This window comes from Callorhinus ursinus, unplaced genomic scaffold (assembly GCF_003265705.2).
Source record: "Callorhinus ursinus isolate GAN/ISIS: 27379988/994484 unplaced genomic scaffold, GSC_fseal_2.0 scaffold65, whole genome shotgun sequence".
Classification (NCBI taxonomy): domain Eukaryota; kingdom Metazoa; phylum Chordata; class Mammalia; order Carnivora; family Otariidae; genus Callorhinus; species Callorhinus ursinus.
The window spans coordinates 6,666,765-6,809,425 of NW_027397127.1; the positions used below are offsets into that span (position 1 = coordinate 6,666,765).

The 142,661-nt window shown below is 49.0% G+C and overlaps 2 protein-coding genes and 1 long non-coding RNA gene across 8 annotated transcripts in view; 2 read left to right on the forward strand and 1 right to left on the reverse strand.

The window, feature by feature from the left end:
• Positions 1–19,696: 19,696 nt before the first annotated feature.
• LOC112810205 (nuclear cap-binding protein subunit 2) lies at positions 19,697–20,293 on the reverse strand. Its single transcript, XM_025853700.2, has one exon. It carries the CDS (start codon positions 20,215–20,217, stop codon positions 19,861–19,863), a length of 357 nt encoding a protein of 118 aa, XP_025709485.2. The 5' UTR covers positions 20,218–20,293; the 3' UTR covers positions 19,697–19,860.
• An 18,613-nt stretch (positions 20,294–38,906) lies between these two features.
• Positions 38,907–101,429, forward strand: TSC22D3 (TSC22 domain family member 3). Of its 5 annotated transcripts, none has more exons than XM_073885786.1 (4): positions 38,907–39,019; positions 40,278–40,703; positions 98,746–98,797; positions 99,877–101,429. In XM_073885786.1, exons 1-4 carry the CDS (start codon positions 38,922–38,924, stop codon positions 100,105–100,107), a joined length of 807 nt encoding a protein of 268 aa, XP_073741887.1. In that variant the 5' UTR covers positions 38,907–38,921; the 3' UTR covers positions 100,108–101,429. The 5 variants fall into 5 exon arrangements, with proteins under 5 accessions (XP_073741887.1, XP_073741886.1, XP_073741888.1 ...); XM_073885785.1 differs by lacking the exon at positions 38,907–39,019 and adding an exon at positions 39,151–39,273; XM_073885787.1 differs by lacking the exon at positions 38,907–39,019 and adding an exon at positions 39,885–40,020.
• A 30,294-nt stretch (positions 101,430–131,723) lies between these two features.
• Positions 131,724–142,661, forward strand: part of LOC112810158 (uncharacterized) — a 33,222-nt gene continuing 22,284 nt past the window's right edge. Inside the window, exon 1 of one of the 2 annotated variants that reach the window (XR_003204777.2) lies at positions 131,724–132,056. This is a non-coding gene — a long non-coding RNA (uncharacterized lncRNA). Of the gene's footprint in view, positions 132,057–133,435; positions 133,537–142,661 lie in introns of those variants that run through there. The other variant, XR_003204776.2, reaches the window with a different exon arrangement.

Sequence of the window (142,661 nt, forward strand, 5' to 3'; positions counted from 1 at the left end):
GGAACACCTAATATGGCCTGGGATGGGCGGGGCAGGGGGATGTACCAATTCAAACCTAGGCTGCAGTGATAGAAATAGAGTACGTGGAACCAGTGAAGAGATAGTGCGTGTCTATTCGGCATGGCCAGACTAGGCCCCAACAACATTTCAATCTGTGAGCCAAATCGGATTATTCAATACATGCCAGTGGTTTGGAAAGAATCAAGCCAAACCTCAGGAAGGGTTGATGGAACGGGGAAGATATGACCTGGATAAGGGAAAACTATAAGGTTGATGGTTTTCTTCAAATATCAGAAGGGCTCTGTTATGGGTTATATTGTGTCCCCCAAAAAGGTATGTTGAAGTCCTAACCCCTGGGATGTCAGAATGTGGCCTTATTTTTGAATGGAGTCTTTGCAAATGCAGCTAGTTCAGATGAGGTCATATTGGCATGGGGTGGGTTGCTTAACGCAATGTAACTGCTGTCCTTATAAGAAGAAGGAAATCTGGCCACCCACACAGAGGGAAGATGACCATGTGAAGACGGAGCTAGAGATTGGAGTGGCACTGCCACAGGTCAAAGAACAGGAGTCCCCAGAACCTGGAAGAGACCAGGAAGGATTCGACCCTAGAGCCTTCAAAGAAAACAGCCCTCCAGCACACTGATTTCAGAACTCCAGAACTGAGTCAATAAATTTCTGCTGTTTAAAGCTACCTGGTTTGCGGTACTTTGTCACATCAGCCACAGGAAACTAATACAGGCTGTCAGAGAGAGTAGATTTGTCCTGCGTAAGAACCAGTGGATGGAAGACACAGGGAGACAGAAATACTTCTTTATATTGAATGGAAACCTCGTAGTCATGCTATCCAAAGATGAAATGAGCTGCCGTGGGAGCTGATAAGCTCCCTGTCATGGGGGGTCCAGGCTGGATATTTGTGTGACAGAAATAATGATACTAGAAATGATACTAATAAAAATACAACTTCCATTCATATCCTGATTTGAACAAGCCAACTTCAAAAAGATGCTTATGAGATAAGTGGAGTTATCTGAATGCTGAGTGGATATTTGATATATTAAGGATTTCATGTTAAGGTGTTAAGTGAAAATAGTGGCATAATGGTCACAATGGGGGGGGTCTTAGCTTTTAGTGATACACACTAAAGTGTTTATGGAGGAAATGATACGGGTGTCTAGGATTTGCCTCAAAATAATCCAGGAGGGGCACCTGGGTGGCTCAGTTGGTTGAGCAGCCAAATCTTGGTTTCAGCTCAGATCATGATCTCAGGGTCCTGGGATCCAGCCCTGGGTCGGACTCCACACTCAGCACAGTCTGCTTGTCCCTCTCTCTCCCACTCTGCTCCTCCCCGGCTCATGTTCTCTCTCTCTCTCTCTCCCTCTCTCTTTCAAACAAATAAATAAAATCTTTAAAATAAATAAAATAAAATAAAATAATCCAGGAGGGAGGGATGAGTTGCTGTACACAAGAAACATGATTGGCCATGCGTCGATAATTGTTGAAACTGGGTGGTGGATACATGGACGTTCCTTTATACTATCTTCTCTACTTTGCATGTGTTTGAAATTTTCCATAAACAAATGTTTAAAAAAAAAGCTACCATCTACCAAGTACTGAGTACTTACGATGTCCAGGAACTGCGCTAAATTCTTTTAAAGCATTATCTCGTTTAATGTCTCATAACACATAAAAAAAGACTTAAATAAAAAGTGACATATTCCTGTATAGGAAGGCACAATACCGTTAACGATGTTCTCTTCCAATCATTCTGCATAATCAAGATGAAGAGAAAGCTCAATTTGTTTAGATTGCTCAAATTTTCAAAAGTAACTCTCTGTGTCAATTTGTATACTTAAAAAAAAAATCTCCACAACAGCTCAATGAGGCCTTATTGTATCAGTTTTCTAAAGGAGGAAACTGGAGATTGATTGGGAAAGGGAAGCAAACTGCCAGGTTGCATAACAACAAAGTGGCAGAAGTAGGATTTGAACCCAGGTTTCTTTGACTCTGCCCTCTGTGCTTTTAATGCCCTTGCTATTCAAAGTGTGGGCCAAAGACCAGCAGCATAGTATTACAGGAGAGTTTCCTAGAAATGCAGACCCTCCAGACCCCTACCCAGACCTACCGAGTGAAATTCCACATTCAAGTTTAAGAAGAATTGCATATGCTATCCTGCTGTCCGGGTTATTTAAGCACTGGCAGGGTGATTAGACCCATCAGGGGTTCTATACCGATCTCAGATTATACTGTATCGTACCTCTGGGGTGGGACCTGCAAATCTGTATATTTAATACCGGCTCCCTTGGATGAGCTATCAGGGATGGGAAGCACTGGAAAGTGAAACCTATAAAAATCTTTTTCAACTCTCAGATTCTCCAATTCCTGATAAGTTTGCAGGAGAGGACGAAGAGCTCAGTTATGTGCAACTATGGAAAATGACTTGCCTGTTCATTGAAGATAGTCATTTAGAAGGGACTTGAAGTTTTCCTCTGAGGAAATACAAGCTTTGGGGAATGAAAATGAAGTCCAGATGGACAGAATGAGAGGATTAGAAACTACACGAAAATGCATGACAATTAATATACAAATCTTACATTTTATTTCAAGGAATTGTCAATGTATACATGTAAAATAAAATAAGATACAAGCCTGTGACTACAAAGCAACTTGATTGGTTTCCATTGGTGCCATATGTAAATCAAATCATTACACTAGAGTCTATTTTTTCCCTTATTTTTGAAGTATAAGTGATATACAATGTGATATTAGTTTCAAGTGTACAACGTATTAACTCCACAATTCTATCTATTACTCAGTGGTCACCATGGTTAAGTGTAATCACCATCTGTCATCATACAACATTATTTCAATATTATCGACTGTATTCCCTATGCTGTACTTTTCATCTCCATGACTTATTTATTTTAGAACTGGAAATCTGTACTTCTTAATCGTCTTCATCTATTTTGCCCTTCCCCCGACCCACCTCCCCTCTGGCAACCACCAGTTTGTTGTCTGTATTTAAGAGTCTGTTTTGCTTGTCTGTTTGCCCATTTGCCTTATTTATTAGATTCCATATGTAAGTGAAAGCATATGATATTTGTCTTTCTCCCTCTGACTTATTTCCCTTAGCATAATGCCCTCTAGGTCCATCCATGTTATCACAAATGGCAAGATTTCTTTTTTTTTTTAATGACTGACAGATTGTTTTTTTAAGATTTATTTATTTATTTGAGAGAGAGAGAGCATGAGTGGGAGAGAGGGAGAGGAAGAGAATCTCAAGCAGACTCTCCGCTGAGAATGGGGCCCAACGTGGGGCTTAATCCCACGACCCTGAGATCATGACCTGAGCCAAAACCAAGAGTTGGGACGCTTGACCAACTGAGCCACTCAGGCGCCCCAAGAGTTTATTTTTTGATGTATACTGAGTCCTTGCCCTCAGGAGCCCACAGTCTAGTAGGGGAAATGCAAGTGAACAGACAATTACAATAAAGTGTGACAAAGCACTGAGATGTGATAAATACAAGCTGCTACAAAGCATGTAGGATGGGATCCTAATAGGCAGTGAAAGTGGGAGGGGGATAGTCAGGGAAAGATGAGTCTTGAAAGCAGTGTAGTACCTATTCGTGAGACAAAGGGCATTTCAGAAAGATGGCACGGCATGCGCAATGGCACGGAGGCCAAAGAGAATATGGTTACGGCAATGAATGGATAATATTGTAGGCAGATAAGTTGAGTGTAGAGTAGAATAAACAGAAGAGGCTGATGAGATAGTCTCAGAATAGATCACAAAGGACTCTGTGTGACATCCCAAGGAATATGGACATTATCCAGAAGCTGTGAGCCATCTCTGAATGGTTTGAAATAGGGGAATGCCATGATGAAATTTGTGTTTTAGAAAAGTTACTCAGGTAGCTATGAGAAGGATGGATTTGAGGGGTTGGGGAATGAGGCAGAACGGCTGTTGGGAAACAACTGCAATATATTAAGAAAGATAAAGAGAACACACGGCACCTGGGTGGCTCAGTCATTAAGCGTCTGCCTTCAGCTCAGGTCATGATCCCAGAGTCCTGGGATCGAGCCCCGTATCGGGCTCCCTGCTCAGTGGGAAGCCTGCTTCTCCCTCTCCCACTCCCCCTGCTTGTGTTCCTGCTCTCGCTGTCTCTCTCTGTCAAATAAATAAATAAAATCTTTAAAAAAAAAAAAAGAAAGATAAAGAGAACACAAATATAAAAGAGATTGAGAACTTCGAATAGAACTTTGTGACAAAATAAGGGAAGAGGAAGGACCAGTCAGGTCAGTCTGATTGGGTACATGGGGGTGGTGGCGCCACTATGTGGGGTAGGGAATGCAGAAAAAAGGAGCAGACTTTTGGGAGAAAAGAGGATGGGGCAATGTGGGAAAGAATAATGAGATCAGTTCGGGACATGCTGAGTTTGAGGAGTCTACGGAATAATGAAGCAGAATACTTGAGGAGACAAATGGATGTGTGGATGAGGCGCTCAGAAGAGACGTAAGAACTGAAGACACAGATGTGGAAATCATGAGCATGTGCAGTGGAATTATGAGAGCAGATAAGTTCACCCAGGAAGAGACGCTGAATGAGATGATGGATGGGCTGAGGCCAGCAGAGCCCTGGGGGACATTGACATTTAAGGGGTGGCAGAGGAAGAGGAGCCCTGGAAGGAGCCCAGGAAGAAGGGAGGAGAGGCAGGCAGAGAGGTAGGAAAAGCAGGAGAGTGTAGTGTCGTGGAGCTGTGTATTAGTTTTCTATTGCTGTTGTATGGTACGGTAGTCCCCCCTGATCCGTGGTTTTGCTTTCTGCCATTTCAGTTACCCGCTGTCCACCACGGTCCAGAAGCACACAATCCCCCTTCTGACATACAGTGAGAGGGTCATTAGTAACCTAATGCTATGTCACAGAGCCTCTGTCATTCCCCTCACTTCGTCTCATCACATAGGCACTTTATCATCTCACATCATCACAAGATGAAACACTAAGAGTGGGGCACCTGGGTAGCTCAGTCGGTTAAGCGGCTGCCTTCGGCTCAGGTCATGATCCCAGGGTCCTGGGATGGAGCCCCGCATCGGGCTCCCTGCTCAGCAGGGAGTCTGCTTCTCCCTCTCCCTCTACTGCTCCCCTTGCTTGTGCTCGCTCGTTCTTTCTGTCAAATAAAATCTTAAAGAGAAGGACACTAAGATATTTTGAGAGGGCAACCACATTCACGTAACTTTTATTACAGTATGTTGCTATAATCGTTCTGTTTCATTATTAGTTATTGTCATAACTCTCACTGTGCCTCATTCATAAATTAAACCTCATCCTAGGAATGTGGGTATAAGAAGAAACATAGCATATGTAAGATTCAGCATCCACTGGGGGTCTTGGAACATATCCCTTGCAGATAAGGAGGGACTACTATATTTCTATTTTTATTCTATTAGTTATCAAACTGCCACAAACTTAGTGCCTTTGAACAGCACACATTTATTACCTTATATTCCTGGAGGTTCGAAATCGAAAATCAGTCTCACTAGGCTAAAGTCAAGGTGTCCACAGGGCTGGTTCTTTCTGGAAGCTATAAGGCATAATCCCTTTGCTTGCCTTTGCCAGCCTCTAGAGACCACCCGCATTCCTTGGCTCATGGTCACTTCCTCCATCTCCAAAGCCAGTAGCATAGTATTGTCACGTGTCCTTCACCGCCTCTGCCTCTGTCATCACAACGTCTTTTCTAACTGCTCTCCTTCTTCCCTCTTGTGAAGACCTTTCTGATTACATTGGGTCTATCCAAACAATCTAGGATAATCTCCTCATCTCAAGATCCTTAACTCAATCACATCTACAAAGCCCTTTTCCCACATTCGGTGATCTATTCATAAGTTCTAGGAATTGGCACTTGGACATCCTTGCGGGGGGGGGCATTATTTTATCTACTGCACTAAGGAAGTGGAGAGTTTCACGAAGGAGGACTTTCAAAGGAGTCAGACACAAAGGAGAGGTCAAGGAAGATCAGGGCCTGAGTGAAAATACTGAGGAGTCTTGCCAGATCTTATGGCCCTGTGGGAGTGCAGCAACTTAAGGGTCTGGTTTTTTTTTTAATAAAGATTTTTACTTATTTATTTGTCAGAGAGAGAGAAAGCACAAGCAGGGGAAGCCGCAGAGGGAGAGGGAGAAGCAGGCTCCCCACCAAGCGAGGAGCCCGATGCGGAGCTCCATCCCAGGACCCTGAGATCATGACCTGAGCTGAAGGCAGACGCTTAACTGACTGAGCCACCCAGGTGCCCTGTTTTGTTTTCTTTTTTTTTTTTTAACCATACAGTGTTACATCAGTTGTACAATATAGTAGTTCAACACTTTCACAAATCACCCTGTGCTCATCACAAGTGCCCTCCTTAATCCCCATCACCTAGTTCACCCATCCCCTTACTTACCTCACTCCCCTCTGGTGACCATCAGTTTGTTCTCTATAGTTAAGAGTCTGTTTCTTAGTTTGTCTCTCTCTCTCTCTCTCTCTTATTTTTTCCCTTTGCTTGTTTTTGTTTGTTTGTTTCTTAAATTCCACATATGAGTGAAATCATGTGGTATTTGTCTTTCTCTGACTGACTTATTTTGCTTAGCATTATACTCTCTAGCTCCACCCATGTTATTGCAAATGGCAAGATTTCATTCCTTTCTATGGTTGAATAATATTCCATTATACATATATCTTCTGTATCTATTCATCAATCGATGGACACTTAGGCTCCTTCCATATCTTGTCTATCATAAAAAATGCTGCTATAAACATAGGGGTGTATGTATCCCTTTGAATTAGTGTTCTTGTATTCTTTGAGAAAATACCCAGATTGCTGGATCACAAGATAGTTCTATTTTTAACTTTTTACTCAACACTCAAAAAACAAATAATCCAATTAAAAAATGAGCAGAAGACATGAACAGACATTTCCCCGAAGAAGACAAACAGATGGCCAACAGACACATGAAAAGATGCTCATCATCACTCATCATGGGCTTTGGTTTTGATGATTCAACACACTCACCAGCTCAGCAGGCACTCGGGCCCCCACATAGGATGACAACGCTCAACCAAACAGGCCCCATGCCAACCAGCCCTCCTCCAGAAAGCTTCTAGGTCCAGGAAGCTTCTAGCTTAAAACTGAGAGGAGACTCAGCAACACTTCAAACCACAAAGTCTCCTGAGTTCTGGCCTAGTCTAACCTAACCCTGAAGCCTTGAGACCCAAAAGTAACGGGATGCCCATGAGCAGAGTTTCCCATAATGTGGACTGTGTGTCCTGGAGTCCTAGAATCTTTCCCCCAGTACTATAAATACAACTCCTATCTTGGGATTTTCCATACTCCAAAATTTTGGAGACTGAATTCATACTCAGGATTATCTGAATTACTAGCAAATTCAAGTGGTGGCTTTATCAAGTCCATAACCCTTCCCCAATTCTGTGGACTGTCCAATATTTAAGAATATGCACATTGTCTCTATGGGAAGAAGGGGTAAAAATGTACTCTTAAAAGCTCTAGATATATATTCTATCAAAAAATAAAAGAAATAAATTACACAACACAGAAAAAAAAAAAGAGCAGTTTCAACAGTCAGACACAGAGGAGAGGTCAAGGAATATTAGGACCACATTGACCTTTGAATTTAGCAATTACAAAAATTTGTGTCCTTGGCAAGAATCATTCTGGGGAGTTGGTAGAACCGAAGCCCAAGTATAGTAGGTAAAGAAGTGATTATAATATACTGTGGATAATGGGAGTCAGATATCTTACTGTTGGTGAAGAAAATTAAAATATGGAAAAGGAGGACAGAATGACTCTGTGGTGTTGAATTGGAATTGGACCATCGGTGTGATCTCATTGGTTTTCATATAGAGATATGTGCCAAAAGAGACATAGTTGTAAGAAGACACGTGTTCATTTCTGCAGGTATATGCATATGTGCATATGAGTGTAGGTGTATATACATACATCTATCTCATAGTTCTGTCCGCTGTGACGCTCTACAGGCAACAAACACAATCAGCACCCAGACCTTGGCTCCTCAATGACATTTTTCACTAAAAGGAACCCAACTCCTTGGAGAAATGACGGATTTCAAGACGAGGGCAAGGAAAGTACGACATGAGCCTGGAATATCTTGTTTGTGCAAGAAAGTAACAAACCACTTAAGAAGTGAGAGGAGCATGTCTAATTCATACTAGAGCCTGCATGGAGAGACTTCCGTTGGCCAAATCTGGAGAATGTGAGCATTAAAATAAAGTATCATCGTAAACAATCATAACCCTTTGAAAAATATAGGAATCTGTAAGTCCACACAGATAGAAATAAACACATGGAAGAGAAGGGAAAGCTCATCTTTACAGCAATTAAAAAATGTAGGAGAACTGGTAAAACTGGGGGAAAAAAGCATTTGGCCACTACTTGGCAAGAATCATCAGTGGATTCCAAAACTAGTGGAAGAAAGTTTGAGGAGTAGAAAGATATTTATATAGTCTTGAAGAGTCTCCCTGCTAGATATCTGTTAGTACAAGAGGAAAAAATAGTAACTTTATAGTGGAGAAACCTAGCACATGGGATCTTATCCAAGTGATCAAAGTTAACGTGGCCAGTCATGGGACAAATCCACATCATGTGCCTACTGAGGACACAGCACTTCTGTGACATTCCTTCCACAAGCACATAATCTGAATCTACTCATGAGGAAAACGCAGATACACTCCCATTGCAGGGCATTCTACAAAATAGGTCGTCTGTACTTTTCAAAATTGACAATGTCATGAAACGCAGGACTGTAGAACTATTTCAGATGAAAAGAGACGTGAAAGCTGAGTGCTACTCGTGAATCGAGATGTTCTGCTATAGAGGACATCATTGGGTCAACACATTCAATGACATCCGATTTAGGAATTAGATCTGTACATTAGTAAATATCGTATCAATGTTAATCTCCTGATTTTGATCATTGTGACTGGGTCATGTAAGACAATGTCCTTATTATTGGGAAATATACTCTGAAGTATCGAAGGGTAAATGGCATATGTCTGCAACTTACTCTCAAGTGGTTCAGAACAAAAGAGGGTGTGTGTGTGTGTGTGTGTGTGTGTGTGTGTGTGTGAGAGAGAGAGAGAGAGAGAGAGAGAGAGAGAGAGAGGAGGAGGGGGGGGGGAGGGAGTGGGGAGAAGGAAGGAGGAGGTGGGGGTGGGAGAAAAGGATGAAGCAAATGTGGTAAAAAAATGTTAACATTTGGAGAATCTGGGTAAAAGGCAAAATGGGCTTTTCTTCAAGGCTTACTGCAAGTTTTCTCTAAGTCTGAAATTCGGTCAAAATGAAAAGTTAAAAGACAAAGAAGTGATTCTGAGATGAAGAAGTGGAGGCAGCCATGCCTTCTCCGCTAGTTTCACTTTACTTTCAACATGTCTACCAGTGAAGGGAGCCCAGAGGAAGGACGTGGTGGTCACGGTGGCAACCGCCGCTATGGTACAGCTGGGACAGATGTGTGCCAGTTTAGAGCCTCAGGGCAAATGTCGAGTAGAAATAGAGTAAAGATACAGAAGAGAGGGGATGTTGCCGGCATGGGGCATGTTGACAGAGCTTCACATTGATGGGGCATTAGCCTTAGGAGAACGGACAGATCCCACTTAAGGAGGAAACCATGAAACTGTGCGTATGTAAGTTAGTTTGTATGGAAGGAGCTGGCGTGAGAGATGTCCCTCCTGATGGTCTATTGTCTTCAAGAGTAGGAAGCAAAGTCACATACAAAGTGTGAGGAGAGAGATACATAATACGGAAAGTAGTGCATGGTCAAAAGAAGCTGTTCTGAGGAATGAGAGAGGGAGCTAATTAGGGAAATGGCAAATTCCCCAGTATCTCTGAGGGCCCAGCTGAGGTTAGAACCCAACCACAAAAACTGGCTTCTTTGCAAAAGAGCGAACACACTGATGGACTCACACTGTGTAGATGATGTTGCCTCCTACTCTGCCCAAAGTTACTGCTTCAGCATTCACATGGATGAACCACCCAGATTCTCAGTGCCTTGACCTATCCATCTCCCATGGTCTTTTTCCTTTACTCCAACGCAGCCACCTACTCCCATGGCTACCCCTGGACATTATCATCACCAAAATTCTATCACCTCTCCCGTTTTTATTTGAAACATCCCACTCCTCTGCCACCCACCCTCACTGCCAGTACACACACACACACACACACACACACACACACATACACACACAGCCTCTTCAAGCCCTCCAATCTGTTGGCCATCACTCTTCTCAATATCCATCAACCTCCATTCTGACTTTATTTCATTCCTCAGCCAGTCCCAAATCCGTGTTTCATCCTTGCAAATACAGTCAATTCCCTTGGCCCTCTCTCCCTCTGTTGACTCTACTGGCAAAACTCCAATCCCAAATGAACTCTGCCATCTGCCTTCTTGGAGCCTTCACCCAAGCAGACAGCTGCGTAGTGTGGAGGGTATCACATAACTAAGCTGATTGGTTTCACTTTAAGTTCATGAACTTAAACCTCAGGAGGGCACCCAGTCCCTCCATTGTGCTCTGAATCCTATCCCTTTTCTTTACCTCAAGGAGTCTTCTCTCCAGGTATCTCTTTTCTCTTCTGCAACATCAATCCTTCCCTCTCCTTTGGATCATGTCCATCAGAGCTCAAGCACGCTCTAGTTCTACTGATCTTAAAAATAAGCCTTCTCCCTTGAGTGTATATCCAACTTCCATCCCATTCATCTATTCCTGTTTATAGCCAACTTTTCACATACACAGCCCTCCACATAGGCGGTCTTCACTTCCTGCCTTCCCATTCAATCCTCAATCCGTTGCGATCAGACCTCCACCTCTACCATCTTACCAAAGCAGCTCTTGTCGCCAATGACCCAGATATTGCCAAACGTAACGGGCACTTATCCGTCCTCATTGTACTCACGCTGTCAGCAACATTCAGCACTGTTGACCACTCCTTCCCCTGGAAATCACTTCTCTCTTGCCTTTGTCGACACCACAGTCTCGTGGTTTTCCTCCGAACTTCTTAGCCACTACTCATTCCCTTTTGCTATCTGCTCTTCCTTTAGCTAATTTTTAAGTATTGGTATTCCTCAGCAATCTGTCCTATACCCTCTTCCCGTTTCATTTCTACAGCCTTTCATTGACTAATCTCAGCCATTCCCATAAATTTAAGTGCCATTTTTCCTGCTGACCCCAAACTAAATCTCCCAGAGTTCTCTTCTGAGTTCCAGTTGTCCACTTGACACCTGTATAGAGAGATCACACGCATATATCACGATTCACATACCCAAAACTGAAGTCTGGATTCCCCGAATCATCTCCTTACTTTCAGCAGAGAGCACCACCATCAATCCTACTGCCTAAGCCAGAAATCTACGTGATCTTTGATTCTTCCTTTTCCCTTCTCCTGTTCTTCGCATCGCACTCATCAGGCAGGCTGTATCTTCAAAACATATCTTAAAGTTCGCCACACTTCTCTCTCTTCATCACTCTAACCTGGCTACTTTCAGCTTTAGCCTAGATTGCAATATGACCTGATTTCTCCACTTGCATCCCCCCCATCCTTTCTCCTACAGCAGCAAAAATGACCCTTTCAAAATGAAAGATCATGTCACCATCACTCCATTGTTTAAAACCCTTAAGTGCACCTAGGAGGAAAAAAAATTCTTGACCAACTGGCTAGACCTTGGGGAATCCAGTCTCTGTCGGCCTCTCTGGCCTCATCTTCCTTGTTTCAGCTTCCCTGTTTGAAGGTAAACAGTGTTTGAAATACACTAAGCTCTCTTTTGAGTCAAGGTCTTTGCACTTGGTCTTCCTTCTGCCTAGTACACTCTTAACCACTCTTCCTCTGTGTCCTTCAAGTCTGAACTCAAATGTCAACTCCTTAGAGATGACTTCCCTCGCCAGTGCATCTAAAGTATGTCTCCTGTGTTATTCTTCTTAGCCTGTTGTTTGTTCCTTTTGTAGAATCTACTATAATTTATAATTATTTTATAGATTTTACTTTATTTATTTAGTTAGTTAGTTTTTGCCTGTCTCTTCTTTGGGCAGATTTCAGTAAGGAAGGCTCATTTTTGTCCCACATGGTGTCAGATTGGACAGCTTCACTGGGTCTGGAGGATCCAAGATGGCCCCACTCACATGACTGGAGCCTTGGCGCTGGCTGCCAACTGGGACAACTTAATTCTCTCCCTCATGGTCTCTTTTGTCCAGCCAGAGAGTCTGGACTTCTCTAAATAACAACCATGTTCTAAGAAGTTAACTGCAAAAACAAAAGCTGCAGGACCTCTTAAGGCCCAGCATTGACAGCTTTATAAATAATCGCTATTCCATTCTATTAGTCAGAGCAAGTTGCAGCCCAGATTTGAGAAGGGGGGGTGGAAACTCCATTTCTTGATTGGAGGGGTATTATAAAAAGAATATGCTGGAATATGCTGGAGGCACCTGGGTGGCTCGGTTGTTTAAGCACCCAGCTCTTGGTTTCAGCTCAGGTCCTGATCTCAGGGTCATGAAATTGAGCCCCACATCGAGTCCCACGTCAGCTCTGCGTTTAGTGTGGAGGCTGCTTGAGTTTCTTTCTTCCTCTCCCTCTGCTCCCCCCCTCCGACGCTTGCTTACTCTCGCTCCCTCGCTCCCTATCTCTCTCTCTGAAATAAATAAATAAATAAATAAATATTTTTAAAAACTAAACGTACGGGGCGCCTGGGTGGCTCAGTCGTTAAGCGTCTGCCTTCGGCTCAGGTCATGATCCCAGGGTCCTGGGATTGAGCCCCACATCGGGCTCCCTGCTCGGCAGGAAGCCTGCTTCTCCCTCTCTCATTCCCCCTGCTTGTGTTCCCTCTCTCGCTGTATCTCTGTCAAATAAATAAATAAAATCTTAAAAAAAAAAAAACCTAAACATAGCATTACATATCTGTTCCAGTTATTCCTGGATTTAGATCAGAAATTGGTCCAGTGCCTTATCCTTACCCAGACAAACAGATAGTTCCTCTAGGACAGAATACAGCAAAGAATCCAAATATCTGACTAACTATACATTCCCTCTCCCCACAAAAGAAGGTGTTGGTAGCACTAGCACCATGGAAAACCCATCAAGGAACACGAATTGAAAGAAAAATGGGTTGGCGAAAGTAGGGTCGTAGGGAAGGCCAACTGTTCTGTAAGAAATTTTAATAGAGGAAAGCCTTCGATCTTACCAGAAAAGACGCAGATAGAATAGCCTGCCTCTTCCTTCCTCTGCCCACCTCCAATAAGCTTTTAGTTCAGCATGATTTTTAACAGCTTTATTGAGATATGTCACATACCATACAATTCATCCATTTACAGCTTTATATTTAGTATATTATATTTTATATGTAGTATATTCAGAGTTGGGCAACCATCACTACAATCAATTTTAAAACATTTTTGCCACCCCAAAATGAAACCTCGTACCCATTAACAATCACTTTCCCCACTTCTCCCCAGATCCTGGTATTAATCTACTTTCTGTCTTTATGAATTTACCTACTGTGGACATTCTATATCTGTGAAATCATACAATCTGTGGTCCCTTTTGACTGGTTTCTTTCAGTTAGCATAATGTTTTCAAAGTTCATTCGTAATGGAGCGTGTACAGTTCTTCATTCCTTTTTATGGCCAAATAATATTTCATTGTAAGGATATGCCATATTTGTTTATACAGTCATCGGTAAGGGGACTTTGGGTTGGTTTCCACATTTTGGCTATTATAATTTATGGTACTATGCACACTTGTGTACACGTTTTTGTGTGGACATATGTTTTCATTACTTTTGGGTATATACTTAAGGGTAGAATTGCTGGGTCATATGGCAACTTTATTTAACATCTCAAGGAACTCTTTCTGAAGCAGCCATACCACTTTATATTCCTATCGTCAACATACAAAGGTTTCAGAGTCTACGTTCTTATCAATGCTTGTTATTATCTGACTTTTTGGTTTTAGCTGTCTTAGTGTTTGGGAAGTAGCATCACATTGTGGTTTTGATTTTCATTTGCCTGATGGCTACTGATGCTGAGCATCTTTTCATGTGCTTATTGACTATGTGTATTTCTTCTTCGGAGAAACGTCTATTTAGATCCTTTGCCCATTTGTAAGTTGGGTTATTTGTCTATTATTGTTCACTGTAAGACTTCTTTATATATTCTAGGTACAAGTCCCTTATCAGACATATAATTTGCAAAATGTTTCTTCCATTACTTGCATTGTCTTTCTACTTTCTTATTGGTGTCCTCTGAAGCACAAAAGTCTTTAATTTTGATGATATCCAAGTTATCTATTTTTTTTCTTTGGCTATTCGTGCTTTTTGGTGTCATATCTAAGAAGCCATTGCCTAACCCAAGGTCTTAAAGATTTATGTCTATGTTTTCTTCTAAGATTTTTAGTTTTAGCTCGTTAAGTCTTTAACCATTTTAAGTTAATTTTTATATATGGTGTGTGGTAAGGGTTCACCTTCATTTTTTTGCATGTGGATATCCAGGTGTCCCAGCATCATTTGTTTAAAAGGCTATTCTTCATGTAGTGCAATTGCTGGTTCATAGAGTAGTTCTATTTTTAACTTTTTGAGGAGCCTCCATACTATAAGAGTGGTTGCACCAGTTTGCATTCCCACCAACAGTGCAGGAGGGTTCCCCTTTCTCCACATCCTCGTCAATACCTCTTGTTTCTCATGTTGATTTTAGCCATTTTGATGGCTGTGATGTGCTACCTCATCATGGTTTTGATTTGTATTTCGCTGATGATCAGTGATGTTGAGCATCTTTTCATGTGTCCATTGGCCACCTGGATGTCTTCTTCTCCCCTTCCCCACCTCCCCCGTGATGACTATCAGTTTGTTCTCTGTAGTTGAGTCTGTTTCTTGCTTTGCCTCTCTCTCTCTTTTTTCCCTTTGCTCATTTGTTTTGTTTCTTAAATTCCGCATATGAGTGAAATCATATGGTGTTTGTCCTTATCTGACTGGCTTATTTCACTTAGCATAATACTCTTTAGCTCCATCCATGTCATTGCAAATGGCAAGATTTCATTCTTTTTGATGGCTGAGTAATATTCCATTGTGTGTATATACCACATCTTCTTTATCCATTCATCAGTTGATGGACCCTTGGGCTATTTCCATAATTTGGCTATTGTAGATAATGCTGCTATAAACACTGGGGTGCATGTATCCCTTTGAATTAGTATTTTTGTATTCTTTGGGTAAATACCTAGTAGTGCAACAAACTGATTGTTACCGGGGGAGGGGGGTGGGGGGAAGGATGGGCTAAATAAGTGATGGGCATTAAGGAAGGCATTTGTGATGAGCCCCAGGTGTTGTATGAAGTGCTGAATCACTATACTGAGCACCTGAAATTAATTATGCTCTATGCTAACTAATTGAAATTTAAATAAAAACTGAAAAAAATAAAAGGCTATTCTTTCTCCATTGAATTGTCTTGGTACCCTTGTCAAAAACAATTTGACTGTAAATGTGAGCATTTACTTCTATACTCTTAATTCTATTCCACTGATGTATGTCTACCCTTATGCCAGTACAACACTGTCTTTTTTAAAAAAAGATTTTTATTTAGTTATTCATGAGAGACAGAGAGAGAGGCAGAGGCAGAGGGAGAAGCAGGCTCCCCGAAGAGCAGGGAGCTTGGTGCGGGACTTGATCCCAGGACCCTGGGATCACAATCTGAGCCAAAGGCAGACACCCAACCGACTGAGCCGCTCAGGTGCCCAACACTGTCTTATTTATTATATATATATACACTTTGTAGTAACTTTCGAAATCAGGAACTGTGAGGTTTCCAACTTTGTTCTTCTCTTTTAAGATTGTTCTGGCTATTTTATCACATTTCCATATGAATTTGGCGGTCAGTTCCCCGATTTCAAAAAAAAAAAAAAAAACGGCTGGGATTTTGAAAGGAATTGCATTGAATCTATAGATCAATTTGGGAGTTATTGCCCTCTTACTGATATTAATAAGTCTTCCAATCCATGAACCACAGGATATCTTTCCATTTATTCCATTTATTTAATTTCTTACAACGTTTTGCAGTTTTCAGAGTATAAGTTTAGCACTTTGTTATATTTTCACCTAAATATTGTCTTCTTTCTGATGCTCTTGGAAATGAAATTACTTTGTTACTTTCATTTTGGATTATTTTTTTTTAAAGATTTTATTTATTTGTCAGAGAGAGAGAGCATAAGCAGGGGGAGCGGCAGCCAGAGGGAGAAGCAGGCTCCCGGCTGAGCAGGGAGCCCGATTATGAGACCCAATCCCAGGACCCTGGGATCAAGAGCGGAACCGAAGGCAGACGCTTAACCGACTGAGCCACCCAGGCGCCCCTCATTTTGGGTTTTTTAATTGATGGTTCATAGACGTGCAATTGATTTTTGTATTTCAATTTTGTATCCTGCAACTTTGCTGAACTATTAGCCCTAATAGTTCTTTTTCGTGGACTCCTTCTGATTGTCTTTATTCAAGATCATATGACCTGTAAATAAAAATATTTTTATGTATTCTTTTCCAATCTAGATGTCCTTTGTTTTATTTTCTTGCCTAATTGTCCTAGCTTAAAACCTCTAGTACAATATGGAATAAAAGTGTCTTGTTCCTGATCTTACGGGTAAAGCTTTCAGTCTTTCAACACTGAGTATGATGTTAGCTGTGGGGTTTTCATAGATGTCCTTTATCAGAGTGAGGAAGCTCTGTTCTATTCCTAGTTTGTTGGGCATTTTGACCATGAAAAGGGTATTGAATTTTTTCAAATGCTTTTTCTGTGCCTATTGAGATGATCATGTGATTTTCATCCTTTGTTCTATTGATATATTCAGCGTGATTTTGAAGAACATGGTATATTGTAAGAACTACTGGAGGACTCTTTTAGCCATACAGTATGAAAGTTTCTTTACTTAACCAAAAGCATGTTTCACAAGACATTGTTAAATGCTTTTTCTGAGCCTAGGAAAAGACATCCTTGGGAGCAATCCAAGTGGGGAGCCACTAGGAGGAGCGGTTGAGAGATATGCCAAGATGCTCCTCCAGAAACATTTTGTAATTAAAATCCAATTTTTAATCCCATGACTTTAAACATATCTTCTTCTATTTTAGGGAAGTTGCAAAAGGGGAGATCCTAAAAAGTTAGTGAACTCCATTACTGTATGCAGAGTAATTTAAACTGGCCAGAAATGCTTGTCAAATGCTCCTTTTTCTCCCAGGGAGTAAAGATACATATGGCTGGGTGGTATTAGTGTTGAGCCTGAGTGATACTGGATGTCAAGGCAGAAAGAACAACGCACTCCAGAAGCTTGCTTGGGGCTGGGGGGTGGGGGTGGGGGGTGGAGGGAGAGCTCAGATACGATGTACTCAATGGGATAATTTCCAGAGAAAAAGGAACCTCAAAGAGAGGCTTGGACCTAGTGACCTGACTGAAGGTAAGGAAAAGAGACAAAAGAGTACCCTGATTAGGGGCACCAGTTTTGACATAGACTCCCTTGCTCTGAACCCCAGCGCTACCATCTACTACTTGGTGACGTCACTTCCCTGATCATCAGTATCCTCACCTATGTCACAGGTACAGAGTTATTCAGAGTAAATGAGATTGTGTTTTAAAGCCTCTAGCAAAGTGCCCAGCCCATAATAGCCATTCCATAAAAATTGACATCCCCTTTTCCTCTCTTATTCAGGAAAGAATGTTACTGACCAGAGAGGATGACCTCGGGTCAGAGAGTGAAGGAGTCAGGAGCAAGAAGCTGATTTTTATCTGACTTCCCAGATGTAAGGTCATGAACCCTGGAGATATATGTTTGGGCTCACAAGGGAGCAACTTAAATCATTTACACAAGAATATAATTAAGAAAAAGTATTTGGTGGGGCGCCTGGGTGGCTCAGTTGGTGAAGCGTCAGTCTCCTGATTTCGGCTCGGGTCATGATCTCGGGGTCGTGAGATTGAGCCCCGCATCCGCTCTCAGTACTGGGAGTGGAGCTTGTTTAAGATACTCTCTCTCCAACTCCCTCGCCCCCCGCCCACTCAGCTCCCACTGCGCAGGTGCACTCGCTCATGTGCTCTCACTCTCCCTCTCTTTAAAAAAAAAGAAAAAGTATTTGGTATCAGAGTGCTTTCAGGTACATGTTAACAAGCTGGCTTACACAATAAAGAAATGTCTTATCTCACACAATAGGACCCTGAGAGTGTGCGCGGCAAGGTTAGTTGATTTCAGCAGCTGCATAATTTCATGCAGGGCGCAGTTTCGTTGGCCCCTCCTTTCACCCTTTAAAGTGTCCAATTCATCCTAGGGCTGGTTTCTCCTGTGATTGTAAGAAGGCTGCTTGTAGCAATCACTATATACAGACTTATTCACATCCAGTGGGAAAGACATAAACTAAAAATCCTTCATTTCAGTCTTGCTGGCGTCCCCATTGGTCATCGTTTGCCCCTGAATTTATGAATAACTATCATCACAGGGTCTGTCAACTGTAATCGGCTTAAGCCTGGATTCCTAAACCATCGCCAGCAAGAGGGAGGTTAATTGCCGTAACTGATTTACACTCATAACGGGGGCTATGCAGTCTGGGCCCTAAAAGGAGGATGATCACTGAGGTGTGGAGCAGAACCCCCCAGGCAATCGGCAATGGAAATGTAGTGTGAGGATCAGACTTTAGTGAATGTAAGCCACTAAGGGTTTTTTGGATTATTTGTTACTGCAGTATAGCCTAACTTACGTAACAATAGAAAACATAAATAAAGTGTTGTAAACTATATTGAGAGGATGGAGAGAAGTGAAAATGTGGGTGTAAGTGAACTAAATCTTCATCTATGAAAGCAGGAAGTCAGTTAGATGATTTTTAAAAGGAAAATAAATAGTATTTGCAGCCATTTTATTTAGAAATATGAGGGAACCTACCAGTAAAGGAACCCACCCCCCAAAAAAACTTGCCAAAAAAAATTAAGTGGCACCTGGCTGGTTCAGTCAGAAGAGCATTTGACTCTTGATCTCGTGGTTGTGAATTTGAGTCCCATGTTGCATGTAGAGATGACTTAAAAATAAAATCTTAAGGGGCATCTGGGCGGCTCAGTCCGGGAAGCCTCTGCCTTTGGCTCAGGTCATGATCCCAGGGTCCTAGGTAGGATTCAGCCCCACATCGGGCTCCCTGCCAGGTGGGGAGCCTGCTTCTCCCTCTCCCTCTGCCTGCCACTCCCCCTGCTTGTGCTCTCTCTCTCTCTCTGTCAAATAAATAAACGAAATCTTTAAAAAAATAAAAATAAAATCTTAAAAAAAATTAAAAGTTATTGCCTAGGGAGTAGGCCTGGGGTAGGAATTGGTGTGCCAAGAGAATTTTTGTTTCATTATAAACTCTTTCAGATTTTTAAATTTTTTTATGTTTTTATGTTAAAATAACGTGCCTTTATTCCTTTGATAATTGTTTTAAATTTCCATTGATTTGACTTTATTTTATACAAGCTCTTAAAAAAATCATTTCAGGCCCTGGAAACATGACCATAAAATCTTCCTGAAATGGTAGTCATGCTTTGGTTGACTCAGATACCTAATTTATACCTAATTTAGTCCTAACGAACACTTCACTTTTGACTACCGGACCGTCAAACTGGTAATCTGACAACCAGCTTCAAAATTAAGACAAGAGCAAAAGAATGTTCTCATTTGTGCCATTTAATAACGTTTCAGAGAGGAAAAATACAACGAAAGGGCCTCTGCTCAGCACATAAAGTAATTTCAACTTGTTACAAAATGGATTATTTGCTGACCTGGTGTCGTTCCTGAATAGATTTTTCCAGGGGCCAGAGCTGCAGGTTTTTCACTAATGGATTCCTCTTCTATCACGGGCCTGAGCCTGTTTTCCAGAGCCACCTCTACCAACATCAAAATCTTCACAAAACGCGTTTCTTACTTGGTCCTCAGGTCGGTGGCCATACTGTCTGCCCTCTCTAAAGGCTAGATCCCAATCTGTGTGGATAATACGATCATCTAGGCGGGTCCCGTTTAGGAACCACATGGCATTTTCGGCATCAAGTCTGTTATAGTACTCTGCAAAACAGAAACCCCATGCCTTTTTCTTAATTTTATCCAGGCCCATAAATACACGCTTGATATCACCACATCTACTAAAGAGCTCATATATTTGCTCTTCGGTAGTATGAAAGGAAAGATTCCCCATGTAGAGTGTGGAGCTTTCCTTCAGTAATTTCTCCTGATCATCATTATCCCCATCAAACTGCTGGTCCCAGCACTCGCCTTGCAGAATTCTCAGGTCGTTGGACACGGTGCCCAGTGGACACCGTGAGGGCGGCTGTTTGCGATCCATCTTAGCAGCAATGACACCACCAACAAAACCTTAAATTAAATTTTAAAAAAAATTAAAGTTACAGGGAAGGAAACAGAAACACATACCTGTGTATATTTAAGAGGTTTGTGCCCTGATGCACAGACACCATAGCTCTTGACTATGAGGATCATGTCAAGGCAAACGCAAAATGGAAAGTTCCAGGTCCCAGGAACATGGTGATAAAATGCAACTTTGCAAGTCTTCTTGCAAGGGAACCTATGCTGTCTTCGGTTGACTCAGCTCTTACCTACCTAATCTATTACGAAAGAACACATTTAATAACAGAATGCTCTTGGAAAATATGGCATAAAGCAGTAAAATGGATCAAATTTTCATGGAGAATGAGCACTACCATCATTCCTATTGGAGGCCCAGGCATCTGATAAATCAGGTATATATAATCAGGGTCAAAGCACAAATACAGTTGTAGTATACCCTCTCATAACTTAAAATACCAAATTTACCATTCAAGCCTATAATATGGAAATCGATATATTGCACTGTTAGGTTAGACAAAGAGTCCCTATATGGACACTATCAAGTGTACATGGAGCTCTGTAAAAGAGAAAACTTTCTGGCATCATAAATTTGACCTAAATTAAGATTGGATTTTACTAGCAGTAAATCTACTTTTCATCTTAGACTTTAGAAGGCCTTAGATGTAATGACTTGACTATTCCATCTATTTAAAAAACCTCCCCAGAGAATTTTAACTAATGCCCTTTTCCCCCTTTACTAAATTTTCCTGCTGCAGTCAGAGGCATTAAAAATGATTCCATCGGTTTTAGCTGCACTTTTCAAAAATAGGCATTAGTTCTACCCCCCTCTCCTGTTTTGCAACAGTTCCCAAATTTTAGTGTGCAAGAAATACCTGCAGAACTAGATGGAAATGCAGATTCTTGCAGCCTGCCCTTCAGAGATTCTGACTCAGTACCTCTAGAGTGAGATCCAGGAACTCACGTTCAACATCTAACCTGCACCCCTCAGCCCTCCGTGATCCAGATGCAAGTGGTGCAAGGACCACACCTGGAGGAACCCTGCTGAGGACATGCTTTCTCTTAAACACTTAATGAACACTCTTTATTTGCCAGGTGCTATGCAAGGTGCTATGAATCCAACAACAAAAAGACATGGCAGCAGTACAATGTTCAGAAATTATTTGTATCCCCAGCTCTAAGCATGAACAATGATCTGCACACACACACAGTAGACATTGCAATAAATATCTGTCAAATGAATGCATGCATGAGTTCAGAATTGAGGGAAGAAGCCAGACAAGTAAACAAGAAAATACAATATGGCATGATCGACACTGGTGTAGAGATATCCATGGAGGAAAGGGAAGAAGGGAAGGAACATTTACTGGGGATTTACTCTGTGATGGGCACTGTGGGCACTTTGCACTACATTACGCAGGAGGAGGAGAAGCAGTTACCCAGTGTGGGGGCATCAGAGAAGGCTTCTGAGGAGGGGCTGTAATGCACTGACTCTCAATGGACAAGGAGGGTGTGTGTGTGGTGTGTGTGTGTGTGTGTGTGTGTGTGTGTGTGTGTGTGTGTTTGGAAGGAGGATGTAGAAATTTCGGGAATGAACCAGACACAGAAAATATGTGCAAGAGCAGAACACAAAGGAAAATTAAATAGAAAACTGAAATAGAAGCCTAAATAAAACCAGGTGCAAACAACAGTGCTGTGCAATTCAAAGCAATGAAAATGGGGGAGCTCTGCCTATTTAGATGTCATTTGAAGAGCAGTAGGAAGCCCACTGCCCAAAAACCATCTTCCTGATGGCCTGTCAATGATGGCTGAAAGTCTGCCACTAGAAACTCATTACTTTGAGTCATTGACAAATTGACCCGTTAAAAAACAAATATCCCTCCCAGACTTCCTTTCCTTTTTTTAAAAAAAATCTGGTTACTAGACTGGCAGATCAGAGAATGTGATAGCTAGAGTGGATTTCATTTCACCCAGGCATTGGACAAAGTTTCCCATTATTTTCTTGTAAATGAGATGGCAGCGTATAGGCTGGATGCTCCAGCTGTTTGCTGAGATGAGCCTATAACTAGTTGAATAAACGGAAGGGCTTGGTGTCAGACCAGAAGGGAAGTTCTAGCAGTGAGCCAAAGACTCTATTCTTGGCTGTGTCTTGTTCAGCTCATTTATAATTTTGGCTTACCACAAACAAGAGCTTTTAAAATGGTCAAAACTGCCTAAGATGGAATGGGCTGGCTGGGGTAGCAGTGAGCACTAGGCACTGAGGATTTCAAGCCAACTTTGGAAAGCCCCTTGCAGAACAGTCAAAGCAGTGGAGAGGCCCCCTTTCCTTCAGTGTTGTGTATGAATCAAGCATGAATTTTGAAGTCAAAAGACTTCAGTTCAAATCTCAGCCTCACCACTTACTAGAAACGTGACCCTGGGCAAAGTGCTTAACCATACTAGTTTCAATTTCCACATCTGTAAACCGGGGATCAAAATATCTACCTTGCAGCATATGCTGTGACAGTGTCATGTGTAAAAAAAAAAAAAAGAAAAGCACCTAGCACAGTGATTAACATGGTGTAGGTGTTCAATAAACGGCAGGTATTAGACAAATTATTCCATTCTGTGATTCAGTGACTCAGAATAAGACATATGAATACCTATCAACTCTTCCAGTGACTTGAGGTAGGAGGGACTTTGAATGCATCTGGGCGGCCTTGGATGATGCTAAATCCAAACTGACAAGGTGATGGATAATACTTAATAAATGTCATTTATTACTTTTAGATTTGACACATGGCAAAGGGACAGAGGGAGAGAGATCTGGAAAGAGCACAGGCTTGGGAGCCCTATTTTATCATTGGGGCATCCCATACTTCATTTTTTCCACTCATTTCTTCATTGGATAAACATTCATGGATCACTGTGCTAGATCCTGGGGAAATAACAAGAGATAAGATATGCTTCTGCCCTCAAGGAGCTCACAGGCTGGGGGCCCAGACAGCTTAAAAGAGAAATAACAACCAAGGTGATTATTTTACTTCCAGGAGCACAAAGGCAGCCCAGAGGTAGCACAAAGAAGCGGGGGGGGGGGGGGTTTTCAGAAGGAAAAAAGGGGGGGGGGGGGAAACTTTCTAGAGGACATGACCCCCAAGTCTTTTTTTTTTTTTTAATGATCACATTGTATTTATGTTTCAAGTAAGCAATTCAGATGTCTGGTACAAAGTACAAAAGGTGCAAAAGGATGCAAAATGGAAGTGGCAAGCTGGTTTCCCACCTCTGCCCCAGCCACCCAGTTCTCTGCAGAGGCAAATTACTGTTACTAGTTTCTTGTGTAACTCTCTCCTGACCCACTCCAAGCTCAATTTTGAAAGTTGAGTAAGAGTTTGGCGGGAGGACAAGGAGTCATTCTAGGCAGAGAGAACAGTGTGTCCAAAGGCATGGAGGCATTGTGGGGTGCTTGGTTTGCTATTCTCTGGGCACACGAGGATAAGGAAAGCATTATAGGTCATCAGGAGGAGATAAGACTGGACGGGTAGTCTACGGCCATACCACCCTGAACGCGCCCGATCTCGTCTGATCTCGGAAGCTAAGCAGGGTCGGGCCTGGTTAGTACTTGGATGGGAAGACTGGACGGGTAGGCAGGGCCAGGTTGTGAAAGCCCTTGTAAGGCATAAAGAGCAGCTTGGACTCTACCAGTAAACAGTGGGGAGTCATATAAGGCTTGAAGCAGAGAGGAGTGATGTGATGTGATTCGCATTACAGAAAACTTATTCTAGCCCCCAGTGTGGAGAACAGATTAAAAGGGGGAGTAGGCCAAGAGGCAGGAGACTAGTTGAGAAGCTATTTAAATGGTTTAAAGAAAGAGGATGGAGAATCTGGACTAGTATGCTGTAGTAATATAAAGAAAAGACATATCAGGGGCGCCTGGGTGGCTCAGTCGGTGAAACATCTGCCTTCAGGCCCAGGTCATGATCCCAGGGGCCTGGGATCAAGCCCTGCTTCAAGCAACCTGCTCAGCAGGGAGCCTGCTTCTCCCTCTCTTCCCTGCTCATGCTCTCTCTCACTATCTCTCTCTCTCTCTCTCTCTCAAATAAACAATCTTAAAAAAAAAAAGAAAGAAAAGACATACCAGAGACTTAGAAGACAGACTTAAAAGTCTTGGCAACTGCTTGAATAAAGAGTCTAGGGTGACTCCCAAGTTTCAGGCCTGGACAACTGTGTGGATAGAGGTCTGCATCACCAAGATGGTGGTAGTGGGGTAGAGAGAGGATAGGGGGCAGATTTGAGTAAGGAAGATGAATTTGTGACACACGGAGCTTGGGTCTGAGGTACCTGCGGGACATACACGTCCCCACATGTTTAGTCACAATTGAATATTCAGGTTTGGAGCTCACAAGAGAGGTCTGAGGCTATAACTATGGAGTAGGGAGTCATCAGCACAGTAGATAAAACCATAGGGATGGATAAGATGATCGGGGGAAAGGTATAGAATGACAAAAATCCTGGCAAAGACCAACATTTAAGGGGTGGCAGAGGAAAAGTCCACAAAGAGGCACAGGAAGGAGTAACCAAGAGGAATGAGGAGAATCAGGAGAGGAACAGCATGACCAAAGCCAAGGAGTAGGCACTTTCAAGAGAGGCATGAGGACGGAAGTGGAGTGAGGGCAATCCTTTGTTATCTGCAGCAGAGAGAGTCCCAGAAAAATCAAGACTTCAGATTGTTCATTAGGTTTAGCAATCAGGATGTCATTGGTTTCCTTAACAAGAGCAGTTAACAGTGGTGTTCTGGGGTCAGAAAAGCCAGACTGGGTGGGGGAAAGGGGGGGCTGAGTTTTGAATGGGAGGTGAGGAAATGAAGACAGCAAGTGCAGACTGCTCAGTTTTGATAAAGCTTCCTTGAAGATGGAAGGCAAGCAATAGGGTGAGTGCCAGTTGGGAACTTAGTCAAAGAAGAGTTTTGTTTGTTTGTTTAATGGGAGTCAAGCAGATCTAAATGCTGATGGGAAGCAGCCAATAAAAAGGAGAGAGAGAGAGGTTGAGGATATAGATGGGAAAGGGGATAAGCAATGGAGAAAAGTCCCCAAGAGGTAGGAGAGAACGGGCTCCGAAGCATAAATAGATGGATTAGCCTTGAACTGGACAAGCTATGTCTATTCCTGTAAGACAAAACAACAACAAACAACAACAACAACCCAAAAAAGGAGATTGGGAGCTATGTGGCAGGGCGGGGTAAGGGCAGGAAAATGAAAGTGAGCATCTGATGGCCTTGATTCGCATAATGGAATACATGATGAGGTTATCTGCTGAAAACAAAGTAGATCATGGGAATGGGTTGGTGAAGTGGATTGGAGGTGAAGATGATTGAAAGAATAAAGTCTGTAGATGAGTCATTAAAATCACTCAGGATGGTAGCCAGAGTTAGGGAGACCATAAGTGAGGTGCTGACATCCTCACTAAGTGAGAGACCTGGAGGGCAGTAGACAACAGGAAGTATGGGAAGAGGGTAGCCATACTATCTCCTGGCCCCACGGGGTCAGAGAGAACAGAGACCCTCAACCACTGAAACTTTGGAGAGGTCGCTTAGTAGATCTTAGGTACTGTAACTGACCCAAAGTAGGTGCTCAGTACATGTGAAGAGATGACCTCCTGTTGGCTTAAGCCAATAGAATCATAAAATCATATTAGAGGATCATAGGAAGGAAGGGTCCTGATGTACTCAACACAGGTCAAACCACACAGGAAGCAGTATGTCCATTTCCAGGTGCCTGATTTTACATCTGGGTCAGGAAACCACTGCAGACTGAGGGCACCTGGGTGGCTCAGTCAGTTTAAGTGATTGGCTCTTGGTTTCAGCTCAGGTCATTATCTCAGGGTCATGAGATCAAGGCCCATGTCAGGTTCCACGCTCAGAGAGGAGTCTGCTTGAGATTCTCTCTCCCTCTCCCACTCCCCCTCCCCCTCCCCCCCCCCCTCCCCCTCAACCCCCCCCCCACGCTCTCACTCTCTCAAAAATAAATAATTAAATCCTTAAAAAAAATATTGGGGCTGGGTGGCTCAGTCGGTGAAAGCGTCTGCCTTCAGCTCAGGTCATGATCCCAGGGTCCTGGGCTGGAGCCCCACATTGGGCTCCCTGCTTGGCGAGGAGCCTGCCTCTCCCTCTCCCTCTGCTGCTCCCCCTGCTTGTGCTCTCTCACTCTCGCTCTCTCAAATAAATAAATACATAAAATCTTTTTTAAAAAGGAAGAAAAGAAACCACTGCAGACTGATTGGGAACTGGACATGTTTAGTCTCACAAAGAGATGTTTAAAAGACGACAGGACAGCCGTCATGAAACATTGGAAGGATTCTTTCTGCTCCATATGGTAAAAGTAAGATTAATGGATAGAAGTCACAAAGGGAAGATTGCAAGTCCTTTTCAGTACAGTTTTTCATTTATCCAATCATGAAACGTGAACTTATCCAGTGTATTTGAGTGGAGGCTGGGCAAACACCTACCTGTAACGGGAGTTAGAAAGGCCACAGTTAGAGAAAGGGAGAGAAGATGGAAAAGCAATCCCGTCATTGTGCGCCACAGACCGTCAAGTTGATTTGTAGACACTGAGAGACTATTTCCTACTTTAGAAAGTAGAGCTTGGCTAGAATAGAAGGCCCTCCCTGACTTGTGCTATTGGGGAAGAATGAGTCAGAGACTCTAAAAATAGAAGAAAAACTTGAAGAATGGCTCAGAATGATCACGATCAAAATCCTGGGGGTGGGGGAAAGAGTAGGTGGCAAGGTAAAGCAAATAACCTTCCAGGAAACAAATTTTACTGGCCTTCTGGAATTGGCAGGAGGGTCCCGTGAAGAGCCTTTCCAATAGCTGCCTTAAACCAATGCTTGGTATTATTTCAACTGTGCAGAAGAAGTAAGCCAGGCTGTTTCCTGCTACAGATGAAGGCAGCAGCTCTGAGAAAGGAAATCAGAAAGAGCTGGGACTTCAGGGTTACATGCTTTACCTTTATACAACTGTTCCTAGTGGAAGAGAGCTGGGAGCAGCTGTTGAGGCCTGGAATCCCATGGCCAGAGATCTAGCTTGTGCCAAGAGAAACTAATGCCTGATTAAGGTTGCTTAGAGCTCAGAGTGGCAGAAGATGCTCATATGTCTTTAATACCTGTATTTCAAAGAGCAGCTGAAGGGCACTTGGGTGGCGTGGTCAGTTAAGCGACCGACTCTTGGTTTCGGCTCAGGTCCTGATCTCAGGGTCGAGAGATCAAGCCCCACGTCTGGCTCTGTGCTCAGCATGGAGTCTAAATCTCTCTCCCTCTCCCTCTGCCCCTCCCTTCTAGGCTCACTCTCTCTCAAATACATCAATCTTTAAAAAAAGAAAAATAAAGGGGCAACTGGGTGGCTCAGTTGGTTAGGCAACTGCCTTCGGCTTGGGGCATGATCCTGGAGTCCCGGGATCGAGTCCCACCTCGGGCTCCCTGCTCAGCAGGGAGTCTCCGTCTCCCTCTGACCCTTCTCCCTCTCATGCTCTCTGTCTCTCGTTCTCTCTCACACAAATAAATAAAAAATCTTAAAAAAAAATAAATAAAAAAGAAAGATAAAGAGCAGTTGAGCATATGCTGAATCAGACAGGCAGACCCAAAGCAAGACAATGGCCTGGGGCCACCTACAGGAGAAAAGAGAGTCATAAAGTGGCTGTTCAGTGTAGCAGCTGATCCTGATTAAGTTAAGAAAGGGGTATTAATGACGTTTGATCATTTTGTTTATCGTTTGCACTCTGTGGCCTTGCAATTCAGTGTTGCCCTGGGCCCCAACAGGAGCGGCATCACCTGGCAGCCTGTTAGGAAAGCAGGAAGTTCAGGGCTCCTCCCCAGGCCTGCTGAAGAGAAATCTGCATCGCTCCCATCCAATGATTGGTATGCACAGTTAACAGTTTGAGAAGCACTTCTCCGTACCTGGGTTCTTAGTTGAACTTTTGCCTTGCAAAACACTTTCCCTTCCTCCCTTCCTTCACCTCTCTTGGTTGCTCCATTCTTTGTTTCCTTTGTGAGCTAACCAACAACTCTAACCATGGCTGATAGCCCTCGATGTTCCGTGCTCCATCGATGTACCTCCTGATAAGGGAAAGAAAAGTCTGGCCGGGTACATATGATAAAAGCCTGGGTTTGGGGAGTGGGAAACGACTGACCTGCTCTCCAACGGTACCGGTACCTAGTAACCTTCGTCAAGCTCACTGACCTTCCCGAGCCTCAGTCTCCTGGTAAAGTATAAATAACCAGTGTAAAATAACACTGGTCATCACAGTGTTTACTTCGGAGTGCTTATGTGAGGATCCTCACACAGGAGGAGCCCAGGATATGGTAGTCATGATTACTGAAAACCGTCAGTTTTGAAGCGAAATTAGAAAAAACTAGTGTTGTGACACCCGGCAGCCTCACAAAGTCGTCAGAAATGGCCCTAGAGAACCTCCATGAAAGCCTCATCTGCCTCATCCAACTCGACTTCCTTGACTCCAGCTCCAGCCATCGGTCCAGGCTGAAGCATGTCTTATTCCCTTGGATCGTCTTCCTGCTTTGGCTGAATGACCAAGATTTTCAACCTTTTCCTTGCAAACGGCCCATACCTCTAGTACATTAAAGTGTGTGTGTGTGTGTGTGTGTGTGTGTGTGTGTGTGTGTGTGTGTTTATAGTGTTGGGTTAGCCTGGAAATGTAACTACCATTTATAACAATATTTTCTTCTCTCCTTTTTAAATTTTATTTATCTGAGAGAGAGAGGGAGGGAGAGTACGGAGGGAGAGGGAGAAGTAGACTCCCTGCCGAGCAGAGAGCCCAACATGGGGCTCGATTCCAGGACCCTGAGATCAGGACCCGAACCAAGGGCAGGTGCCCAACCGACTGAGCCACCCAGGCGCCCCGATAATATTTTCTTCTATGGGAAAATGCATGCCACCTTGCAAACAATTGACTTCAGAATGAACTTTGAGATCTCAGCCTCTGTAGGAGTTGGGAGTCTGCCTTTAGGTCAATATATGGAGTGGGGACAAAGGACTAGATAAACCAAGTCCAGAATTCCAGAGGTGGCTGGAAGGTAAATGAGAATGCCCCAAGGAGTGGAAGGTAGGGCTAAGAGATCAATCTGAGTGCACAGTATCGGGATTCAGAAAGCTAATACAGGAAGAGAGATACACGTCGGGAAAGATATTAAAAGCCAGCAACAACAACACAAACCATTTTTCTACTATAGTAGGTCAGGGGCCCCTAATCAGTAGCTTGAGATCTACAAACGAAGTCAAAGCCTTACAAGTTACCTCTGCAAGATAGTTACCCTCCTGCCCTGCTCTCCGTGATGTGCCTGGGTTCTCAGCTCAGAGAGGAAGACAGAAAACAACGTCCAAGGCTCCCCCACAACTCTCCTCACCCCCACACCCTGACAGGCAGCCCCCAGGTTCATTCAGCCTCCTTCTACCCTTAACCTCCCTCTTGCCAGAGGAGATCAAAAGTTTCAGGAAAGTACAACACAGCTTTTCCTCACAAAAAGGCAAAGGAGTCCTGGATTGGGTAAAACGAGATGACTGCTAAAAACAGGCTCCCCAGGCTGGAGGGGCAGAAAACTAGTTCACAAAGGACCATGGAAAAAGCAAAGGACTTGGGGTGCCTGGGTGGCTCAGGCGGTTAAGTGTCTGACTCTTGGTTTGGTTCAGGTCATCATCTCAGGGTAGTGAGATCGAGACACCCCTTGGGCTCCCAGCTCAGTGGGGAGCCTGCTTCCTCCTTCTCCCTCTGCCACCCCCTTCCCTCTGGCACATGCTCTCTCTTTCTCTCCGTCTCTCTCAAATAAATCAATAAATAACTCTTTTAAAAAAAGAAAAAGCAAAGGACTTTTGTGCCTTCTTACTGAAGTCTTCACTAAGAGGATTGATTATATCTGGGGCACTCTGGGTTAACAGGGCAGCAAGCTAGCAATCTCCAATATCCACCAGTTATAAATGCCCATTAGAATACCCATGAAGCTCTGCAAAAACCAGAAGACTTGCCCTTGCTAGGGAAACTGGAGAAAACGTGACCGCCGGCTGCTGGTGAGGAAGGAGCTGCTCTTGGCTTTTGTGGAAAGATGGGGTTGGAGTGAGGAGCACACTTGTGGCCTATGTACACCCTGCCCTCTGATCCAGAAAAATGAGCGTGCCTAGAAAAGATGGGGAAGGCTTTCGATTCACTTCTACCAGCTGTCTTCAGCAATACAGGGGCTGTACTAATCAGAAAACCAGAGACTATCTCTTTACTACACAGAAAATATTTTCTGAGGCAACCAGGAGGCAACCACTTCTACCATCAGCTCCACTATGTTCTATATGCTTCTGGAGACTACAACATGAGCACACCACGTGGCTGGTGATGGTGGCAGTGGTGGTTGGGCCAGTGGTTGGGTTTTTTTTAAGATTTTATTTATTTATTTGAGAGAGAAAGCACAAGTGGGGGAGGCAGAGGGAGAGGGAGAAGCAGACTCCCCGCTGAGCAGGGAGCCTGATGCGGGGTTCTATCCCAGGACTCCGGGATCATGACCTGAGTCGAAGGCAGACGCTTCACTGACTAAACCACCCACGTGCCCCGAGCTGGTGGTTGTTATGAGGAAAAGCTTCCAAGGAAAAGCTCCGAACATAAGCATGCTTGGAGACATCATATCTGACAGAATGTAACTGGACAAACTGCGGAGTCAGACAACCCAGAAGATCAGAGACAGAAGATTCCATCTCAGTCCAGTAGAACCCCAAAATAATAAAACCACTACCAACAACACTATCAACCCCCACCATGTACGGTGCACTTATTAGGTGCCTGGCACCATCTTTAGTACTCTACGCGCATTATCTCATTTATTCCTCATAGTGAACACAAAGTTGTCATTCAAATTTGTTTGAAAGGGTCAGGTAATAATGATATCTACTATTTATTCCTATGTGCTAGGCACTAAGTATTTTATTTTATTTTTGTAAGATTTTATTTATTTATTTGACAGAGAGAGAGACAGCAAGAGAGGGAACACAAGCAGGGGGAGTGGGAGAGGGAGAAGCAGACTCCCCACTGAGCAGGGAGCCCGATGCGGGGCTCGATCCCAAGACCCCGGGATGCTGACCTGAGCTGAAGGCAGACACTTAACGACTGAGCCACCCAGGCGCCCCATAGGCACTAAGTATTTTATTTTATTTTATTTTTTAAAGATTTTATGTATTTATTTGTCAGAGAGAGACAGAGCACAAGCAGGGAGAGAGGCAGGCAGAGGGAGAAGCAGGCTCCCCACTGGAGCAAGGAGCCCGATGCGGGACTCGATCCCAGGACCCTGGGATCACGACCCGAGCCGAAAGCAGACGCCCAACTGACCGAGCCACCCAGGCGTCCCTTATTTTATTTGTTTTTAAAGATTTTATTTATTTATTTGACAGAGAGAGATCTAGCGAGAGAGGGAACACAAGCAGGAGGAGCGGGAGAGGCAGAAGCAGCCTTCCCGTGGAGCAGGGAGCCCTACGCAGGGCTCGATCCCAGGACCCTGGGATCATGACCTGAGCCAAAGGCAGACGCTTAACGACTGAGCCACCCAGGCGCCCCGGCACTAAGTATTTTAAATCTACTATCACATTAGGCAAACGCTTACTAGGCACTAGAAAATGGGCTCAGCCTTCCCGATTTATCTTGAAGGCTCAATTCAGGCATCACCTCTTCCAGGAAGCCTTCCTTGACCTTTCCAATCTGGCTTAGGTATGCCCACCCTGTGTTCCTTCAATCACCACCCTGTGCTTTCATCTATCACACCTTTTATCTCATAACTCTCTCTCTCTCCCTCACTTCCTCTCTCCCTCTCTCTCTCTCTCAAAGCTCCAGAAGAAAACACTGTAGATATTAGGATGCAATAATATATGACCTCCATGAAATAGTTCTATAAAGATGGAGGCTAAGATAAAAGTTGTTCTCAGCTTGCAGAATTGTGGCTGAGTTCTGAGGCTTCTTTCTTCATACCATCCTGCACCAACAGTTTTTTAAAATAATCTTGTATTACTTTAATAACACAAGTATTTAACTTATATAAGTACAATGTACTAATTTTTTGGCAAACGATAACACTAGAAAGTCCCTCTCCTTACTCCTCTCCCCCCACACCTAATCCCACCCCCTTCCTTAGAGATCACCACTGTCAACAGTTTAGCTAGAATCTTTCCACAGGGGGATATATTTTAATTTCAGCAAGAGAAAAAAATGTGTCTATTTTGCATAGAGCAAATCCCAGTTGTAATAGAGGGATGGAAAACCAAGCTATAGTAAAATAAATCAGTATTTGAAGAATATCTAGAAAAACTAGAGATTCTTGAGTACCAGGGCTTTATATTACTACTACTTTTTTAAAATTATTAAAATGGGTTACCATTTATTGAGCTCTATGCAGAAGAGTAAAGTGGCCCTCAAGTGAGATTAAGAAACCTGATATAATGGGGCCCCTGGGTGGCTCAGTCAGTTAAGTGTCTGCCTTCAGCTCAGGTCATGATCCCAGGGTCCTGGGACTGACCCCTGCGTCAGGCTCTCTGCTAAGCAGGAGAGTCTGCTTCTCCCACTCACTCTCCCTCTGCTGTCCCTCTCAAATAAACAAAATCTTTTTAAAAAAAAACTAAAAAGAAACCTGATACAAGTACCCATTCACATACCCTTCTATATAAATCCTCAGTCATATACAACCATATTCCAACATCCCCTACACGCATGCGCACGCACAATATCAACAATAGGCAAAGCTCCAGGATCTTACTTTTGTTTTCTTAACTCTATCCCATTCACATCAGTTCGTAGTTCATCTTTTCTTGACACTTGCATATAAACTTGCACCTCGTCCTTTTTGATTATAAAAAACTAAAAGTAAGAAGGGAGGGACATTGAGTTCATCAGGTCCAGCTCCCTATCTGCAAACAGAGGTGTCTATTTGAGACCTCTAACTATCTAACTTCTACTTGATGATCCTTAAGGACACTTTAAAAGTTCCCCCACTTGCTCATCTCCATATTTTATTTCCTCTTGGTCAATCAACAAATATTTATTGAGCATCAACCATGCCCAAGCACTGTGCTAAGAAAGTTTGTGGTTGGGAAAATAATAGCTCCTAAACCTGGCTGCCTATAAAAATCCCCCGGGGTGAGGAGGGGCACCTGGGTGGCTCACTCGGCTAAGCGTCATACTCTTTTTTTTTTTTTTGAGGTGAATTTTTTTTTTATTATTATGTTGTTAGCCACTCTATAGTACATAATCAGTCCTTGATGCAGTGTTCAATGATTCATTAGTTAAGTATAACACCCAGTGCTCATCACAGCGCGTGTACTCCTCAATACCCGATTTTAGCTCAGGTCACAATCTCAGGGTTGTAAGATCAAGCCCCATCACAGGCTCTGCTCTGGGCTTGAAGCCTGCTTAAGATTCTCTCTCTCCCTCTCCCTCTGCCCCTTCCCACCCCCTCTCTCTAAAAACAAAAACAAAAACATCTGGGGACCTATTAAAACTATAAACCCCTGGTCCCCACTCCAGACCTACTAAATCTGAATCCTTGTGGTTGGGATCTGCAATGGGCTATACTATATCCTCCCCCCAATCCAGTATGTTGAAGTCCTAACCCCCCAGCACCTCAGAATCTGACCATATTTGGAGATGGGGGTCTTTGAAGAGGTAATTAAGTGAAAATGAGTTCATTAAGGTGAGCCCTAATCCAGTATGACTGATGTCCTTACAAGACAAGGAAATTTGGATTACGGACACAGACAGAGGAAAGACCATGCAAAGACACAGAGAGAAGGTGTCCACGTACAAGGCAAGGAGAGAGGCCTCACAACGCCTTGATCTCGGACTTCTAGCCTCTGGAACTCTGAGAAAATACATTTCTGTCATTCTCTTCCACTTGCCAGCTGTGTAACCTTGGAAAATTAATTCCATTTCTCTCAGAGCTATAAAACAAGGCTACCTCATAGGCTTGCTATGAGGGATAAATGGGAAATGGCTGTAAAGACCCAGCACAGTAGCTCACATGTAGTCAAGGCTCATTTGTGCTAGCTATTGTTTTACTATTACAAGGTGGTTGGTCTAGAGCAAGGATTCTTCAAAATTCAGAGGATAAATAAACTTCAGTGGAAAATGTTACATCTCCGTTTTCAGCAACCGTTAACTGAAATTCAGATTTCCTGCAATTACAGATGCAGAGAACAGACCGCGGTAGTATTAGCACCTGTGACTTTGTCGCTGGTGGCAATCACAGTTTTAGGTCACGTTACTGTTCTTACAGTATTGTATTGTTCTTCAATACTTGTTACACTCATTACTTGGAAGTTACCATGGTTATCATAGCTGCATCTAGATCTTGGCATTTACTACATGAATAACAAGCACTTTTATAACTATATCACAACTTCCTGTTTTTGGTCTTTGGATAATGGCATAACAATGTAAGATTTCATTCATTCATTTATTTGAGAAAGAGAGAGCCCTAGCAGGGGGAGTGGCAGAGGTAGAAGCAGACTCCCGGCTGAGCAGGGAGCCTGATGCAGGGCTCGATCCCAGGACTCGGGATCATGACCTGAGCCGAAGGCAGATGCTTAACCGACTGAACCACCCAGGCGCCCTGGATAATGGCATAATTATGTGATTGATTTCCTTTGTAATCCTACATATTCTATTTTACGTATCTAAAGACATTGTTCTGAGAAGGGGTCCACAGGCTTCACTATACCATCAAGGTTGTCCTTGGCACAAATAAGTTTAAGAACCCCTGATCCAGGTTTTAAAACCCTTGCTGGCTATAACAATCTACAAATCTGTGATGAACAATTGTGAAAAGTTTCAGGAAGGGTAATCTGCTTTCTCAGCGAAGAAAGGTGAACAAAATTGAATTGCGAGGGTAGGGAAATGGGATTGCCTGAAAATCACTGTTTGTGCGCCTTACCTTGAACCTAGCTAGACTGCAAATGCCTAGATATGCTGCATAACCTCTCTGTGCCTTAGTTTCCCCGTCCCTTAAGTGAGGATGTTAGTATCTAATTCGCAGGATCGTTGTGATAAATGAAACTGGATGGTGCCACGTAAAGCACTTAGCAAGGTGGCTGGCACATAGGAGGTGATCAAAAATTCAGCTATTAGAGTATTAATTATTATACCAGATTTGCCAGTATCCTTCCTGGCTTTCCACAGTACAAATACAAATCTTTAAATATGTTAGTAAATCGTTGATGGCAACCTTTTTTTTTTTTTGAGGGTGCAATCTTCTTAAAAACAGCTGTCATACTTTGTAAATGTTTGATAAACCCATCATTACAAAGTCACCTAATTATTAAAGGCACACGCTTCCAAGTCAGAAAGCTGTGGTGGGTTCAAATTCGAATGTCTGCCCTATGACGTATGTGACCTGAGAGCTTTTTTACCTTTCCCAAGCCCATTTCATCACCGGGAATTTCGTACCTGTTTCACAGGGTTGTCATGAGGCTTAAATGAAATAATATATGTAAAGTGCCTGGCATGGGATGCCTGGGTGGCTCAGTCCCTTGAGCGTCTGCCTTCGGCTCAGGTCATGATCCCAGGGTCATGAGAAGGAGCCCTGTGTGGGGCAGGTTCCTTGCTCAGCGGGGAGCCTGCTTCCGCCTCTGCCTGCCGCTCCCCCTGCTTGTTCACTCTCTCTCTCTCCGACAAATAAATAAATACAACCTTTAAAAAAAAAAAGGAAATAGAAAAAGCTTTAAAAAGTAAATAAATAAAGTGCCTGGCACATAGCAGAGACTAAATAAATGATACCTATCCCTTTTTAAAAAGATTTTATTTATTTATTTATCTGAGAGAGAGAGAGAGAGTGCAAGCAGGGGGGGAGCCGAGGGAGAGAAGCAGCAGAGGGGGAGGAAGAGCAGAGGGGGAGGGAGAGGGAAAGAATCTCAAGGAGACTCTGCGCTGAGCTCGGAGCCCGCCCCCACGGGGCTCCTTCTCATGACCCTGAGATCATGACCTGAGCTGAAACCAAGAATCAGACACTTAACCCTTAACCCACTGAGCCACCCAGGCACCCCCTATCCTTTTTAACAGTTGCCAAATGCATGGCCAACTTGTGAAGTGAGAGGACCCCCGTCACGTCTCACGAACCCCTCTAAGACCTGGTCCCTCATCCCTTTCCAGCCTAACCTCTCAGTATTCCATCTCTCATCTTGTTCTCCCAGGACACCGACCTGCTTTGTAATCCACACCCGCCCCCCCCCAGCATACCTGCTGCCCTCACCAGTCCTCCCCTGCCCCTGTTCTCTGCTCTCTCCACCTAGATTGCCCCTCCCTCCTTCCAGAGCTGACACCTTCTCCATGCTCCCATGGCACTTGGTCCCACAAAACACCAGGCCTCCATCATCACTGCCCATTTGTACTGTTTTTGTCTGTTGATGTATCTGTTTTGCCAGCGAGGCCATGAGTTCTTTGAGGGCCTGGGCTGTGTCTTATTTACCTGGGAATCTGCACTAACACCATGCCAGGCATAGGCCAAGTGCAGAGCAAGTGACTCTTGAATGATCCCATCTGAGAACGAGATGCCCTTTGTCTTCCCTTTCTGCTCCACCCAGAAATCCACCACCAGCTGCGAGTAGAAGTGCCCCCCACCTCTGCTCTCTGGGTTTACACAAGAGCATTTTGTAGCTTGGGGTGTCTCCATCGAACACAGTATCTGTGAGCAAAGGGAGGCCTCCCAGAGAGGAGCCAAGGGGGTCCTGCCCAGTCAGCCTTCCCATGGAGGTATACCATGTGTCAATACAAGCTGGACCTGTATGCAAACACACGGTAGATTTCGGACCCTCTCTCTGAACTATCCAGATTTTTCTATATCTAAGTTATATTTGCTCTTGACCAGCCTGGATATAGTATGCAAAGCTGCACTGAATTATTAACAACACTGCTCGAGAGCAAGGACTACAACAAGGGAAATGTCAAGGGGACAAAATCTTGAGTTTAATGGTGCCAAATGCCAAGAAGGAAATACTTCCACCAGGGCCTCGTCCCAAGGTTATGCACCAAGATAAGAGGACTCAGGCAAATAGAGAAGCAAAAGGCCCCAGCAGTTCTCAAAACACAACTTAGGTAAACATTTATGGAGCTAATACATTTTGTTATAATGTTTAACATAAAATAATTATAAACAAGAGGGAAAATCATAAACACCGTAATTAAAAAACAATTCAGTAGGCTATAAGTCTGCACAATGCATATGAAATTTCATATTCTACTATACCTCCTCTGGCTTTTACCCAAGAACATTAAAAAAAAAAAAAGGCAGGGAAGAAGAAGAAAAGGGGGGAGGCGATTAACGCATCTAAACTGTGAGAGCATAAGGACCGTGCTCTCAGTTCTGCAGGTCTGGTCAGTGACCTCCAAAAGCCTCTTTATTTCTGATCCTGGGATCTTGTCGGGAGCTAGGGATACAGCTAGTTTCTGGTTTTCTGGCCTCTACAGCAGAGAGAGCACTGCCCTTCCTTCTTCTTCCCCCGGCCCTTCCATTTCCGCAAGTCGTAGGGCCCCCACACAAGACCCACAGGGCCCTGGGAAACGGGAGTTATTTGGCTGCCCTTTGCTCCTAGTCACAGGGCTGCTGCTTGTGGTACCCAGAAGGAATTTCAAATGTATGGAAAGCCCAATCTGCAGGGACTCAGGCAAGTGAAGCTCCCCGAGAAAGAGGGTGGCTCTGGCCCTGACTGGCGTCCGGGTGTTCAGGTCGGGCATGGGGGCCCCCTTTTCGCGTAATGGATCTGCCTCCGTTTTCCTCCCGCTCACAGAACCAGTGCAGTGTGGATTCCACTAGGAGGCACCTCTGTGGTCTCCCAGGGATTGAACTCCGTGACCGAGGCAGGGAATGTTCCAGGGTTGAAACACAAGATGGCAGTATACGCTACTCTATTGCGAGGGCCCCGGGCTTGTGGGGGGAAAAAAAAAAAAAGCGTGCCGGAGGGGGGTGGGGAGCGCGGACTGAAACTGAAATCCATTTGAGTTTTATGTGAAAACTGAACATCATGAATATTTGGAATTTTTTTTCAGGAGCCAATAATTATTGAATCCTCCCCATTTCAGAGTATTCCAATTCCCCGAGTCTTGAGCCACCCTGAAAGCCTACACTTGCCCACCCAGCCCTTGCCCACATCTCGCAAAGCCCGCGGGGGTATGACCCGAGGAACCAGCCTGCCTTGCTCTCCACGGATTTGACCTTTCACCTTTCCTCGGCCCCAGAATCACCCTCTCCTCCGAGTCAAGAACCCCTCCGCTCGCAGTTTCACGCCACCCCCAGTGCCCATGAGCATTTCCTCACCACAGCTCTGGAAAGGGTGAGGACAGAGACGAACTAAGGTGGCAGGCGGGGATCGGAAAAAGGGGGGCGGCAAGCTTGGGAAAGTAGGGGAAGATAAGAGAAAGGGATAGACCTGAGCAGAGAGCGGGGGTGCTGAGGCGAAGGACGCGCGGGGGGGAATCGAATGAGGGAAATGAAAGGGGCAGAAAGAAAACGGGGGGAGAAGACGGGGAACGGGGGAGAAGAGCGGGAATGGGGGAGAAGAGCGGGGAACTGGGGAAACGCAGAGAAGGAGAAAAAAGAAATAAGGAAAGGGTGGCAAGAAAGAAAAGGAAGAAGAACGGAAACGGGTAAAGAAAGAAATACGGAAAAGAAAGAAAATGAAAGAAAGGGAAAAGAGTGGAGGAGAAGCGCCCAGAGACGGAAGGGCAAACGGAGACGCGAGCCCAGGGAGGGAGAAGGGGCAAGGCAGCGGGAAGCCGCCCGGGGAGCTGGCATTCCCGGAAGCCCGGGCAGAGATCGCCTCTGATGGGGTTCGGGGAAGAGAGGAGAGCGCGCGTGGGGGAAAGAAGGGAAGATCAGTGAGAAGGGGGCAGAAACCGAGGCGAGTTTGCGCGTGCTTCCGTGAGTTTTGTTTAAGGCATTCCCCGGGGCACCGCGAGAGCGTGCCGGGCACTCTCAGACTCCCCGCGGGGACAACCGTCTCTCTGTCGGCGGACCCCTTCCCTCCCCGCCTCGGCGAAACAGGCTCGTGGCAGGGCGACGGTTTAAGGCAGCGACGAAACGGGCTTGAGCGGGCGGCGTCTCTCCTGCAGGGGGATCCGTCCTCGGTGGGACGCCAAACATCTGCCCTCCCGCGGCGCTCGAGACCGGGGTGGCGCGGCGTCCCCGGCCGGCCGCGAGTAGATTCCTGACGGAGGATGCGCCCTGAGCGGCCAGAGAGCCCGAGCGGCGGCGCCGGGCGCGCGGACGGGGGGAGAGCCGGGCCGGGTTCCCGGGAGCGCGGGCAAGGGTGCGAGCGGCCGTGTGGGTTGCGAGGGTGCGGGCGGTGGGGGCGGGGGTTGGGGGGGGGCAGGACCCAGGCGGCCGCCGGGGAAGCGGCGGAACAGCGTTCTCCGCCGGCCCCCCTGGGGTAATTTACATGCTGTCACAGCCCCGTGCTGACTCCTGGCTCACTGGCTCCCTCGCTCCCTCGCTCTCGGCTCCTGCCACCGCTCAGCCGGCACAGCCCAGGGGAGCCCGAGAGCGGGAGAGCCAGCGAGCCGGGGAGGGAGGGAGCAAAGGAGGGAGGGAGCGAGGGCGCGCCCCGGCTCTCCCTCTACCCTGCTGCCCGCCCTTCCTGCTGCCACAGGTCCGCCGAGCCCCACTCACACTTGGGAAACTTGGGACTGCGCTAAGGCCGCGAGTGGCACCTGGGGGGGGGGGTCAGCCCCAGCCTCTGGAGGAGGGGGAGGAGGAGGAGGAAGAGGAGGAAGTGAGCCCGAAGGATCCGCTCAAAGCTGTTTGTCCAGCTGTTTCTATTCGCACCCAGAGCAGCACAGCCAGGAGGGGGCCGAGCCGAGCCGAGGGTGGCTGGCTTTGGGCGCTAATTTCCAACTCTTCTCACAGCTTGTGTTTTCCAGACACCCTGGAGTCCCCTCAGGCTAGCCCGGCGGGCGCGCACCTGCCAGCCGACCCTGACCTCGAGGGCCAAGCGGCCCCCGAGCCTGAGAAGATGGCCCAGCCCAAGACCGACTGCCGCTCACCTGTCGGTCTCGACTGCTGCAACTGCTGCCTGGACCTGGCCCACCGGAGCGGGCTCCAGCGCGACAGCAGCGGAGAGAACAACAACCCGGGCAGCCCCACCGTGAGCAACTTTCGGCAGCTGCAGGAGAAGCTAATCTTCGAGAACCTCAACACCGACAAGCTCAACAGCATAATGCGGCAGGATTCGCTAGAGCCCGTGCTGCGAGACCCCTGCTACTTGATCAATGAGGGCATCTGCAACCGCAACATCGACCAGACCATGCTCTCCATCCTGCTCTTCTTCCACAGGTGGGTGGCTGGGCATACGGGTGGGCACGCAGTCCCGGCTGGCGCCGTTCTCTCCTGGACCCTCACCTCTGACGGAAGGGGAGTCCGGGTCGTTCACGGGGTGGGGGGGGGGGAGAGGAGAGCCCTGGGGAGGCGGGGCTCCGGGTGGCCGCGACCTGACTCGGACCCTTAGGCTACCTGGAGTCCGGTGGGGCAGAGGGGAAGCCCGGCAGGTGGGAGCCCTGTTTTGAAGGGTGCCCGCAGAGACTTGCCTAGGGAAATACTGGAGTCCAGGAGGTGGGCAGAGCCCTAGATCGGTTTGGGGGTAGCCGGCGGCACCCCCTCCTCAAATGCGCACGTTTCCGCCGCCGTTTTGGAGATTCTGCCACGGGATGCTCCTGGGATCTGAGTTCCACCCTTCTCAGAAGCCCATTTCTAAATGTGCAAACTCGGATTGAAATTGCAAGGGCTTTTAAATTACCGAGTGGCCCTGACGGACAGCGAGGGCAAGCAAAATGTCAAGACAAATTAAGCTGCTGCTGATATGGGGGAGGGTGAAGAATAAGAAAAAATAGACATGTGTGAGAATTTTTTGAGACTCTGGATGGGGGTACCCCCACCTCCTCCGTGGATCACGGCCTTCAATATCCAGTGATGGCTAAAAGCAGCCCCAGAGAGAGCATCCTGGGACCGGTGGGTGGATGAACCCCTGTCTCTGCAGCTCTGTGTCGGAGTGCGGTCAGACTTTCTAGAAATCCTGCTGAAGGGCAGGGAAGGGAGGGGGAGGGGAGAAACACAATGGGAAGACCCGAGGTGGCTGCTGTCCTCCAGTCTGAGACCCTGGTAAGAGCCAACTGAGGCAGTTTTGAGGCAGGGGAAGCAGGACACCCAGGTTTGGTGTTCTTAGAACCATGAAGACAGGACACTGGGGTGTGTGTGTGTGTGTGTGTGTGTGTGTGTGTGTGTGTGTGTGTGTGTGTAAGCGCACGCGTGTGGGGTGGATCTTATTCTCTCTCAACAACAGAGGTTATGTAAGAGAAGGAGAACCCTGCTGTGGGAGACCAGGGTTTTGGTCCGAGTTACAGCTCCACCTCCGTGTGCAAACCTGAGCGAGGTCCCTGATCTTTCTGGTCTCTTAAGGTTCCTTGTACTTCTAAGATTCCAGGTTGCGGGCAGGTGGCGTGTTGAGCCAAGGTAGTAAGGAATTTTGAGCACCCACAGACTCTTTGAATCATTGGGTGGCTTTGTGAAGCACACATAGGAAATTTTCAAAGCAATCCCCCTGGCAGGAACTGCCCTCACTTGGTGCTAAGACCAGGTTTGCCTCCGAAGCCCCACAAGCGGGGCTGCCAACTTCGTTAGCATTATCCGAACAAGGCATTTTCCAGGCGGTCAAAGCCCTTTCTCATTTATTGTTTCGCATGAGGCAGCAATTGTCTCAAAGGAACCAGGCCGCACACGGAACAGGTTTCCGGGGAGTCTTTCTGGTGAAAGATTACTAGAAGTGTATTCACACCACAGATACCGGCAGCCCCTGCCCAGCTAAAGCCCTAACAGGCTCCTAACAATCCTGCACCGCATGGTAGGAGAGTGGTGGTGGGGGAGGGGTGGCAGAAAAACCTGGAAAGAGCGCCTGTAGCATTTGTACTCTTTCTATGGGGAGAGAAACTGCCCCGAAATGGCCTTGCTGAAGTTTAAGAGGGGATGCTTTCTCAGCTCTGGTTCCTAGGTTCAGGGCCTAGGAGGGTTGGCCCTAGGTGAGTGAGGTATGAGGCTGAGAGCCTGAGATCGGTGTTGGCTTGCCCCACACCTTGGGATGTTTCCTGGTTGTCTGGGTTTCTTGAATAGAAAAATCTCCTTCGGCACCTACTCCCATTGACACCTGCCTGTTGACGCTTGGTTCTTGGCAAAGCCTGGAAATACTATGGGTTGGGGGTGGGGGTGCTGAGGGCATTGGTCGATCGAGGGAGCAGGGTGAATGGTTGAGAAGGTGTGCCTGAGTCCTCTGCCTCCTGGAACCAGAGCAATTCAGTGTCCCAAACAGCTGAGCAGCAAACCAGCAAACCCTCAGGCTTCTGTGAGGCTGGAAGGTGACAGGGTTCTATGGTAACAGCCCCAGAGTTCTAGAAGGATGAAGCATTGTCTCAGTTTCCTTGACCTTTCCTGAGACCTTAGAGATTGGAGATTCTGAATGTGGTTTAGGTTTTGCCCGGAAGGACATGGTCCTTGGCAAAGTAGAAGACCATTATTGCTGGTCATAGGACTTCTCTGGTATCTGAGCTGGACAGCCTTCTCCAAAGTGAAAATTTCCTTTCTTACTTCTTTATTCCTTGGGCATCTGTCTTCAAAACTCAGCCATCCCTTTTACTTTGGTTCCACTTAATGATTTGATATTTCAGATTCCCGCCTGGGTGTCCTTTTCCTTTAATTTGTTGACTTTCAAGGCTGCTTGATCTAGAAAAGCAACTCTCCTGCCTCTCCTCCTGCAGCCCACTCCCCTGCTGCCAGGGCTCCTGTATTCCAGGGAGGAAGGGTGGGGCACATTCTTCATTTCTATCTGGTTTGTCTACTTTGACCTGCCCCCGGCTCCTGGCTTAGTTCTTGGAATCCTTGGATCACAAGAGTGTAAGCAATTTGAGGGTAGGACCGTGTTTTACAGTCACTTGGTTTTCCCTCGGCTTCTTGTTAGACAGCCAGTACTCAATAACTGTTTTTTTGTTTGTTTGTTTGTTTGTTTTAACTAGATGACTGCTTAATTATTGGTGTGGTCCTCTGTAAAGATTTTACAACTTTAAACTAGTCTTGGAAAATCCTTATTAATATTTAAGTGTGACTTCTGTTGTTTGAACCACATGCATTTACTCCTAGCCTGGTAGAAGTCCCAATGGACAGTGCTGTGTATATACCTATGAATAAGTGGTAATGGGCACACAGCTTGTTCGTATATAAAGGTGCCTCTAAAATACTGGGTGAGGGGAAGATGTTTTATTTTTTTAAAGATTTTATTTATTTGAGATTGAGAGAGAGAGTTCACAAGCAGGGAGGGGGGGGCAGAGAGAGAAGCAGACTCCGAGCTGAGCAGGAGGGAAGATGTGTTTTAAATGCCATCCCTTAGGGGTGCCTGGGGTGGCTCAGTCAGTTACAGGGCTGCCTTTGGCTCAAGTCATGATCTCAGGGTCCTGGGATGGAGCCCCACATCCTCAGGGTTCCCTGCTCAGCAGGGAGCCTGCTTCTCCCTCTCCCTCTGCCCCTCCCCTCCACTCGTGCTCTCTTTCTCTCGCAAATAAATAAAAATCTTTAAAATAAATAAATAAATACCATCCCTTCAATCTTGTGTTAGGTAACTAACAACAATAATAGATTAATAGCTAACATTTACTGAACATTTACAATATGTACTAAGCATTCTATCTGTATAATCTCACTTAATACTTACACCAACCCAATGAAATGGGTACTGTTGTCACCCTTCTTTCTTTTATAATAAAGGAAATTGAAGCTTGGGAAAATTAAGTAACTTGCCTGATACCTCACAGCAAAGAGCAAAGCCAAAACTCCGCCCAAGATCAATCAGACACTAAAGAATTGTCTGTGAAGAAAGAATTGTTAAGCAGAGGTAAATATTAGCCCAGAAACTAATCAAGTGGTTAAAATGTCCTTACTAGGTAGGGTGACCAACCCTCCAGTCTGGGGAAACAAGACTTTCAATGTTCAAACCAGGACAGTCCGAGGGAAACTGGGATGGTTGGTCACCCTTTTATTCAGGGACACTGCCTTATCATTTGAATATGCTTCTAAAACTGGAAAACTTAGGAGGCAGACAGAATATACTGGGCAAACAGCTAAAATTTCCGATTTAAATGTAGCCTATGAGGGGCACCTGGCTGGCTCAGCCGGTAGAACATGCGACTCTTGATCTCAGGGTCGTGAGTTCAAGCTCCACATTGAGCATGGAGCCTACTTTAAAAAATTGTAAAAAAAAATAAAATAAAATATGGGGCACCCAAGCGGCTCAGTCGGTTAAGCGTCCAATTCTTGATTTCAGCTCAGGTCATGATCTCAGGGTCCTGAGATGGAGCCTCATGTCGGGCTCCGAGCTGGGCATGGAGCCTGCTTGAGATTCTCTCTCTCCCTCTCCCTCTGCCCCTCCCCCTTCTCATGCTCTCTCTCCCGCTCTCTCTCTCTCAAATAAATAAATAAATCTTTTAAAAAAATTAAAATAAGTGTAGCCTATGAAAAAAACTTGTAAAGTTGACATTTGAGGGGCCTTAATTCTCTGATCAGTAAGGTGTAGCGAGCTGGAACGGGAGCTTTTGCCATAGTCTGTTATTGTCATTGATATTGTAACCTCAAATATATTTCTAAGATTTTATCCAAAGCGTCTCAATCAGCTCTGTTCTGCCTGTGGCCCCCAAGTGCACCTGCCCAGTGTGGCCTGAGACACTTTGAATCGAAGTTTGCTTCTGGCTCTAAAAGCCCTCGTTGTCTAACTTTAATAAGCTTCTAGCTGGCAACAACTGGTTCCCACACTTAGATGCTCAGAAAATAATAATAACAGGGTGCCTGGGTGGCTCAGATGGTTAAGCGTCTGCCTTCGGCTCAGGTCATGATCTCCAGGTCCTGGGATCAAGCCCCACATCGGGCTCCCAACTCAGCGGGAAGCCTGCTTCTCCCTCTCCCTCTGCCTCTCCCCCTGCTTGTGCTCTCTCTGTCTCTCTCTCTTAAATGAATAAATAAAGTCTTTTTTAAAAACAAGAAAACAATAATAGCAAAAATGTCAAATTGCTTTGCATATACTAATTCCTTTAACTTTCCCTATTGAGTTGATATATAGCAGCAAGGGGAAAGATAGGAGATTCAGAGATCAGCTTGCCAAGAAAAATTCGCATACAAATGATTTGGGCTTCTCTACATGAGTCTTAGAACTAATGATTTTAATAAGTGTATGTTCCTGGATTTGACCTCCGAGGGCGTAGCCACTTACATGGTGTGATTTGAGGCGCAAAACGACTCTCCTACCTGCCTGCAGTAGTGTCTAAATTCATACTCTAAGATCCAGTTTGACATCCATGTACCATCTAAAACTCCTCTTCCAGGGCACCAGTGGTATGCAGACCACACCGTGAGAAACCCCGAATTCGAGATTGCAACCCTTTGTCAACTAATTTGCCATTTGATTTTGAGGATGGAGTTTTTTTTTCCTGTAGTGAGGTTTTGGGTTTCTATGTGGTTAAGCCTGTCATTCTTTGCCTTTGTGATTTTTTCGCTTTTGGTATCAAGCTTCGAAAGTCCTTCCCTCGCCCAAGGTAATTTAAAATAACTATTTCCTGAGTACCTAGTGGTCTGACAAAGAATAGGCACTCTTGGATTAAGGCACATTCCCTGTTAACAACACAAATGCATCTGCAAACTTCACAGTCATGGGCTCAATGCCTCATGAGAATCTCAGCATGTAAGAAGTTGTCTTTTTCTTGAGGCACAGATGTGAATTCCATGTGCTAAGAGGCTTTCACTGGTGTATGTATGTGATATTTGTATGTATGATATATATGTGTTTTATGTATGTATATGAAGTAGGTAAGTAACATATACATACATAGCTGTAAAATGTATATAACATAAAATTTGCTGTTTTAATCACTTTGAAGCAGCCAATTCAGTGGTATTAGGTACATTCACGAACTTGCACAACCATCACCACCATCCATCTCCAGAACTCTGTCATTGCCCCAACAGAAACTCTGTACCTATTAAACACTGACTCCCCATCCTCCCCTCCCCCCCCCAGCCCCCGGTAACCTCTATTCTACTTTCTGTCTCTATGAACTTGTCAGCTCTAGGGATTTTATGTAAGTGGAACCATACCCTATGTGGCCTTTTGGATCTGGCTTCTTTAACTTAGCATAAGGTTTTAAAGGCTCCCCCACGTTGTGGCATGTGACAGTACTTCATTCCTTCTTAATGACTGAATAATATTCCATTGTGTGGATCAACCACATTTTGTTTGACCACTCACCCGTCCACGGACACTTGGGTCGCCTCCACCTCTTGGCTGTGGTGAAAAATGCTGCCGTATACACTAGTGTACAGGCATCTTTTTGAGTCCCTGTCTCTTTGGGGAGAACACCCCCCTCCCTGAGTGAGCAGCTAGGGTTGGTGATTACAATTAAAAGAACTCTAAAAAGTTTAACGAAGTGATGGAAATAGAAGTGTTATAGGGGAAACAGTGGGCTTTTGGTATGCTCATGAATCAGGGGCTAGCAAAGGTTTTAGGGTGCCCCTTTCATGAATGGCCAGGGGCTACCATACCTTTTAGCCACATTTGACATCATTACTTATCTTTGACTACTTTGTGTGGATTTATTTATCAGACCTTCTTTCAGGGAGGCGACTCACTGGGAGTAGGGTTCTATGGGAGTGACACATGGGAAGGCCAAGTTTGGAGAAGAGAGGTAGAGAGGCAAGGCTGGCGTCCATGGAAGGCCCACTGCAGCATGGGGCTCTGGGCAGCATGGGAGCTGGGGAGGTGTAGCTGGAGGGTTTGTGGTCTTAAAGAAAAGGGGGGGCGCACCTTGGTGGCTCAGTCAGTTAAGCGTCTGCCTTTGGCTCAGGTCATGATCCCAGGGTCCTGGGATCGAGCCCTGCCTCAGGCTCCCTGCTCAGTAGGGAGTCTGCCTCTCCCTCTCCCTCTGCCCCTTCCCCCTTGCTTGTACGCTCTCACTCTCTCTCTCTCTCTCTCTCTCTCTCTCTCTCTAATAAATAAATAAATAAATAAATAAGATCTTTAAAAAAAAAAGGAAAAATGGTAAGAACGGAGCAGGAATTCCACCCACTGCTCCAGTTTGCCAGGAATGGACCCATGTGAGCCCACACCTCAGAAAAGAACTCTTTCCAGGGTGACCTTATTTTCCCTCCCTGCTTGAAGAGAAGGTTAACACTCCTGCTTGTATTTGCACTTCTAAAGATAAACTAACACGCTCTCAATTCCAGGTAGAGTGTTGGCTCCTTTCCAGGACAGGTCCTGAAGGCCAGGGAGTCTGGGTAAATGGAGATAGATGTGTCTGGCCAAGGCTGCCAGGGTCTCCCGTCCTCTGAGTGATGGAGCCCAGCAGAGCACTTGCCCCCACCTTGTGGGCTGGTGGGGGGAGCCAGGCCAGCCCTGACTGTCTGCACCTAGTGGTGGCCGTTGCACTGTTTGCTCATCGCGATGCTACTCCTACCTGAACTTTCTCCTCTTATGTAAGGCATCCCTCAAGATAACTACAAAGCCATAATCTGCCATGGCTGGCTGGGTTTACATAATAAATTGGTTGGTGTCATGCAATCGCCTCTTGAGCCCTAGAGAAGCCAACATGCTGAGTGGGACTGAAGCTGGGGCCCATTTAGTGGAGCACTCTGTGTGCTCTGTGCACTCAAGGGAAGGCATTCCATGACCACAGGGGTCAAAAAGACGAAATTTCCCTTTTAGATGAAGACAGCAATAATGGCCCAGGACATGTTGTGCTGTTCCAATGCCTGCAATAACGGGACAAGGGTTAGGGCTTCACTGTAAGACCACAGCTTTGGCAGAGCAGGCCTTCCATAGAACCCTGTGGGCTAACGGAAGCTGCTTGAATCCAGAAGCCTAGATCCCAGCCTCAAAGCAGGTTTCACGAGGAGTCATGGCAGCGGCTTAGGGTGGCCACTGTCCACCATGCCGACCCTGAGCTGGGGGAAGGAGTTGGACTGGGACTAAGACAGGGGTCTGGAAGAGTAGAAAGCAAGCTTTTCCAAATGCTAATCGAGGCAGGAGAGACTATCAGAGCAAGGCAAATTCACTTGTACCTTCTAGCTGGAAATCCTGCCCCAAAGTGGCTGTTGCCCTTTTGGAAACGGTGTAAATGGGGTGAGATCCCAGCCTGCGTGGGAGACCAAATGGGAAGCCCCCCATGGCACAGACGCTAGCCCGAAGAGAAACAAGAGCTGGAAGCAGGCTTGGTCAGTGATGTTCCAGGCACACTGTCAGCCTTCCTCTTCTGGGAGCCACTTTCCTCAGATAGGCCAGCCTGAAATCAGGGCCCTGCTTGTGGACGGAACCCCACAGGGACCTTCCCCATCCTTCCTCGAAGGAAGAATCTACTCACGAAATAGCCTTGGGTATTCAACCCACTTCCTTTTGTCTTCTCTTCAGGGGAGATGGAGAGCAGCTGCTCACAGCTTAGGGGTCTGGCCGGGATTCCTGTCAGAGCAGTCTAGGCCGTTGGTTGGCTATGCCTGCTATCCCTGAGGAAGAAGGGGGTGAGAAGAAGGGAAGTGGCTCCAGCGGCTCCTTCCTGGCTTACCCACTGCCCCCCCCCCCCACCCTCCCTCACCTTGCTTAGCCTCACTCCCAGACTGGGCTGGGCCTAGGCCAGCCTGAGGGCCCTGACTCATTATCTCGCATAGTGCCTTATGTAACTGAGCCAGGTTGCCGAGGCACCAAGCTTCTGCTTGCTCAGTGGCAGGCTTCCCTGGGGCCAGGCATTCAGAAGCCTGCTTGGGGTCTACAGGACTCATCCTATTTCCAAAGGAAAAGCCTGCTGTCCCTATCACATCAGGCAAGCAGTGTGCTCAGAGGCAAGTACCAGGTTGCAAAGGTGATCCCCCCTGAGCCCCCACACTCAGCAGCACATGTAAGCAGGCAGGTGAGCTGCTGTGGACTTAGTGTGATTTGGGGCATTTGGCGGGGGTGGGGGTGGGGGGATATGGAGGGCGACTTCTTCTATCACCCGATCCTACACTGCTAAAGAGGCAGCCTGGTGCATCTGGAGGGGCCCTGTGACATGTCTTAGAAGTCCCTCTTCCTTTTGTATCTGCTTGTTGGTTCAGGGACTGCTCTGAGACCCCACGCAGAAGGGTTTACTACAAGCTGGAGGACCTTTTAAAAGAAGACCTATTCCCAGTCCATTCTCCATGAAGCCTCAAAGTCCCCAGGCTGGCCTGAACAATGACTCTTAGCTTTCTTCCTGGTCTGTTCTGAAAATTACATTACCTGGCTTGGTGCAACTGAGCCCCCAGCAAAGTCAGGCTTCCTGGATTCTCTGACATATTTCTCTAATTAAAGTTCATTTGACTATCTACAACACAGAGTAGGCCAATCAATCTAATACTTCCCTGGCTCTGAGTTTGTGACTAAACCAAGGGTTCCTCTTCTTCTTTTCCCTTGTCTTTGCCTGAGCCCATCATTGTGCTGCCAGTGGGTAAATGGCTCACAGGCTGAGGGTAGTTGGGGACACTGCTCTCCGGTTAGAGAAAAAGAGGAGGAAACAGGGAAACAAAGTAAAAAGAAAAGTGGTGTGGAAATTACCAGCAGACACGGTCGTATCCAGAGCTCAGACTCAGGAATCCTGACAGACTCCAGATCATCATCTCAAGGCTCAGGCAAGCTGGGCCCCGGAAGTCCCCCAGATCCCAGCCAGAATCTAGTCAATATTGGGGAGCCTGAGGTGGAGGTGCAGAATTTCCCTTTCTTGAGACCCCCTGGGCTTTGAGCCCCTCGCTCCTCCCTATCCTCCCTATCCTCCCTACCCTTCCAGTTCAGAGTCCATTGCAGTAAAAAAAAGAAGATGGACAGACAGACAAAGAAAAAGCCCTGCTCTGTCTGAAGGCAACATACTCTGCTAACCCAGGTGCACAGAGAAATGAATGATGGCAGCCCCTCATTGGGCCTTGGACTGAGTGACCAAGCGCTTCAGTCAATCAAGCCATCAGTTATTGACCAAGGGCCCACTGTTGCTCGAGCACCCGCTGGGGATTTATTGAGTGCCTACCCTGCCTAGCCCTGAAGAAGACAGGCAAGGTGGCAGAAGTCAGGATGGGGCCTCGGGAGCTAAGGGTGTAGCTGGAGGGGTGGAGAAGCTGTCCCCAAGGCCAGCAGGGAACAAAGGAGTTCCACTAAGGCAACTGCAGGTCCAGTAGGGACTCCTGCTCCTTGCGGGGAAAGGCCTTAAGCTTGCTGCGCCCTGGGTCCGCAGGTCTGGAACTTGGGCGTTGCCAAAGCAAACTAGGAAGGGAGAGTCTCTCCATGGATGCGGCTTCCAGCAGGGCCCTAAGAATGGGTTGGCTTTGGCATGGTGGGAAGCAGCTGCAGGGCTCTCTGGTTGAGACAGGGAAGGGGATCCTTGCCAGTTGAGCAGGGATCATGGGTAGGAAGGGGCTGGCCTGGAGTGGGGACAGAAGCCAAGAACACTTTCTATTCTTCCTGGATTGAAACCCGGCGTCACCAAGCTTCAGGAACTAGAGGAGGGCCCACTCTGGTCCTCCTCTCATTGCTCTTATTTGACTCTGGGCGAGCTGGCCCCTAGTCCCCTCTCCTTGGGGACCTAGGCTAGCCCTGGGTAGGTGAAGGCCTTTGGGGCCTGAGAGCAGGAAGGCACCTCGCTTTTCTGCCTGGAGAAAGCTCATGGGAACCAGGTGGGTTGAGCTTGGGAGGGCAGTCCAGGGTGGGCACCAGAGGTGCCTGAGGGGGGGGGCGGGGGGCTTCGTATCTCAGCACCCTTGGCCTTGATCTCCACCAGGCCCCTTCTGAGGTAGATCACAGGACCAGGGACAAGTCAGGGTGCTGCCATGAGAATATATACACAATTTTCCCAAATATCTTTGAACAAAAGTTGCTGGCAGCCCTGCAGAAGGCCATTTTAGCTTTGTTTGCACCTTACTCAAATCCTTCTTTCCCAGATGTCCTACCAGTGAAGGCCCTGGGGTAAGGCGAAGGAAGGAGGGAAGTCTCAAGCTGATAGGAGAGGGAGCTGGGGTAGCAAAAGGAGCCAGCCTCAAGTCACCTGGGGAAGGAAGTCACCTGACCATAGCAGCACTCTGCCCTTGCTTTCTGGGACCCTCTCCCCCAGCTAGTGTGCTGGGCACTCACACTCATACCCTTTCCCACCAGTGCTCTGGAGAATTCACATTTACACTCAGGAACGGATTCAGTCAACAAAACATACTTCTTGCACACCTTCCCTGGGTCAGGCTCAATGTTAGACACAGGGAATAGAACGGGGAAACTCACAAGAGGCATGGTCACAGCCATCATGGAACAATCAGCAGAGTGGGAGAGATAGACAGACATTAACCAGTCACACTAATGAATGTATAATTACACACTGAGTAAGTGCCAAGAGGGAAAAGGAACAAGCTTCTGTCAGAGAGTTTAACGAAGGATCAGACAAGGCTACCTGGGGAAGTAATATCTAAGCTAAAGAAATGCATCTCTAATACTGAAATCATCAGCCCTGGTCTCATTCCAATCAGCGGGACCAGGCCTAAGGAGACATTTTGGACAGAGGACTTGCTAAGGAGCCCCTGCAGTTGTACCATTAGGTAGCTCCTCACACCCTCGGAAATATCTCTAGGCCATGAGTGGCTGTCAGGTCCAAAAGAGGAGGACTAACAGCATTCTGACAAGAGGAAGAGATGAGTTTGAAGCCCACGGGGCGACTAGTACTTAATGTCATCCTTTGCTAAAAATAGTCCATGACAGTATGGAAATGTGTAAAGGCTGGTCCTGGGGACCGGTGATAAAGTGGGTATAGCCTGTGGGGAGGAAAATTTGGTTTTGTAAATTATTTACTGTAAAGAAAAAAGGAAGGGGAGGGTCGTCTGGATTTTCCTTTCTTTTTATGGGCCTCCTTCTGAGTTATGAATGCTTCTCGTTGTACAGAGGCAGTGGGACACAGAGCTTCAGGCTGCACTCCTTTCTGGAACCCAAGGTGTAAATTTTCTGGGCTGCAAATATCAGATATTCATCCAGGCTGAAAAACAACCTGAATGCAGAAGGGAAGGGAGGCTACACCTCGGAGAGGGGCAAAGAAATTGATCAGGGGCCTCCAAACAGCTTTCATTTGAGAGCGGCTGGTCCCCACCATAATGGCAAGGCGGGTGACAGCTGAGAGCTCAGCATGATCCAAGGGATTCTAATTGTGAAGGGTCTAGATAAGGCCAGCAAGACTTATTTAGCCAGCAGGAGATAAACCTGGGACTTCAGGGGGCTGTGGGGCCAGGCTAAAGGAACGAAGACGATAGATCTAAGAGGAGTTTAAGGGTGGAATGGAGGGTGGTGAAGAGAGAGAAGAGAGGTTGATCTTCAAGTATAAGAAAAGTCACAACTCAGAGATGGTGACTAGCTGCTTCCAAACCACACCAGGAACAGAACAAGAGGAAACAGGCCTCTACTGTAGCACGAAGAACTGAGATTAGATAATAGGAAGAACTTCCTGACAACAAGCATTCAGAGAAGCTAAATGAAAGTACCATGGCATGTTCTAATAATGTGTAAATGTGGGGAAGGTGGTGGCCGTAAAAATAAAGAACTGGATAAAAGTGTAAGAGGGCCAGTGATAAGGACCAGGGACAGGAGGCGACAGGCAGGCAAAGGAGGCAGAAGCAGGTGCTCCTGAGTCAGAACAAAGTGCGTGTGTGGTATATGGAAGTGTTTTCACAAAAATACTTTCATAATAAAAATGCCTGTGAAATTTCCACAGGAGGTCAGTCATTAAAGCTAGCACGCACTCTCCTGGGCTTGGGATGGGGTGGAGGAATGGACTCGGGAGCTGTTATCGGGGGAGCACTCCTGTGCTTGGGGGTATTGGAGGAAGACTGCCCACCCCAGCTACTTGTGGATGAAGACGATTCCTCCTTCCACGCACCCAAGGAAGATTAGACACTAGGGATACAGCAGCAGCCAACAAGCCAGGCAGGATCCCTGTGGCAGGTGACTTACAATCTAGTGCCGGTGACAGACATTAAATAATAATTACATAAATAACTGTACCGTTACAATTGACTGTAATGAAGGAAAGGTGCAGGAAGCCATGAGAACACAAGCTAAGGGGGCTCCCCCTAGGATTAGGAGATCTGCAAAAGGAAGTCACCTTGTTAAAACTCTGGGCATTGCGGGTATCCCTCGGTGAGCGATTCTTACTCCAAGTCAGTAGCGAGGAAAGGCAGAACAGCCCCAGTCACTAAGATGCCCTAAGATGTGGACTGTGGAGTTCATCTGGCTCACTGGGGCCTTCGTGGAGAAGCAAGCCCCTAAGGACATTTTCTCATTGCCTAGATCAAGCAGCCTTCATTTAGGTAGAGTGATTCTCTAAGGGCCATAATAGCCTATCAGCCGAAAATCAGGATCAGGAAGGCTTTGAAAAGCTCACTTGTCAGATGAAGAGGATGAAGGTCAATGAAGAGAATAAAGAACTAATGCACTGAAAATGATACTTGAAATTGGCCCCCAGAAATACTGGGTCTCCAAAATGCTGTGTCTTTACTCTCCTATTCAAATGCGGGAAGCCTTTGCTAGTATATTCTAGTATTTTCTGTGAGGTGTGCCCAGGGCCATTGAGTCTCGGGGAGCCAGGATCCTAGAGAAGCAGGGTCCTCCTCTGTTTTTCCCTGTCCCTCTACCAGAGGAGTGGGAGGTGCTGGCCTCTGTAGGGAGCTGGGATGGGCTCTCCCCCCCCCCCCCCCCGCGGAAGACCCTGGAGGGGCCACCAAGAAGCAGAGAAAGACATTATGTGTCTTCATGTGTGCTCATGAAGCACGGGGGCTTCACATCTGATAAACTACCATTGACAGACTCTGTGACCTTGACAAGTGACTTCCCCGGACCTCAGTTTTCTCATCTAAAGAATAGGGCGAGTGGAAAGATTAAGTGAGAGGATGCTCCCAGGAAGCCTTCAGTAGAGGGAAGCCAGACTTCATTACCTTAGGCAAGTCTTATACAGAACCAGAACAACACCTTCTCTGCCTTGCCTTGCCTTCCTCTCTCACCAGCCCCCTCAGGGACCGCTCCCCTTGCTCCATCAGTTCCACACCCTCTCCTGCCCAGAGCTGGCTAACATCTGCAACCGAGTCTGGCAGGCTGTCTCCTGGTCAAGACTTGCTTTCTAAACCTTCTTCATTCACACTCAGGTATAAATGACTGAGAAGGCTTTTGGCTTTCCTCCTTCGGAGGGAGGGGGGTGTGAGTGGGCAGGGCAAGCTGCCGGGAGGTATGAAATTTGTACCAGAAATCAAAACCTATGGAAGGATGAGGGCACTCTACGGGCATTGCTAACAAATGAACAAGGATTTCAGAGGGCAGTGAGGCTGGGGACTGCCTCTTCAACACCCCAAGCCTCCGCCTCCCCAGGGTCGGGGGCCAGCACCTTCTGCTTCCACACACATCTTAGACAGAGACCCGGAGGCTCAGAAGGAGCGGGGCTTTCGCAGCCCTTTGGTCCGATCCCCTCCCATCACAGATGAGGAAACTGAGGCCCAGAAGAAGCTGCATACCTGCCCCCAAACAGCCAATTAGTGACCAGCTGAAAAGAGAAACCATGTCTCCTGATTCTCTGACCCAATGATCTTCCGACTTTTCGTCTCTAGACAGCTGTGCACATCCCATCCCAGTAGGTACACAATATCTCCGTGCCAGGAGACCAGCTTTGGGTCCACCTGATGCCAAAAACAGTGTTTTTTTTTATTTGATTTTATTTAACAGAATTGACCAGTGGTTTGGGTGTTATGGAGTCCCAGCCCTGGAATCCGGCTTCTGCTCAGGCTGGGGCTGCATGCCACAGCCACAGTCATGCAAGAGGGACAGAAAGGCCTGCTGTTCGGCTTGGAAAAGAAATCAGTTGCTGAAACATTGGTCTTTTTGAAAGTTCCAACCACAGGGGCTGGCTGGCAGAGCCGCCGTCTGGGCTCCCCCAGAGGATCCGGCCCACCCCTTCAGTCTGGGAGTTAGTTTAGGAAGCTGGCCCGGCCTCTGCAGAAGATCCAGAGGGCAGCACTCACCCCAGGAGCTCCAGCCTTCCCTCAGAGCCTAGGAGCCCCCAAGGCACTCAGGGCTGGGAACTTCCTCCTGCCTCCACAGCCCAGCCAGCCCAGGCTGGCCCTGAGACTCCCTGAGCACTTTTCTTTTGAGCCTGAGAGTTTCCAGTTGCTCCTGCCCTAGCCCAGCAGCTACAGCAAGAGCAATTGAGAGAGATACGGAAGGAAAGGGAGAGAGGGAGGAAGGAAGGGAAGGAGGCGGTGGGGGGGGGGGGGCAGAGAGAGAGAGAGAGAGAGAGAGAGAGAGAAGAGGAACTAACCCCAGCCAGGCAGTCAAGGCTTTCCTGGGCAGTGGTGAGATGAAAGGGGAAAGGCTAGAGGAGCCCCAGCTCGTGGCGGAGCCCCAGCTTGGGGAGGACCCTGAACTCGTGGAGGAGGCACAGTTCCTGGAGGAGCTACAGCTCGAGGTGGTGGAAAGTGGGTCAGATTTAGATCCAGAAGATCTGGGTTCCAGTCCCGACTTTGCCACCAATCTGATGCTTGAGCTTGAGTAAGTAACTCCCTGCCTTTCTGTGGGCTGCTTTCCCTATTAAGGAAACGGGGGAGGGGAGAGCCAAGCCGGTGTCTAGAGTCTCTTCCAACTCAGATTCAGGAAAACGCCTCCTAAATCCTGATGTGCATGGATGGGATGCACAGACACTTTGGATAAGTCATTGGGCTCCTGAATGTTAGAATGCTGGGGTCGGGGAGAAGGAGTTCACATGAACGAGAAAAAGGAAGGAGAAGGTGGTAAATGTGTGAAGAGTCATGACCTCAAGAGGGGGTCCAGATTGAATAGAACATTGGGGTTGATTTTCCAAAACTCAAAGGATGACGGGCTTGGGATGAGCTAGTAAGGAGAACTAGGATGTTTGGGGGTGTGGTCAATGCGAGGTTGTTCATGAGCCTCTCCACTAAATGTCTCCCAGTGGCCCTGTAAGCCCCAAAACTCAGGTACTCAACCCAGAATGCGTTTCTCGTGTTCTTCATGTGTGTCTTTGTAGAAACTCTCAATTGAATTAGGAGTATTTTCCGGTCTTGGGTGTTTACATCCAGATCTAAGAGTGCCTAAGAGAGACTAGACTGACCCCTTGTCTTAGAAACCTGCTTTCTTGGTAAATCCCCCACTTTCACCAGACCCACTGCTACAGGGTCCTTTGAGAATTTGACATTCACTATATATAGCTACTCTCCCCCCCCCCCCCGGCGCCCACCCCCACTAATGCACAGATGAGCTACCAGAAACCAATCTGCTTGGTGAGTGTTGGTGTTTGGTATATTGCACTGCATTCAGATTCCTTCAGAGTCGCTTGCCCCTCCCCGGGTTATATGATGAGAGTCTGTAAATCATGGTAGGTGACATTTCACTAACCAGAGAGCTCCTTGTGGGGCCAGGCATGAGGCGCAGGGCTCCCAGGATAGCAGGTCATCTCCAATGTCCTCTACCACCTGTGTCCGCATCAGCACCTCCACTGCCGGGGAAGCTGCAGTAGGGAGAGTGAGTAGAAGAGGAACACCCCCCCAACACCTGTCCAGACACTTGCTCACTGCCCTAGCACCCCCATCCACGCCACTGCAGGCTCTGCTCCCTTGCGACTAGTCCTCATTCTTCGTGGTTCAGTACCTTCAACAATCATTTCTTGCCACTCAGTTAATCAATCTTAGATTCCTCAGGTTGGAAGGGATCTTGGAATTCCTGCAGGAGACAGTGCTGCACTATATGGAGCCCTATGTCTTCCTTGGCGCCTTAGGGGCTGCCCCAGGGGGAGAGGGAAGAAAGGGAAGAGAGAGTTGAGGGGAAGGGAGGTGAGGCCAGGTAGAAGGTGAATTTGAGGGAGGGAAGGGGAGGAGGAGAGAGTTCAGAGGACAAAAAGAAAGAGGGGAGGTAGATTGTGCCATGCCTGACCAAATAGAGGTTAACACCTCCAAACAAACAAGGTCACAGAGAAGAATCTTTATGCATATCCTTTAAAGCTGTAGGGTCTGGGTCCTCACCTGGCTTGCTTTTCCTCACCACAGGGTTTTCAAGCTGGGCTCCCCTGAACTAGAAGAGATCTTTTTTTTTTATAAAGATTTTATTTATTTATTTGAGAGACAGAGAATGAGAGAGATAGAGAGCACGAGAGGGGAAGAGGGTCAGAGGGAGAGGCAGACTCCCTGCTGAGCGGGGAGCCCGATGTGGGACTCGATCCAGGGACTCCAGGATCATGACCTGAGCCAAAGGCAGTCGCTTTAACCAACTGAGCCACCCAGGCACCCCTAGAAGAGATCTTGAGAAGGCATCTCGCTTGGGTGGTAGAAGTTAGGAGGCTTTGGGTGCCCCCCCCGCCCCTCCCCACAAGGGGGCGGAGCTTCCAGCCTGGGGCATTTCTGCTGTTCTAAGGACTTTCTATCCAGAGACCCTGAGTGGCCAGGTTAGACTGGGGGTGGGGGTGGTGAGGGATGGGGGATGATTATCTGTTTTATCTGTTTAACAACAACAACAAAAGTTGTAAGTCACTGAAAGACCTGAGCTAACATCAGCACACATCTTTCTGGCCGGCAGAATGCTTGGGCCCCTTCTCTCCTGTTCCTGCTGTGGGCCTGCTTTTTCTCCTGCCGACCACCCGAGGAGCAGGCTCCGGAGAGAGCCGGTTGCTGGCTTCCCAGGGAAGACGGTGTTCCCAGCTAGGGGCACCATGTGTTCCCGGGGCGGCCAGCCCCAGCTGGAGGTCGCCGGGGCCTGTGTGAGCGCCTGGCCTGACAGGCAGGCTACTGATGTGGGCTTGGGGCACTCCAGCCGATGCAGCCCCTGAGGCCAAGGCTGAAGAAGTCCACTCCAGAGAGGGCACTGTCCGAGCTAAGTGAGGTCTAGTGTGGAATTCTCAGCAGGGGAAATAGCCGGAGGGAAGGAACACTTGACTGAGAATAAGGGCCCTGTGTTCTGGTGCAAACTCCAGCCTTGGCTGGTGCTGGCACCTGAAAGGAGACAAATAAGGAGGGCCGGGCCCTCGCCCTGAGAGGAAGGCACGAGGGAGGCGGGCTCAGGAACGGTATTCCGGGCCAGGCGGGCTTTCTCAAGCCCTGCCGGCTTTACATTGGAGAAGGATATAAAGCCTTGCTTGTTGGTGGTGGGGACCATCTGCGTGCACTATACAGAGAGTACTGTTCCCCCGAGCGTGGTAAACATATGCTGGTGGTATGCAAGATGATTTTAGGTGCTATGTGGACTAACTTTGTTTTTCTATTTTTACGGCTATTTGTTTGACAGGTAGTAGGGGGGAGAATGTGTCTAACGGGTACACCCTGTGATTTCACAAATATTCCTAAGGCGGGGGCATTTTTAAGAAGTGAATCTGCTTTAAGTTATTTTGTTGTTGTTGTTGTTGTTGTTTTAAGATTTATTTGTTTGAGAGAGAGAGAGAGCGGTCGGGAGAGGCAGAGGGAGAGAGAGAGTCCCAAGCGGGCTCCGTGTTGAGTGCAGAACCCGAGGCAGGGCTCCATCTCACGACCCCAAGGTCATGACCTGAGACAAAACCAAGAGTCAGTTGCTTAACAATACTGGTGGTACTCAGATGTGGCTAATATCTTGACAGTGGTAAGCAAATCACGGCATTTGGGGCTCCACTACCACACAGTGTTAGCAGAGGTGGGCAAGAGGAGCCAGAGGGTAGTAGGGGCCATCCAGTAGGGTTTGAGATGATCTCGTCCATGTACACCTAGCTTGAAGACCTCCTCTGACAGCCCTAGTCCAAGTGTAAGAACACCCTGCTATTTTTATATCCCTGGTGTCCTGCTCTGCCCCATGACACTCAACACTCCAGATTACCAGCAGGCCTTTCCCTTGCTCTGGGGCACTGTCTCTACCACACTCCAGAACACACGGAGGGGGGTGGGGGGGTGGAAAGCTTCAGGAAAGTTAGTGGGGCTGTCCTCACCAGCTTCCACTGATTTCTTCTCAGCATTGTTCGTTGGCAATTTCAATTCAGATGTAAGGAGGTATTTCCAGGAAGCAGGTCAAAGAGGTTACGATCTTTCTCTGAACGCACAAAGCCACAGTAGGACAGGAAGTATGTGACGGTGGCAATTTACATGGACTGGAGCTGATTTCCGGACAGATTTGGACAAGATTTGGTGGGAAATTTGTAGAAAATCAAACTGGAGAACAGGGTTCCCATTCCCGCCCGGGAGTCTGTGATGAGCTCTGTCCATGTAAATAAGTTTGGTCCACTTCCTCCTTCACTTGCCCTGAGATAGGGAACGTGACTGTTAGCCCTGCTTCCTCCCAGGGCTCACCTTGCAGATTATGGGGATGAACCCCAGGAAGGAAGCAGAAAGGTGATGAAGTTATGGGCCTGGTCTCCCACCTTCCAGCTGGGTTGCACCTCGGGAACCTTGCATCTCTTTCCTGTGTTGTTTGGTCCCTGGAACCGACTTTAAGCAAAAGGCCCAGGCAGAGACAGTTGAGCAGCAAACACCTCGAAGAAAGGGAATACCACAATATCCTTTGGTGGTACATTCCAATGTTTTACAACCTTTGCTCTCCGAGACCATTCCTCTTAAATTCTGTCCTCCAGCTTTCTTATACACCACTTAATATGCTTAAATGGTAGTTATTCCATCCCTTTTCAGCCCCCTTTGCCAGATTAGCTGTATCTATTTTTTAAAAAACACTTTGAACCAGTTTGTATTTCCCCATCCTCTAGACACTGTCCAAATTCTCCACCCGAGATTTCATTCTGTCCTGTGTAACAGCTGAGAATGTAAGAGGCACACCTTTGCCTTTAGCCAACCGCCCCCCCATCTCTCCTCTGACCACTGACACACATTTGCAAGATGGTAAGGTAGGAAAGGAGCAAAAGTAACTGAACCTTGGAGGGCCCAACCGCCTGCCCTAACCCCCTGAGCTAGCTGTCGGACAGGAGACAGGAGCAGTGTAGAGTTTCATTAGTGGCCGATGGCCATGGAGTAGAGAAGGAAGATGACCTCATAGTCCCTACGTGTTTCTTTCCTATTTAGAGCATCCAGGATCATGCTTGTTCCTTAATGCTACTAAATTGTGTGCTAACGATTCATTGCAGCCTCCGCATTTAACCGCCCTACCCACATAGCCCCATTCTTTTTATCTGGGTAGAGTCACATTTTGATTATTCCTGTATTCATTATCCACTTGTGGGATATCCATGGCAGTCACTGACTCTCACGTTGTCTCCCCCTTCTCCCCCCACCTTCTAGCGAGTCTCTACGTACTCAGGCATGTGGGGTCAGTTTGACACCAGTCTAAGTTGAGCATAAATAAAGAAGGTTCTTGCGAAAATAAGTTATCCACTCATACATGGATTCCAAAGACAATCATAGTTAAATTTAACGTGGCTGGGTAATTAACATCAGACGTGGCAATGGATAACCCCAAATAAAAGGTATCTGACAAAAAAATCACGTATTGCTCGCTTTGAAATCATGCTGTGGGTCTAATTTTTTTTTCAGTAGTTCTGCCTTCCTCATTATTTGGGCTGCTATGAAAATGAGCTTGCATCCCTGGAGTCTACAGAAACTAGGAGGAGAAAGTGGGTGTAGGGGGAAGCTAAGCCAAGACCAGGTATTGCCATGGACACTTTGCAAAGTGGAAGAAGGCGCCTGGAAATACGTGGCACTTAACTTCCTGTCAGACAGAAGTCTTTCCTGTGTGTCTTTGGAATATGTTGTATGGTTGTTTATGCCATGGATTTGTCTAGGAAGTTCCAAGAGGCCTGTCCGCTGATGCCTGGTTTGACCTGGGGCGATACAGGGCCACGTTGCTGACAGGAAATCATAGCCTCCTTCTCCCTCTTCACAATAGCCCCATGGCTGTATCACTGTGCCTGGTCTGGTCGTCTGACCCGTGCAAGTCTGAAGGAGGTGGTGCAATTCATCTGAGGAAAATCACGTCTGAGACAGGAAGGGGCACGGCAGCCTCTTCAGCAAAGGATTTATGTATCTGTCACAGGAGGGAAGTGTGAACTGAGAAACGACTCCCAGAAGTGCTAGAATTGGAAGAGGCAGCGCGGCTACCTTTCCCGGTCTATAGTGGAATCATTCGGAATCTCTGCCGCCTCAGGAGGCCAGCATCCTGATCCTTCCTCCCTCGCTCGAGTCCATCCCCCCTTCTCTTGCTACTCTCTGGCTCAGCCCACACTTAAGAAAACAGAGCAGAGCTGGCCAGGTGCGCCCTGCCAGAGGCCGAGCTGGAGGTGAAGGACAGTGAACAGAAGCTGGTGCTGCTTTTTGTGTGGCAGTGACAAGCCAAGACTCTTGAACCAGCCACAGCAGTGTGCAGCCGCTGCCATGTGGCCGTGGCTGGCCCTGTGGCAGTGGGGTGGATGGGGTTCCTCCAGCCCCTGCAGCCCACAGTGGCCCGGGGGGGGGGGGGGGGGGGGCAGGGCGGGGGAGGGACTCACTGCGTAGGGCTAGAGCTAGACTTAATTCTTGCTGTCTTTGCAAATTGATTTTTGCATTTTTGCCTGCCCTGCATATCTTGGCTCTGGGCCCTCTGTTGAGCCCGGGACTGCGTCTTTGCTCCACATCCCGTCCCCTGATGCGAGGCTGCCAGACCCGCTCCCTTGGCAACCTCATTAGGCTCCCATGGTGTCTCTGGGGAATCTAAGCTGGGCAGCGGTGCTCCATCTTGAGGGCTCTAGTTGTCCAGATGGCTTCTAACCTCTGCAGTGCAAGGGGACCCCAGCAAATTCCATCCCAGCTGTCTTTGGGAGCACCCACTCCACTCAGGTCTGTGCCCGGCACTAGTGGAGACAGACTCCAGGCCTCCAGGTGCAAGACTTCGTGCATTCCTTCCTTATTCTTTGTCTCTGAGGGCAGGGGCTTGGCCAAGGGATCACGTATCCCCCCCCACACACACACACCCCACCATGACAAAGAACCAGTGACTGTTTTCTTGCTCCTCAGGAAGCAAGGGGTGGCTCATGTCAGGCCTTGAAGCCCAGTAGGGAAGGTGAATGGCACCCTGGCTCCAGACCTCACCAGCACCTGGTCCCCGCATTAAGTGGGCAGAGATGAGAATGAATTCTGGGGAAATGCCTCTGTCTGGAGAGGAGATGGTGTCTCCCTTGTTGTAAACCTTGCTGCCAAAACCCGAAACATTTTCAGCCGGGGTAGAGGAAGCAGGCCCATCTTTTGGGAAAATGGTGAACTGGGTAGGATTTGTCTTTGACACTCTTTTCTTCCCCAGTCTCCCTTCTAGCACAAGCTCCCTCCAACTACCCTCAGCAGCTCAGGGCTCTCAAGTACATCTTCCAGAACTTTCCTGACTTCCTGACCTCTGAGCCATCCATCCCCCTGGGGGAGACCTGCTTTCTGCTACCGCTAATGGGATACAGTGGCTCCAGCTAAGGTATAAACAGCTGGCGGTCGCTGAATGTGCTTTCCCCTCCTAAGTCACAATTCTGTTTAAACTGGGACCTCCCAAAGGAGCAAGCAAAGTGAGAACTGCAGGCTCAGCTGTGGGCTGGTGGAGCTGACCTTTCTGGGCAAGATTGTTCTGACTTTTAACCCCTCAAATCATACTAAGCAGGCAGCCACCCTCTCCACCCATGTGTCAGGCCGTCCCTGGGGACGCGGCTGCCTTTCACAGAGGTAACTGGGAGAGTCCTGGCTGTGTCCCCACCCCACCCCCCAGAGAAGCCCAGACACAAGGGGCTGGGTATCAGGGGGAAGGCTCCGGCTTAGCCTGAAGACCGGGAGTGGGGGAGCTGAATTGGGTCTATTAGGCCTCTGTGCCCTCCCCCTACCCAGCCAGGCATGAGCTTTTGAAAGATGCAGGGAAGAAACTGGAAAAAACCCCATATGTGTACCTGACTCAGTTGACTTTTTAAGTATCTGAGAAAGCAGGAGTGAGGCAATTACTTGTAATAACAAAACCATTCTCGCTTGAAGGGAGGAGCTCTAACCACTTACGGAGCAAGGGTTACAGTCCTTCAGAGGGGTCTTTTGCTAAGCTATTTTGGGCTTGTTTGCTCTTCTTTCCTCCTTGTGTTCTGTTCCTCTCCAGGGCCCTCAGGAGCCCCCCTCTCCACCTCCTTCCCCATGTCTGTGCTCACACAGGCTTATGCAGGGGAAGTAACCCCTCGCCAAGTGATTCTCTCATCCAACACATTTTCCGAGATGGTCCCACTGCTCCCTTCCAGAGGAGCAGGGACAAAGACTGTCTGGACCGATGTAACGACCTCTTCCCCTCCGCCCAAGCACACCGGAATTCCACATGTTCTCGTTTCCTTCAAGCACAAATAGCTTTTGCTGCTAATCCTCTGCTCTGGGTTACCCATTTCCTGCTCAGCCCTGGCACAACAAACGTGTCTCTGCAGCAGCTACCTCAGGGTAATTTGAGAAGGAGCTCTAGGCCACCACATGTGGAAAATGAATCAGGGGAAGACACATGTGGAATAAGAATCTCCTATAGAAAAGATGCTGGGCTCTTTGCAAAGGGCCTGAATAATATAGAAATACCAGCACCGGATGTTTCTAGGATGCCAGCATCATTTACTCTAAGATGATTTTTTAAATTATTATTATATCCTCCCCATTGCAGGGACTTGAATGAAATCCCTGACACTGTTCCATCTGCCTCCGAGTCAGCAACCACCCATGTTCTGCCTGTGTGGAAGTCCTGGGCACACATACCCCTATCTGGCCTGGATCCTTCAGCTTGTACCTGCAGTATCTGATCGGTTTCTGCCTAGTCAGTCAGCTGTGCCCTGTTGCTGAGCCTGTTTGGGTGGGGAGGGTGGGAAAATGGAGCAAGTGCTCCAGGAGGGAACTGTTCTCCATTTTCCCACCCCCCCCCCCCCCCCCCCCCCAGTTCTCTCTCGTCGTTCTGTGACTCCGCTTCTGGGCTCTGGTCCTGACCAGGCCCAAGACCCCCCACCTAGATTGCTGGGTCCTGCGTTGTCCTCGCCAGCACTTCCCACACTCCTCCTCTGCTCAGCTCCTGGGCTGGTGGCAGGTTTCTGTCTGCCTGGCTGACCACTGCCCCTACCTCAAGATGCCTGACTAGTTCCTTCTGGCCTTTTCCTCCTCCCCATTCCAGGGATGCTCGTTCACGGTGGGGCCACAGGTTAGAAGGAGCCACTTCAGTGGACTCACCCTGGGGAGCAGCTCCTTCCACCTCAAAGCTAAATGGGAGAGCAGGAGCACTGTTCACATTCATTTCTCCTGGGCCTTTGTTTTACCCATTTCTAGATCCGCGTTTTTTATAGGCCGTCTGCACTTATAGCCAAAGCTACAGCCCCATTCTAGGGTAACCCGAGAACACAGGCCTGGGGCCCTAGACAAGGCTGCTGAGTAGACAAAAAGTGTTGCACCCAACTCTGTCCACCTTTCTGCAGCATTCTCTAACCCCTCTCCTTCTCTGGGCCCTATCCCTACCTAGTGCTCAGGCAGTGGCTGTCCTCTGGATGCTCAGAGCACTGGGCATGAGCTCCTGCTCTACACTTTCAGTTTTCCAGTGTGTTCCTTTGGCCTAGGGACCCATCAGAGTGATCTTAAGGGCCAGCAGAGGGCCCAGCCAGTGAGGATCCTTGCCCTTCACCCCAACCTCAACTATTCAACTACAGTGGCAGCTCTATTTTATTTTATTTATTTATTTTTTTGGTTATATAAATTAGGTTTTCCCTTGAGACCCTGTTTGAAAGAAAGGGTCTACTTTAAAATTTTTTTTTAATTTTGAGGCACTCTAAGCCTTTCTCTTCTCCATGCCCAAATTAACCTACTCCTTCCCTGTCCTCTTTCCTCTGGTCCTGAGCTCTGCTAGGGGAAAATGGGGGGTAACACCAAGCAAAACGCCATCCCTTACTGATGTGTTGGCTGGCCACAGGCTGGCTGGCAGTGCCGGCGCCTTCACCCAGCTAAGATGGTGAGAAGAGCAGGCAAGTTGGCACGCTGCTCCTTGCATCCATGGCTGCCTCCCCACCCATCATTAATAATAATCCTTCGCATTTGCATAACACTTGACAATTTCCAAAGCGCTTTCACAGACTTTATCTTATTTGATCCTTTGGAAAGCCCACGAAGGCCACCAGGGCAGGGGCTGTTATTTACATTTTACGGACTTGGGAGACTCACGAGACCATTTAATCATTGGCCTGTCTGAAGAGCTTGCTAGAGGGAACTAGCGCCATGAGCGAAAGGGCTGGTTAAAATGAACGAGAGTTGGAACAATGGTTATACAAGGCATGATGGGGGAGGGAGATGAGATAGAAGCGAAGAGCAGAGCCCACATTTGCCTCCAATCCACCAGCCTGGTTTGTGAACCGTTTGGGAAGTAGTATGGACCTTTGGGCAGGGTTGACCCAAGGAGGCAGAGAAAATTCCCCTTCTCCATGATGGTGACTGTTCAGGCCCCTGAGCCAGCTGCTGCCCCTACAAACCTGACCTGATCACACAGCTCCTCTGAGGCTCAGGAAGCAGAACATCAAGTCCCAGGGCTAGAAAGGCCATGGAGGTCTAGTCCCAGCCTCATTTGATAAGCAAGGAAGCAGAAGCCCAGAGACGGTGTTGCCCAAGGTCACACAGAAAAGAGGAGGCAGAGCTGGTTGACACCAAGGTCTCCTGACTCGTGGTTCAGAGTGCTTTCTACTATACCCCACTGCTGCCACTGTGCATGTGTGCGTGTGTGTGTGTGTGTGTAGGGAAATGCATACAGAGGTGTGAAGGAAGACTGTGTGCCGTGCCTGAATGCCTGTCTGGTGAACTTCTGTGGCCCAGACTTTGTACCCATGTGCAATGACTGGGGGTGAAAGCCATTTATGGGGCCTGGGGTATGATAGGGTGTGAGAAAGACAGGGTTTAGGGTTTCTCTCCCAAGGGGATTCACCCATATAAACTGGTCCAGGTAATTAAGATCCCAAAAGAATTGGCAGCTGCTTGCTGAACAAATTAGACTCTGCCTTTATGGGCATGTTCTGTGCTGGAGATCAGAGGGCCCTCCCTGATGTTTGGTTCATTAGTCATTGTTCCCTGTCAGAGCAAGCACTCAGAAAATTGGATGTCTGGCAACAGCCTGTATTCAGAAATTCAATAGCAGGAGCAGAGACAGCAAGAGCTGAGTGTCTGGGACAGTGCTCCATGCACAGTAGGTGCTTGGAAAATGCTTGTTAGCTAACTAATGAACTAAGTAAAGAAAGCCTTTAGTCCTCCACGCTATTCAGAATGAAACAGTGTCAATAACAGATCTCATTGCTTTTTAGCTGAGCCACATTGGAACTTTCTAATGGGCAGGCTGGTAGGACTTGGATAAAAATTCACTGGACCCTAGATTTCTGATGCAGAAGGCCCTAGTAGGTCACGGTGCCTAGCACTTGGATCTTAGATCTGATAGACTCCCTCTCAGTTTGCCCATGACTACCTTCATGGTCAAATCCAAAAGCCTTTTCCAAGTTCTAGTCTTCTTTGGCCAGAGCAGAGTAAGCCTGGCAGGGGACAAGATGAAGACCCAGGGGAGGTGGGCTTTAGAATGAGTTTTTCCTTCTTTGCCATCTTGTCACAGACCAGGCCTGCCAGGTGAGTTTGGGCAGACACTTTAGTATTGTTCTTAAATGTCAGGGAAAGATTTTGTTTTTGTTTCGTTTTGTTTTATATCTTATACTGAATGTCCCTAGTTCATAATACCCATGATTCCTTGCAAAGGTCAGCTAACATAGCAGGACTAAGAGAGTCTTAGAAGCTTTTGGCAGTCGCTAAAGGTTACCACTGGTGTCTTGTCTATAGGCCAAGGGAGTGAACTCTGTGAGGGATTTCAAATGTCCTTGATGGACTTTTCCACCATACTAAGAGCCATTAGAATAAGTACTTTTCAAATTCACCTAGCTATCCAGGCACTCCTTCAGATCTCCTCTACCAAGGAAGAAAGCACTAGGTTTTACTGAGCATGGACTCCTTTTGCCTTTGTTGGGAAGGCGGACGTGTGTGTGTGTGTATCTGTGCACATGTGTCAGGACTTGAGTGTGTGGAGGGGATTTGGGTAGTAATGTGGATATGCATAAAAAACAGATTTCAAATGTATGCAAAAAAGGTATGAAAAAATAGGTGGTAAATATATTTATGTGGGGGTGGAGAGAGGGACACCTGTGTTTGTGAAGGGACAGCTGGAAGGATAGCATCTGGGAGAGTTGGTGTTCTTGTGTGTGTGACATATGTGTGTCACTCCATCTGAGTCTGTTCCTGTATATGGAACTTGAGAGTCATAGTGAGGAAGTGTATGTGAAAGAGGTGTGTGTGTGTCTGTCTGGTGAGGGTTTGTGAGGGTGTGTATGTCTGGACTATCCTCAAGTCTTGGGCTTGCCTGGGAGAACCATCTTGGCCTCTAGTCCCTATTCTTTACCCCAGACCTCCTTAAATTCTCTGCCTCTGCTTCCTCCTCCTTAGGGAGATATTTTCCGAATCCCACCACCTCCTTGCTTCATGATCTCTAGCACGGGCCCCCCCCCCCCGTCCCCTTTCTCTGGCCACCTGCAGTTTCTACCAACAAAGTGGGGGTGACTCTACGGTTGAGAAGGGCAGGGTTTAATGACTGGGAAACAATCTCTGAGCCAATGAAATGTCTGCCTAAAGATTGTTCTTGGATCAATGGGAATCCTATGGGTCACCCTTGGACAGATTAACATCATTAAGAAATGTAATATAGATATCCAATCCTAGAATTTGGTGAATTAATTAAAGCCTTGTTTTTAGTTCTGTTGAGAAGGAAAATCATTTATTATCTTTAGTCTGACCCTGTGCCTTCAAGAGAACTCTTATTCTGTGAAAATAAGGGCTGAGGTAGGCAATTCACACATACTTGTGAAATCTAAGCAGATTATCTCACCAGTGGCTATAACTGTAATAAACTAAAGTGACCTCGGTTTAAACAAACAGATGTTTGGAGCTGACAATTGAAGTGCAAACATGACCCTAATTAATGACTTGGTTAATAGTAAGTAGTTCATTCTTTAGAGATATTAGCTAAATTCTCAGTCTTAGCTGAAACATAGGTCTCTGGACAACTTTTGTATTCTTCCTGTTAGAAATGAGAAATTTCTAGCTACTTAGCCTAGGAGGCCACTCGTGAAATAAGAGGGAAGGAAAATCCAGAGACAGTTCTGATTGGAATGAGTATTTTAAGGGAAGTATTCATAAATATGCAGGGTTCCCATCCATAGATGTGTCCCCACCATCAAAAACCAGTCCCCTTATATCTTCTCCTAGGTAAACCCATAAACAAGGTATACATGAATACCCATAAGTGAACAAACATGTTCTCTAATTTCAATAATCTCCCATCAATAACTCACTCTAGATGTGGTGTAGTCATGTGGCTTGATTCAGGGAGACTGCGACTTCTGAAGACGAACCTAGAAAGCAGCCTAACACCCTGTTGCCAAAAAGACGGATGAAACAGAGTAGGGGATGCTGGGAAGTAGAATGTCCAGCTTCTGGGCTTAATGGCCACTTGGGACAAGGCACCCTACCCTTCTCCCAACTGCTTATTTGTCATTTCATGAAGATGGCACGGGGAGGGGGTGGTTAAATCAACTGACGTGTTGGCTTTGGGTGGCCCTCCCTTCAAGAATAGCTCTTTCTTTGCAGCAATGGATACATCCAGCTGCAGATTTCCATCATTGCTGAATACAGATGAATTCAGAAATTATACTGGCCTCCTCAATTGTAGCTACTGAGTTGAACAAGGACTATTGAGAGGATCCTCTTGGCCACACCACTATCCCGAATGCCACAAGGGGAGGGAGGAAGGGAGAAAAAAATCACCCAAGACCTGCTTCTCACCCTTCAGGAGCTTTGGGTCAAGTTGGGGGGGGTGGAATATGTGCAGAGAAATAACTCAAGAACCATCATAAAGATACATGTCCACAGATGCAAAAGAACACATACCAAAACATCTTATAAAACGATGGGCTCTATACAATGATAGGTGGAATGAAGTGGCAGCTGCAACCTTCTGGAATCTTGGAACAGAACCTCATGAGTGGAAAATCAAGAAGGACCTTGTTCTGTTGCTTATACACCACGGCCCTCAGCAAGAACAAGGACAGTGGAAGTGGTCAGAGTAGCTTCCAAAGTGTGTGTTCAAGTACTGAAAGTAGTGGGCATGATTGTCTTCCATGCTGAGCTCTTTGTTTTAATGGAATTGCTCCCAGATATCCAGGTCACCCTGTCTCAGAAAACAGCATGTGCTATTTCCACACTGGCCATAGTAAAGGGTTAGCAGCTTCTAGTATTGCAAGGCTGGCCATGTCGGAGAGGCCAGGGCCAACTCAGCTTCGGCCCCAGCCCATGGCTTGAGCACAGACCCAGTCGATTTCATTTTGGCCTGAGCACGCCAGGGTCAGCCTTGTGGACTTTGACATTTGCCTGCAGTCTGGCCCCAGAGCTTGCTCAAAGTTGAGGAGGATATCCATGATTTATCGCTTTCTTAAAGTTGGTAGGCACTCCCACCCACCCACTTCTGGGCTAGGAAGGAGCAGATGGGCTTTGTATCCCCAAGGAGTGGTAAAGGCTGTATATCTGGATTCCCACCCACCACCACCAGTGGAAAACTTAGGGCTGGGCTTCTACCCCATTACAGACCTTGAAACCTCAGTATAAAAAATATTCTAGAAAGGGTAGGGATGCCTGGGTGGCTCAGTTGGTTAAGTATCTACCTTTGGCTCAGGTCATGAGCCTAGGGTCCTGCAGATCGAGTCCCACATCAGGCTCCTTGCTCTGAGGGGAGCCTGCTTCTCCCTCTGCCTGCCACTCTCTCTGTTCTCTCTCTCTCTCACCAATAAATAAAATCTTTTAAAAGATATATTCTAGAAAGGGTGAAGGCAAGGAAGAGCAGGGGTTCCCAACTCAACTCAGGCTTGACACTGAGCCCCCAGTATGATGCCCATCTGGCCCAGCAGTGTCAACGGTCATGACTCTAGACAGGTGAAAGGAACCTAGAGTGCTCAGAGCCCCACACCACCCTCATGGCCACCCTCAGCTCATCGGGCTACACGGTCCACTTAGAGTTGGGTCTATAACGTCTTGGTCCCAAAATACCTGCTTGGGCCTCAGGTTGGTATATCTTCTTTCAACCATGGCCAGGACCCAGAAGTCTTTGGGATAGTGCCCTGACTTCCAATGCCAGTTGTTCTGCTAACCAGCAGAAGTCTCTGCCTCACTCTGGGCCTCAGTTTCCCCCATGTAAGATGAAGTGGTTGGACTAGATGATTCCTAAAGTGCCTCCTGGCTCTGATGTCCTGTGAGTCTCAATGTCCTCCCTTTCTTCAGGATGTAAGTGCTTTTTATGGAGGGGGGGTGAGGGACAAGGGACACTTGAGGACCTTCGAGTTTGGAAGCTGGTCCAGAGTTCCCAGGCTGTGTTCGTTTCCGTTTCTCCCATTGCAAAGAGCCAAGGGCCACTCTGGTTTGGGCCACAGGCATAGTGGGGCAGCGATCAGTGGTTCACAGTCACCCTGAGCTGCTTCACGTGGTGCGGCTGCCTCCCCCTTGGGCTGCAGAGGAGGTTCTGTTGCTCTCGCTGGGCTGGGCTGGGCAGGGCCCCCTCCCTGGGGGGTGGCAGCCTTGCAACTGAGCCCTGAGAGGTTGCCTCAGAGACCCGGCCTCCCATGCCTCCGCGGGGCTGGCTGGCTGTGGGAGTGAGCTCTGTGCTTTGGGGGTCCCAAGGAGCGGGGACTTCTGGGCATGATGTGAAGAGCCCGTGCAGGCCCCTGGGCCAGATCAAGTTCCCCTCAGGAATCTGGGAAACCGGGGACCCAGTGGAGGCCCTGTGGGAGCTGGTCAGAGTGGGAGCATTTTGTCATTAGGCTCGTTTACAGCCTGGCAGGGGGCTCTGTGACACTCCACGCTCTGCTTCCTCCGAGGAACCCTGGAGGCCTTCAAGCCCGGCTCCTCACTTCACAAGGGAGGAAGGAGACAGGCTTCCACGAAGCCACAGGACCAGGGAATGGAGGGAGGGCTTGTTGGTCTGCATGATCACGTGACCCTGGGACTTCCCCTATTTCCCATTCCTTTCCGGGGAGACATCAAGGAGCTGGAACGAGCCTAGGCGGGGAGAACAGTGATGATGTGCCACACAGAAGGCAGTGTCGGCCACAACAAACAAGCACAGCCTCTCAAACACAAACACACACAGTCTCTCCCTCCCTCGCTCCTTCTGTCTCTCGGTCACACACACACACACACACACACACGCACGCACGCACGCACACACGCCTAGGCCTCACTGCACACCCGTCTCAGGCCCTCCAGTGTGGGTCCGTGGCACTGACTTTCTGTGAAGACACACCGGTGGCCCATCACCTGTTGGTACAACTTCACTTTGCCGGGGTGTGGGGAGGGGTGAGGTTCCTTGGAAGGGGAGGGGCATTTTGCAAATCTTAAAAAAAAGAAAAGAGATAGAGAGAAAGAAAGAAAGAAAGAAAGAAAGAGAAAGAAAGAAAGAAAACAAAGCAAGGCTGAAGTCCTCCCACAGGCAGGCTCGTGCTCTGGGTGTGCTTTCGCAGGCCAGAAACTACAGAACTGGGAGTACTGCCAAGTGCTTTATCAAAGGAAACAGCCCGCCCAACAGCTGGAGATGGGCTCCTGCCAGCTGTGTGTGTCTCTCCGTCGTCTCTCCTTCTCCTTTTCTCTCCCTTCTTCCTATCTCCATCCATCCATCTCCTGCAGCCTTGCACTTTGCGTCGGGAGAGCCCACAGACGGACTTCCTTGGACCACAGAGTACCCTTGATGCTGAGTAACTGAGCAGATTGCAGCCCCAGCTGGAGGGGGGAGGCTGTCCGTGCAAGGGGATGGGCTACCCCGAAGTGGGTCTCCTGGCATTGGGCACGGGCCTGCTGGGTGGCGGGCATGGCTGCTGCAGCTGGAGCCTAGGGGAGACACAGTCAAGTAGTCCCTCTATAGCCTCCCCTTCGCCCACAGTGGGAGGCGGGTGCCTGGCTGGGCTGTGTGTGTTGGCGGCAACAGGGTGTTTTCCAGCAACCTCAGCAACTTTGCCATCCATATTCATTAATTAGTTAATTGCTTGGATTCATTTCTCTAAGCCTTGGGCTTCCCAGGGAGGGAGGAGACGATGAGCGGGTGGGGGAGAGCTCCGAAGAAGGGTGCTCTCCCCTTTCTGGTGGTGGGGGGTCCACTGGCAGATGCTAGGGAGAGCGAGGGTGAGGGCAACCTCCTGTGGTTTCACTCCCTTCTCCCAGCCCTCACCCAACTCAGGCTCTCTGCTTTGCCAGTTAAAGTGGCCGGCACTGTCCTAAAAAGACTGCTCTGAGCTGCCTTTGTAGAAGCAACCTGATGAAGAATGGTTCCAGTGGGGGCTGCCTCGCTCTGACGATGGAGCTGAAGGTGACAGCCCCAACCCCAGAGAGGCCCAGGGGCTTAGCTCTGTTCCCTGACTGTGCACAGCCTGCCCCCATCACCTCAGTTGACCCCTCGGGGTGGCTCAAGGCAAATCTAACATCTCCCCGCCGCCAGCCTGGCCACATCTCAAGGCTAGGGTCCCTACTGCTTTCGTCTCTTTATTCCCAATGCCTGCCACATGCTGGGGGCTTAAGTAATGTGTGGTGACCCAGACTCCGCGGAGGCCACTTTAAAGCATGCGTCTTGGGGACGCCTGGGTGGCTCAGTTGGTGAAGCATCTGCCTTCGGCTCAGGTCATGATCCCAGGGTCCAGTGTCCTGGGATCGAGCCCCACATCCGGCTCCCTGCTCAGCGGCGAGCCTGCTTCTCCTCCCTCTGCCCCTCCCCCTTCTCAAGCTCTCTCTCTCTCTCTCTCAAATAATAAATAAAATCTTTAAAAAAAGAAAAAAAGCTTGGGTCTTAACCAAATGGAAGGCAGCAACCCTGTCTATAGGTATTTCCCAAGGTTGCCGTGTTTGGGCTTATTTGTGCTTCGGCAGTTTTACTGAGTACCAGTGTCGTGGCAGGCACCATGCGGGGGTCTGTGGCGGTCACCAAGAGGCTGCAGACTTAGACGATCTTAGCTCTGGTGCCTGGTGGACATTCTGCCGCCCAGCCTCCCTCTTTCACACTGTCACCCACCGTCTCTCCCATCGTTGTGGTTCTTTTCCCAAGGTCAAACTCTTGGATCTTCCCTCTGACCCTTCTCTTCTTTCCTTCCCCGAGGCTTTTTGTATACAAACAGACAGGTAGGCCGAGTCACAAGGGCCCTGGAGTGTAATAAGCACGGGCTTTGGAGCCAGACAGAGCTCGATTTGAATCCTTATGCAGCCCATTCACTCTACCCGGTGGGACTTGGAGTAAGTTGTTTTGTCCTGCCTGAGCCGCAGACTCCCCCTCTGTACATGGAGAATGATTCAAATAATATCAACCCTATAGGGTTTGGGGAGGGTTAATTGATATAATGGTCATACTGTATAGGAAGTGCTTTGAACTATGTTTGGTGCAAAGTAGGCACTCAATGAATGTTTACTGCCGGTGTTCGTTACTATTGCAGTGTGTGTGCGCGCGTGTGTATAGAAGGTGCCGATTATGCATAGCTGGGCTGATAGGGCTGACTACTTGCTAAACCATTGACAAACTAGAGGCCCTGACCAGGATGCTCAGATCAGGTCATTTGTCCAGCCCTGGCCACCACAAACCTGGGTGGAAGTCAAGAGCCTGAGGCAGAGTTCAACCCCTTAGCTTTGATCCCGTCCCTCCCAAGTAAGGCTTCCCCTCAGGCCATAGGCCAGACTAGACTGGCTGCTGGGCATGAATGGGGCCAAATCCTTCTGGAAAGTTCCACCTTCCCCACAACTTCTCTGGACTCTGGCTTCCCGGTTTCCTTCATTTGGGATCTTCTTTGTCTCACCTGCCCACCCCACCCTGCACTCTAACACATATGTCCTTGCTGCATTTTCCCCAGCCTGAGGATATCTGAAAGGACCAAGCCAGGACTCGAAAAGACCATTTTTATCATGGCCTGCTGATGGCCATCTCCCTGAGGGTATGGGTGTAGTGTGTGTGTGTGTGTGTGTGTGTGTGTGTGTGTGTGTGTGTAGAGCCTGCAGCCGACTTACTTGGGGTACCAGTTCTTCTGCATGTTTAGACCTTGTGGCATCAAGATTTCTCCTTCTTAGTCCAAATACGGACTGCCTGACCTTCCAGCAGCAGCAGCCTCGGGGAGCTGGGCAGGCAGAAGGGTACCGACGTGAGCATGCACACGATCTGTGATCTAGGTCTTCACGAATGGGGGTTTGTGGGGCTTGCCCCCTCCAGTTTCCTCAGAGGGGCACTTCCGATGGTTGGCACCAGCAGCACGTCAGCTGCAGGGAGCAAATGGTGTGAGGGAAGAGATTCCAGGTCTTCTTTGGCTACGGCTGATTCCTTATTTCCTCTCCTTTCCCAGTTTGGGAGCATTTGTTGCTGTCTGAAGGGCCGGGCAGTGCCAAGACCACAATAAACAGCTTGTCCAGTACACACAAGCTCTTTGGACCCTGAAATGTCAGCTGGCCAACTGGCTCACAGCTCGACCCTGCTGCGTGCCGTTTGCATCCGGCCCCTACAATGCCGCTCAGCACTTGTAGAACCATGTGTCATAGCAACAAGCCTGGGAGTGGGGGCCCCACGGTGACTTGGTCCTAGCTCCGGGATGCCAAGTTTAGGGGCTACACTTAGGGTCCCTGATTTTAAAAAAAAATGACTGGCTTAGGGACCTAGCTTTGCAGATCTCAGACCAGCAAAGTGGCCTGTCCTCCCCTCCCCACCAGGCCTGGCCCCACGGGCAGTGGCCCGCCGGATTGATTCCCTATGCCCCATATGGCTGAACCGCTGAGTGGTGTTGGGCAGAAACATCTCACCCAGTAAACGCTAGTGGGAGTGTGGGGTGCACGTCTCCAGAGGGTGCAGACAGAGCACAAAGGGCAAGAGATGAGAGGGAGAGGTTGCAGGGTCTGGTGGCAAAAAGTGCCAGGCCAGGATCCAGGAAAGCTGGGCTCTGCTCCCAGCCCCTGCCACAAACTTCCTTGGCATCCTTGAGCAAGATCACCCAGAGGGCAGGGTTGGGGGAGCAGGCACAGGGCCAAGGCCTTGCCTAGGAGAAGGTGAGCTGTGAAACCTGGTTCATGCATTATGGGGTTGGGGGTGGGGTGTTTAACCAGGAAAACTTTCCACTGAAAGAGGTACCTAGTTGTCTTTAAATGCCTTGGGTACATCTTGACCAAAAAAGGAGCCAAACCTAGTGTCCCAAGGACATATCAGAAAAGAGAGAACCACTTCTTCCAAAATGTCTTATCCTTTGCCTTGCTTGGGAAGCCAACAGCCAAGGAGCCCTGCTGTGGGGACTGAGGGCAGAAGGCACAGTTGTGCCATGTGATTGTCCTGACATCTGCCTCTTGCGGCCACCCAGGACAACTCCTCTGGGGTGTGTCTGTCCCTGGCCCTCTGAGTTTATATGGAAGAGGCATCTCTCACTTCATCACCCTAGGCACCCATGCCTCGATGTTCCCAGTGTCCAGGCACCCGCACCCTGGAACACACTCACTCTCAGGACCTGCCTTCATATCTCATCCCCAAGATTCCTTTGCCTGAGAGCAAGAAATGTGCTATCTCATCTGGCCCTCAGTGCTCAAAGGGAACTCATGAGGCACAACCGTCCTCAGTAGCACGAAACACAGTTGCTAGAAGCTGCCAGTGTCTGACAGAGTAGGTACTCGGTAACTACTTGTCAAACGAATCCAGGCTGGAATAAACTCACAATACTTTCATATAAAGGACTGTATTTGATAGTAGGAATTTCAGGCTCTGTGGTAAAACCAGTTTAGGGACAGGAGGAAGAAGCCTGTTTGTGACCATGCAAATAACAGCACAGGGGCAACCACCCTCTGTGTGCATGGAGGGAAGGTAGGATACACCCACTGGAGGCGGGGGAAGGATGTCTGGGAAAAGAGCCAACATCCACTCCAGTCTGAGGGCCTCAGACACTTCCCAGCGCAGGAAGGCCCCATGGTGTTGTCTAATTGGCTTTCTAGTTGTTCTCTTCTTTAGTGAAGGTCCAGTGTGGTAAAGCTAGGGTAGGGCTGAGCTTCCAGAATCTCTACTGGAATTCTGAGCAGCTTCTGGTTATACCCAGCCAGGAACCAGTTGCCAGGGAGGGCCTTGGATCTGATGAGCATCGCTTGAGGGAGCCAGGAGGGCCTTCGGGGGGGTGGTCTTCACAAGCCATTCAGACCTCAACATGCCCCCTCTCTCCCTGAGGTTCAGGGGCTCTGTTTGGTGGGAGCCGGCCTTCAGAGATTCCTGGCTTCACTTGGCAGATTCCTTTGTTGTCTATGCCTTCACAGCAGGGTGGGTGAGAAAGAGCGGCTCAGGAGGAAAAAACAAACAGAGGAAAGGTCTCTGGGTCTGTTGATGTTATAAGTGCTATTGATTTTACAAGATTTTTCCATTGGGAGGACAGTGAACTGACCTCGTTTTGCAGCCGGCTCGGGCTTTGACGCCACCGTCTAGGCCATGAACCGAGAATCCGAGAGGCTATGGCTTTATGTCAACACATACTTGATAGTCACCACTCTCGGCAAGGCCAGGCCGGGGCCTCCTGGGGTGGGATGTGGGAGGATGGGAGTGGTTCCTAGCTCTGCTCCTTCTACCTTTCACCAGGGATGCCGTAGGACCCTGGGCCCAAGCACTCTTGGATCTTGTTGGACCTGGATGGCAGGGGCAGGGGGGCTCTTCAAGGAAGAAGGACTCTAGACATCAAGCTCATAAGGGAAGAGGGTGGTTGAAAGAGCACTGAACTTGGAGTTGGGGACCTGTGCCTGTGTCCCAGCTGGGTCACTAATTAGCTGTCCGGTTTCAAGCCAATGACTTCCCATCTTCTGTTGTCAGTCTTCTCCTTTGTTAAGTGATGGGTGGAACTAAATGATCCCCGAGGTCCCTTCCGGCTCTGAAATCCCGCAGGTTTGTGAAAAGGACAGAGGTCAGGAAGGAGGAAAATTTAAGGAAGAGAGGAAGAGGCAAGAATGAAACATTTCAGTAGAGGACAGAAGGGGGAAAAAGGGAGAGCCACGGAGGTGCACTGCATCATGATGTAGTGGAAACGGCCCCAAATGGAGACCAGGAGGCCCAGATCCTGGTCCCACGTCTACCGCTAATGAGCTGTATGACCTTAAGCAGGTCATTTCCCTGCTTGTTCCCTCATTGAAGTAGGAGTTAGTCGGCCCCCTGCCCCCCTAGACTACTTTTCTGTTGGAAAACCTAGATACACACATGGAAAGCAATCAGGAGTGGTGTGACATTTGGAGATGGGGAGGGAAGTGGTGGTTGGTGGGCTGGTGGGCCAAGGCCTTACCTAAAGGGCAAAGAGAGTAAGAACAGTGGCCCCCAAATCAGTCAGATGAAGTATTAGTTCTGTCCCTGCCTAGCTCTGTCACCCTGGGCAAGTCATTTGCTCTATCCAAATTTCACTGTCCTCCCTGCCAGAAAAGGTGGGAATGGAACTAACTGGTCCTCAGGTCTCCTTCCATCTCTCTGAATATGTAGGAAAACAAAACACAACAAAAAAGAGGCCAGAAGATGCCAAGTGGGCCAAAGGGGAGGATTGCGCATTCAAGGAGGAAGCCAGCTGGTGTGCGTCAGATGTGTTTGCCAGGAGGAAAGAAGGATGGCGTTCCCAGAGCAATAGTGGGCTGGGGCGGGGGGAGGAGGAGAGGAAGAAGAGGAGAAAAAGGCAAGTCAAGGTCATCTCAAAGTAGTGACAAGAAGGGACGCCAACGCATGTTCACGTAGAGAGGGCTTGGTGGGTAAGGAGCCATCTCCTGGCAGGGAGGTATGAGTGGCTCCCAGACCCATGTTGAGGGTGGCGGTGAGTGTTAGAGGGTAAGCCCCGAGTGCACAGTGGGGGAGTTGGAACACTTTCAAACTGGCAGGACTTCTTCCACAGAGGAGAGGGTGGTTAGGGGCCCATCCTGAAGAATTCGATGCTCTTGAGATTTTATGCATGACTGATCTCCGTCTGGGAGCAGAGATAAAGTCTGGGCAGGTATGGAAACTGAAGGCCTAAAAGAGGATTCAACCTGCCTGGGGTCACGTGATAATTCCATGGCAGAGCCCGGAGCAAAAGTTGGTCTCTTTCTCGATTCAGAGCACCGTCCTCTTGTGTGACCCCTGTCCCATCCATTGGATGCTCTTAAAAGAATCCCTGACTGAAATTGTTAGTCTCTTCAGGGGGAAAAAGTGGGGAGAAGAAAAGTCAATTCCAGGAAATGAAGGCTCTCAGGGTGTTGGGAGGCCCAAACCCTGCTGGAGGGTACCTGTTGGGCCCTTCAGCCAGCGGGCCCAGGCTTGGGGCAGGAACAGTGAGGGCAGGCTTAGGGGTGAAGAGTGTGGGTTCCAGAGTCAACGAGGTCCTCAAATCCCAGCTCTAGGTGTGTGACATTGGGCTGGTCACAACCTCCCTGAGCTGCTCTGCCCTCATGTGTCATCTGTTAAAACAAAACAAAACAAAAAAATTACCTAGGGTTGTTGTGAGAAATAAATGAAATAATGCATGAAATGCGCTTGGCACAGTGCCTGGTACATAATAAACTCTCAATAAATAGTACCTATTAGCATCATTATTCTTTCCATTACTGGTTTAACAAATGTGAGAGTTCGTGATCTTTCTTACAGACCTCCCACCACCACCAAAGACCTCGACTCTGCTCTTCGGACTCCCCTCTTCCTTCACTTATCTCAGAGGCCTACCACTTCTTAAGCTGCTTTACCTTTGGGCCTCTGAGGCCACACACACCCCCCCCCCCCCGCCTTCACCATCTCTGTTACAGGACCAGCCTTCTCGGTGGCCTCCAGAGAGTCCCAACTCCCCCGGACCTGCCTGCCAGCCCTGGGGGCCTGGCAGCAGGCAGAGGGAGGAAGGTGGGTGGCGAGGGCCAACAGAATGAAGCCATGCATTGCCGGCCCTGTCCCCAGTCCCCGGCAAGGCCTGGCAAGGTCACCTTTTGCTTCTGATTTCCTCCTTTGGGGAAGGGTGAGTTGAAATGAAGCCCTGAGGGAGCATTCGGGGGGGAAAGCGAGCGCTTTGCCCCCACAATCTGGGGAGAAGCCTTCTTTTCGCTATTTGCCAGACTGAGAGACATTCCAGCCCAGGGGACTGCCACGGCCGAGTACAGGAGCAGAGCTACTACATCTCTGGTGGGCTTCACTCTCTAGGCTCTAGGAAAAGCTCAGGGGCCCCTCATTCTGGGGACGGAAACCCAGATTCTCTCAGGTAAAGAGACTCGTGGGTGAGGTTCTTCAGATGGAGCTGATTGCTTATGCTGGGAAATTCGGAGGGTGCCCCAAACTGCTCCCAGCCTCTCGTCCCTGGGGAAAAGGTGGGGTCACCAGAGAAGCTCTGTGACACTAGGCCAGGGAGGCCCAAGATCAGATTCTAGCACGTGTGCAGGTCTTGGAGATAAAAGAGCCCAGCCCGTGGTCGGGGTTGAGAGGTGAAGGGGAAGATGGGCGGGAAGAGCAGGTGGGCAGGGCCTGGCAAACTAGAGGTGGAGCAGGCAATTGCCTGGGTGGCATGATTTCAGGGGCCCCAAAGCAGACTCCACCCCCAAATCTCCCCCCAACCCAACACACACACGTAACCAAACAATGGTGTGTTTCTTGAGCACATGCTGGGTGTTCTGCACTGTGTTCACCCTCTGTAGCAAATTGTCAAGTTCAATCAATACCACCCCCAACCCCCCACCCCCGAATCCTTCCTCTTCAAAGCTTTTGATGGGGATGGCCTGAAGTCAGGGCTGAAAGAGCGGTCATTCGGCACACCAGTGGCCATGACCGTGACCAGAGAGGGAGAGAGAATGGCTAGAGGCTCTTAGATGGTAAACAAAGGCCTGTGGGAAAAGTGATGGGGTGGTGAAGGGGACAGAGGCAGGGCAGGAGATGTTCTTAAAGCAGAGCTGAGATGCATAGGAGACCAACCCTGGCTAAGGGCCAAAGCCTGGAGGAACGACAGGACAAGAGAGAAGAAAGGGGCCGGAGGCACACTGGCATTTTTTTGTAAGGAGGGCCCTACCGTGCAACCTGTATGGGTCCTTCAAGCACACCAGAAGGGAGACATAATAATTCCTGATATTTATCCAGGACCTTGCCATTTAAAAAGCTCACTCTCTTTCTCTCTCTCTCTCTCTCTCTCTCTCTCTCTCTCTCACACACACACACACACACACACACACACACACACACACACACACACACACACACGCTGTCCTTTCATAACAGCTCTGGCAAGGTGGGTAGGGAATGGGGTAATGACTCCCATTTGACAGATGAAGAAACCAAGACTCAGATTACCTGACTTGCCCAAGGTCACACAGACAGTTTAAATGGCAGTGATGGAACCAGAACTTTGGCCTCCCAATTCCCCGGGGAAGCAAAGGCCAGAATTGGCCTAATGAGCATTCAGAGCAGAGTATGGAGGTAAGCACCGCCATAGTGTTATCTCGGGAATTCTGGGAAGGGCCCCCTGCCCCATAAATTCCTCTCACTCTGCTCGCTCGTGCTTCAAGTACTACCTGAAATGTCACTCTTATAGATTCATTCTATTGGATTGAAACTGTGGCCCCTGTTAAAATGTGAAGGGTGCTGGAGGAAAAGGTGAAGCCATGGGAGAAAATCTCAGTGCCTCTGATTTATGCCTGAGAGTGTCCCCGGGAGAGGGCCCTGGCCATGGAGTGGGGGAGGGGAAGCAGGGGGTACGTTCAGAGGGGAGGGGAGGGGAGGCTGTGCTGGCAAAGCTCCCCCTTTTGCGTAAGAAGGGGAGGAATTGCGTCAGGGTGTGAATGCGGGCGACACTGAGATGAGGGGCTGGTCTGCCCAGAAGTGGGCCTCTGAGAGCGCTGATGGGTGACTGCACTGGAGTCCTTGGAGGGAGGCCGGGGGAGGAGTCCGTGTGGCCCTGGGGGAGGGGGAGGGCAGCGGGCGGCTGGACAAGGAAGCAGGTTGGCCTCAGAAGCTGGAATTGTGGGGGGGCGGGGGGGGGGGGGGGAGCTATTCAGGGAGCTGGCCTGGAGCCAGGGGTAGTCCCATGGGGGTGAGCGGAGGCCTGAGAGCTCTGGGCCCCATTCCAGCTCCTGACCTTGAGTCACCATGCAACTCGGCACTTTTCCTACCTCAGCCCAGACACCCATCAGGTCTCTGTTATCACGGCTTCCCGTTTTACAGAAAACTGTGTAAAAGTTACTCTCCTGACTCCTCCTGACCGACCCTGCCCTTCCTATAGCCCTTACCACCCTCCTATCCAGCATCCTGGAGGCCTCCTCAGGGAAGCTCTTGCCTGCTACCTATGCTTCCAGAGGCTGCCCCTGCACCCCATGGTCCCGAACAAGAGGGCCTGAAGGCTTCACCCAGCCCTTGGCCTGGGCCCCTCCACCCAGAGGCACAGCTGCATCTGATGAGGTCAAGGCTGAGAGACTATTAGAACTGGCAGCAACCTCAGAAGTCACTTTTGCCATTCATTCTTTCAGTTCGTTCATTCATTCATTCTGTCATTCTATTTGTTGAGCATTGCTATGTGCCAGACACTGTTACAGACCCTTGGCATATGGCTTCATGGAGCTTCCAGTCTAAATAGGGGTATCATTCACCAAATAAGCACCCGAGTAAATATCAATTTGCAGCCCCGATCCTCTCATTTTACATGTAGGGGAAACTGGGGTCCAGAATGTTTACGGGATTTTCCAAGTTTGTTCTGGTAGCCAGGGGCAAAACTGGGCCAGAACCCAGGTCTCCTGATTACTATTCCAGTGCTCTTTCCACCATGTTCTGGAAAGAATACAGCATGAGTATAAGGACACGGTATTTATCCTTCTCTATAGAGCCAGGCTTACCTATAGTCAGAGTAGCATGTGGCTTACTTGGCAAAATTTGAAGAGCCCTGAAAAACAATCTCCCCCCCTCCCACGGCCGTCCCCCCACCAAGTTTGTTCCCTTCCCACCCCCACGCCACACCCATGCCTAAAATACCACTGACTGAAATCTGTGAGTTAAAGCCCCTGTAATCTGACTGAGGAAAACCTATTAAGCCATTACCCGCCATTGACACAAATACATTTCTCTGATTTGTCCTCTAGGATTGGCCCCAAAACCAGGTACATTGGATTTGGGGGAGGGAGACTGAGAGTCTCCCTTAAAGTGGGCACTGCTAGGGAGGGCAGGGCACCCCAGATGGTAGTAAAGGACCCCACAAAACTCCCAGTAGCAGGAGGGCACAGGTTGCCCGAGGGGACAGGCAGGAGGAGGAAGGTACCTGAAAAAGGAAGCAGGAAGGTTCTGGAGGTAGACTCCTACTTCACAGTTGGGCCCCAGGGGCCAGCCCTGCGCCGACAGCTTGATCTGTGACATTTTGTTTCATACATGTTTACATTTGGTCTTTCCTTATACTAGATTATACTAAGTCTTTTGTCCCTTCCCCAGCCTGGTGTCTGAGCAGTTTGTACTCACTCGCAGTTCCGAGGGGCCTTCCCTGAGTCCGGTCAAGCGGTTGCCCTTAAATGGTCTGCCAGGCCCTGAGTTGAAATGCGAATCTCTCCCATCCTGACATGCTAAGGGGGCTCCCCGCTCCCAGGGGACTGCGATGGGAATCCTTTAATCAGTGGAAAGAACCAGCCCCCACCCTAGGGCTCCCCACCCTGACCCTGATAAAGTTTCCAGTTCCCCTGAAGCTGTGATGCAGGGGGTTCACTGGGAAGGAACATTCGTGCCTAGAAGGCAGCCCGGCCTGGAAATCTCCTCAAAACAAAGCAAAATGCCTAGCTAGAGACGGCCCAGAGCTTTAGAATCACACACCAGGGGTTTATATTGGGCCTCTGCCGCATACTAGCCAGGTGACCCTGGGCAAGTCACTGAACCTCCCTGGGCCTCTGTTTCCTCATCCACAAAATGGGCCTAAGGATAATATGATACACATCCCCTACTGTCAAGGATCCCAACTGTTGACAAGGTTCCAAAGGCTAATGTATATATAATGCTCTTTGTACAGAGCCTGCTAAACTATCAGTACATTGGAGCTACTGCTGTTCTTATTTGGACCAGACATGGCTTTGAGATCTCCCGGTGATAGGTCAAGACCTAACAGCTGTCCATCCCTGCCCCCCTTGTTGAATCGAGGCTTTCCTATGTCAGGTTTGCTTCAAGAGAGGTCCACCTGCAGGGCATTCCCCGTGCTGGTGATTCATGGGTGGGATGCATTCCACCCACCTATTTTAAGCCGTTCTACATTTTCTTCCCCCTGACATGGATGTGTTTACACAGGGGAGGACAGTCCCAGTCAAAACAAGATGAAAATACACTGCTGGCTGGGAGCCCCAGGCTAACTGGTTTCAGGTCCTCTCCCAGCTGTCAGCGCCTCACAAGGCCATGGGGGGCGGTGGGGGGCTGCCCAGCCCTACTCCCCAGCCTCCCTTCCGTGGACCCGGCTCTGCCTGGTGTGAGGCAGTTGGCCATCACCTGGTCACACTAGAGTGGGGTTTTAGGGCCAGGGTTTTACAAGAGCAAGAAGGAGGGGTGCCGAGGGGCGAGGGCCGCCCTGGTGAACTCTGGTGTGAGGATTGTGTCTGCCGCCAGAGTCACCTGGGGCACAGGCAAAGAAGGCGACTGCCAATGGAGAGTGGCGGAAAAAGGCCAAAGAAAGCTCCCCTAGCAACCTGCCTTTCTGCCTGGCACTTCCCCCGCTGGACTCATTCCTCTGGGTTAATGGGAGGCCCTTGGTAAAAAGAAAAGACCCCAAGGGAGGGGGAACCCAGCAGCCCCTTATCAGCCACAAGGCCTTCCTAGGAGTCCATTTGTCACCTATGCCAGCTTAGAAATGAGTAAGTCGATCTTGAGGAGGGTAGACCCAGGGAGGCTGCCTTGATGAGCAAGCAAACGAGACCCCCTGGATAGGGAACGCTGAAGATAAATGTCCCCCGTAAAGCTTCGGCACATCCCTGCTCCTCACAGCTTCTTCAGAGCTGGTGCCCCTGAGAAGAGCCGGAGAAAACCATCTCCTACGTCATAAACTCTACTGCTCTTAGAGCTACCCGCTCAGGCACATTGGTCACTTGACAGCGAGCCCAGGAATACTTGGGCACATCTGCCTGTCCCCCACCCCCCGAGAGCCCAAGGCCACCAGCTCGCCAGGACCCTTGTGAGGCCCCTTCCCAGGCAGCACTCCACCCGTCTCGACCCAGCCAGCCTGGGGCAGGTCTCCCAGAAGCCCCCCGCTATTTGGACCACACTAGGCAGGGCATCGTGTTCCTGCCCTGAGAAAAAACTGAACTGTTCTCCTTCTGAGAGAGACTTTTCATTTTAACAGGGATCCTCAACACTTCAAACCCCATGGTGACATGAACTGTGAGAATTCCCTTTATCTTGGTGGCTATCAGGGTATTTTTGGTCAGGACAGGGTGTTTTGTTTTGGTTTTTTTTTTGGTTTGTTTTTTTTTTTGCCCACCCCCCCCACACACACACACAGCGTTCCAGTTATATGGCTGTCACTCGCTCAGAATCAGGCCTGCTAGCCCCAAATCCCTCTTTGATGTTGCTGCCAGCTGAGTCTTGGCTGCCCTGCTCCCGGGCTTCATCACTCTCCACTGCTCCCTGTGGGTGCCCTGTTCCCAGCTGACCCAGCCCCTCCAGCTAAAGATGGAAATGGACCAAAGTCCCAGCGTTAGTGGAGAACCAGGAGCACACACGGGTGAATTATCCCTTTTATTGAAGAGGTCGGGCCTTGGTTCCAAGTCATTAGTGGCCACTTACTCAATTAAACTGTGTTTGGGTTGGGTTTCCCAAGTATGTTTGATTTTCACTAGTCTTTCATGTTTTTAACTGCAGAATTGCTCTCAGACAGTGATTGTCCCCAAATTCAAGTATTAATAGAAGGTGAATTCATGAATTTGCCTATATAGTTCTCTCCCACAGAGGCCATTAACAAAGTTATTTTTTTTAAATTTTTTTTAATTTAAATTCAATTAATTAGCATATAATGTATTATTGGTTTCAGAGGTAGAAGTCAGTGATTCATCAGTCTTACATAATACCCAGTGCTCATTACATCATGCTCCCTCCTTAATGTCCATCACCCAGTTACCCCATCCCTCCACCCCCCTCCAGCACCCCTCAAGTTTGTTTCCTATGGTTAAGAGTCTCTTATGGTTTGCCTCCCTCTCTGATTTCACCTTGTTTTCTTTGTTCGTCTCTTCCCCTACAATCCTCTGTTTTGTTTCTTAAATTCCACATATCAGTGAGATCATATAATTCTTTCTCTAATTGACTTATTTCGCTTAGCATAATACCCTCTAGCTCCATCCATGTCGTTGCAAATGGCAAGATTTCATTTTTTGATGGCTGAGTAGAATTCTCTCTCTCTCTCTCTCTCTCTCTCTCTCTCTCTCTATATATATATATATATATATATATATATATATATAAGCAATACCAGTGACTTGTGACACTGTGGAAATAAAACTTGGAACCGGACAAAAAGTTCGAAATGCCAGACTTGGAGATAGCACTGATAGGGCTGCTCACCCAGTAAGCCGTTGCACCAGCAGCATTTGGGGACTGAGACCCTTACTCATCATAGGGATATATATATGTATATGTCATCTATCGATGGACATCTGGGCTCTTTCCATAGTTTGGCTATTGTGAACATTGCTGCTATAAACATTGGGGTGCAGGTGCCCCTTCAGATCACTATATTTGTATCACAGTAGTACAATTACTGGGTCGTAGGGTAGCTCTATTTTCAACTTTTTGAGGAACCTCCATACTGTTTTCCAGAGTGGCTGCACCAGTATGCATTCCCACCAACAGTGTAAGAGGGTTCCCCTTCCTCCTCATTAGCAAAGTTCTAACCCTCTCCTCCCCTTTAGCAAAGTTCTAACACTTGTCCGAACCTGTTGGTTATTTATTAAGCACGTATTTACCATGTTGAAACTGTGTGCCAGACACAGGTCCAGACTCTGGTGGTACAGTGGTGAATAAGATAAGCCCTTACACCAGCAGAGCTTGTATTCTAATCTAGGAAGCCAATCCATGCTCACTGGAGACCTTGTGCGTCGCCCACTTCCGGTCATGATCTTATCTGGCTGTGCCTTCAGTCCCGCTTGAAAGACTATCGGTCTTGCTGATTACTGACTGCTTGTGCCATCAGAGAGGCCTTCGAGGCCAGAACGTTCTGCAAGTTACAAGCCCTGAGTACAGGGACAGATGGCTAAAGACCTTCAAGGACTGAATTTTTTTTTTAAGATTTTATTTATTTGAGATAGAAAGAGAGAGGGAGTGAGAGAGAGAGCACGTACACGTGGGGGTTAGGGGCAGAGGGAGAGGGAGAAGCAGGCTCTCCACTGAGCAAGGAGCTTAATGCGGGGCTCGATTCCAGGACCCTGGGATCATGACCTGAGCCAAAGGCAGATGCTTAACAGACTGAGCCACCCAGGCACCCCCAGGAGACTGATTTTAAATGTTGATTCCGCTTTCACATCAGTCCCTCACGCTACCCTCGTCCCCATAAGCAATACCAGTGACTTGTGACACCGTGGAAATAAAACTTGGAACCGGACAAAAAGTTCGAAATGCCAGACTTGGAAATAGCACTGATAGGGCTGCTCACCCAGTAAGCCATTGCACCAGCCATTTGGGGACCGAGACCCTTACTCATTATAGGGCATGTCACATTCACGTGGCCCTTCTTACTTCCCAAAGAACACAGGTATGCCACCTACAGGATGTCTGCAAAGTCTGGAACCATAGGCAAATATATGTACATATTGTTGTCAAGACATCATCAGTCTGGGGCGCCCGGGTGGCTCAGATGGTTGAACGTCTGCCTTCGGTTCTGGTCATGATCCCAGGATCCTGGGATCGAGCCCCACGTCGGGCTCCTGGCTCAGCGGGGAGCCTGCTTCTCCCTCTCCCTCTGCCTCTCCCTATGCTCATGCTCTCTCTCTCTATCTCTGTGTCTCAAATGAATAAATGAAATCTTTTTTTTAAAAAAGTATCATCAGTCTGCAAAAAATAATATGATGTTATTATCTCTGTTTCCAGACTTTGGGGTGTCTGTCCACATAGCCACCTCGTGTGGCATGTATGTTGGGGAAGGAAGCATCATTCCCATTTCATGAATAAGGAGCTGACAGCACAGGGGGTTTAGAGCCTCCTGAGCAGTCCGCCAGCTGGCTAGTGGCCAAGGTGGAAAAAACTCTGGCTTCTTGACGTAGTTTCTTCCTGCTTGACCAAGTTCATGTCGAATGGGTGCTAAAGCTGCGTTTCTCGGGGAGCACCTCCCTTGGCCTGCGCACTAGGGCAGTCCCCCTCGATTCTTACCATTATTCTCTGTCTAAGCGCTCAGGACCCAGCTCCATGGGCCAAGCCCATTATCACAGCAGCCTATTGTTGGAGAGAAATCACCCAGTGATGTCACCGATGCCTCTGGGATTATCTCCCAACCGTGCTGGGACCCCAGTGCCCCAAGATGCCCAAGGACTATCTGTGAAACTCCCTTCCTCTCAACTGCTGAGCTAGTAACTGTCTATACTTGGCCATTCCTCAGTTTCCATATTTACTTTAGCTCTTCTGCAAGTCTGTCAACAAACTCCACAGTATTATTAGTTTTTGCAAATAACAGGATGTCAGAACTGTTGACCAGGATTCGTTACTTTGCTGTTAGAGCTTTATCCCAGGACATAGGGGCCTGTGTTCCTCTTATTTTTTAAGATGTATGAGCTTTGGCAGGGAGCCTTTCCCGGGCAGGCCCACCATGCTCTGCCCAGTCCACGGGCGTGTAAGGCCGCTGCACCTACAAAGACCTGAGCCCTTCTGTCTTTGCTTGGTGGTACAAAGACGTCCAAAGGTAGATTTCCCCCCCAAAAAAATCAATACAAATACTCTGAATTTTCCATGTTTGTGCTTTACCCTTACACTCCTGCCGTGGCCTTTAAAACAAGTCTGTACTTGGTAAGGTGGCTTCGGGACTTAACATTCATGTTGTTGAGAAGGGCGGGGCTGGGGGTGGTATTTTAAACTGGCACTAAGAATTTCCAGGCTTTGGACCCAAAATATCTTTCTCTTCCAACCCCACCCCCCTGCACTGCCTGTCTCAAAGAGCAAGAGAAGAGGTTAAAAGGGTCACTCTGTTGCTGACAGGCAACCAGGAAGTCCAGGCCTTGGGGGAAGCATAGCCTTTGTTTATTTAAGCCCCAAACCTAGCAGGCAGTGTAAATTAAACATAAAATTAAAATAAAATACCAAAACACAGGCCGGATGCATGCCACAGAGAGCATCGAATTCCCCTTCTGCCCTCCCTTGGGAGAACGGAGTCAGCGAGCAGTGGGGGCAGCCTTCTTGCCAGGGAGGAGCTCACAAGCCATGGGAGGGGTGAGGACAGTAGGGGCAGGGGAGCTGAGGTTTGGATCAGGGTGGGGATGAGCATGTTTGCAGAGATCCTGGTGACTCTTTGTAGTCAGCCCCAGCAGCCTCCTTAAGGGGGGAATGAGTCACACCCCTCCAGCCAACCTCCAAACGAACGGATGGACCCACGTTTGACCTAGTGGTGACAGCCACAAGGCAGGCAGAGAGCTGGCTTTTATAGAAGGGAGGCCAAACTGTGCTGTTTGAGAAAAATCAGCCCTTCCCTCTTCTCTCCCTCTCCCCGGGGTTCTTCTCCCTTCCTGCCCGGGATGCCCACCCTCCGTGTACCTAGCCTCCCAGGCCAAGGGTTCCCACCAACTGGTGTGAGTGAAGTGTCTCAGAAGCAAGCTGTTCCTCCTAACAGGCAAAATTTGCCAGAGATTGATTTATAAGTCAGAGCAGGTTCATTTTAGCCTTCTCATTGCAACTCTCATTTGTGTTCTGATCAAGTTTTCAAGAGTGAAAGGGAAAGAGTGAACAGCCCACAGACATGAGGCCTGAAATATGCTGAACCCCATCGCAGTGTATCATCCAAAGTAGGTCTTGGTGATCCTGACACTCTGGGGACTCTTTCGGTAGAGCCTGTCTTGGCTGTCACCTTTAGGCCATTGGTTCCCAAAAGCAGTCCCAGGGACCAGGGACAGAAGAGCTGCCTCCAACCCATCTGAAAACATCCTTCCCAAGCCACATACCATCCCACTGGATTATCTAGGGCTGGAGCCCAGGACGTCTGGATTCTCCACAAGCTTCCCCAGGCGATCCTGATGTTAAGAACCTCATGAGGACCCATTTCTTTCCCTCTGCAGCCCACCAGCAAGGTCTCCCTGCTGTGTGTCCACTCACCTTCCAGTGCTGATCTGACCACTGATGACCACCCTGTTGAAAATAATATGAAAATTGACTTCCTCCTTGAGTATTTGTGATAGCGGCAGACAGTGGCCCTTTCCCAGGGCTTTTGACATGGAGAAAAAAAAAATCGTTCCTAATTCCTCAAATTATAAAGAGGTCCCGGGGATGATCGTGAGAACCCAGGAGTCTGACTCGGACAGTGACGTTTGTAGGCACTACAGTAGTCGGGCTGGGCAAACAGCTTGTGCTGAGAGGACTTTTTCTTAGTGTAGCCAGTCACACATGGCATTGATGCTGGAGCCAGCTCTAGTTAGAACTGTCCTCCTGAGGAGCCTGTGAGAGCCATTTCTTAGGCGTTCATATGATTGATTGTTTACACGTAGTGCTTGATTTTTTTTATTTCTCTGTTATTTTCATGTGTGATTGACATCTTTGAAACCTGTGGGCCCAGCAGCACCAGGGCTTCCTGGGCCTGGTGTGCGGTGTGAGGCTTGAGCTGGTTCCCCGCCCCCCACCACCCTCCCCCCATCACCTATGACGCCTGCCCCAAGCGCAACCAGCTCTGGATGGCAGAGAGAACCGGGCTATGTGTTTTGATGCTCTGGCTTGGTCTAGAGTGTCCTGCCTTGCCATCTTGCCATGTCCTGTTGCCTTTCTACTTCTTTCGGGTCAGGAAGAAGCTGGCAACAGCGAGAGAGACCCGGAGACAGGGAGGCAGAGAGGGAGGATAGGCATGATGCCTCGCTCCTGCCTGTCTCTGTGAACGGGACTTGGTGACCAGCTGAGAGAATGTTTACATACATGTGTGTGCGTGCGCTCCTCTTTCCTCCCGAGTAGGTGTGCGTATTCCTTGTCAGCAACTCTCAGACCAGGCCAGGAGCCTTTCCTTAACCCTCCCAAGACTCCTTTGAGATCCCTGGCACTGTTCCCGTGGCTGGGGGGGAGGGGCTGCCCAGGGAGGAGCTTGCCTTGTGTCTCTTCTTCCTTTCTGTTCGGCCAAGTAGTGTGTCCCCTGTGCCCTCCCACCCTTGCCCTCACCCCAGCTAGGCTCCCTTCTTCCATCTAGGAAGCTCCAGGATGGGGGTGGGGGGGTGGCTGGAGAGTGGGAGGCCCTTCGTAATCGGCAGAGCCCCTCTTCACCGGTCAGAGTCCCACCACGGAGGATCAAGGAGCTACCTCAAAGGAGCCCTTGGTGAATAGCTCTGCTGTGAGGTAAGCGAGGGCCTGGGGCATACAATGTAAGAGCCTGGGGAGGCTCATAACGCTTGGCCATCATGGCCCAGGAGCCCAAGCGCCTAAAGAGGCTGGCATTATTACCGTTCTGTTGTTCCCCAGGAAACCTGTACCACTACAAAGGTCACCCATTCTCTGGCAGGGCCCACAGTGAAGCTGGGTGCTCCACCTTGGCCTCTTCATGGGCCTCTTTTCTGCTGGCTCCACAGCCCCAACAAGATCTTCCTGGTTCTTGTCTTCCAAGCATTGCCAATAGCCTCAAGTCCTTCACATACCACTCAAAGTAACCCTGGCGACTGCCAGGGAAAAAAATGGCTTGGAATTTTAGCTCTTGGGGCTGCTCCATAGAGCAGAAGGGATGGGGAGAGGCCCTGCCAGTGTCTCCCTGGCTCAGATAGGCTGGTGGAGGGCTGGGGCAAACAGGAAGAGCGGCCATATTCTTGCGGCTTTCTTTCCTTGCCCCTGGGCAGGCTGCAGTGGGCTGGGATTCCCAGAAGGTGGGAACGTGACCCTCACGGGGGAGGGGAGGCCATTGGCCTGGCTGAAGATGGTGCAGGTCTGGGAGGTTGGAGTGGAATGAAGGTTAAGACCAAGAGGAGCCAACCAAGGAAGGAAGGCCGAGAGGTTGGCAGGTAGAGGGGAACCCCACCTGAAACATGGACACCTGTCTCAGAGAGCAAAGACCTATGCTTTGTTTACAAACAAGGTTTACAAACCCCTCGGTTCCTAAACCCTGAAGGTTCAGGAAGAGAATCAGAGTGAGACTTCCTGTGGGCCACAATGTCAGAGGAGCCTTTGGTCCCATAGAAACTCCAAACTTTCTGGCTGCTGTGTTATCCCCGTCACGATGGGCATGGGCCAAAGGCCAGGGTGGGAAGAAAAAAAGCACAGCCAATTCTGAGGACTTAAGGGATGCCCAGGGATGACAGGGGTGTGGCCCTCCCAAACCCGGAGCTTCCCTTACCCCACTCTCAAGCCCTAGCCTTTTTCCCCAAAGCAGACATTTCACTGAGATCGAACCCAGGCTATTCTGGAAGGAAGCACAATTTTTGACTTGCACTACCAGTTGGTTTGTTTGCTTCGTTGAATTTCCCTGAAACGGGCCTTGCACTTTGACTAGGCATTCAGTCAATCTTGAACTGAATCGAGCTGAACCGACTTAAATGATCAGGGCGATGTGGAGAGGGAGGAGGGGAGGAGGCGATCCCATTCACCAAGGTTAATTTTGCAGTCTCTTCTTCAGGAGTACCTATTTCCGGCCAGGAGCTGGGTGGTGGGGAGGGTGGAAAATGAGAAGAGGGCTTGGAAAAAGTCTGGAGGTAAAGTTCCCCAGCTGCGAGGCATAAGGCGAAGGGAGACAGGCATAAATATTGACACAAGGTTCACGAGATTTAAGATCCACTGAGCTAAACAGCATTCCTGGATCACGTTGCCAGTACTTCCAGTCTCGCCTAGACACCAGGACAAACTGCCTCCCCTTCATGCATGGTTTGCCACCAAAGTTGGGGTGACGAAAATGGTTTGGACCAGAGCACTTTCTGAACCTCTCTGAATGAGGGGGAGGGGGCGGACTGCCCTGTCAGCATGGGGTTTGGTTCTGCCTGCCATCCCTCGCGTCACTCAGAGATTGTTTGTGAGGCTCACATGGGACCCTGTCCGCGAGGGAGCGGAAAGGCACGATTCATTGCTCCTGTCGTCATTTGGTGTCAGGGTTTGGCCCAAATCGGTTGCTGGAGCTGCTTCTCCAAGACAGTGGCCATCTCCACCGGGGTTCTCCTCGGGGTCCCTCCCACCATCGCCTTCTGCATCTGTAGCCGAATCCTCCCCCTGTCTTCCTGCCCGCCCCAGTTTCGGGGGTTCTGGGCCTTGGCCGTGCAGGGCAGTTCACATGACCCACAGAGGACAAGGCGCTTTCTCTGTCACCGTCTTTCCTTCTTGCTTCCCTCCTTCTGGACTTTGGGGATTTTCCATGAAGCCAGAGTGACGATGTAAGTGGCAGTGGCCTTCCTGTCTCTGGTCTTCCACACTGGAGGGGAACCAGAGGGAAAGAGAGAAGATAAGACAGAAGCAAGGACAAATTAAGCGATGGCATTTCAGCCTCCTTATTCCCCCAGCCTCTTCAGAAAAAGGGACAAGTAAGTAAGTAGCAGTAGACAGAGCTTCAGCCAGAAGAGGGCCGGGGTGGAGGAGTCAGTGGGGAGGGCTGTTTTTCAGCCTTCCCATTAACTGCTCATGCCCCAGTGCTCAATATCCTTTTTGATTTCCTTTTCCAGCTCCTAACCCTGTGTTTGCTTTGTGGCTTGTCCCGCACTTCTCACATCGTGTCTTTTTCCGCTTCTCCTGACACAAGACCCTGTGTTTTGCTGGCAACATCGCCAAAATCTTTGGGTGGAACATTCCCTGTAGAAAATAAGGAAGACTTGCCTATAAAGAGTTTCCTCTGGGCTGCGTGGTGCACAATGCTTCAAGTGTGACAAAAAGGGAAGTGAGATGTTCCCCCTTATCGCCACCCCCAACCCTGCCGCACCCACCCGGAGTCTGCTCCCCACCCCTCAGCAGCGTGCTGAGATCCGGCCCACGCATTCTGTGGCCCAGACTGCCCAGTCTCTGTCCCGCTGTCCCGTGGGAAGCCGAAGTAGGAAGCGCTCTTGTCCTAGAGAGTCTGGCTTTCGAAGTGGAGCAGACCGGTAGGAATGCTGAGACACTTCTTCCAGCTCAAACAAGTCGGATTCCAGGGCTTCCTAAAACCGAGGGAGTTGGCCCTGTCCTCATGATGCCACCCTGCATCTAGAAGGTCGCCCCCAAGAGAGGGTGGGGCGGCTGTGTCTGTTTAATTGCCGAATCCCGTGGCCAGAGGGCTAGACCTGAGTGCCAGCGAAGGACCTGGCTCATCAGCCCTGGGCACTGTTGCTAGGCTGGCTTTGGGTCCAGCCCAGTTTGTCGGGTATAGGATGGAAGAAAGGGAATTTGGATACATCCACACAAGGTTGGCCAGGCTGTTGAATCCCTAGCCCACTCTTTCCTTCGTGGGGCCCACCTCCACGGGACATAGGGACACAGAGAGCCCCATGGATCTGCACTTTACTCAGAAAAGTTAGATCAAAACATAGAAACCTTGTACAGCACAAACTTGCACTCGCTTGCTGCAAGGTTTGGCGCAGATATTCTGGGCGGAGGAATTTTCTAGTGTGCCAGGGGTTAAGCCGAAAACCTTTCGGATTCCTCCTCCTTCTTCCCCTCTCCCCTTCCTCCTGGCCCTTGTTTGAAAAATCCCTCTACAGGGGCATTTAGGTCCATTGTCTTGCCTTAGCGCGCTCTGGGATCCTGGGATCCAGCCATCATTTCGTTTGCCAATGGTGGATCCTAAGGCCTCAAGGTGATCACTTCTCACCTGGCTAGCAGCTGACAAACTAGAGGTGTAGAGGGAATGAGAGACTGAGTGTGGGCTGAACCTGGGACATCCTTATGAAGTTGTTTTTTAAAAACTAAATCCCTGATAGGAGCTTGTTTTCTTGTGGTTGGCTTCATTCTCCTAAAAGCTGAGCACAGCAGGAAGCGGGGCGGGGGGGAGATTAAGGATACCAGTTAGTGGGGCCCTAGAAACTGGAGGTTTGACTGGACTATGATTTATTATTCTGAGACGACTTCCCTTATTTGGGGTATCATCTACCCCAGGGCTACATATTTTCATTGTGGGAGCCACCCGGTTGGATTAATAACTCCTATTTTCTAGATGGAGCGAGCTTTCTTTGAGGACTGTGGGGATGCCTTTTGAAATGATGTGGGAGAGCCCAGCCCCCCTATAGGATTCACTTGGACACTTTGGCTATGCTTCTGGTCCCTGATGCTGCTCTCCCCTGCCATGAGTGTCAGAAAACTCAGCCTCTGGACCACTTATCCTGCCCTTATCCTTGCTTCTTCCTCACTACTTTTCCTGCACCTCTAACCCAGGCCCCCACTGCATTAATTTACTTACTCAACACACCTACCCCTACCCCACTACTAAGTGTGGTGGGAAAGAATTTGGTCTCTGGATTGGAGTCCCAGCTCTATAATGTATTAGCTGTGCTACCTTGGGCAAGGTAGCCTCTCAGACCCACGGTTTCTTCATCTGTAAAATGAAGGTGACAGTGCCTACACCACAGCAGGCTTTGTGGTGCAGCTGGCACAAATGTCTGGCCCATAGCTGATACTCACTTAATGGTAGCCATTATTGTCAGTGGGTCTCAAACTCAGCTTTTTTTTAGAAAAATATTTTATTTATTTTTAGAGAGAGAGAACATGCATGCGCGACCAGGGTGGGGGGGTACAGTGGGGGAGGGAGAGAAGCTCCAATAGATTCTGCACCGAGTGCAGAGCCCATGGGGCTCAACGTGGAGCTCAGTCTCACAACCCTGAGATCATGACCTGAGCTGAAAGTAAGAGTCAGAAGTTTAGCCAATAGAGCCCCCCAGGGGCTCCACCAAACTCAGTTTATTTGTAATTGAAGTACCATTAAGTTACAGTTCAAACACAGCCTTGCTTGCAAACTTGACTTTGCTTCCTTTCCCTTCCCAAACTACCTTGATTTCTGTCTCTGCCTCCATATAAGGGAGTCCCCCTGGAAGGAGCTACGTTTTTTTCTGTCCTATGCCTTGTCTCCCAGGGGGTGGTTTTTTTCTCTGCCAACCCAGCTTATTTATCTCTCTTTGTTTTCATCATCTCCCTTGGAATCTTGGGGGTGGGTAGCAATAGTTCAAGGAAGATTTACAAGCCAGTGGCAGGTCTGAGACTCTTCCTGGGGCCAAGAAAGCTCTGTGTGGCACAGAGGGCAGATTAATATATCATGGAATTCCAGCATCAGTTAAGCTTCTGATTTAAGAAAGCTTTTTTTTTTCTCAGCCAATATTCTCAGTGACCTATAAATAGAGTCTGCCCTTTGTTCTGCCTACTACACACAGCTGAGTGCAAATAAACATCTTGTTTTGAGGGCTTGTGACCTAAAGGCAACATAGTATCCTGAGATTGGGAGGGTCTCCCACCTCACCTAGGGTGAAGAAAAACACCACACTGGGCTGCTGGGGTAGGTGTGCTTAGGTAGTCCTCTTGTCAGTGCTTTGTCGATTCTTCCCAGGGGGAGCCCCGTGTCATGGTGGCCAATATTGGCTGTTCCTTGGCATAAGTGCACTGGTAGCCTGGAGAAAAGCAAGGCCTTAAGACTGGGCCTAACTGGGGCCTCGGCCAGGGTGCCGGTGCGAGGCACCTGGTTAGGAGAAATATCCTGAGGCAAATAATAACTACCTTCTTTGCTGATAAGAGGCCCTAGTACTTTTCCAGTAGCGTGATTGCATTAGGGTATTTCTTTGGACCACAGCCTGAATCACAAACTGATTCATGGGCACTGGCCCTAGCTTCATCCAGACTATTGTATGTGTGGTGGAACCCAATGTTCTCCTTATGGCCCTGAGTTGGTGTAAATAATGCGGTTGCATCATCACCTGTCCCTTCTTCAGGCTAGGTTGCTCCTTCTGGCTGCAATTCCGCCTCTGTCCACCAGGTGGCCTCACTTAGGACAGCGAAGGAGCAAAGCACCTCAAGCCTCTGCTGCCTTTTATAAGCTTGAAGCTTGAAAAGAAGGAAAAGGTATTTTGATGGAAACTATGTAACTCTTAGTAAACAACAATCACCTCATTTTCCTTGTAACTCGGAATCGGTATGTTCCTGAAGTAGCCTCTTTACCCTACCTATGGCTGGACCCATCATGGAGCAAATGTTTTCTTGGGATGGTTTGTAAGTAACCTTGTTTTGTAGTTTTGTTGTCATTTGCTCTTTATAGGAAAGTGACAAGATCTTGTTTTTAACAATACGGACATGAAATCCTGGATAATGTTGAATGGATTTTCTCTGCAAAGTAGGGTGTGGCGACCAAAGAAAAAGGGGCTGGCATCTTGTAGTCACTCCAGCACTCGTTCCCCTGCTGTCTCTCCCCCCCCACCTCTTCTGTCACCCACCTGGCCCCCAGCTTCCCCCTTGTACATGTTCCCCCACTCATCTGAGTTCTTGGGACTCTCTCTTGACCCGAGCATGTCACAGATCTGTGCATGTGTCAGCACACAGAGGGGTACATCCAAAGGAGGGGGTCAGTGGATAGTTGCTGGGGTTGGGGGCAGACCAGCGGGCCAGCTGGCTGGGTGATGGGACATGCAGGTGACAAAGTATGTGTGTGGAAGAGAAGGCTGAGGAGGCAGGCGGTGGGAAGGAGGTGAGCCTCCTGATGGTGAAGGTGGGTACCCAGGGCGTGTGGTGTGCGATGGCATTGCAAAGCCCTGGGGGGTATGCCGGCTGACACCTGAGGAAGAGCTTTGAAAACCAGCGCCCCCCTTTACTGAGCGCTCTCTGCTCTGGTTAGGGCATTCTTACTTATTTCTCGAAGAATCCGCTCCAGTTTGGTTTTTACCAATCTCCAGAGCCCTCTTTGCAGATGCCAGCTGGCACAGGAAAGTGCTGAACTGTTTACAGTCCTAGCCTAAGGTTCAGGGAGGGGATGTGGTTTAACTGGACCACAAAGCCCGGTACAGGACTCATTTGCATGGCCCCTGACGCCATGTGACGCAGCCGGCTCCTCCTATATAAAGAAGCAGGAGCCGAAATATCTCCGAGTCTGGGTTGGACTGGCGGCTGTGGAGTTTGTGACACACTAGGTGACACCCCTCGAGTCACTTCCCTTCAACCCTGAAGCGCCTGCCTGGCTTCGGGTCCGATCGGCAGCCTTCGCCCCCCTCGTAGCCCCCGGGGCCCGACTCGCAGAGCCCAGCCCCGTGCAGCGCGCCAGCGCCCGGCAGCCGCCCAGCCCGCCCAGCCCGCCCAGCCCGGCCAGAGCTCCGCGGCCGCCCGAGCCATGAACGCCGAAATGTATCAGACCCCCATGGAGGTGGCGGTCTATCAGCTGCACAATTTCAACATCTCCTTCTTCTCTTCCCTGCTTGGAGGGGATGTGGTTTCCGTTAAGCTGGATAACAGGTAAACCCCTGGCCTCAGCTCCCGAAGCCGAGGCGCCGGCGGGGGCTGGGCTGCGAGCGGGATCTCCGAGCGAGCCGTGCGCCGCCGGTCCCTGTTCCCCGCGGTGCAGCATCCTGGGAAGGGGCGGGGGTAGGGGACGCAGGGAGGGGAGGGTCACCGCCGCGCTGGGAGCCGCCGTCGGAGCGTCCCCGCGGCCGCCGCGCCGTGAGAAAGAGCTGCTGCAGCCCGAGGCGGAGGCAGCCGGCGGCAGAGGGGCGGCGGGGCCGGGCTGGGCCGGGCTGGGCCGGGCTGGGCAGGGGGCTGGCCGCGCGCCGTGCGCCTCCGGGGAGCAGGCCGGAAGCTTTCGAGCCGAGAAGGAATTCCTAGCTAGCTTCGCAGCGCGGTGGGTCCGCCCGGGGCCCTTCTGGGCCGGCGTCGGAATGGGCCGCCGGCGGGGGGGGCGGGGGGGGCGGGGGGGGGGGGGGGGGGGGGGGGACTCCCTGCGCCGCACGCCCGCATTGTTTGCCTGTCGCCGGGGCCGGCCGAGCAGGCCACGCTCGCCAGTGCGCCCGGGGACCCGCGCGCGGCTCCACGCGGAGCTCTGGGCGGCTGCGGCGGGGAGCCAGAGGGTTGGGGAGGTGCAGCTGCAGCTTCCTGCCGGGGCGGCCTGGGGGACAAAGTGCCCGGGATTCCGGGCCAGGGAGGCGGGAGAGAGGAAGAACCGGGGCAGATGGAGGACTTTGGCCACAGCTGCCAAGTGCTCTGAGTGGAACCAAGTGGGTAACGCGGTCGCTTTGCTTTTTGTCTTGGCAGTGCTTCTGGAGCCAGCGTGGTGGCCATAGACAACAAGATCGAGCAGGCCATGGTGAGTGGCATCACTGCGTCATTCCCGTCCTCAGACCTAGCCGCTGCTTATGTAACTTGGGACAGGACTGAGGGGGTGGGTGCAAAAGCTATTTATGCCAAGAGTCTGGGGAAGCCAACAGCCTGCCTCCCCTCCTCTTGGAGGCCCTAGGTAGCGTCCGGTCAGAGGGGCACCTTTTTAGGGCATTTGCAGTCTGCTCTGGCTGGATCCCCTCCTCTCCTCCTCCCTCTCTTTGCTGCAGCCTCTGGCTCACCCCTGGGCAGGTGGCAGGGCAGGGAGCTGAGACACTTGCATTTGTCTGCAGCCCGCATCTGGCAGGGGCCGGAGCTCATTGGATGCAGGCTCACTGCAGTGCCTCTGCAGAGCCTGGGCTGGGGTCAGGAGTTGGGAGGAAACAGGAAGCAAAGCACCCCAGCCTTCTCCCTCTCCTTACCAGGTAGAGGTCAGACTCCACCGGGCAGCCAAAATGGCTGCAGGGGGTTGGGGCATCCAGCTGTTAGCAACCACTTCTCTGCGCCCTGGTGTCCAGGGACACCGCTCCCTGCTCCCGGCGCGGTCCTCAGATTCGGAGCAGAGGTGCCCATCCTGGCACCTTCCCCCAGGGCCGGTGTCCTGTCAGGCCAGGCCGCACCGCAGGCGCAACTCCAGCTTGGTGTGCTGAGTCGTGTTGGAGGGGAGGAGGCTCCAGAAGAGCCGGTTTTGTTCTCTTGGGGAAGATGTGTACGGCAGACAGACTGGGGTGGCCCGCAGGTCCTCCCTGGGAGGTGGGCCAGCAACAGGACCTGAGGTGGCAGTGAGGCTAGAGCCAAGCGCCCGCAGCCAGCTTTGAAAGCCACTAGAAACTTGCAGAGGGGGATCCTCTGCAGCTCAAAGCTGGGCTCCCAGCTCGGCCATGACCCAGTCGTGCAGCTCTCCTGGGTGAGGCCAAAGTGTTTCAGAGGAACGAGGCCTCGGGGCCAGCGTGCTGAGGGGAGGTCGGGGCTCGGTGGCCCAGGGGACGCCCCGATGGCGGGGTGACGGTGCCACAGAGAGCCCGCGACGGCTACTGGACGGCTTTGTTGTGATTCCCCCTGTGGTAGGATCTGGTGAAGAATCATCTGATGTACGCAGTCAGAGAGGAGGTGGAGATCCTGAAGGAGCAGATCCGAGAGCTGGTGGAGAAGAACTCCCAGCTGGAGCGCGAGAACACCCTCTTGAAGACCCTGGCGAGCCCAGAGCAGCTGGAGAAGTTCCAGTCCCGTCTGAGCCCCGAGGAGCCGGTTCCCGAAACCCCGCAAGCGCCCGAGGCCCCCGGTGGTTCTGCGGTGTAAGTGGCTCTGTCCTCAGGGTGGGCAGAGCCACTAAACTTGTTCTACCTAGTTCTTTCCAGTTTGTTTTTGGTTCCCCAAGCGTCATCTCACGTGGAGAACTTTACACCTAGCGTAGCTGGTGCCAAGAGATGTCCTAAGGACATGGCCACCTGGGTCCACTCCAGTGACAGACCCCTGACAAAGAGCAGGTCTCTGAAGGCTGAGTTGCATGGGGCCTCGTCACCTCCCCCCCCTCCCCGCCAGTGAGCCTCTCATGCCACCGTGCCCTGGGGGCTCCCAGGGCCTGGGCAACTTAGCCGCAACTGGCAAAGGAGAAAGGTAGTGTGAGATGTGACGCCAGTTTACTCCAGAAAGCATAAGGGGTCTGTTTTTTTCATTTCTATGGACATCTTCAGCAGCTTCACCTGACAACGACTGTTCGTATGAAGAAGCCACTTGTGTTTTGAGCAGAGGCAACCTCTCTCTTCTCCCCTGCCTGGCCAAGGCAGGGCCACAGATAGGAGAGATTGAGCCAAGTCCGCCTTCTGTTGGTTAATATGGTCTAATGCATGGCTTTGTGCACAGCCCAGTGTGGGATTACGGCTTTGGGATGACCGCTTACAAAGTTCTGTTTGGTTAGCGTTGGCATAGTTTTTCTATATAGCCATACATGCGTATATAAACCCATAGGGCTAGATCTATATCTTAGTGTAGCGACGTATACACACACACATACACCTATGTGTTGAAGGGCCTAACCGGCTTTGGGGGTATCAACTGGTCCCTTATCTCTTCAGGCTAATTCTTTGACTGTCATTTACCAAGTTGATGCAGTTCGTCCTTTATGTTAAGTAAGACTACAGAGTAAAGGCGGGGACGGGCCAGCCTCTGAACGCAGCCGCCACGGATGCCTTGCTGCTGCAGCCCTGGCCCCATCTGTCCCCTGAAGACATGGGAGGCCCCCTTTCGAATGCCAAACCCACCATTCACTGGTGCTGACTACATAGAATGGGGTTGAGAGAAGATCAGCCGGGGGCCTTCACATTGTCATGCAAAAACTTTTGTTTCATTATGTTTGTGGAAAATTCTCAAGTGAACGGAATGATTGGCTTGCTGGTGTCCCCTTGTGGACAAGGGATGGACAAGGGGGTGGCTTTGACCCAACTGGTGCCTGGGTGATGTGCTCAGGGAGTTTGTGTCTGGGGGGAGTTCTGAGGCAGTGAACACTTTCCACTTTCTGACACCTTATCCTGATATGTCTCCAGGATTTGGATTTTGATTTTTCAAATGTAGCTTGAAATTTCAATAAACTTTGCTCTTTTTTTTTTTTTTCTAAAAATAAACCTGGCGTCTGAGTGTAAATGGAGTGGGTGGCCGGGGGCGCTGTTTCTCCGACTCCCTGAACATTGGTGAGCACCCCCTAAGTGGCAGGCCAGGGCTATGTCCTTAATCCAGCATAAATACCCCCGTTGTACAGGTGAGGAGACTGAGGCTCAGCCCGTGTAAGTGACTTGTCCGGAGTCACAGGGCTATTAGGCGAATTGGGACTCCACCCCGCATCTGTCACTCTGTCCCGCTCCTGCTTTCGTAAGATGGCTTCAGAGTGAGTGGCAAGGTGACCGGTAACACGTAACCTCAGCTTGAGGGGACGATTTGGGCGGAAGGAGACCTCCCAAGGAGGCCCAGAAGAAAAGGGCATGATATCCATGTGAGGGGACCAAATAAACACGAGTGGGCCTCTTCCCTCTTCTGAAAACATCGGGATCACTTCGTGCATCCTCCTTAATACCATTCCACGTGAGACCCTTGACCTTAGCAAAGGAGCGAAGAGGACCGTCGTGAGAAAAGGACACAGAACGTATGCGGTGCCCAAATCGAATCCCCCTCCCCCCAGGAAAGATGCCCTGGATCCCTGCCGGTGTACCTGTCACTGCTGAGAGTTGGCTCACAAACCCCACCAGCTGTGTGGCCACGGCCGGATCTAAGGATCCTGACTCCACTTCCTTCCTCTGGCTCCCTTTGGGGTCCGTTCTCACCCATCACCCTTTCCCTGGCCCCAAGCCTCTGGCGTCCAGAGTCCTGCCGTTTCTCTGATTCTGTTGATGGGTATTCCATGCACCCCCACCACCACCACCACACCCCTCACTTGGAGCCACCTTGGACCCTGCGCCGTGTACTGAGCCCTGCCGTGTTCCCCGGGGGGATGATCCCCTTCCGTCTCAGCCTCCTATAGCATCTACGCCTATCCCTTTGCCACTCGAAATTTAGCAGAACTCCGATTTTCCGGAGCCACAAACTTCAAGGACCAAGAGGCCTCAGCCCCGTCCCTTGCGCCAATCGCTGCCCAAATATATTCAAAATGCCACGCTTCCTTCGCTGTAGAGGTCAGACGTGATGGATGACCTGTTCTTTTCCAGTTGCCAGAACCCTCCTTGAGAACATGACAAACCTCGGCTTGCTGGCCTCTCAAATCCCAATTGCCCCACCTGCTCCTAACCTCTCTACTCCTGACGCCAAGGTCATTGTCCAGGCCAGCCGATTTGACCAGGGCATGCACATTTCACAGCTGCCCACACACAGCTCTCCCCAGTCCACGAGCCCCTCCCCCTTTCACGAAGTGCTGAGGGACTTTTCGACTCTTCAGTTCAGCTGGAGACTTCCCACACCCACTCTGCAGCCAAACAAGAACCCACAGTTGCAAACAAAACAAAACAAAACAAAACAAAACACAAACCCAGAAGATGGCTCAGCAAACCCACGGCCCTCTCTGGTCATCCAGCCCTTCCCTACAAGAAAGGGGAAAAAACTGGCCCGCGGTCCCATAGTGGGAAAGAGAGAACAGCTTTGTTTCCTAGGCAACCGCGACTAAACAGAGACAAACACTACAGCTTCTGAGGCACAGCGGTTGCTAGACTAGATAAGAGGAACTTTGTGGCTGTTAGTCACATCCAGGAGCAGAACTGTGTTGTTGTTCCCCAGAAAACCCAGTAGGGGTGGGGAAAGGCAAAAAGAACACGCTGCTCCTTGGAAGGACCTTCATGGGTTTTGGGGTTCTGGGCTCAGCTGGTCCAGCTGGACCCAGAACAAGGACAAGAACCAGAGGAACAGCAACACTGATGCTCTCCTGCCGGGGCTTGCCTCCTCCCCCAGAACCCTCATATCTCTTATCTCACCTGATCCCCATGACGGGGATCCATGCCCCGCTGCTCCATGCCCCTCCTCATGAATGTGGAACATTCGGTTTCTTGACCTTAGGAAAAGAGGCAGTTGTGATTTACCTCCATTTGACAGGGAAACTAAACTGAGAGCCTTCGAGCTTGGTCCTCCTCTCATGGCTCCCATGTACCCCATTGGGCAGTGGTTCCAAGCCTCTGTGACAGCAAGGGGCCCTCGGAAAATGTCAAAAATATGCTCAGACTTCCCCCAACCCAACAGTAGTTGAATTTTTAGTGTTCACTGGGGAGGTGGGGGGGGGCACATAATGAATTCAGTGGTGCTTTTAAAGGAATCCATTGTATTTGCCACAAAAGCAGAGAGGTGGATTTGAAAAGTAGAACAGAAATGTGGGCGGTAGATTATTTACAGACAAGGACTACTGGGGTACAAGGTGCAAAGCTCTCGGGCTGGGAAGTACTGCAGGGAAAGGCTTTCCTGGTTGGGCTCCCAGAAGGAACCCAGGGGGCAAGCAGATCAGGAAGCTGGGTGGTTGGGACTGTAGTGTAGGGAGAAGGAGTCTAGAAAGATCATAGGAAAAAAGGCCCACAGCCCCCTGTCCCTTTAGGGTATTTTGAAGTGGCCCTAACATCATCGTGCGTATTCTGGAAAAATCTCTTGCTTTCAAATCTCACCCTCTCTCCTCCTTGTCGGTTAGCAATTAATGAACATAATTAGAGCTTTGTAGACAGCCCAGTTCCTCAGGTTGTCTCATGCAGAGAAGCTCATTGGAACCCAAATACTTAATATTTAACCACCTCTGCTAGATCAGGCAAGGATTGACAGAGAACTCCTTTGGGTAGCTATTCCAAGCAGAAGTGGTGTCCCGGGGTGGGAGGGGGGGGGGGGGGAAGCTGGCTGGAAGGGGCCATAATCACAATACTTAGTAATAACAGCCAACACCTCCATGGCCCACACTTTGGGCCAGACACCGTTCTAAGTCCTTTTACATGCATTGCCCCTTCGAGTCCTTTCCACAAACCTAGGAGGATGTACCATTAAGATCCCCGTTTTGCAGATGGGAAAATGAAAACGGTAAGGCAGGAAAAGGGGAAGCAGCTTGCCTGAGGACGTCCCAGAGCCAGTGACGGCAGAACCAGGATTGGTGGGGAGGGGAGACAGATACACTGAGAAACGGGCCAGAGAACCTCCACGGTTTTCGGAATTCCTCCTGTGTCAGCAGACGTGTCTCGGGGACAGGTAGAAAGGAGACCACCCCAAACTAGCGGAGGGGCCACCGTAAGATCAAACATGACCATCGGGCCTCCATGGGGGGATGGGAGCGAACAGGGAAGAGGGAAAGACAGAGGACGGGAGGCCAACTTGGCTGGCTCCCAGCCAAATGAATTGAGCTAGGATCTAATAGGTCTGAGGGAGCCATGGTAGGCTTCTAAGCAAGGCAGTGATGTGATGCCAGAGATATTTGCAGACGATGGGTGCTGGCAGCCAGAGAGGCTGGGGCGGAGAAAGGCAGGTGTGAGGTGATGCGGGCCAGCCCGGGGGGGGGGGGGGCTCCGTGGAAAGGAGACAAAGGGACAAAATCAAGAGACACCGAAAGGGCGTGTTTCTCTAAGCGTGGTCTGGGATCCATCCGCAGGAGGTAGGTGGGGAAGTTCCTTTAAATGCAGATTCCAGGCCCCACTCCCAGACTAAAGAGGGGAGTGGGGCTCCGGAGCTGATCACTCTCTTGGTGATGCTGGAGGATATGAACCTTTGAAGCGCAAAGCGAAAAATCAGCCCGACGCAGTCACAGAGCGAGCCCGGGAGGAGAGAGCGAAGGAGCCATGAGTCAAGGGTCACTTGAGAGTTTGTTTGGTTTGGTTCTGTTGTTTTTAACCGTGGCACCACCATCCATCTCCGGAACTTTTTCAGCTTCCCAGACTGAAACTCTGGACCCGTTAAACACCGAGTCCCCACTCCCGCCCCCTTCCACCCCAGCCTCTGGTGACCTGACAGATCTGAGTTTGGACTGAGAGACTCCGGACACACCGAAGGGAACCGGTGTCGGAACAGGGCTGCAGATTTTCAGAGGGAAGGTGAATGCCAAATTTGATTTGCAGCCGAGCTCAACATATTCACATATGGAAATAGCCTAGAACGAGCTGTGGAGCATAATATTACAAAGTCCAGGGCTAGAGCGCCAGGTGCAGGATTGTCTGCAGGTCACAAGAGCTGCAGGGATGATGTGAGTGGACCTGCGCCCCCGGAAGTGGGTGCAGAAGAGGCCAAGCCGAAGCCCAGAGCCACACTGTGGAGGCCGCCCCCAGAGAGGCCCCATGAGGGAGGAGGAAGGGCCAAGCGGGGGTGGTGTCACAGAAAGAGACAGGAAAACCCCCCTGGGAACATTGAGGTCTGTGATGGCTCCGTTTTTATCCTTTGGTCCTTTTTTTTGGCGGGGGGGGGGGCAGCATTTCCTCTTCAGAGTCCTCATCAAGGCCCCACCATCTAGCAGAATAAACTAGTCCCTAAAGGCCTCTTTGGGGCAGCTGAGGTACTCTAAAAAGAAGAGTTGGGAGTCCTGGGGTATAGTCCTAGTCTTTGGCCAACAAGTTGTGTGACTTTGGGCAAGTCATTGGTGTCACCAGACCTGATTTCCCGCGTGCAAAACAAAATGATTACCCAGGATCATTTCTAAGCCCACTGCTTAGCAAGCACCCAGGCCAGGAAGGGCCAGCCCATTAGCCGTGAGACTTCTAGACATTATCTTTTTGCTCTAGGCCTCAGTTTTCCTTCCAGCCCCCAGATTCTGTTCATCCTCATATTGAGTTCTGATTAGGCTGTTGGAGAAATATCCACCTTTAAAAATCAACCCGTGGCTCAGCACCCCAATACCCCATGTGATTTAGTAGAGCCAGGAGCCACCTACAGCCTTATCCCAGCCTCTCTCGTTTCACGAAGCCCTTCTTGTTGTCCATATTGTGACCACACATAAGCTCTGAGTCACCAAACTCAAATGGGAGAGGGTGGGTGAGTTGCAGGGGAGGACGTCTTTAGATCGGCAGAGGAATAGGGTCGCCTCCGAAAGACTTGTGTTTGATGCAGATCACTGGAGAGAGCAGGAAGAAGCCGTAAGTCAGAGGGGGTGGGCGAAGGAAAACAAGAACTAGAAGAGGAGGATTGTGAACAAACAAGAAGGGTGGCCCCAGCCCATTGGACCTTCCTCAGCTGGGCTCCTTTGCTGTTTTGTTCTTGTTCCCCTGATGAGCTTCCTGCTGCCACCACCTAAGGGAAAACCGAACAAATTCTCTACCAAAGACTGGCTCTGTAGGTCCTGAACTGTCCCAAACATCTCAGCTTTTCTGCCTACTGCCATCCAGAACCCAGTCATTTCAGGTGCGGAACTAACCTACTCATCGTGCAGAAGCATCTCGAGGCAGCAAGTGATGACCCAGCAAATTCAGTAATCCCTGGGGTAAGAGAATAGAGTAATACGCCTTTAGGGCTGGAGGGGGCTGTCCCAACCTCCTCACCCCCAGAGGAGGACCCAGAAGCCCATAGAGAGAAACAGCCTTGTCCCAGCTACTCACACGGTCCACAGCAGGGCCAGGGCGAGTCCCCTAGTGTTACAGATGGACCCTCTCGCTCTGGGCCTCAGTATCCCCATCTGTAAAATGAGGAATTGGACCAGAGCAATAGTTCTTTTTTTTTTTTTAAGAATTATTTATTTTATTTTAGAGAGAGAGAAAGCACGAGCAGGAGGGGCAGAGGGAGAGGGAGAGAGAGAATCTCAAGCTGACTCCCTGCTGAGTGTGGAGCCCAACGTGGGGCTTGATCCCACGAGATCCCACATCTGTGAGATCATGACCTGAGCCGAAACCAAGAGTTGGATGTTTAACCCACTGAGCCACCCAGGTGCCCCATCAGAGCAATAGTTCTTGACCTTGACTGTACATTGGAGTCACCTGGCAAGAGTTTATTGCAACCCGCTGCCTCAGCCTCATTCCCAGAAATGTCGAGAAAATCAGTCTGGGATTAGAACTTGTGCATGGGCAGTTTAAAGCTCCCCAGGTAATTCTTGGATGATGGGTGAAGATCGTTTCAATCTTGACATCTGGATCCATTCATTCAACAAACATTGGTACCTACTGTGTGCCAAGTACTCTGCTAGGCACAGACCAAGTCAGACGTGGAGCTCATTTCATGTTTCCGTATGGAGAGAGCCGATGAGACAGGCTGCTTTATGCTTAATAAAGGCGATATTCTTCTCTCCTGTGTGTGTGTGTGTGTGTGTGTGTGTGTGTGTGTGTCGACTGATTCTGATTGCAGGCAGAAGAGAAGGGGTGCTATTCACCAGCCTCCTCAAACTCTAAAACATTCTGTTGGGGAGGATGGGTAGCACACAAATAATTCTACGTTCCCTTCTCAATCACCTCTGCATGCCTCTCCTCCTCTAACTGTTGGAGCGCCTCTGGGCTCCGCTCTGCCCCCTCTGCACTCTCTCTCTGGTGGGGGCCATCCACTCCCAAGGTCTAAAGCAACATTACCGCCCTAATGACTCTCAAGTTTACACTTCCAGTCCTAAGCATTTCCCTGGGCTCCAGCCTCCAGTATCCAGCTGTCTCCTGCACAGCTCCATGGGTATGTTTCACCAGCTGTGCTTGTATGTTTCACGAGTATATCAAGATCCACTGGATGAGAATTAAAGTCTGAACTCCCAGCTCCCCTAGTGTATCCTACCTCAGTGTAAGGCACCACCAACCACACAGCTGTTCAAACCAGAACCCTAGATTCCTCCCTCCCCCTCAGCTCCCACATCCAGTCCATTGCCCGTCTGGTCCACTTGACCTTCAACAGTTGCACCCCCAATCCCCTCTATTTCTTTCCAGCCCTGTTGCCACTACCCGGTATAAGCCACCCTCATCTTTCACATGGGCTCCCTGTCTCATGTGGGCGCAAGTCTCGCGCATCGGGCTCCCTGCTTGCCCAGTGGACCTTGTCCCATTCCACACAGCAGAGTGACTTTCTTAATGCAAAATCAGCTCCTGGTGTTCCCTTGCTTGGAGCTTATCAAAGGCTTATCATGGCACTTAGGATAGAGTCCAAACTCCCTCCCCTGGCCGGCAAGTGCCTACGTGATCCGGCCTCTGCTGTCCTCTCCAGCCTTTCTGCGTGTCACTCCCTTGCTCTGAGCAAGCTCCAGCCCTACCGAGCTTCTTTCATTCCTTGAACACCCTCGGAGCCTTTGTGCATGTGGATCCCTCAGTCCAGAATGCTCCCACCAGCACCGCCACCCCACTCTCAGCACGGCCAAGTTTGTTCCCATCCGCTTTTGCGGATAGATAAATTTATATGAGCTTCAGATATTGTGGCAGATGATGGTGGGTTGCAGAAGAAATCTGTGGATGGGGATGGGCGGGTTTCAAATCATACAGGTCAATGGCCTGTTGATTACATCAATTATGAAAGCGATGACTTATTTATTATCTTAATAACTTTTTAATTGAACCTGTTCTGTGTGTCAGGCACTGGGCTAAGCACTGAGAATACTGGGGCAAATCTGAGAGATGTGATGTGGGTTTTCATGGGGCTTGTTGTGAAGGGAAAATGCATACAACCCAGTGGTGTTTCTCTGCCTCTTGACTAAGAAGATCCCCACCTTTGGGCTGCCTGGGTGACTCAGTCGGTTAAGCATCTGACTCCTGATTTCGACTCAGGTCATGATCTCAGGGTTGTGAGATGGAGCCCCTCATCAGGCTCTGCACTCAGCATGGAGTCTGCTTGAGATTCTTTCTCTCTCTCCCTCTGCCCCTCCCCACCGCTCACACGCTCTCTAAAGTAATTAATTAATTAATTAATTAATTAATTAAAAAGAAAATCCCCACTGTTTTCCTTTAAGGTATTCTACAGAAGCTCACTTTTCTCCATATCTCCATATCACTTTTCTCCATATCTCCTTAACCCATAAAACTCCACCCCATTATCTGGAGTGACTTGTCAAGCTACAGTCTCATTTTAAGTAGTGGGTACCGTGTTAGTTAGGATCAGCTCTGATTCTCATAACAGAAAAAATACTAACAGTTGCTTTAAAAAGATAGAAGTTTATGCCTCCCATAAGAGAAGTCTGAAGGCAGGCAGTCCAGGATTGACAGGCTGACTCTGTAAAGTCAGCAGAGACCTAAACTTCTTCCAACCTGCCATCCCACCCTATTTAGCATGTTGCCTCAGTGCTCATTAGGGCTGCTCAAGCTCCGGCCATTGTATCCACAATCCAGACAGCAGAAAGGAGAAAGGGGAAGAAAAATCACTCCTTCCTTTTGAGGAAGCTTCTGAGAAATACTGCACAACACTTCTGCTTAACATCTCCTTGGCCAAAACTCAGTTTGGTCACTCCTCCTGAGGCCGGCTTTCTTTAAATGGGTACATTGCCATCCCCAAACAAATCCAAGTTTCTGTTTTTAAGGAAGAGAAGAACGGATGTTAGAGTAAGCAACCAGCAGTTTCTTCCCTAGGAGTTCGGATGTTTTGAGAGGTGAGAAGGAGGGAGAAGAAAGGAGGAGGGCATAGAAAAGCATCATGGAAGGGTCTGTCACTGTTGACTTCCACAAAGGGGGATGTGCCTACTGCTGTGGGCCAGAGCTGGCACAGGTGTGGCCATCTGCCCTGAGAACAGAGCAAGCAGAGTACACCCTTGGTTGGGTGGTGGTGGGGTGGGGGGTCTCTGCTGCTGCATAACATTTTCCCAGAATTACTCATCCAAGGGGACCTCAGGACGTGATCCAAGAGGCCTCTCACCAGAGAGATTCTAGAAACTGGGAGCCCAGACTAACCTCTTAAATGTCTTTATGGAGGTAAAAAGATAGTGATCCCTAAAATGGGCAGCTGCAGGTCAAAATCTGGGGCTCCGATATCCAAAGTCAAAATTCCAGAGAATCCCCTCTCAGATTTTGGTGGCTGTGAAAGTAACATCCACATGGAACTGTCGAGTCTCGGGGCTGCAGGAGGCCTTGCAAGGCCTCCAGTCCGGCCTCATCGCACTATCACCACCATCCCCCACCCATCGACCTCACACTCAAGACAGGCTGCATCGAGATGTTAATTTGAAGGGATTATTTTCTATGGGAATGCAGCTTTTTGCAGACCTCAAAGATCTTTGTGGTTAAAAATTACCCAATTACATCCAGTTCCCCAAACCTGAGAATACAGGATCTGTTCCAACAGTCTTCAAACTTGCTGAAGAGCAGTTGCTAGCCTTATGAAGAATGACACAGACCACTAAGTGTCACTGAAGGACAGATCACTCACTGTAAGTCCCTTCTTCTCACCCCAAAGGCATCCATAACGTCTCAGCAACTTCTGCCTTGCAGAGGATCAAGGAATGGGTTTCTCCTGGCAAAAGGCAAGGGGTCCTTTGGAACTTTGGTCCTAGGGGCTCCCAGTTGAATTCTTCAACAAGAGTTTCCTTAGAAGGTCCTACAGCTTAATTGCCTTCAATCCCCCACCCCCCGCAAGTCTGTGAAATGGGACAGCAGGGCACCGTTCCAAATTGCTGGGGCAAACTAAGACTTGAAACATTTTTCCTGACATTGGGCAGGGCCCATTCTGGTACCAGGCCGAGCTATGGAAGTCTGTCACCTGACTCTGCCCATCCAGTGAGCAAGAACTCCTCAAGCAGAACATAACTCCTGCCCCTCCCACAAATGCTGAACATTCTGTTTTTTGCCCTTAGGAAGAAACTGGTACTCTCTTTCTCTTCTCCCCATTACACACCCCCTTCTTTGCAAAACCGAGGAACGGGGTCACATTACCTAAGTTTATGTGGCTCTGGAGGGCTCAGCATCAAGCCTCCAATTGTGGTCGGACACACATGTTGGAGCACAGACTGGGCCCTCCTGGGGTGACACAAAACAAAGCCCCTGTGTTCCAAAGTTTGGTAAGTTGTTTTTCCATATACTTCTGATCATCTTAACCCATGCGACCTATTTGCGTTTCTCTCCTAGACAGGCCTTAAGCTCTCTTAGGAGTACATAAAACTAGCCCAGACAGGCACCCCATTAGGGTATGGGAAGGGGAAAGTTCCCAGAAATCCCTGCCATCGAAGTACCAAGGCAAACCCCCTTCTTTTGTAGATTCAGTCATTGGGTCATCCATTTGTTCATTCAACAAGCAATGAAGAATCTATTGCATGCTGGGCTCTCTGACCAAGGTTGCTGATCTCATGGAGTCTACATTCTAGGAGAGGGAGGGGGGAGGCCATAAAGAAACAAACAAGAACTGGGGCACCTGGGTGGCTCAGTCGGTTAAGCATCTGACTCGATCTCAGCTCAGGTCTTGATCTCAGGGGCGTGAGTTCAAGCCCCACGCTGGGCATGGAGCCTACTTAAAAGAAAAACAAGACAAACATCCCCCCAAAAAAACAAAAAAACCCCACAAAAACAACATCAGAGAGGAAGCTGAGACTGGGATAGAGGAAGGAACTTGCCCAAAATCACATAGCCTGGGTCTTCTGACTCCCTGTCCTTTATTTTTTCATTGAATATGCATGCATTCAGTGTCGAGCGCCTACCATGTGACAGGCACAGTGCTAGGCACTGAAGATATAAGATGAAGACAGAAAAGGTTCCTATACTGACCGAGCTTACAGTGTATGCGGGGAGGCAAAACACACACACACACAGAAAAACCACAGTCACTTCTGGCTTCCAGTCCAGCATGTAAGGAGCTTAGAGGTCACTACTCCATCAAATAACAAGTAAAAAGCTTAGATCCATAAGAGAGGTGAGGTCACAGGGCAAACTTCTGTCTCCAAAATCGGGGAGACAGACAAGGAGATACAAAGAATCACAACCTGAAGCCAAAGCCCAGAAGCAGAAACCTCCATGGGAACCAGGGCTGCGGTAGGAAAACCTAAACTCTAACTGAAGAATTTCTGGTGGCTCAGTGTAGATAAGCCTTAGATTTAAAATAAAAAAATCTAAACTTCCACTTTAGGAAACTAGAAAAAGAAGAGCAAATTAAATACAAAATATGCAGAAGAAAATAAGTAATAAAAAAACAGAGCAGAAATTAATGAAATTGAAAACAGGAAATCAAAGATAATCAACAAAACCAAAAGCTGGTTTTTCTTTCTTTCTTTTTTTTTTTTAAAGATTTTATTTATTTATTTGAGAGAGAGAATGAGATAGAGAGAGAGCATGAGAGGGGAGAGGGTCAGAGGGAGAAGCAGACTCCCCGCTGAGCAGGGAGCCCGATGCGAGACTGGATCTCGGGACTCCAGGATCACGACCTGAACCGAAGGCAGTTGCCCAACCAACTGAGCCACCCAGGCGCCCCAAAAGCTGGTTTTTCGAAAAGATCATTAAAGGGGTGCCTGGGTGGCTCAGTCAGTTAAGCATCTGCCTTCAGCTCAGGTCATGATCCCAGGGTCCTGGGATCTATTGGGCCTCCCACTCAGCAGGGGGTCTGCTTCTTCTTCTCCCTCTGCCCCTCCTCCCACTCCTGCACTCTCTCTCAAATAAATAAATAGATAAATAAATAAATAAATTTTTTTAAAAAATAAAAATAAAGAAAAGTTCATTAAAGGGCGCCTGGGTGGCTCAGTTGGTAAAGCGACTGCCTTCGGCTCAGGTCATGATCCTGGAGTCCCAGGATCGAGTCCCGCATCGGGCTCCCTGCTCAGCAGGGAGTCTGCTTCTCCCTCTGACCCTCCCCCCTCTCATGTACTCTCTCTCTCTCTCTCATTCTCACTCTCTCAAAATAAATAATAAATAAATCTTTAAAAAAAAAAGAAAAGTTCATTGAAATCTATAGGTCTCTAACCAGGCTAAGAAAAAAAGAAGACATAAATTACTAATATCAGAAATGAAAGAGGAGCCACTGCTACAGATCCCATGGACATTAAAACGATATTATAGGGATATTATGAACAATTTTGTGACCCAAATTTCATGACCTAGATAAATGGACAAATTCCTTAAAAGACAATCTTCCAAAATTCACACGAGATGAAATAGGCAATCTGAATAGGCCTATAGCTATTAAAGAAATTGAATCAATAATTAATAGCCTTCCAAAAAAAAGCACCAGGCGCAAATGGGCTCACTGGTGAATTCTATCAAATATTTAAGGAAGAAATAACTGATAAGATGAACTTCATTAAAATTAAAAACTTCTGAAAAAAATGTAAAACTTCCGTTCTATGAAAGACACTGTCAAGATAATGAGAAGCTAAGCCACAAACTGGGAGAACATATTTGCAAAAGACACATCTGATAAAGGATAGTTACCCAAAATATACAAGGCACTCTTAAAACTCAACAATAAGAAAATGAACAACCTGGGGCACCTGGGTGGCTCAGTCGTTAAAAGTCTGCCTTCAGCTCAGGTCATGATCCCAGAGTCCTGGGATCGAGCCCCGCGTCGGGCTTCCTGCTCAGTGGGAAGCCTGCTTCTCCCTCTCCCACTCTCCCTGCTTGTGTTCCCTCTCTTGCTGTGTCTCTCTGTCAAATAAATAAATAAAATCTTTTAAAAAAAAGTTAAAAAAAAAAAGAAAATGAACAACCTGATTTTAAAATGGACAAAAGACCTGAAAAGACAACATACAGATGTCAGGTTAGCATATGAAAAAATGGTCAACATCATATGTCATCAGGGAAATGCAAATGGAAACAACAATGGGATCCTACTACGTATCTTTTAGAAAGGCCAAAGTTGAAAACTCTGACAACACCAAATGCCAGTGAGGATGTGACGCTACAGGAATGCTCATTCATTGCTGGTGGGAATGCAAAATGGTACAGCCACCTCAGAAAACAGTTTGGCAGTTTTGTATAAAACTGAACATATACTTACCATACAATCCAGCCATCACACTTCATGGTATTTCCCCGAATGTGATGAATCCTTATGTCCACATAAAAATTTTGCGCACGGATATTTACAGCAGCTTTATTCATAACTGCCCATACTTGGAAGCAACCAAGATGTCCTTCTGTAGATGAGTGGATAAATAAAACTATGGTACATCCAGACAATGGGAGATTATTCAATACTAAAATGTGCTGTGGAGCCACGAAAAGACACGGAGGAACTTAGATGCATATTACAACGTGAAAGAAGCCAACCTGAAAAGGCCACATAGCTGTATGATTCCAATTATAGGACATTCTGGAAAAGGCAAAACTATGGAGACGGTCAAAAGATCAGTGGTTGCTAGTAGCTGAGGGGAGGGAGGGATGAATCGGTGCAGTACTGAGGATTTTTAGGGTAGCGAAACTATTCTGTATGATACTAGGACGGTGGACACGTGTATTTGTCAAAATCCATAAAACATACAACCCGATGGACTTTGGGTGATTATGATATGTCAATGTAGATTCATCAATTGTAACAAATGTCACACTGGCAGAGGATGTCCGTAGGAGAGGAGGTTGTGTATGAGGAGAGAAAGGGGATCTACGCAGGTTCTCTGTACTTTCTGCTCAATTTCACGTGAGCCTAAAACTGCTCTAAAAAAGAAAGTTGATTAATCAAAAAAAAAGAGGAATGTGGGGGTGGCAGTTCCCTTAAAGATCATCTGTTCACTCCACTTACTGGGCCGATGGACCGGCTGAGGCCCTGAGAGTGGAAGGTCCTTGCCTAAAGTAACACAGCAAGCTTGGAGCCAGAGCCTGGGCCCAAATCAAATGTTTTGTTTCTCTGTCCAATATATATCTTGCCAGGGGCAGCACATTGTTTTTTCAGTGAGGCAATGGCTTGCTTGAGCTCTTCCGAAGCAGCTTACAGGCTCTATTGTCTGCAAAGGGACAGAACGTCTTAGCCCGAAGTCCTTTGCCCTTGGAGCGAACACAATGACTGATGGGCCTCTGCCTCGGGAAAGATCAGAGCTGATGCCCCACCCAGGCCTCACTTAAGGCCCCAAGTTCTGCAGAAACTTTAGGGCCACGGGGTGACCTCAGAGCTGTGAACCAGGAAAGGAGCCTGAGGCCTTTCTCCCTGTCCTGTTCTCAGCCCTCCAGCTTTTGGCCAAAGTCCAAAGCAGGAAAGAACAATTGGTAAACCCATTAATGAGGTCTCGTACTCCGTTTTAAAGGAGACTTTTTACCTTGATTATTATCGTAGTCCCTGATGCGTACATGCGACTGTGTTTGCATCCGAAGTGTGTACTGTTCACAGTTCACAAAGGGAAACCAGCACCCCGTCAGCACCATCCCCTCCAGATGCCTAGGACTGAAGCCCAGGATCCTGTCTGTGCAACACAGGGTGATGCCCACGCTCTGCAAGTTTGCAAAGAGCCCCAGTTCATGCGTGGATAATTTGATCTTTGCTGCTTCCTTCACATTAAAAATGATTTCATGAGGGCCACCTGGGTGGCTCAGTAGGTGAGGCGGCTGCCTTCGGCCCAGGTTGTGATCCCAGGGTCCTGGGATGGAGCCCCGCATCAGGCTCTCTGCTCGGCGGGGAGCCTGCTTCTCCCTCTCCGTCTGCCGCTCCCTCTGCTTGTGCACACGCTCTCGCTCTCTCTCTCTCTCTCTCTCTCTCTCTCTGTCAAATAAATATATAAAAGCTTAAAAAAAAGAAAAGTCAATGACCAGACCCAATGGCCACTTTGCAGCCCCAGGCACTGCTGAGCACATGCCCCTGGCAACTGTCTTCCCCTGGGTCTTGGTGGCTCATGGCTTTCCTAATTCTTCTGGTTTTTTAAATTGTATCTAAAATCCATGAATTAACATCGAGTGTATTATTAGTTTCAGAGGTAGAGTTTACTGATTCATCAGTGGCATATCACACCCAGCGCTCATTCCATCACGTGCCCTCCTTTATGCCCGTCACCCAGGTACCCCACCCCACCCCCGCCCCCTCCAGTGACCCTCAGTTTGTTTCGTAGAGTTAAGAGTCTCTTATGGTTTGCCTTCTGTTTCTATTAACACTACTTTTAGCTATCTTTGCAGGGTCTTCCTCTTCCGCCCGTTTAATGTCAACGTCCCTAGGACTCTGTCCTCGGACCTCTTCTCTTCTCGCTGTAGTACATACGCTCTCCTGTGTTGGCCTCATCTTTTCCACCTCCACGTGTGTGGTCCCGCACCTAGGGTCCAGGCCCTGACCTCTCCCCTGCGCTCCACACCCATCCAGCCAACTCCGGGCTGCCCCACTGACACCTTACCCTTGACACATCCAACGTAATTTACCTACCACCTTTCCCCACAAATTCTGCCCCTTCTCCTGCATCCCCCGTCTGGCAGAAGGGCTCCATCAGACACCCAGTCGTTCACATCCAATCCACCAAGTTGTCCCACCAGCTGTAGCTTCAAAATAATCCAGAGCAGGACCACTCCTTTCCACCTCTAGTACTGCTGGCTTCCCTGTTTCCTCTCTCTCCCCTTCAGTCCACTCCCCACACTGTAGCCACAGGGACTGATGCAGCGTCAACTGGCCCAGATCATTCCTCAGCTCAAAATATTCTAGCAGCTTCTTGTCACTTGGAATAAAGTTCAAACTGCCTACCATTGCATAAAAGGAAACCCATGTTCTGGTTCCTGCCTGTCCCACCCAGCCTTCTCTCTCAGTTGTCATCCACCCCCCCCCCGCGACACACACACACACTTTACACCTTATTTTTTTAAATTTTTTTAATTAAGATTTTATTTATTTGAGAGAGAGAGCACAAGACGGGGGAGCGGGAGAGGGAGAAGCAGATTCCCCACTGAGCAGGGAGCCCGATGCGGGACTCGATCCCAGGACTCCAGGATCATGACCTGAGCCGAAGGCAGTCGCTTAACCAGCTGAGCCACCCAGGCGCCCTACACCTTATTTTTTAAAAGATTTTATTTATTTATTTGTCAGAGAAAGAGAGAGAGCACAAGCAGAGGGAGTGGCAGGCAGAGGGCAGAGGGAGAAGCAGACTCTCTGCGGAGCTGGAAGCCCGATGCGGGACTCGATCCCAAGACCCTGGGATCATGACCTGAGCCGAAGGCAGATTCTTAACTGACTGAGCCACCCAGGCGTCCCACACTTTACACTTTAAATACCAAGCTGTCTCCCTTTTCTGAATCCTTGCTCCTTTGGTCATACCCGTCTCCTCTACCTGGAACAATCTCCCCTCCCCCAATCTCACCAGCCAACCTGGTGACCACATACTCATCTTTCAAGACAGCAATAGACCTTTCCTGCTACTCTAGGCTGAATCTACCATTCCTTCCGCTGTGTCCTCTATTTCAGAAATGCCTACAAAGAACCTATTATATTACGCTGTTCCCACCTGCTCTCATAGGTCACAAATTCTATTAGTTTCCGGTTTATTCTTCTTGTGTACATGTGAACAGGCACATCTGTATTTTCTTACTTTCCCTTTTTCTTACACAGAAGGGAGCACGCTACAAATATGTTGTTTTTGTCATTTGGCTTTTTTCTACCCTCCCCCCAACATATCCTAGAAATCACTCCCTATCAGTTCATAGAGAGCATCCTGATTCTTTTTTACAGGGGCATAGGACTCCATTCTGTTGGCTGTACCAAAGCCTACCCAACCACTCTGCTATGTATGGACACTTGGGTATGTTCTAAATACTTCGCAGTTATAAACAACGCTATAATGAATAACCTCATGCATATGTATTTCCATATTGTTGGAGGTGTATCATCAGGATAAGTCCCTAAAAATGGGATTGGTAAGTCAAAAGGTAAAGGCATATATAATTTTGTGAGATATTATCGAACTCCCCTCCAAAGGGCTGCATCAATTTCCTTGTCCACCTGTGTAACGTATGAGTCACCCCGGTTATTTTTGGAAGAGCGTTTTCTCAGGACACGAGCTCCATTTCCCAGCTGACCTGTCTTTGTGACTGATCCATCCTGATGTGCATGGAGGCACCTCAACCCCTCAGCACACACCCCTTCCCCTTGACAATTCCCATCCTGGGTGGAGCAAGGGTCAAACCCAAGCCCCACATTGCTGGAAATGCTCCTTGTCTTCTGCCTTTCACGGCCTTTGTTAAGGAGAAACAATCCGCATATTATCCTGGCTTCAAGTGCATAAAGCGACAGGCCCATCAGAAGGTTCTTTTTTTTTTTTAAGATTTTACTTATTTATTTGACAGAGAGAGACACAGGGAGAGAGGGAACACAAGCAGGGGGAGTGGGAGAGGGAGAAGCAGGCTTCCTGCGGAGCAGGGAGCCTGATGCGGGGCTTGATACCAGGACCCTGGGATCATGACCTGAGCCGAAGGCAGACACTTAACAACTGAGCCACCCAGGCGCCTTAATCAAGTGTTAATTAGCTGGAGGAACACAAGAGGAAGTACAAGGAAAGTTTAGTACTTTTCCAGGCTCAACAAGTACCAATTTGGTTCGTTCAAAGGCCCCTAATGAGGACTGGCATCCATCCTGTAAATAAATAAACCATCTTATTGAGAAAAAATAATAATAAAAGTAATTTACTGCGCTTCAAGGATCACAAAGTGCTTTCACACACACACACACACACACATACACGTTATCTCATTTGATCCTTCCAATAGATGCATCCACGCTAGGACAATTGCTTCCTTGGCCAATCTTTGATGTACATTAAGTGGTTCGTGGACTTTAACTGTGATTTATCCACCCAGACTTCAAAGGGTTAATGAGAGCTGAACTCTGAACAACCTGAACTTATTAAAGGCATAGGGTTGGAGGAAGCCTGGGAGCAGGAAGTGGTCAGGAAGCCAAGTCAGCCCCAGGCTCGAATTTCCCTGACCGAGAACCTCGGATGAATTATGGTGGAAAACCCCCAACTGCACTGTATCCTCTCCCTTTAATTTAAGCATTTAATAAACAGATCGCATCGTTCCTCCTGAAATGAGGAAGGTTAATAATTTCCTTGGATGGAGAGTTCCAAGCAGCCCTGGCGGCTTTGTGTGGACCTTCAAAAGAACTTCTGTAGACAGAGTCTGTGAAACTTTTTATACTGGTCTATTAAATTTTCACTAGGCTCCCCTGCCCTCATTAATATCATTAGAGTATAGGCCCACGAACCTGTCCGGTATTTGTCAGACATCCCAGAACCCAAGGGAGCGGTCCGACGCTATATAGCAGGTGATGCCCTCATGAGGCATGTCTCCTGCCAACTTTCCCAGGTGGCAGTGCCCTGCTGCTTCTCCCTGAGTGCCCAGGACCCCCCACCATGGCACCATTGCCAGGAACAAAGCAAAAGAGACCTTCTCTTGATGCCTCAGCTCACAGCAGCAAAGCATCCACCTGCTTCTACCAACACATCTAGCACTCGAAATGTAAACCGGGGCCGGGAGGTGGGGGGGGGCGCCTGGCTGGCTCAGTCGGTGAAGCATCTGCCTTTGGCTCGGGTCATGATCCCAAGGTCCCGGGATCGAGCCCCGCATCGGGCTCCCTTCTCAGGGGGAGCCTGCTTCTCCTTCTCCTTCCCCCGCTGCTTATACTCTCTCTCTCCCTCTCCCTGTCAAATAAATAAATAAAAATCTTTAAAAACAAACAAAAACCACAAAATGTAGACTGGGGAGGCAGAGTCATTTTCTCTCTCGGGCATTCCTAGCTTGTCAGGACTTCAGGGGCAATTTGGACAGCGTAGAGCCAGTGAAGTCGCTGCTTAAGGAAGCAGTTATGAGCGTAGGGTGTGGGGTGAGACAGACCTTACTTTTGATCCTGGCTTTGCCCTGTACTAGCTGTGTGTTCTCAGGTAAGTCACTTAACCTCTCTGAGTCTCATTTTCCTTATCTGTAAAGTCTATCTACCTCCCAGGACTTGCTGTGGGGATTAAATGAGATGAGGAATGTAAAATTCTTTGCCTGGTATCTGGTGCATAACAGCTATTAGACTACTGACATGTCACATCTAGAAGTGCTTTTATTTTTTATTTTTTTTAAGTTTTTTTTTTAAAAACCTTTTATTTTTTTTTTTAGAGAGAGAGAGAGAGAGAGAGAGAGGCTGCACAAGCAGGGGGAGCGGCAGGCAGAGGGAGAAGCAGATTCCCCTCCAAGCAGAGAGCCCGATGTGGGGCTCAGTCCCTGGACCCTGAGACCACTCCCCAAGCCAAAGGCAGATGCTTAACCGACTGAGCCACCCAGGCGCCCCAGAAGTGCTTTTAAAGAGCATTTGCTCAGACCCCTCATTTTCTAGATGGGGGAATGGACCTAGAGGGAGGTTATCCAACTCGTTAATGAAAGAACCAAGATAAGAAAAGTTTCCCTGACCCTCTTCAATCCATTTGGCATTTCTCTTGCCCTAGGAACGGCACTCCCAAAGCAGATGGGGAGGTGGTGAAGGGAGGTCTGACCTGCTGGGGCCCAGGTAGAAGGGATGGCAAATGTTGTTTGGGCTGGTGCCATGTTAAGTGGACACCAATGCCGACAAGCCAGGGAGGACTCGGGAGATTCTTCCAACCTAGGATGATTTTCATTATTATCTACACGCAAGGCTATTTCAGCAAAGCCTTGCTTGACCATCCCTTTGGTGTCTTTTCTCCCTAATTGGTCTTCAACAACGTCCTGCCCCCAAACGCAAACGTTTCCCTTTGGCTAGCAGAGCATTCATCCTCCTTGGGCTGTGAGCAAGGCGCCTCTCCCTGAGGCCTTTTAGGCCTGGTGTGGGGCCAGGGAGGGAAGGAACTTGGGCGGGAAGCTCTGTGGCTTTCACAAGGACAAGTGCGGGGGGGGGGGGGGGGAGGAGCAAGGGCGCTGTGGCTCTTGTGATTGGCCGTCCACGGAAGTGGTGTGTCAAAGAGCGGCCAATTCCACGCGAGCTCCGGCGGCAGGCCCCGCCCCCCTGACCTCACGTGGCCCCGCATGAGGTTGCTACTTGCCTGCTCAGAGACTGAGGAGCCCTGGGAGTTCTGCCCAGCTCAGCATTTGGTTATGCTGTGGAAGCAGGAAGGAACTGGCCAGTAAGTACTTAGCTCCTGGCTGAGCAGAGGCTAGACTAAACAGGGCTGGGATGCGCAACCCAAGGCTCCTCCCACCCCCAGGCACCGGAGCTACGGAGCCCTTGCACTAACGGATCCCGGGTCATCGCTTCATTTCCTACCCACTCCGAGCATCTGCATCGGCTTCCAGAACCCCAGATGTGCCACGAGGCATCGCTGAACGCATCCACCCCGAATCCACTTAGCATTCCCTGCTTGGTATTCTGTTAACCTCCCTCTTGTGGGGAAATGGGACCAGGAAGCAAGGTGATGTTGCGAAAGTCATCCCCCTTCTCTGGGCCTCAGTTTCCTAATCGGGAAAATGTGTGGGCTGAACGTGTACGCCCAAGTCTGCACAGCTGCCTCCCGGGCGCCTGCTTGCCATCCTAACTTCCTGATGTGTCTCTCTCTGCTTCCACTCGTCACCCCCTTCAATCCATTTACAATGCAGCCACCCTAAAACACATATCAGATCTCGTTGGCTTGAAACCCTCCCATCCCACTTTATATAAAATTCAAACCCCTTACTGTGATGCCAAAGGCCCCTACCTAGCTAACCAAGTCTCAGCTCCTGCTTTCCCCCCGCCCCCACTCCCTCTGTTCCAGCCACACCAGCTTTTCTTGCACGTTCCATAAACATGCCAAGCTTTTTTTTTTTTTAGAAGATTTTATTTATTTATTTGAGAGAGAGAGAATGAGAGACAGAGAGCACAAGAGGGAAGAGGGTCAGAGGGAGAAGCAGACTCCCGGCTGAGCAGGGAGCCCGATATGGGACTCAATCCGGAGCTTGTACCTGCCTCAGGTCCACCCACTGCCTGAGATGTTTTCCCTCCGCTTTTTGCCTTCTTAAGTCCTGGTCCTGCCTGTGGTCTCGGCTCAAGGTCACTTCCTTGGGTCTAAACCCCTCCTTGAAGAGTGTTCCCCCATCCATTCCTGCCAGGCTAATTCAAGTTCTGTTGCTATATACACTTTCACTGACACTGTTCTTTTTTTTGGTAGCACTTCTCAGAGCTGTAATTATTGAATGTCTGCCTTCCCCACTAAATTGTAAGCTCTGTGAGGTCGGGAGCCTTGTCTGTCCTGTTCACCATTTTCTTTTGGGGAATTTGTGCAGTGTCTGGCGCATGGGAAGAGCTCATTAAAAATTGGTTGGTTGAGGGCACGTGGGTGGCTCAGTTGGTTAAGTGTCTGATTTCGGCTCAGGTCATGATCCCAAGGTTCCTGAATAGAGCCCTGCATCGGGCTCCCTGCTCAGCGGGGAGTAGACTTCTCCCTCTCCCTCTGCCCCTCCTCCCCACTCATGCTCTCTCTCTCTCTCTCTCTCTCTCTCTCTCTCAAAAAAATAAATAAAAATCTTTTAAAAATGTTTTAACAAAGTTGATTGCTTGAGGGGCACCTGGGTAGCTCAGTTGGTTAGGCGTCAGACTCTTGATCTCAGCTCGGGTCTTGATCTTAGGATGGTGAGTTTAGGCCCCGCATTGGGCTCTGTGCTGGGCGTGGAGCCTACTTAAAAATTGGTTGGTTGAAGAATGAATGAATGAAGGTCCCTGCCAGCTCTGCAGCTCTTTAGCCCCGGCACTGTGTTCCCACCTTCTGTGGGGCTCTAACATAGTGGTGTTGACCTATTGACCTCACTGTTAGGCAAGCCAGGAGGGCAAATCTGTCTCCTGAAGACTAGGAACATGGTCACTCATGAAGCCAAATCCAAGACTTCATTTATGTTATTCATGCCTCTTGCCTCCTTCATTAGTGATGCAGTACTCCGAGTAGCTACTGGGCACCTACTGTATACCTGGCCCTGTCCTAGATGCCGCTGGTGTAAAGGCACTCATCTGCCCAGACTTGGTCTGGGCTCTTCAAGAGCTCGCATATAAACAACCAATTCTCCTGCACTCAGCCCATGCTGAGTGCCTGGGAGGACGGAGGAAAGAGCAATTGAGCACTGATTGTCCTGTGGAAATTTAGTGGGGGAAAGGGGAGGGGAGGCAGATTGGGCAACAGGGTAATCCGATTAGCGGTGGTGCTGGAGTGCCTTTTCTGATGGAAGGATGACTATCACAGATGGCCGCCCATGTCGTGGGGAGCACTTGGGGGAGGGCTCTCTTGTCCATCAAGTGGCCGCGGGAGGGGGGCTGCTGCATGCTGGAGTGGCAGGCTCACGAGCACCCCTAATCCACCTTCCGCCACAGTAGCTCTGATTCTCAGGTCTCTGAACCACCCGGGGGAACTTCTGGAACAGGCAGAACTTCCTTCCTCCTACCCAACCCTGTAGATTCGGACTGAATGGGTCAGGTATGGGGGCTGGCCATCTGCATGTTTAATAATCACCGCCCCCACATCGTTCTGAGGCAGGCGTTCCCAAGAGTACACTCAGAGGGACGCTGGTCCAGTGGACTGACAGGTGACCAATGCAAATGGGAATTTAGGGGGAAGCCCAGGACCCGCAAGGGCATCCTGAGGACTCCAGATGCGCCACTGATTGACCAGGGGGAGGGAGTGGGTTTGCAGGTGAGTGGTAGAGTCCAGGTAGGGGTGGGGGTTACCCTTGTGAGAATGGAGTCCTGAGCCTATGACAAGAGTCCTCAGAGCCTTGGTGGCCATCCGTTCCCAAGTCTTTCCCTCCCCACTCCAGACCAGAGGTCTCTTGTGTACCCATAAGGGGGTTTCCTACAGGTACATCCAGGAACAGCAGATTTCCCAGGTTGCTCCATGCCTCCAAATGGGTAGCGCTGAAAATAAGCACCCTGGGAGCCAGAGGACTAGCCTATGGGTAAGAGGGAGCCACAGAAGGACAGGGGATGACAGGAATGCACGAAGCACTTCGTTTCTTTATTCCCCAAACACGTGCTGAGGGTCAGGCACCATACTAAGCTCTCTGAGGTTTGCTGGTGCCACCAGCTGTCCAGCCGCCAAAGCCAGAATCCAGAGTGTCATCCTAGGCTCTTCCGCCTCTCTCACTTATCCCCTCCGGGGAATCTGTTTCCCTGAACCTCACTGATTGGACCTCCTGCCTGTCTGTTGACTCCCGCCCTCCTCCCCGGCCTCTCTGCCCCTCCAGAGCTCGCTGATTCTTGCCTGGAACTCTGCAGAAGTTTCTTCACTGCTCTGGCCACACCTAGGCTTGACTCACCCCGATCCGTTTCCCACACTGTGGCCAGACTGATGATGGCCTCTTATTTTTAAACAGCTTTATCATGGTATAGTTTGCGTAACATACAACTCACCTATTTTAAGTGCACAATTCAATGATTTTTGAATATTCATGGAGTTGTGTAACCGTTACCACAATCCAATTTTAGAACCTTTCCATCACCCTGAAAAGGTCCCTCGTGCCCATTAGCAATCACTTCCTGTCCCCACCCCCAGCCTCCGACAACCACTAATCTACTTTCTGTCTCTATGGATTTGCCTTTTCTGGGCATTTCATATAAATGGAATCATGCAATGTGTGGTCTCTTGTGTTTGGCTTTGATCGCCTCTCTTAACACAGAAGTCTGCTCAGTTAAAACCCTTGAGGGGCGCCTGGGTGGTTCAGTCGTTGGGCATCTCCCTTTGGCTCTGGTCGTGATCCCAGGGTCCTGGGATCGAGCCCCGCGTCGGGCTCCCTGCTCGGCGGGGGACCTGTTTCTTCCTCTCCCTCTGCCCCTGCTTGTGTTCCCGCTCTTGCTCTCTTTCTCTCTCTCTCTGTCAAGTAAATAAATAAAATTAAAAAAAAAAAAACAAAACCCTTGAAGGCGATGGTAACTGGCTGATGGATGTGTTAACTAACCTTACTCTGGTCCTCATTTCACAGTATATATATGTATCAAATCATCACACTGGGTACCTTCAATGCACACGTTGTATGTCAACATTCCCTGTCAAACCCTCTTGAACGGCTCCTCGTCAGTCATCCACCATCCAAACATCTCCTGTGACTGTTCAAGGTCCTTCTTGCCGGACCCTGCTTTGGAACTTCCTATGGTTCCCGAAGACACACCATGGTCTTTCTTGCCTCCACACCTGTGTACCTGTGGTTCCTCCACCAGGAATGCCTTCCGCGTCCCCCGAAGGAGGTGTGACCTCTCCTAGAATGTATCCAACATCCCATTTCCCAAATTCTTTTTTAAGATTTTATTTATTTATTTGAGAGAGAGAGAGAGAGCATGCGCCAGGGGGAGGGGCAGAGGGAGAGGGAGAAGCAGACACCCCACTGAGTATGGAGCCTGATGTGGGGTTCAATCCCAGGACCCCTGGATTATGACCTGAGCGGAAGGCAGATGCGTAACCCACTGAGCCCCCCAGCGCCGCCCCCCGTTTCCCAAATTCTGTTCATCCCTTCCACCTCTGTAAGCACGTCGCACCCTGTACATGCTTTATTCATTGCACAACTCACGTTGCGCTCTAAGTACCCATACACACTGGAACTCCCTAGCTAGACTGTGAGTTCCGTGAGGGCATTGGAAACAGATATCCTTACCTTAGAAACAAATCCTGGCTCAGAATGGGTGCTCAATAAATGTGTGTTCAACCAAACAGAACTACGTGAGGTTCGGTCCAAAAACTGCCCTTTAGGAGCTCCCCCGTCTGGTGAGAGAGTAAACGAACCATTGATCAGCCAACCTAGGTTGACCGAGGCCCCACCACCCAATGGTGGGAGGAAGGAGAAAGCGAAAAGGATGAGGCATCATGCCTCATGGGACAGTGGAGAAGACACGCTCTGCACAGATCAGCAGGTTGTCCTACGAAACATGACAACCCCAAATGTTAGGTGGTGCAATGGTGGGATGTGTCATGAGCCCAGACAAGGAGGGAGGGACTGCTGTTGGGACACCAAGAGAAAGAGGCATGGAGGAAATTGAGGGCGGGCAAGGACTGGAACAGAGGTGGAAAATGTAAATCGCATTATTGTTTTGCTTTGTTTTTTAAGTAGGCTTGATGCTCAGCTCACCACCGTGAGATCAAGACCTGAGCTGAGATCAAGAGTCAGACACTTAACCAGCTGAGCTACCTGGGTGCCCCTGGAAATAGCATTATTGGATGGCAGTTGAGAGAATGGCCTGGCAACATCTTGGGGCGGAGGGGTGGATGGTTTGGAAGAGGGAGGGTCCCGGGGGCAAAGGACTCAGTTCGGATGCTGGTGACTCCTTCCAGGAGATGGTAAGGACCTGGAGTACAGCTATTATCAGGAAGAATGGATACACAGCTGGAGTAGGGTTTCCAGATTTAGCAAAAAAAAAATTCAGGGCACAGTGCAAGAGACATACTTAACTCAAATACTATTTGTTGGATATCTGAAGTTCACATCTAGCCGGGCATCCCTGCATTTTCTCTGGTATCTGTACACTGGTGGACAGCAAGTTTGAGCCAAACCACCAAGGCCTTGAATGCTGAGCTAGAATGTTTACCCTCTGCCCTGAGGGTAATGAGGGGCCACTGAAGGGGTTTAACTTGAGGACTGACATAATCTCCTATGCCTTTTATTTATTTATTTATTTTTTAAAGATTTTATTTATTTACTTGACAGAGAGACAAAGCGAGAGAAGGAACACAAGCAGGGGGAGTGGGAGAGGGAGAAGCAGGCTTCCTGCGGAGCAGGGAGCCCGATGCGGGGCTCGATCCCAGGACCCTGGGATCATGACCTGAGCTGAAGGCAGACGCTTAACGACTGAGCCACCCAGACGCCCCTCTCCTATGCCTTTTAGAAAGATGGCTCAGGTTGTGGCAAGGAAAGTGGAATGGGGGTGGTTTGGGGCGGCTAGAGGCTGTGACAACAATTCAGGGGACAGAGGATCAAGGCCTGAGTCAGGGCAGAGGCGGTGAGCATAGAGAAGAGGGTAGAGTCCAGGAGCAACCCAGCTCCAATCAGATGATGCTACATTGATTCTAAGTACACATTGAGGGGTAAGGCATGGGGGTTGCGACCAAATGTCCAGGGCCAGTGGGAGAAGCAGCCTCCAAGTGGGGGGCAGGGCAGAGCAGCCTGTGACCTCTCCCACTGCCTCCTGCCACCCGAGGGTAGAAAGGGAGGCGTGCACTGGTGAAGCTTAGTTGGGGCAGTTGGAGTAGCTGCTATAGGAGAAACCCCTCCCAGTCTCTCCCTGGCTGGTCAGTCCTGTACACTTCCCTTTCCCCTTGGGCTCCAGCGCCCGTCCAGAGCACACAGTGTTCTCCCAAACAGATGCATGTGTTCTGCTCTGGGTGATTCACTGTCCCTGGCTAGAAGGGCCTGCCTGCTGGGGCAGGGACCAGGCAACCCCTAAGAACATTCCAAAGGGCCCCCTGTGCAAACCCTCACAGAAAGGTTCACACCAGGGCAAACAACAGGTGTCCAAACAGTGCTGCCTTTTCTGGGGCGACTTTTAGCACAGCTGATGAAAGAGATGCCCCACCTTAGCTCTCCTGGCCAGGAACATCTAGAACATTCTCCTAGCTCCAGCGTAGTGCTCCTTGGGGATTCGAGAGCCAAGAAGGCAAAGCCTGCTTCTGTGTGCTCATTCGTTCCCCTCTAGCCCAAGACACACCAACAGCAAGTCCCACCCCTATCCCATGATCCTCGTGGCTGCATGTGGATCTGCACATGGCTCAGGTAGGGACCAGAGGCTGACAGCAGGGAAGGGCTCTTGTCCACAGGCTGCAAAGTTGGGCACAGAGGATGGGGTGAGAATTTTCCCACGATCCCTGCTGTCTTTCCCAGGCTCTGTGGGATGCAGTGGTCCCTCTGGGGCCTGGGGGGGGGAGTTGCCAGAACCTTCCTTGGTAACCTCAGAAGCCTTTATGCTATCAGTGGGGAGACTGCCTAGCTAAGGGCAGTGGTTCTACACTCAGATGGAGCTGAGTTCTCAGCCTCACTCCTCCCTCTTACTAGCTGTGGACCTTGGACAAGTTACTCAACGTTCTCTGAGCCTGAATTTCCACTCCAAACATGTAAAATGATGGTAATTAGGGCACTTGGGAGAGGGCTAAATGAGATTATCCATGTAAAGCATTTAGCTTTGTGTCTGGCACTTAGAAACCATTCAGTACATGTTAACTTGTATAATTATGCCCCTTTGATTATATGCCCTCTCTGTTCTCCCTGGCCCCTCATCAGATTCTTTTCCCCAAGGTCGCAGCTCAGGACCGTCCCTTCAGGCCACCATTGCCTGGTGACAGCCCCCCCCCCCGCCCCAAGGATCCTTCTCTGAGGAGCTCAGTTCTTGCTCCACAGATGGTGGTACTCCTGGGGCTTCTCATCCTAATTCAGAGCCAGTTGCCCTCTATACCTCAGCCTTTTGCCTTTTATCTCCTGTGTCATTGTTAGAGCCAGAGGGCAAAGGGCAGGGGCGGAGCACAGGCTGGCTAGGCCTGGTAGGGCAGAGGAGATGCTGAGAATCTGTCCTGTCAGCTCTTTTTCCGTGTGGGGAGGCAGCCACCGCCAAGGAACCGAGCTTTCTGAGAATATCCAACCCTGCTCCTGTCCAAAGCTGGCCTGCCCTGGAGGCACAGCCCACCCCCCGCAGCAGGCTCTCTGATCTCTTGGGTGGAAGGAAGGCAAAAGAAGCTCAAAGAGCTCAAAAGATCACCTCCTACGCGGCCTTGCCTGCAGCCCCCTCAGCCCAGCCTGGCGCTGTCATCCTCCATCACTCTCTTGCAGGCACCCCTGTGCCCCGATTCAAACGGTACTCAGGAAAGGTAAGGGGACCAAGCTAGTCTTGAAAGGAGAACGGGCCCTGGAGAGCCGAGCAGTGAGGCATTTGTTTGTTCTCCAAACTACAAGAGGCCCCCAAAGGCACTTGGGCGCCCTGGCGCCTCCAAGGAATTATAAAGAGCGAGTGTGAAAGTGTCCCCAGTGCTAGATCAATTAGGAGCGCCTCAGCAATCAAGCCTTCCTTTACACCAGCTTTTCCCCAGCTTTCACTGCACCTTCTACGTAGAATCTCATTAAACCCTCTCCAATCTCTAGGGGAAAAAAAGGCAAGCAAGCCCTTGAGGAAAAAAAGGACACGAATAGCCACATTCAAGCCGACTGCCGAGAGCAAATGAGTGGGGGGGGGGAGATAGAGATGTTATGCTTAAAACATCTGGGAAGTGGTATCAGTCCTGTAAAAGCAAGGCTGGCTGGGGGGGCCTTTCCATTGGCCTTGCCCAGCTGTCTTCCTCCCACTCAGAACGAAATGTTCTGTCTTTCTGTGGTTATAACCTCTTTTCACTTGGAATGACTTGCCCACGTCTGGACCTCGCTCCGGGCTGCCGCTCAGTGAGGCTCGCACGCAAGCGCGGATTACCCAGGGAGCCCCGGGGGAAGGGCTCCGCCCCGCGCCCGCCCACTTTCTGCCCCGCCCTCACTCCTCGCTCCTCCGTCCCCTGGGGGGGGCGGGGCGCCGCCGTGGGCTCTCGGGCGGCTTCCCAGTCCCCGTAGACCGGCCGCGCACGCCTCTGCTCACCCTCCCCTGTGAGCACATGTCTTCCCACGCGCTGCTGCCCGGGGAAGCGGGGAGCGGGCGGGCATGTGGGCTGCCATGCGGCCGCCAGACAAGGGCGTGGCGGGGAGGCCGGCCCTGGCGGCGGCGGCGGCGGCGGCGGCGGCGGCGGCGGCGGCGGCCGGGCAGCCCTGCCTGGGCTCCCGGGGAGTCCCGGCTTGCTTACCGGAGGCCCCTGGGAGGATCGGAGTTCTTTAGATTTTCCAAAAGCCTCCGACAAATGCCCTCACCCCAGCTCGCCCCGGGAAACAGAACCACAGTCACTGGCCAGGGACCTGGGGAGGGGCGGGGGGAGGAAAGTTTGGGCTCCAGAAACCCAGAACTCCGGTGGGATTAAGGCGGGAGGGGGCGTGGCGCAGGGCCAGGCCGACCGGGCCGGGGCTGGGAAGCCAAGCTTGGGTGGTGGGAGGGGAGAGGGTGGTTGGAGCCGAGCCGGGGTCAGATGCCTCGGGCGCACCCAGGCGCAGGTAACCGGAAAGGGGAAAGTGGCCAGGATGTAAGACAGTTGGTTCTCAGGTTTGGCTGCAAAGTAGAATCACCTGGGCAGCTTCAGAAATCCTAATGCCCAGGGCCTCATCCCAGATTCCTGTTATCAGAATCGGGGGGGGGGGGGCGGGTGAGGGTGGGATCCAGGCATGGGTAGTTTTAAAAACTCCCCAGGTGGTTCCAGTGTGCAGCAGAGGTTGCGAACCAGCGGTTGCACGGGTGGCACAGAGCTGGTCCCAGGACCAGCAAGCATGGCACGAACCCGGGTGCTTGTTAGAAATGTAGAATCTTCAGTCCCACCTCAGCCCTAGGGAATCATCATCTGCATTTTTAAAGGAACAGCTTTCTTAAGGTATAATTCACAGACCACGGAATTTACCCTTGTGAAGCATACAGTTCAGTGGTTTTTACAGTTTTGTGCAACTACCGCCTCTAAATACCTGGTTTCATTTTCATTACCCCCAAAAGAAACCCCATGCCCATTAGCAGTATGAGTCCGCATTCCCACCTCCCTCCAGCCATGGGCAACCACTACTTTCTGTCTCCCTGGATTTGCCCATTCTGGATATTAGCATCTGCCTTGGAACAGATTTCTTCAGCACGTGACAGTTTGAGGAGCACCAGTGTGAGAGACCTCCTAAGAGAAGCAGCCTTCGCTTCCCTCCCACACTTGTCGTCATGCGGACATGTGGGTCCAGAGTTGCTAGATTTTTCTGATTTTTTCAAGAAACGCCAAGAACTCTGGATTTTTATGTGAAATCTTCCACTTTTAAAAAAGGTTGGCAACTAATTCAGAATTTTGGAAAACACTGTTGGGGCCAAACAAATCCTGCCTAACAGCCTGTCAGCTGCCACTTTTGCCACTTCTGATGGTCACCAGGTTCTTACCCACCGCCACCCAAATCCTTCCTACTCCAGCCACAGTCCATTTCTCCTTGTTCCAGTTTCCATGGAACAACCATTTAGTAGCCTCCTCATAAAATCTTCTCACATACTATTCTTCCCTTTCTCCAAACTGACAACTACGCATTTATTGAGGACCTACTATGTATTTGGTACTTTACACATTCTGGAATCATTTAAGTCTTCACAACATTGTCTTTTTTTTAAAGCAGGCTCCACGCCCAGCGCATAGCCCAATGTGGGGCTCGAACTCACGACCCTGAGATCAAGACCGGAGCTGAGATCAAGAGTTGGCCGCCTAACTGACTAAGCCACCCAGGTGTCCCCTGCACGACAGTCTTTATGGCAGATATTATTATCCCGGTTTTAAAGACCAGGAAACTGGAGCTCAGAGAGGTTACGTAGGTTTCCTGATGCTGCACCGTCACTCAGGGTCCAGCGGCTGGACGTTTGTACCTGAGCCCTGTCTACCTCCTCGTGCTGCTTCTGCTTTCCCGATATTGGCCCCAATTTTTCATCTCTTTCTTCCTCTTCTAAACCTTCTCCATTCACCCCCGATTCTGGACACAGCTCTCTGAGGACGATTAGATTAAAGAGAGCACAGTCTCAGTGAGCCTAGGACCTCAGTCTGCTGGGGAGAGTCTCAGTTGCAAATACTCAGGCTTGTTTCCTCACAAGTACACTCATTCTTGTCAAATTTGTGCCCTGATCTTTGGTTTGGAAAATGTGGCCGACATAAGTGAGCCATGCTCTATTTTGAGGCTGATTCATATTCAACTTGTGGTCAACTCCCTCCTTCGCTTGGTGTTTTTCTTGTTTATTTGTGTTGAGCTAAATTATGTTGTTAGGTTTTGTCACTAACAACCCCCTTGCACTTGTTGCTGCTGAATTTCCTCCTGGTTTCACAGGACCTTCTTCCCCCGACCTGTCCGACTGGAAGTCCTCCCCCCTCTCCAGCCGGCTGTGGGTTTGGCCCTCTCCCAATCTTTCATTTTCAAGTCACTTCAGGCTTCAGGGAACCATCTCCATCTTCCCCACATGTCCCATCGGCGTCGCTCCCTCCACTGCTCTGGAAATCCTAGGTAGGCCTCCTGGGGGGTGGTGCACACAGGTGGGGGGAGGCAGAATCCATCCCCCAAAATTGGTGGGGGGTGGGGAGGAGGAGCGTTTGGCTGTGGCCGGGAACGTCCCCTCATGGTGGCCTTGGGCCAGAAGCTCTATCCTGTGCCAGCTCCAGACCTAATCTGGCACCAGGAGGGGGGGTCAGGGGTCCGTGGACCTCTCTTCAGATCAGAGAGATCCTCAGTCCTGGGAACCCCTCTGGTCAGTCCTGACCCCTTGGGACATCCCATTGTCTTGAGTGCGGTGGAACCCCAGGCCGGTTGCTAGGCACGGGGTGCACTCAAACAATGTAGTGTGACAGTTTCCCCAGCCCGCCCCAGGGGCCTCCCCAGGCCACAAGGGTGTGGTTTGCAGTCTGGGTACATTCTGTACCCTCAATCCGGGGGCGGGTTTGTGGTTCCTGGTGCTGCAAAGCACGGCCCCGCCCAAGCTTTTCCTCTCCAGCTACAAAAACAAAGCTTCCACACCAAGAGGGGAGGAATAGAAACAGAGGCTGGTACTGTATAGCTTGTCCCCGAAGACTCCAAGACTCCGGGGCGGACCTGCCCCCTTCCCCTTCCCTGAAGGCCTCCCACTCGTGGAAGGCCAACAGTGGCACCGGCTCTCTAACACTCGTTCTTCGTTCTTCGCTTCCCTTCCCATACGCCTCACTGAATGGCTGCCTGAGCCACTGAACAACCGCCTGGGGAGCGGGGGGGGGGGGGTGTTGCAGGACAGAACTCTCTGGGGACTGGCTGCCACTGTCTTCCCTAGAGACCCCAAACCGTGGCTTTCCGTTCTCTGGCAGGGCTCCGTGGCTCCACGTTCTTCTGACTGTCCAGGGTCCCCGGGCTTTGGTATTAACGTTATCATCATCATCATCATTATTATTACTACAATTATTATTAGCTAGCCCCACTCACAGGCCCATGGGGTCCTGCGTGCTTTCAACCTTCTCTGTGTAATCAATCATCACAGCCCCTTTGGGGAGAGATTAGGAGCCGATACCTCTTTCACACTCACTCTGAGCCGGCACTGTTGCAAGCACTGGGCACATCTCGTCTAATCCCCGCGACACTTGTAAGATAGTCCCCGTGCTATTGTTAATCACGTTGTAAAGACAAGGGAACGGCGGCCCAGAGAGGTCCAATACCGTGCCCAGGGGTAGAATGGGGGGAACCCAACCCTGATCCTTTCGCTGGCCTGAGCTGCCTCCTCCCCCCCCCCCCCCCCCCCCCGCCCAGGACAATTCTGAGGACGGGACAAGTAGCGCCTCTGACAAGTCTCTCCACTGGAGAACCAACTAGCTCGGGCCTCAGAGGGGAGGGAGTGTTCCCTGGAGAAGCTGGGAGAGGAGGGTGTGACCTTTGCTCAGTTGTAGGGATTCCCCAGGACTCCCTGCGAGTCCGACCACACCCAGCTGCCGCCTCTGCTGGCACCGTCCGCTCTGGAGTGGCCTAGGTGAGTGAGTGAGTGAGTGAGTGAGCGAGCGAGTGCGCGCGCGCAGGCGCGCCCCCGCAGAGGGGAGTGGGGGGTGGGGCGGGGCTGGCGGGGGAGGGGGAGGAGGTGACTGGAGAAACTCACCATCCCAGAGCTCTCTGGCTCCCTCTTCAGGCAACGCGCACTCACTGCCGCTCCTCTCCTAGGGACCAGTTTCTGCCGTCCGAAGCTCTCTGTTCAGGGGTCTCAAAACCCACCACCCTTCCCTGTGGGCTGCAAGCTCTGTAGACCAGGCTGCTGCTGAGTCTGTTTTCATTTCATTCTCTCTCTCTTTTTTTTTTTTACCATTTTAACCGTTTTTAAGTGTACAGTTCAGTGGCGGGAAGTCCATACACATTTGCTGTGCCACCATTGGCACTGTCCATCTCTAGAACTTTTCCATCATCCCAAACTGAGACTCTGTACCCAGTGAACAGGGACTCCCCATTCCTTCCTGCCGTCAGCCCCTGGTAAGCACTATGCCACTTTCTGTCTCCAGGAATTTGACTCTTCTCCATACCTCACATAAATGGAATCTTACACTATTTGTCCTTTTGTGTCTGGCTTCTTTGACTCAGCGTAATGTCGTCATGACGAAGTTCATCCATGTTGTGGCATGTGTCAGAATTCCATTCTTTTTAAAAAATTTATTTTTATTTTTTTATTTAAATTCAATTAGCCAACATATTACAGCGTTAGTTTTTGGTGTAGTGTTGAGCGATTCATTAGTTGCGTATAACATCCAGTGCTCATCACATCACGTGCCGTCCTTAATGCCCATCACCCAGTTACCCCATCCCTCTACCAACTTCCCTTTCCGTAACCCTCAGTTTGTTTCCCGGAGTCAAGAGTCTCTTGTGGATCGTCTCCCTCTCTGTTTTCTTCTCAGAATTCCATTCTTTTTTAAGGCTGAGTGAAACTCCACTGGATGTGTACACCACATTTTGTCTATCCATTCATCCTTTGAGAGACATTTGGATTTCCACCTTTTTGGCCATTGTGAATAATGCGGCGAATATGGGTGTACAAGAATCTGTCTCAGTGCACGGGTCAGCACCTCTAGGAAGAGTTCCTCACTTGCCCCCACTCTGTTGCCAACGGTCCCCAGCACCAACTCTGGTGAACCTCTCTGGGCTTCACTGTCTATTTCTGCCCTGTGTAGTTATGGTCATATTCTCTCTCCTTGAGGGTGTTGTGTGAGTCTCTGGCTACCATCTTTGTCAGCTCCCCGAGGAGCGGGACCACAGCTCAATTGCCTTTGTACAACCAATGGGGGACAGTGTTGTGCAGTGGTTAAAGGCATGGGCCCTGAAACAAGACTGAATCCTGGCTTGCTCCTGTGTAACCTCAGGCAAGCTACTTGGACTCACTGTGCCTCAGTTTCTCCATCTGCGAAACGAGAGCAGTGATAGTAGTATCCATCTCAAGAGATTATGAGGAACTAAATGATACCATATACAGGGGGCACGCCTGGGTGGCTCAGTCAGTTAACCATCTGACTCTTGATTTCGGCTCAGGTCATGATTTCAGAGTCTTGGGATCGAGCCCCACATTGGGCTCCACGCTCAGTGCAGAGTCTGCTTGTCACTCTCCCTCTGCTCTCCCCCCACCCGTGTTCTTTCTCTTTCTCTCAAATAAATAAATAAAATCCTTTAAAAGATAAATGATACCATATACAGAAAATCATCAGTACAATCCCTGGTACACAGTAAATGCTAAATAAATAGGAGCTGTTATTTTTAAGTCCCCTTTCTCCCCCTCACAACCTTTTTGTAAACAAAACGAAACAAAACAAAACATCAAGGAGCTTAGTGGGAGCCACCTCAGTCTGTTTTCCAGGGAGGGTTTGTGTTGAATTTATAGACTTCCCTCTCCACCATCCCCCACCCCTTTCCCTGTGTTGATAGTCTGCTCAGGCTGGCGCCCCTCCACTGGTGTGAAATGCTTCTGTGAAGTTAGTGTAAACAATACGGAGACTATAGAAATTGTTCTCTTCACTCCTGCAGCCCAGCACATTGTAGCCATTGTGTGCTGGATAACTTGGAGGTCCTGTGGGGCTCCCACTCAGGCCAGATATGACTCAGGAAAGCCGCCAACTGCAGCTGGCTTTCAGAAACCTCTTTCCCCCCTCCGGAACCTGGGACAGAGGGGACACATTGTTTATGGCTTCCAGGCTAGGAGAGAAGAAATTAAGCCACCAGGCTCAGTTTATTTCATGCTTATCAGTAAAGATAGCCCTATCTAGTTAGTCCTGTTGCTTAAAGCGACATATTAATAGGGTCTATTAATAGAGTCCAAACCATCACTTGAGTCTACCCAGCCATTCTCCAAACATTGATTGGGCACCTGTTACAAACCAGGCACTGTGGCATCCAGAGATAAGCAGAGTAAGATCCCTGCCCTTGAGGCACCCAGGCCAAGAGCAAGCAACTCTTGGAGTGCTCTGAGTTTGAAGAAGGCCCCCCTAGGACCTCCTGGAGGAGTCAAGCCAGACTTCACAGAGACAGTGCTGACTTTTGCGTTGCCTCTTAACAAGTATGTTTGTCAGACTGAGAGGCATGGCAGGGAGGCGAGCACATTCCCCCAGGGGACAAGACATCTGGGCATCAAGGGCCGAAACTGCTGCGGGTGCCCATGGACATGCTGCCAGCGGGCCATGGCTGAAGCACAGAGACCAAGGCGGGGCGGTCAGACCTGAGACGGGCAGGGGAGCAGGGCCCAGAGCACGGAGAGGTACTGTCTTATTGTTGGTGTTGTGTCTGTGTTGTAAGAGGGTGGGCTTTATCCTGCAGGTTTTCCAACTGTGGTTCCTGGAGTACTAAAGTCCCACTGAGGACGCCAGGTGGCCAGAGCTGTTGGAGCTCCGTCCTCTCCGGCTAGGAGTCGCTCCACACTGACTTGTGTTAAAAAGTTTGGTTTGTTGGTTTGTGAGTTTCAAAAATGATTTTTAAAGCGCCACTTATTTATTTATTTAAAAGAATTTTTTTTTTTTTTTAGAGAGTGAGGGAGGAGGGAGGAGCAGAGGGAGAGAGAGCATCTTAAACAGGCTCTGCACCCAACGTGGAGCCTAATGCACGGCTTGACATCACAACCCCGAGATCATGACCTGAGCCAAAATTAAGAGTGGGACACTTAACCGACTGAGCCCCCCAGGGGCCTTAAAGTACCACTGTTTAAAAAAAAAATACTGGGCCTGGGTGGCTCGGTTGGTTGGGCGGCTGCCTTCAGCTCAGGTCATGATCCTGGAGTCCTGGGATCGAGTCCCGCATCGGGTTCCCTGCTTGGCAGGGAGTCTGCTTCTCCCTCTGACCCTCCCCTCTCTCATGTGCTCTCCCTTTCAAATAAATAAATAAAATCTTTAAAAAACAAATACCACCTACACACAAGTTTGAAAACTATTGCTGTGGACAGTGGGCAAATATCAAAAGATTTGAAGTAGGGGAGTTGATATATTTGATTTATCATATATTTGTGTATTTGATATACCATATATATATCACCTATATAAACCCTGAACACTCCAATATTTCGAGATCACAAAGATGAGAAGGACCGTGCAAAGCAGACTGAGAAGGAGCACCCTGTGAGGTAGGAAAAACCAAGAAAGTGTGGAGGAGTCCCAAAGAAGTTGTGAGACAGAGTTTCTTTTCTTTTCTTTTCTTTTCTTTGCTTTTCTTTTCTTTTCTTTTCTTTTCTTTTCTTTTCTTTTCTTTTCTTTTCTTTTCTTTATTTATTTGACAGAGAGAGAGATAGCGAGAGCAGGAACACAAGCAGGGAGAGTGAGAGAAGGAGAAGCAGGCTTCCCATGGAGCAGGGAGCCTGATGCGGGGCTCGATCCCAGGACCCTGGGATCATGACCTGAGCCAAAGGCAGATGCTTAATGACTGAGCCACCCAGGTGCCCCGTGAGATAGAGTTTCAAGGAGTGAGTGATCAAGGCGACAACTGGTGTTGAGAGGCCTAGTAGGTCAAGAACAGACAATTGACCACTGGAGTTGGTAGCTTGGAGGGAACCAGGGACCTTGACAAGTACAATTTTGGTGAGTTGCTGGTGGGCCTCACGGCTGGCTGGGCCGGGGGCCACCATCTCCCAATAACACGCCATTAGCGGCTAAGACTGGGCCTTGCAGCCAGCCAGGCCAAGGGCCAGTGCTGCCCACTGGGGCACTTAAAGCAGTCACAGCCCCGCCACCAAAGGATAGTGGATACAGCCCACAGAGGGGACACCCCTGCAGCAGCTACCTCTGGTGGTCAGGGGAGTATTGTGCTTTTGGGTCTCAAAAGGACATCTCCTACCTCTAAGGCTACCCCCTTCAAGACTATGAGCCCGCGCTGAACTACCTAATACATAGAAACAGGCACAGAGAGAGTTAGACAAAATGAGAAGACAGCTGAGTATGTTCCAAATGAAATAACAAGACAAAACTTCAGGAAGCGAACTAAACGAAACAGAAATAAGCAATCTACCTGACTGAGAGTTCAAAGTAATGATCATAAAGATGATTACTGAACTCAGGAGAAGAATGGGTGAACACAGTGAGGATTTCAACCAAGAAAGTAGTGATCAGAGCTAAAGAATACAATGACAGAAATGAAAAAAATACACTAGAGGGAATAAATAGCAGATCAGATGATACAGATGAATGGATCAGCAATCTGGAAGACAGGTAGAGATCACCCAAACTGAACAGCAAACAGAAAAAAGAAGGTTTACATGACATTAGTTTAAGGGACCTCTGGGACAACGTCAAGCTTATTAGCGATCACATTGTAAGGGTCCCAGAAGGAGAAGAGACAGAGAAAGTGTGCAGAAAACTGATTTGAAGAAGTAACTCCTGAAAACTTCCCTAACCTGGAGAAGAAAACATACATCTAGGTCCAGAAATCACGGAGAGTCCCAAACAAGACAAACCCAAAGAGATCCATACAAAAACATATTATAATTAAAATGTCAAAAATTAAAAATAAAGAGAGAATCTTAAAAGCCTGGAGAGAAAAGTACCCCATAAAACTTTCAGCAGATTTCTCAGCAGAAATTTTGCAGGCAGGAAGAAAGTAGCATGATATATTCAAAGTGCTGAAAGGAAAAAATTTTCAACAAAGAATACTCTACCTGGCAATGTAATCATTCACAATTGAAGGGGAGATAAAGAGTTTCCCAGACAGGCAAAAGCTAAAGGAACTCATCACCACTAAACTGGCTTTATAAGAAATATTAAGGGGACTTCTTTAACTAGAAAAAAAAGGCCAAAACCAGAAATAGGAAAATATATCAAAGAAAAAAATCCCACTGGTAAAGGCAAATATATAGTAAAGGTAGTAGATCAACCACTTATAAAGCTAATCTGAGGGAACGCCTGGGTGGCTCAGTCAGTTAAGTGGCTGCCTTCGACTCAGGTCATGATCCCGGGGTCCTAGGATTGAGCCCCACATTGGGCTCCTTGCTCAACAGGGAGTCTGCTTCTCCCTCTGCCTGCCGCTCCCCCTGCTTGTGCTTGCTCTCTTTCTGATAAATAAATAAATAAATAAATAAATAAATAAATAAAATCTTTTTTAAAAAAGGCTAATCTGAAGGTTAAAAGATAAAAGTTGTAAAATCAACCATATCTACAATAATTTGTTAAGCGATACACACACAAAGATGTATAAAATATGACATCAAAAACATAAAATGTGGGTATTGGGAGTAAAAGTGTAGTGCTTTGAGAATGTGATCAAACTTAGGGGCTCCTGGGTGGCTTAGCCAGTTAAGTGTCTGCCTTTGGCTCAGGTCACAATCTCAGGGTCCTGGATTTGAGCCCCGCATCGGGCTCCCTGCTCAGTGGGGAGTCGGCTTCTCCCTCTCCCTCTGCCCCCCTGCTCATGTTCTCTCTCTCACTCACTCTCTCTCTCAAATAAAAATGAATGAAATCTTTAAAAAAAGAGTGTTCAAACTTAAGGGACCACCAACTTTAAATAGACTGCTATATATATATATATATATATATATATATATATATATATATGTTATTAAATGTGAACTTCATGATAACCACACACCAACAACCTATAATAAATACACAAAAAATAAAGGGAAAGGAATCCAAACATAACACTAAAGAAAGTCATCAAATTGCAAGGGAAGTGAGCAAGAAAAGAACTACAAAAACCACCAGAAAACAAATTTAAAAATGGCAATAATTATTTAAAATGTAAATGAACTAACTGCTCCCATCAAACTAGGGTGGCTGAATGGATAAAAAAAAAAAGCAACAAGATCCATTTATATGTTGCTTATAAGAGGTTCACTTCAAATCTAAGACAGGCACAAACTGAAAGTGAAGGGATGGAAAAAGACACTCCATGCAAATGGCCACAGAAAGCTGGGGTAGTGATACTTATATCCGACCAAAATTACTTTAAATCACAGGCGGTAACAAGAGACGAAGAAGGGCATTACATATGATAAAGAGATCAATCCAACAAGAAGGTAGAATGCTTGCAGATATTTACACACCCAACATAAGAGCACCTAAATATATAAAGCCAATATTAACCGACACAAAGGGAGAAATGGACAGTAATACAATAACAATAGGAGACTTTAATACCCCCACTTACATCAGTAGATCATCCAGACAGAAAATGAATAAGGAAACATTGGCCTAAAACAATATATTAGACCAGATGGACGTAATAGGTATATACAGAATATTTCATTTAACAATAGCAGAGAATGTATGATTTTACTCATATGTGGAATTTATTTTTTTATTTATTTTTTTAAAAGATTTTATTTATTTATTTGATAGAGAGAGACACAGTGAGAGAGGGAACACAAGCAAGGGGAGTGGGAGAGGGAGAAGCAGGCTTCCTGCTGGGCAGGGAGCCTGATGTGGGGCTCGATCCCAGGACCCTGGGATCATGTCCTGAGCTGAAGGCAGATGCTTAACCAACTGAGCCACCCAGGTGCCCCTCATATGTGGAATTTAAGAAACAAAACCGATGAACAGGAGACAAGCTAGGAAACAGACTCTTAACTCTAGAGAACAAACTGATGGTTACCAGAGGGGAGGTGGGTGGAGGGGTGGGTGAAATAGGTGATGGGGATTAAGGAGTACACTTATTTTGTTTTTAAGATTTTATTTATTTATTTGACAGAAAGAGAGCGAGCACAAGCAGGGGGAGTGGGAGAGGGAGAAGCAGGCTTCCCGTGGAGCAGGGAGCCAGATGTGGGGCTCGATCCCAGGACCCTGGGATTGTGACCTGAGCCAAAGGCAGACGCTTAACCGGCTAAGCCACCCAGGCACTCCAAAGAGTACACTTATAATGAGCACTGAGTAATGGATAAAATTGTTGAATCACTATACAGTACACCTGAAACTAATATAACACTATGTTAATTGTAAGGTTTTTTAAAATTAATTTTGTAATTTTAAAAACAGCAGAGTACACATTCTTCTCCAACCAAACAAGTCTCAATAAATTTAAGAAGACTGAAATCATATCAAGCATCTTTTCTGACCACAACACTCTGAAACTAGAAATTAATTACAGGAAAAAACCTGGGGGTAAAAACACAAAATGTGGAGACTAAACAACATGCTTCTAAATAACCAATGGGTCAGGGGCGCCTGGGTGGCTCAGTCGTTAAGTGTCTGCCTTCGGCTCAGGTCATGGTCCCAGGGTCCTGGGATCGAGCCCCACATCGGGCTCCCTGCTCGGTGGGAGGCCTGCTTCTCCCTCTCCCACTCCCCCTGCTTGTGTTCCCTCTCTCGCTGTGTCTCTCTCTGTCAAATAAATAAAATCTTTAAAAATAAATAAATAAGTAACCAATGGGTCAATGAAGAAATTAAAGAGGAAATAAAGGGTGCCTGGGTGGCTCAGTTGGTTAAGTGTGGCCTTCGGCTCAGGTCACAATCCCAGGGTCCTGGGATGGAGTCCTGCATTGGGCTCCCTGCTCGGTGGGAAGCTGCTTCTCCCTCTGCCTGCCGCTCCCCCTGCTTGTGCTCTCTCACTTTCTCTGTCAAATAAATAAATAAAATCTTTAAAAAAAATTGAGGAAATAAAAAAATTACCTTGAGACAAATGAAAATGAAAACACAACATTCCAAAATCTTTAAGACACAGCAAAAGCAGTTCTAAGAGGGTAGTTTATAGCAATACACATTCACCTCAAGAACCAAGAAAAATCTCAAATAAACAATCTAACCTTAGACCTAAAGGAACTAGAAAAAGAAAAAAATAAAACCCAAAGTTAGTAGGAGAAAGGAAATAATAAAGATCAGATTGGAAATAAATGAAATAGGAAAAAATAGAAAAGTCCAATAAAACTCAGAGCTGGTTCTTTGAAAAGATAGATGAAATTGATAAACCTTTAGCCAGACTCATCATGAGAAAAAAAGAGAGAGGGCCCAAATAAATTCATCAGAAATGAAAGAGAAGTTACAACCAATATCACAGAAAGGCAAAGGAACAAAACAAAACTGCATGATCAGATGGCTTCACAGGCAAATTCTACCAAACATTTAAAGAAGAGTTAATACTTGTCCTTCTCAAACTATGGCAAAAATTTTAAGGGGAAGGAATGCTTCTAAACTCATTCTATGAGGCCTGCATTACCCTGATACTTAAACCAGACAAAGACACTATGAAAGAAAGAAAGAGAGAGAGAGAGAGAGAAGAAAGAGAAAGAAAGAAAGAAAGAAAGAAAGAAAGAAAGAAAGAAAGAAAGAAAGAAAGAAAGAAAGAAAGAAAGAAAAAACTAAAAGAGAAAGAAAGAAGAAAGGAAGGAAGAAGGAAAGACAATTATAGGTCAATATATGTGATGAACATAGATGTAAAAATCTTCAACGGGATATTAGCAAACTGTCTTCAACAATACAGTAAAAGGATCATTCACAACAATAAAGGGGGATTTATTCCAGGGATGCAAAGATGGCTTAATACCCACAAACTAATCAACATGATACAACACATTAGCAAAACAAAGGATAAAAATCATGATCCTCACAATAGATGCAGAAAAAGTATTTGAGGGGCGCCTGGGTGGGCACAGTTGATTAAGCGTCTGACTCTTGGTTTTGGCTCAGGTCGTGATCACAGGGTCATGGTATCGAGTTCTGCATC

What these genes read in the sequence shown, in the direction of transcription:
- LOC112810205 (XM_025853700.2), bottom strand. Translation starts at nt 20,217, where the DNA reads ATGGGGAATCTTTCCTTTCATACTACCGAAGAGCAAATATATGAGCTC.
- TSC22D3 (XM_073885786.1), top strand. Translation starts at nt 38,922, where the DNA reads ATGGGGGAGAAGAGCGGGGAACTGGGGAAACGCAGAGAAGGAGAAAAA. An exon ending in AGGAAGAAGAACGGAAACGG is followed by an intron (nt 39,020 to 40,277) that starts GTAAAGAAAGAA and finishes CTCTTCTCACAG; the next exon opens with CTTGTGTTTTCCAGACACCC. An exon ending in ACAAGATCGAGCAGGCCATG is followed by an intron (nt 98,798 to 99,876) that starts GTGAGTGGCATC and finishes CCCCTGTGGTAG; the next exon opens with GATCTGGTGAAGAATCATCT.